This window comes from Falco rusticolus, chromosome 1 (assembly GCF_015220075.1).
Source record: "Falco rusticolus isolate bFalRus1 chromosome 1, bFalRus1.pri, whole genome shotgun sequence".
NCBI lineage: Eukaryota > Metazoa > Chordata > Aves > Falconiformes > Falconidae > Falco > Falco rusticolus.
The window spans coordinates 125814371-125958549 of NC_051187.1; the positions used below are offsets into that span (position 1 = coordinate 125814371).

The 144179-nt window shown below is 39.3% G+C and overlaps 1 protein-coding gene and 1 long non-coding RNA gene across 4 annotated transcripts; both read left to right on the forward strand.

Moving 5' to 3' along the window:
• The first annotated feature begins 21454 nt into the window (after positions 1–21454).
• On the forward strand, positions 21455–23092 carry LOC119153245. Its single transcript, XR_005106095.1, has 2 exons — positions 21455–21912; positions 22022–23092. It is a non-coding gene; the product is annotated as an uncharacterized LOC119153245 (long non-coding RNA).
• A 4853-nt stretch (positions 23093–27945) lies between these two features.
• Positions 27946–110206, forward strand: VEGFC (vascular endothelial growth factor C). Of its 3 annotated transcripts, none has more exons than XM_037399423.1 (7): positions 27946–28597; positions 86659–86872; positions 88844–89034; positions 99947–100098; positions 104555–104664; positions 104917–105247; positions 109679–110206. In XM_037399423.1, the coding sequence occupies exons 1-7, from the start codon at positions 28163–28165 to the stop codon at positions 109791–109793; spliced, it is 1548 nt and encodes a 515-aa protein (XP_037255320.1). In that variant the 5' UTR covers positions 27946–28162; the 3' UTR covers positions 109794–110206. The 3 variants fall into 3 exon arrangements, with proteins under 3 accessions (XP_037255320.1, XP_037255339.1, XP_037255329.1); XM_037399442.1 differs by having other exon boundaries at positions 27947–28177; XM_037399432.1 differs by lacking the exon at positions 27946–28597 and adding an exon at positions 29107–29265.
• The last annotated feature ends 33973 nt before the right edge of the window (positions 110207–144179 follow it).

Sequence of the window (144179 nt, forward strand, 5' to 3'; positions counted from 1 at the left end):
AGCTAGTAAATACACAACTGAAATAAATGGGTTAGGAAATGCATTTTAAAACTCGCATCTCTTAAAAAAGCTTGGAATTGCTTAAAATGTTCAAGCATTTTATGTGTGGATTAAACTAATTTAGGGATAATTAAACATTTTTCACATTGCTACAAGCTATTTCAGTAACAGACAATGCTATGGGTCATACTACAGAATAAACAGACTGCAACAAGAAAAAATGGAGTATTATCATGAGAATTTGATGGGACTCTTCTAGACTGTTGTATGGAATGTTGGTCTCTGAGTGGGATTTGTCAGTCCATAAAGGAAGCAGCAAGAACCAAAATTATTATGAGTTTTAAGACATCTTGCATATAGGTAAACGTGGGAAATTTAGATAATTTGTGATTTTAATACTTGGTTAACTTTTTTTCTTTTGAAATCAGTTTGGAAAAATTATGTTAAATTGGTTTTTACAATACTTTGATGTGATCTTATGTTGGCATTGAATTTTAAAAAGCAATTATTTTAAAGACCTAAGACTTTAAGCCTTCATTTGTTATTATTTGAACTTGATTAATTTTATTTAGGAAAAAAATCTCCTAGTTATAGTTATTTTAGGCAATAGAGATATAAGAAGGTTGAGGTCAATTAATACGGTCCCTAGCACTCGGAGAGGATCAACTAGATTTGTGGCATTCTTAACTGAAGTTTGTCTAGCAATGCTCTTAAAAACCTCCAGAGCTCAAGAATTCACAGCTTTTCCAAGCAATCTGTTATGGTGCTGAGTTCTTAGAAAATTTCTAGCCTCTGTCTTCCTTTTCGCCATGCATGACCGTTACTTCTTGTCTTATTCCTGAGAACAAAGAAAATAGATTATTCTATTAATCTTGGCAGCAGTTTTCAAAGGCTACCGTGTCTTCCTCCTGTTATCTCCCCTGTTAAACAGTTCCAATTTATTCATTTTTTCCTTTTAAGTTAGTGAAACCAAAAAATTAAAGACAGCTCAGTTTTGGATAGTGGGAGGTACATAATTTTCCAGATATTTCTTGCTCATAAATATCATATTTATATTGGAATCGTCTATTTCAGATATATCTTATCAACTTCATTTTTAAAGTGACATTTCCTTGACACAAAAAAAGGATCTTATGACCATTTAAACTCTAAAGATGAACTATGAAATATGTTAAGTAACACTTTATTCCTTTAGGTAAGTGTAGGTTCGATCCTCTTTGGGACTGGAATACTTCTTATTGCAGTGTCTAATACCGTTACATCTATTTAAATTTCATTTCTAGCATGATGCTGTTGACCTTTACGTAATGAAAGATATATGAATGACACACAATGTAAAGACATACCCAGAAACCAGATATTTCTTAACTCTAACGAAATCTAATAGCATGAGAACTCATTGTTTTGAATGCTACAAAGTTAAATTGATGTTAAAAAAGTTAAGAACTTTATGAAGCTCAAAATATTGCTCAAGCCTAGTATGTTACCTAACTTAGTAGACTCCCACTAGGTAGTGATCATGTGTTTCTTTCAAACTGGTATCTTATGCTCTTTCAAAAGTACTCATCTTCTAAATTAAACAAATAGATAACAAACAAAATGCTTTTAATTTCCATACCTACAGACAAGGCAATGTTTATCTATACTGCTCAAGTCTTAAATGTAGTCGCCGTAAGGTCTTACAGATTTAAAAGGTTTTGTGTGAAATAAGAAGGGAAGTTTTACCTAAAAGCCCGAGGCTAAATGCTGTACTATTTTCAAAGGGCGTTATAAACATTATCAAAAACTTAGACAAGCACTTCCACTTTTAGTTAGACGTACAGAATGAATATTAAATCACAAGTTGATCAGCTCTGTGGATTTCTTTTGAAGGAAGGTAAGTAACAAAATTATAGACTATTGTAATAGCTGAACCAGGTAGTAGAATAGGAACCAAACAGTACCAGGCACTCATGACACAAATGCTACATTAGAGATAACTGTAAAAATTACCTAATGATTTTCTGTGATAATTTAGAATATTAGAGGAGTAACATAAATGAGATTTACCACTTTACTGCTAGAATTCAATTACTTCTGTCTGTTAAATAAGCTCTTCTTTTTTTCCTTTTACTAAAGGCCAGATTTTTTAAAATAAACAAGTCTCAGCATCTCACAGAGAGGAAACACACTTATTCTCAAATGAAGGACCTGAAAAACTCAGTATTTATTGCATATATTTCCTACACATCTCACTAATGCCATAATGATATTAAGATATTTAGGACAGTCTTTTGAAAATATCAGTGCTGTGCTTTGAGTAAAATTGAGTCAAACAATAAGCATCTAATTTGGTATTACCTACCCAAGGAGGAAGCACGGTTACTGTTGCCTAAACCTTGGAAAAAGGGTATGGTGTCAGTCTCCCATCTCCCAAATGAGTTCTCCATCCACAAGATTTTTTTAAAAAAATCTGCTCTCCATTTTTTTCCAAATAAACCTTTAGTAGCTGTTTCAGGAGCTCTTTCAGCTCTAGAAAAACAGTTCTAAATACAGGCTGATTTTGGTGACTTATCACCCTCCTGAGGGGAAGGAGGAATCTTGTGACTTTCACATCTGGGGTAAATGCCCATGACTCTACATATATCGATGTGTTTAATACGGTTGGAGTATACTTTAACATTTGTTTATTCTTCATGTTCTAACATCCTAAAACACATACTAAGCATTAGTAAATATAAAATATATAAACTAAAAAAATAGCAAAAGGAAAGGAAGATTTAGATTTTCTTATCTTCTTTGTTGTTTTGTGGGTTTTTTTAAACACTAGCTTGCTCTTTCAAAGTTGAGTGAAGTGCTACTGAATCACAGGCAGTTATCCTGCAACTTCTGTTTATCCCTCTGAATATAGGGCACTGGATATTGGCATATCAATTATTGGTGATATAGGGTGTTTCCTAAAGACACTGAATTGAAGGAGAAATAAATGAAAAAGAATGCAACTTAAAGGGTGAGAGGGAGCGGTTCCAACAGGAACCATGCCATTTCTCACTTTATTGAAATATGACAGGGTTATATACGCATATTATTAGCTGGGGAAAAGTGAAATTATTAGAGCAACTCTTCCTTTCTTCTGGTGAAAGCATGGGCTTCTGCTTGCCCTTTAAAAAGTAAGTTTTCTTATTTTGGGCTATTGAATACATAAAACTAAGAAGATGCTTCAGAACTGAGTGGCAATATGAATTGACCATACCTAGACATGCTGTTACTCTAATTGGCATTTTTCCTTCTGTTTCCACATCAGATTGTAAGTATTTATTTATTACCATATAAAGGGAAACGCTGAATTCAGCTAAAAGAAGAGTCACTTCATCAAATTAGAGATGAAAAAGAAAATACATTAGCGGTCCCTCTACTGTGTGATATTTCTAACTAAAAAAAGAAAGTAATCTGAATTGAATGTTTATGCTGACTCACACTGCTAGGTTCCTAAAACAACAAAGCAGCATCGTTATCTACAATTCCAAGCTGAAATCATCATGCCATTGCGGAGGCTTATTTAAAAGGCTTAAACAGACTTCCCAGGGAGGCTCATTTCCATCCAAATCAAATCTATCCCACGTGTAACCCCACCCTATTTGTAATGCCTGGTGGGACACTTAGGGCTTCTGTTGTTTATGAAGTATTGCAGTGTAAGTAATTTGCCTGCGTAAGAGATCTGTCACTTGAAGGGCAAAGGTCTTGATGGCCCGTGACCCAGAAACAAGAAATGTTTAGCCTTTCTGTGTACATAAAGTTTGGCCATTTCAAAACCTTTTGAATGTGTCTGTGCTGTTCCCCTGCAGCTTTATGTGACTTTTTTCTCAATAGTAATTATTTTTAAAATTCCTTTAAAACCAGTACCTTGCAGGGACTGCTTGGCCTCCCAGAGTGTGAATAAAAAATGCACCGTTGCAATCAAGTTCTCAGGAATGAATGACACGCTTGCCTAATAATTTGTTGCTTTAGGTTATTGTGTAAGCAGTAGCCTAAACTGATTTATGAGATCGTATTTATCTTTGTGGTTATAATAGCATGTGCAATTTTGGGTATGGTAATTAGCCTTGCTGTTTTTTCCACGTTCCATAAAATCTCAGCTTACAATTATCATAGGACGGAAGGGACCTTAAAGATCATCTGGTTCCAACCCCCTTGCTATGGGCAGTATACATAAACAACTTACATGTGCTACCTGAGAAAAGAACTTAGCTTGGTTAACTTCAAGTATCTCTCATAATGCAAGAAAAGATTTTGCCAAATGATCTGGAATTTATCACTACAGCTGCTGGACCAGGCAGCAAAAACAATTAATCCAAAAACATGCTAAAAATTTGAACACAGACAGGTATTTTATTGCAGCCTCCTTTCCAGTCTTGTGTGTGATCTGAGCAACATTTTAACTCTTTAAATAAAGTATGCTGTCAGCTGTGTGATGGCCCTCAGGGTTCTTGGCAATGAGATTTTTATGGTGAGTTGAATCTCTCCCTTGCCTTTGGGGTCTGTATTAAGTTCTTACAACAAATCTTTTTTTGGTAGAGTGCTGCTATGCTAAGAGCCCTGTTAGAAGTATACAGGCAGAAGGGTTGGTCAGTCAAACCTCTTTAGGTCTCCAGTTAGCAGATTTGTTTCTTTTCACCCTAATGAATGGAGGCTGGTAGCAAAATTGGGTCTTAAAAGCGAAAAACAGATTTTGTTGTGAAACTAGCAAATGGAGGGTTAAAGGGGAGAGTGAGGTTCTTTATCCATCAGTTGCTCACGATATAAACTTATTTTAAATTCTGAGCAGAAAGCTTTCCTTGGTATTACCCCTGCAAAGAGCTGCCCTTCTGCAGCTGTGCTGGTCTCTGTCACGGTGTGCAGCTGAACCATCACCACGTCCAGGGGCAAGTCGTGTTTAAGTGGGATTGGGGTAAGAGATTACACCTGGGACCTCGTAGCAATTCTAGAATAAATCATCCAGACTTGGTGTTTAGTGGATATTCTGAAGAAATGGAATGTCCATATTGTTCCAGTTAGGTACTTATTAAGCTGATTTAGCATATAAGCCAATTAAATTATTTTATTTGACACTTTGTTTTGTGGGCCCAATCTCTGAGCTATTTCCTTCCCAATTTTTTCACACACTTTCCCTCCCCCCCCCCCCTTTCTAATGGAAAGGGGGACTAAAGAAAAGCATAGTTTGACTATTAAAGCTTTCATATTTTCTTCTCAAGGACTGATGCAGGGGTAGAAAGAAAAAGCATCACTATTGAATGTGAGTCTAAATAAACAGCAGTAGTTATGTAAAGCAAATACATTTAATTCATGACTATTGTTGTAATTTATTTATTTTGTTGTAAATTATTTATTAATGCTTCAGTTCTTTACTTTTGCTCAAGTTATCCCAAGTAAACTTCAGAAAAATATCTTCAATAATTTCATTAAGCTAAATATCCTTTCTTATTATGTAAAGGCCTGTAATTGAACAGACATTAATGTGGTTAAACAGCTCAAAACAGAGAGGTTGAATGTATGTTTTTATGGTGTATTAAAAGGTCTGTCCCTTTGAAGGTTTCGTTACATCCAGAGTGGGTAAAGGTAGAAGAACTAGGGTGCAGTTCTACATGCGGTTTGTAAATTATCCACGTTGCTATTTCATTTGTTTCAATGGTACCATTAAGTTGCCATTGATACAGAAAACTGCTGTAAATCGGAATATAATGTGCTCTTTTAACTACGTCTTATTTGCATAGCATGACACACTTTAGCAGTAGATACTAGTGTCGTCTTACACAGAAAATGTAAGATGAAAGGTAAGTTATTTAACATAACCAGGTTAATTGTGATTCTGAGACAGACAGACATGGCATGCCTGTGTTTACTGATAGCCACAGCTTAACTTGAATTTTTATAGCTGACAATGTTTTATCTCTTTTATACATGGCTTTTAGTCCTTCATAGATTAGATCCAGCTATTAAATTTCCTTGAAGGTATGAAGACTTACAGGTCAGTGCTGCCTTTAAATTACCATTTAGTCTTACGGCAAGTCCAGTAGTCTGTTGAGCGTGTGGGCTGCTTTTCACTTTGGAAAATACCCATAATTGTAATGCTGTTTGTCATTTTAAGCCTAGGAATATGACCCAAGTTCCCAGGCCCACACAGCAAATAAACACTCATGTCCTTTGGGAGTAGTACTGCTAGCCTACTACTAACTTTGGCTCATTATACCAATACCACTGAAGGTTTAGTCCTTTTGATGTAGTGTGTATGTGATATACGAGAATGAGTGAGAGGGTGTCGCTTGGCAATGTCCTCCGTCCATCCATAATATAAACAGGCCATACATATTGGTCCCTAGGTAACACGTTTCTGGCTCGGTGTTTAATCTGCAGTCTCCTGGAAAGATTGTGTGTTGGACTTGATTTCTGTATTAGAAAATTATCTAGAGTTTGTAAAAAAAAATAAAAATCTAATCATTTACTATATAGGATTCAGCATATATAACCTAAATAGAAGGCCCTGATAACTCTGTTACCCCATATATCATAGATGCTTAAGCAATAAATCATTCTAATCTTTGGGGTAGGCAGTATGCAACAGACACCTAGATGATCTTTTCTGGTGTTTTTTAGAGGCTACATCCAGTAAACTGGAGTTCATTAACTCATGAATACTTCGCTTTTCTTTCTTCGCTGCTCCTTAATGCTGTTACCATCACTTCTTTTAATATTTACTAATGATTTATATACAGTAAATCATGTCATGATAGTGATTTGAAAATATTTATTCCTGTTTTCGATTCTCTCACTGTTATCCCCGACTCTCAGAATTAGAAAACAGAAAACCAGGAGGAGGTAAGGGGAAGTCCGGTTCATTAGTTGTATTTTTCTCATTATGCTCTTATTTGTATTGCATTTACCACCTCTTGTACTCACAGTGTAACTTTTTTCTAGCTGTTCTACCTTGTCTTCAAGTGGAAAATTGTCACTCTTCTTAGTACAATGGAGTCTTTTGCTTTATACTTCCCTTTCCATTAGAATTTGGCAAATAGGGTCAGGTGCTCAGTTAGGAGAAACATATTCATATTTGGGTTTTTTTCTGTGTTTGCAGAAAGAGGATTTTCAAGGTGAATTTTAGGACTTCCCTCTTATGGATACTTTAAGATCTTGAAGTGTCATCTGCACAGTCCTGCTAGCGGGTGTGCGGTATGTTGCAACGTATTACTGCCTGCGGAGTTGTGGCAGGCAGCTTCAGAGTTTTATCCTCTTTTCTATTTTGTTTAATACAGACCATACACTCTCCAACCTTTATGGTGGCTAGTAAATAAATAAAAACTTTATTTTTACTACAAAGTCAAACATAACAGTTGCTTTCCTCTTTTAGGATTGCTAAACTGTCTGTATTAGCCCTGTGCTTCACTCGTTACAAAACTGTACCACAGTTTCCTATCCTGCTCCAGCAGACGCAAATCTCTAGGCAGATGATAACCTGAATATAAGGTAATGTTTTCTTACTTTTAGCAGGAGTGAATCCTTCCTTTTTCTCTGCACCCCAATGCCAGTCTTCCCTGGAGCATCACGTCGCCTGAGCAGTCATGTCCCTGTGACACATGCGTTCACCTGGAACTGCGCTGCTTACCAAGCGCAGGCAGAACGTGATGCAATATGCCGTGACCTCAGCCAAGGGAATCGGTTCTGAAATGAATTTTTGGAAGACCACGTTACTCGAGCATTTTCATTCTGTAGCAGCTGTTTGTTACTCTGAGATGGTTATGTTAGAATAAGTGAGTGGAAAAGACTTTGTGACCACAGATATTATTGCCACTATAAAACACTTCCCATACTGGTCGATTTTTGCATAATGTGTAGTTTAACTGTGTTTACATGTATTAGTATTTTATGCCATAGGATTCCAATTCCAAAAAGGTAAGAGAAGCTCTTGACTGTACTTTTTTCTTAATTATATTCCACTTCTAGAAAGTTCACAGTTTTAGTATTTATTTCAGACTTTTCTTGCTAGGTGGAGGTTCAGAGGGACTTCATATACTAACCAAGAAGTAAAATGTTACATAAATGAGGGTTATTACATGCTTATTGGTTACTACTCATTTGGACAAATTAGCTTGCTAGTTCAACAGTGCATGTGGATCCATTTATGTAACTTAAACTATATTTGCATGTATGTTCCATGCTGGGCAGCTGAAAAAGAGAAGCAGAGAAGTGGTAAGCACAGGAAGCCACAACTGGCAGCTTGGTAATTAATATAGCTAGAGCTGTTATCTGAAATGCACAGAAATTGTACTGAAATTCCTGAGTCCATATTACTTACAGTTTTGAGTGCTATGGGCTTAAACAATAACAAATATTTTCTGTTTTATAGCCTCTTTTTCTGAGTATTTTGATGCCAAGAAGTACTAGTAAATATGGTGTGTTCATATCTATATCTTCTTAAAGAAGGATAACATACCTTCATATCCTTGCCCCACATTTTGTATTTTGCCAGATATGAAAGCAAGGTCATCTGAATTAAAAAAAAAAAAAAAAGTAAATAAATGCATGTAATACTAATGAGTAAATATTTTGGTTTTTTCTAGGAAACTTGGGGAGGAGGGGGGATAAAAATTATTTTAGTTTCCCAGATTTAAATCTGATGAGATGAAAATATAACACAGTCTGTAAGAATTTGTGTACCTTGAGTTTTGTAACCCAGAACATGTCCTCAAAAAAAGTACCTAGATCTAACTAGAGAGTTTGTAGTGATTTGTTTCAGTGAGTGTCATGCTCAAGTAATTACAAGTAGATGTTGTATTTTCATTAGTACTTGCTTTAGTCTTCTGGTCATCTTGTATTTCTGCCAGATTAAGAATTCTAAAATTTCTTAACTTCCATTAGTTTTTCATTTGTTTTAAGCTTTCTGAAGCCAAACGCCTGAAGTAAAGTCAACATTGGGCTTGCAACAAGACGGCATCTTACTTGTTCAGTTAAGATTAACTAACCTTAAATTCAAAGTGAAGAAGAATTACAGTGATCTTTTTCCATAGAGAACTCAAACTGAAAACCATAAATCTTTTGAGAGCTGGCAGCAGCAAACGACCATCTTAACCACAAAGCTAACTGAACAGTTTATCTTACATATACACATCTTTGCCTATGAATGTAATTTTCCAGAAATGGCCGTCAGTTGAATTACTTTGACAGATGTCACTGTTGGTTGGTTGTCAGGCGAAACTGTCCCTGACTGATATTCAGCCCTTACAGAAGGTGAATGTGCTACTACAAGTATTATTTTGTCTCGCCTTGGTTCTTACAGGGGTTTAATATAAGTTACTGTCCATTACATAGCAAAATATGGGGTAATGGGAAAAAAAAAGATGGGAACAGTAGCACCCCGTCTTATTCTGGCAGCAATAGTACTGATAACCCCCTTCAGGTATTATTATATTCATATATTTATATTCAGGTGCAGTTTTGGGTCTTTTCTTCTCCATAGAGTGGATGTCTAAAATATTATAGAAAAAGCATGTCTTTATTTCTTAAGAAGCTTGTGCTTAAAGAAGTTTCTGGATGGTCTGTATGAATCAGATAAGACTTTAGGAAGAACAAGTCACTGCAGCAGTAGAATGTTATCCTGAGAATGCTAAAGCTACTTCTTAGAAAAGGCAGAGTTTGTGATACTAGCAAATTAGGCACTTTCCTTAAAACATCTCTTAACCTTCACTTTTAAATTCTGAAGTCAAGTACAGCATCTGTAACTCTACATTGAGCCATAGGCTTAGCCTAAAAAGCTGTATGACTTGCAACATGAAAGCATTTTTTCTTTGGTTTAGCTTTTGGTTCGTTGGTTTGTTTAGATATCTCTTCAGGAGCAAATTTTTGTAACCATATGAGAAATATTCCTTAACTTAATGATTAGTAATAAAGAAAGAAATCAATACTAAGAATTATTAGGAATGTAATAGAGGAATTAAATAGAAAACACCACTGTGATTATTTAAATCTGCAACAAACATACAAAACTGTATGCAGTCCTTTTTTTCTTCATATCAGTTATGGATGGGAAAAAGACTTAGAGAAGGATGACAAATACAATCAAGTGTACAAAACTGGCTTCTGCCTGAAAAAAAAAAGTATACTGACCAGGAACCTTCAGGGGAAAAAAAGCGGTATATGGAAGGAGGTTTAAAAAATCAGCAGTGTAGAGGAGAAAGTGGATGGGGATTTATTTTAGTTCCACCATAAGAATGTGAGATGTGAAATAAAGCCAGCGGCGTTCAGAGCAAACCAAGGAAGATGATTCTTCCAACAATGTATTATTAAGCTGCCACGTGGTGTTACGGATAGTGAAAACGTACATGATCTCGAAGGGTGACGGTTCAGATTCCTGGAAGAAAAACAACTTAAGGACTGTTACATAAAAAAAGATAATGTTTCTGCTCAAGAAGGTTTTGAGCTGCGTCTTACTGAGGTCTAGAAAATATTCTGTGGAGCTGTAGCTATGTGCTTGCCTTCATCTTCCTCGGGAACCTGCTGTTGGTCACTCTAAGGCTCAAAATAGCAGGCTAGACAGACTCTCTTGCCACAGTATTTTTCACTCAACGTCCAAGCTACGTTTATTTCAGGAATATTTGAGGGTGCCTAACAGGAAAACAGAAAGTAGGAAACATTTTGTATTTTCTGTCAGAATTTATCTCTGGAAGAAAATACCTTACCTCTCTGAAAAAGAAACACTACTTTGAGGATACAGCTGTCTGCAAAAGGCTTTATGGGTTTGGTGTTTCTTGCTTCTCAGTCACTTCTGGTTCAAACAGGTTATTATTGCAAAAACATTTTCTCTTGCTTTGGGAGTGATGCAGCCCGTTGTGTATTCTGGTGGCTGTTAATTGGGGACGGTAGGCAGTGACTGTTTATATTTAGTGGTATGAGTGACACAAGAATTCTTAAATATTTCTCACTTAACCTATACAAGCTATATTATCCATGAAGGCAATTATATGTTAATTTGATCAACTAGTTTTTAAATGATTAATGTATTGCAACAAACAGACTTTTGCATCTTAAGAAAAATATGCTTAGATTATTTCAGGTCCTTACTAGTTTCCTTCACTGAAATTTTACATAGTTTTCTTAATTATACTGTTTGGACAAAATATCACTTTTTAAAAATAGAAAATAAAAAAAAATCTAGTCATGTCTGTTACATATGAGCAAAATAACTCATCTAATTTGATACATGCTGCCTGAGTTATTACTCTTATTATCCTTGTCTCTTCTCTTGCTTATATGGTTCTCATTCCTTAGTATGCTTAAAATACTGTGGCAATGAGAGAGATTAATTAGGTATTCTATTTGATTTTTATTAAATGTGAAAAATAAAAGATCTTTTCATCTGTCAACTGCTGGGGTTTGGGGCTGTGGTTTGGTTGGTTGTTGTTTGGGGGGTTTTTTTTTGCTTTTGTCTTAACTGAGATCACCTTTTATTAATTACTAATTTACTAATTCTCTTACTGTATTCTGCCTAATACTTCTTGCTTGTTTGTTTCTTCCTTGCGTTTTTCTTATTTTTCCAGAGCCAGAAAGTGTCTGACCCAAATCCAAATTCATTTCAGAGAATTCAATTTCAGAATCATACAAAACATTTAGCTAGGATTCCATTTGATTATATTTTCTTGACAATGCTAAATTATCCACTTCACATTTTTTCTCTGTCTGGTCAGAGTAATGTCATTAAAATGACTTAATGTGCAATTTTACAACTAAATGTACAGTCTTTCAGGCTGCCCAGAGAGGTTGTGGAGTCTCCTTCTCTGGAGACATTCAAAACCCGCCTGGATGGGATTCTGTGCAACCTGCTCTAGGAGAACCTGCTTTAGCAGGGGTTGGACTGGATCATCTCCAGAAGTCCCTTCCAACCCTGACCATTCTGTAATATTATAAACTCCTGGACCTTCTGGCTTTGGGCTAAGGTGGTACGCTGTCTGTTACCCCTGAAAATAATAAGACTTCCACCTTTCTCAGTTTGTACTTCTTACTTGCTAAGTAATAATTGCTAAGAAGAGAGAAAAAAGTCCTGTTTTAACGAAGTGGTTTTAACAACCAGCTAAGCCTTGTCCTCCCTTTCTGAATACACAAACCCGTACGTTACCACCTTTTAAAAAGTAGGATTTTTGTGGGAGCTGTTTGTTTGTTAAGATAGTATTGCCTGCCTAGATACTTGGCTTGCTTTCTTCTATTCAAAATGAGTAGTATTTTTTAAATAAAAAAGAGACCATTTTTGTAATGACAGAATCAACTTACTGTAAGCCTCATCTTGTCCTTAAATTACATTTTCATTCCTATAGAATGAAGAAATAGACAGATATGTTGCTTAGCATGCCAAGTTGGAAAAGGAGCACTTCCCTTGCTTTCAATACAGGACTGAACTTGATGGAGAATCAGAGATTGTTTTTGCAACACAAAATGCTGGAGCTATGTGCTAACAGTTTTGCCAAGGCATTTGAAAAACCAAAATGTCTACAGATTTCTTCATTGTGTACTGTTCTGCCTAAAAAGCAAAACACTAGGGGTAAAACACTTCCTCACTGAGGATAGTGAAAAATTTTGTTACTGATTTTTAGTAAACCTTGGATTACACTAGTATTGGAATATCATCTTTATTCTTTTTTTTTTTTTTTTCCTAAGCAAATAATGAATACAAGGCTCAAAATTATATCCAAAGTGGAACTTCTTATTCACAAATAAAAATTTGGTCAACTTTTCTGCTGTGTAAGTACAACATAGATTCTTACTTCATTTTAAAACTTTAGTCTCTGAATTGAAAAAAAAAAACCACCTTGCTGAAGGGAAATGGGAAAAATGATGGAAATGGAGAAAGCAAATCTTTATAGAGTAGGACAAAGCAATGTTTTCAGAGTTAAGTTTCAGATGCCAAAAGAGTAAAATACTTATTTAAATCCCATATTTGTAGAATCTTTATAACTACAGTTTTTCTGTAGATAACCCATCTTAATCAACATTTTGGCTACAGGTGTTATTCATTATATTTTAACTGTTCTGGTAGAATGCATATGGCTGAGCAGCAGGATGTATTTCGCGTCCAAAACACCCACCAAATATTAGTAAAACTGCACTCCTGTCAATCTTTTATTTAAATAAAAGCAAAAAGAACTTAGAGGCCCCAGCAGATCTAATAAAGTTTCATGCTGCTTTCTACCAATACAGGATGATTTCAAGCAGGGGAGGATAACAAGTTGAAAATTTCTGATATATAAGTATAAGTAAATATTTGTATAAAATATAAATGTACTGTAAGAGTATTAGCGACATGCTTTCTACTTTCTGTAGATGTCTTCTGGCCTTCAGCCTAATCTTTGGAAACAATAACTGTGACACTGATGTATTCAGTGCTATTGTGCCTGCTGTATTAGAAAGAAAAAAAAAAAAGACACTTCAGAATAAGATATTCTGTTTAAGACACATTTGGACAAACCAGGGGGTAAATCTGCCTGGGAAAATGGGATTTAAGTGTCTATAAAACAAGATTAGCCTTTTCCATTTGATCTTTGGTGAATTCATATTGAACTGAGATGTTTCAGAGTTGACAGCTCCTAGTGAATTTGCTTTTTCTTCGTGTTACTGAACTGGGGAGCAGAGGCCACAGGCACGGCTGCCCTTTTATTGTCTTATAGCTCTGTTAAGTCAATCCCCTTGCAAGAACTTATGTTGCATATATTGAGTAGCTAAGGCTTCACTAATAGTATTTGGCATTATAATAGATTTCCAGCCAAAATTATAGAAAAAGATTAGATGCATTCAAATCGCTGTGATTAATAGGATATGTTACTTCAAACCATTTTTTTCTTCTTTGAAGAATACATAATGAATGTCATATTGTAATTATAGTCTTTGCAGCTTCCTAGAATTACTGCCGCAAGTAGGTAGAAAAAAGGTAAATAACAACTATCTCTTTCTTGGTTTAATAACAATTAAACATAAGCTTCTGTAGTTAATGCAAAGGGAAGTTTACTTTTTACTCAATTAGGTAATGATGAAGGCCACATACATGGTATCATATTTGAAAAAATAATACTACCACAGCTGTAAAACTTCCTGTGTGGCAGACCGGCTAAACTCAGGAGAAAAAAATTCAGCAGAATTATTATCTGTTAATAATTTTGTAAGAGACAACCAGTGTTCTAAATAAAGCATAAAAGCACAGTGCCTCCGAAGAACAGATCTCTTGTGGGAGTTGGCTCTCGGTTGGTGCTCTCTTTCTGCTCTGCTATTAATTTACTTGAGCAGTTTGCACAAGAACGTTAGAGTGGAGAAACACAGAATCTCCTCATCCACAGGTAGGTGGTTGCTGTTTGCAGTGAGAATGTGTATGGAGGTACTGGGCAGAATTTCTAAGCAGAAATTTCTCAGAGAAACAAGGTGTTGCATTTGGAGAAACTAAACAGTATCTCTCATAAAACCCAATACTTCTGAAAATCAGACCACTTATATGAAATAATTGATATTTACCTATAAATGAAAGAATAGCTGGATCACAGTTGTCTTGTTTCCATTTATTTCATTCTTGTGAGATACACAAAGGAAAAGCAGTGCTGTTTAAATTATAACCATAAATCTGGTGCCAACAGAAAGAAGGGGTCAACTTCTGGGCAGTTTTCACATCTGGTTTGTTGAAAAAACATCCCATAATACATACAGAGTGTAAGGTCTACCATAGCGCTATGTGAGTAAGGAAACTTTGCGTGCTACTCCCCTAGTTAGTGACAATCTGAGGCACTATCTGAAAACAGCTTTCCACAATAGTCTTCGAAAAGCTGATCTGGACATACCGCCAGTGGTGTACCACTGGACCAGGGCTGGTGGGGATCAGAGCTATGGTTTTGAATCAAAGGAGTTCTTTTGTGACGAGATCGATGTACAGGAACACACTTTGTCTCAAGTATCTATATTTCCAACTTAGAAGACTTTCTAATCGGGTAAAATCTTCCTGTTTCTCACCTCCTCAAGCAGTACTGTGGTGGTTTCAATGAGCAAACTATAGGTTAGCAACTCCCAGTTGGTGGTTGTATTGTTTTTGTATTAGATGCTGCTTTTTTTTTTTTCTTTTCTCCTTTTTGTTGGGGTCAGAATGGCATTCTAAATCTTGTCTGAAAGAGGAAAAATAGATTCGTTAGATTTAGCCAGGTTGTTCCTCCATGATACCAACTAAGAGGCTTTGTGTGAGGTTTTGTAAATGTATTTTTACCTAAAGTAAAATCAGACTTGTAAAACATCCTTCTGCCCACTTCTTTACCTGGTAGGCTTAGGCTATGTTTTGTGTATATTATGTGATACACATTTTAATTCCAGGAATTAACATACACTATAAAACACGATAGTTCTATAGAAATTTCTCTCAATTAACTTAAAAAAATATATAAAATCAAGGTCCTTACTATCATACAGAGTCCAGCAAGGCAGTTTACCATGTTAGATGAAAATCCTCATAAATTTATGATTATCACTAATGCATGTTTTTAAGTCTTCTAGTTGTGGTGCAAGAAAAAGGAAAGAAAAACGGCATCTTCTGTCTTATGGCAAAAAAATGTACTTATAAATACAGTTTTTTCTTCCTTGATAAAACTGGAACCTCTATTTATTGAGCAGTATCTGCTTGCTTTGCAAACCAGAATGTTTTAAATGCATTGTTCCTGGAATACTAAAGGAGCCATGAGAGAGTCTGTTGGACCCATGTATAACATGTTACCTCACCAAAATCGTTAGCAAGTTTCTCTCACAAAGTAGTGTTTTAAGACTTTTTAACTAGAAAGAGCCAAATTTTTCTTTAGTTTTCAGTTTACAAGACTGGCAGCAAAAAAAGTAGGGGGGGTGTTTTCTGGGGTTTTTTTGGAGGTAGGGGTGTAAAATTAGAACCTCTTGATTTGTAGTCTTTGGAGGGGAAAAAAGAACCCACCCACCCACCCATCCCCAAACCCATGAGGCCCCATCATAAGGTTTTGAAGACCCTTCTAGGTAGAGTTACACTCACAGAAGTCTACAGCATGAACTTCCTTACGAAGCCCTGAGAAAGTAATCTCAGAATTTGAAAATTAGACTTTTTAAAGATCAAATTATTACTCTAGTAGTAATAAAGTAATTACTTCTGTTAGTGTTTCTTTAAAAAGATTTCATATTGATAACATGAAAAGCAGGGTTTCTTTCTTTTCTGACCTGGAATCTATTCTTTATCAGTTTCTTGCTCCAACTCAATTTTTTAAGCTTTTCCAACATTGCTTCTATCTAAAATGTGATTGCCTTCGTTTAATAGGTATCCTGCTTTCTCACTTTGTAGAGCACGTAGCACACTCTATGACATATTTTGTAACAGCAAGGCTGTATCCCAGAATTCAGCCAGAATTCCAGATCATCTAGCAATATACCGTTTCTATTCTGCTACATCTTGACAGTGGGAATGTGCTGGAAACTGGTCTCAGGCAGAAGTCAATGTACGTTAATAGAAATCACTCCATGTGAACGATGGGAGCAGTAAGGACTTAAAACGGAGATCTGAGCGTCAGATTTCTAGATCCAACCTACACAATGCTGCCGCAAAGCATCAGTGGCAGCACTGCTTGCTGCTGGCAGCATTGTTAGGCAAAATCAGGCTGAAGTATCTGCCTAATTAGCACGTGCTATACTTCAGGGTTCTCCCCTCCCTGTCCCACACCACACCCCCAGTTTGACGTATAGGAAGAATGTATAAAATCCTGGCTCTATGAAATGATCTCAGTAGATCTAGGACTTGATTCTGCCTTCTCCTTCATGGACTATCGTACCGAACTCCCCCAGCAGCAAAGCAAAGCCAGAACTGTGCTTGCCTAATGGCCAGATTCAAGGAAAAGAAATCCTGTCTCGGTTCTGTGTCTTCTCTTCCCATGTAGCTGTGCTCATGGGCTTTGCGAGGTTGCCTTTGGCTGCATACCAGTCTGTAAAACAGACTAAAGTAAGGCAACATCAGAAAATGGGAAGTTTGAAGAAAAAGGAGATTACTGCAGATACAGACAGGGGAAAAAATAAAATTTTGAGTATCCCTTCTGTGCATGACTTTGATCCCTGTATGGATACTGTCCCTGACGTTAAGAGCTCTAACTATGGATAATTCAGAAAAAGGTCTGTAACAATTTTAATTTTGGATTATTGAGCATATTCTGGTGGCTAGTAGAGTGTGAATATTGTACTGCTAGGGAAGAGATCGTACAGTTAGACTGGCTCTGTAACTCTTTGCAGTACATTAAATATGATGGAGATGGAAAAGGACTTTTGTAATTCTGGCTAGATAAATTCATTTTTGACTGTGTCGTATGGAGAGGAGAACCTTTTTATAATGAAAAAAAAAATCTTTCTTGTACTGCTGTAACTAATACTTTATTCTCAGTCTCCATAGTGACTGATTATGAAAAGTGCTCAGAATTACTTTCTGAGTTTCTTATAATTAGCAATAATAACTCGGTTACAACAAGCTGTTTAAAATACAGTTTGTAAGTATTACAAATGTTTAAAAAAAATTGCAAAACTTTGAGATAACAACTACCAGTGGATCTTATGGAAATCCACTAACCATCTTGTAACACGATGTTAGCTTCACTTTATAACATTTTAGACTGACTTCACCCAACTGAAATTTGATAATTTTTTTCTTTTTTTCATTCACTATTTTGATAGTTCTCCAGTAAAACCTACTGACATGTCTAAACATTCAGAACCATCATACCTTTCAACTTTTGTTCAATAAAGAGCTAAAATGAATGAACAAGACGTAATTCTAAAATGAAATCATGAAGTCAGTCACCAATCAACCACTCCTCTTGTTTCATGAAGTATGCCACTATTACCTTTGATTCATTTTGATAGTCAAATTGTCAAATTAGAAACTAATTTCATGGATTTAATTACTTGCCTCACTTAAATTCCTGGCCTCCTTTCCTCCTCTGTTTCTTAGAAATCCCCTTATGGCATTGGGGCTTCCCAGGGACAGATTTTTCAATGTAAATTCTCAGCATGAGACTTCTCTTCTGTAACTTTAGGGATCTCAAAGTTAACATATAGTCTCCCCCTATTACCAACTGAGAGAAAACATATTTTAGTGCTTGTCCTAAACTAAGTGCCAAAGAAATGGAAAATGAGTTCTCCTTTGAAAGGGGCCTGTCACTTTTTATTGACTGTAATGGGCAAACACTTGGCTTTAGACTAGTACCTCAATTCTGGGACGACAGAAGGGAGGTGAGATCCTCTTCCATTTGTTTTACTGTTTCTGGGAGCGGTTCTTTTTACCGAGTATCTGCCCACACACGACTACTGTGAAAAACAATTGTAGTTCTCCTTTTGGATTTCACATTCTTTGGCCCCATGTGAGTCAGTGAATGCTGGCATGATGTAAGAGGAATATCAAGGCAACGGTGCCCTTGAGGCATCCTGGCATTTGCATCAATTTGGGGATTTCTGTGTATTGTGGAGGCTGGAACAAATATAGTTCAACTGATGAACTGAAGAAAATGTCAAGCAAGCAGAAAGTTTTGTTGTTTTTTTATAATCTTTGCATGGTAAAAAATTAGTAGAAATAGCCTGTAAATTTCTATTTTTAAGATAAACTATCTTTTTAATGAAAGAAAGCAGTTAAATGTGCTTTGAAATGTCAAAGTGACAGCTCTGTTTTGTTAAAATCAAATGGTTTGGCTTTGCATCTTAGGAGGGGGAAAAAAAGGAGTTTGCTTATAAGGTCAAGTGTTCAAGCCAACCTGAAAGAATAAGTGGTGTTATAATTACTCCCACTGCTGTGCAAACATGAAGCTGACTGATTAAACGAGCCTTCTTAATTATGAACTTTGATATTGTACATTTAGGGTAAGCTTTTGAAAACTCACTGAGTTTAGTCCCAGCTGTTTTTGACCTTGACCGAGAGTAGATTGAACTCAAAAAAATTGTTTTATTCCTACTGGCAGTCAGCATTATTACTTAACAAGGCGTCTGTTACACAGTTTAACTAAACAATAGGTCACACAATAAATATGCAGAAACCCCCTTGAAACTACTGCGCTGAAATGTCTAGACTTTGAAGTTCTGTTTGGAAAAAAAGTGAACACACTTTTTCTCCATAGTTTTAGAACTTAAATGATTTTTCAAGACTTCCTATGAATATTAACAGCCTTGCTACTAATACCCCTAGATGAGTACATCTCTTTCCCAATTTAGTGAAAAAGATTCTTATCCCTTTTGGATAGATCATCAACATACTTGTATAAGAGAAAGAAAAGGAAAATTCACTTATAAAAATCATATGTGATTTGAAAGAAGGCTACTAAAATGTTAAAGGATATAATTACAAGTAATAATTGGTCCTAGTTCCCTCTGGCTGCTTTGAAGTTTGCTGCAAAACTGTGGACTATTAACATTAGTCTATCAGGTGAATATAACACTCATTTCAGAACTGTGGGGAAACAAATATTTCTTTGCACTATTTTGGTTTTTATGTGATTTTACCAGCTGGAATGCTAGAACTCCAAAGACCTACCAGTAAGCATCTATGTTAATTATAAGACATTAGAGACTTACTAGGAATAACCCAAGAGCAAAACGTGTGTGGTGCAGCCACCTGTCATCTGCAGTCCCTCATAAGCATAAAAATGCTTGTGAAACTATAGTATAGCTTGTATTCTCTCTCTTGTGGCTGTCTTTGTAGCAGGCAGCAGCAGCGCCAGGTAGTTTGGGTTCACCGAGCTTCACCAGGTTCTCGGACAGCCTGGCGTCCTCCTCGCCTTGCTAGCTGGGGCAGCTCGGAGCCCAGCACCAGCGTGTTCCCTCATCCCACAGCCCTTCTGCGGTACAGGGGCTGCTCCTGACCGGTCCCATCCCAAGGGAACAGAAAAATAAGATGGAAGTATGACCAGGACTTTCCTCTATCCTCTTTGGATGAAATAGTTGTGAGTGGCCCTACAGTTACATAAAGGGACTAGAACACAATTATAATCAACTTGCTGGGGTTACTAGGGAGGAAAAACAAAATCTGGCTCTGAAGAAAGGTGATGACAAAGCTGGGTTTTTTGACCATTCAAAATTTTAAAGCAGAAAAGGTAAGCAAAGGTGACTTCTGTGCATCTCTGAAAATTATTTTAATGTAATAATCCATTTGGAACTTACTTTTTTTAAAAAAAAATAAAATATCTGCAGGGTTTAGGTTTTTTATTTCATATACTTCGCTTTCTACCTCCTCTATCCGGATCAGCTGGTTACCCTGGGAAGATACCATTGCTGCAGGAGGCCTTACTAAGCAGCTGGGGTTAGTTTTAATTTTGAATACACTCGGGCTTATATTCATTATCAATAGAGAAGATTAGGTTGAGTTCCACAGCTGGAATCTGCGACTGAAAATGATCTGTTGCTCTACCCTTTGCACTTCAGAGTTTTCTGCTAGGACAGATTAGTTGAAGTGTCCCTGTGGAGTATAGCTGTAGGTTTGTGGTGGGATAGGAATTTTAAAAATAGATTAGGCCCAGCATGCTACTCACTTTTTAGATCAGTAGTAGCTGCTTAAATTCAAGTTACAAAGAGATAAGCAACCAGAAGGACAACGGATGTGCTGTGCTGAAGGCCTCTTTGCCCCACAATCATCTGGTTCCATGTGCCAGCTGCCTAGTCCAGCCTGAGGTGTTGAAAGTCAAGAGACTGGCCAAAGGAGACATTAACAGGTTATGATGAAAGGAAGAAACAGTCAAGAACTGGTCTAAAAATGTCTCTTGCTACATAAATTCATTAATGATAAACGGGGAAATTTGCATGGCTTTCAATATAGTCAGGGAACAGGATCTGTGTCATCCAGTGCTGCATGCTTAGGAAAATGAAATATCCTGGCCAGACAGCAAAAAAAGACATTGCTTGTGGCCTCTGATGCAATCTGGATATCAATACACTTTGTTCTTTAATTCTTTGACAGTGCTTGCTTTTTCTTTTTTTTCCTTTTTTTTTTTTTTTTTTTTTTTAGCAGCTTTCGGAAAATGAAAAGTTTAAGGATTGAATTTGGAATTCTTACAGATGGTGGCTCCTCATCCTTCTGCTTTTGGGCCCAGGATGTACCCTTAGGTCTGATAGCAACAATGACACTCTTGATTCAGCACAAAACATACAACTTTTTGAAGGGAACATGTTTCTTATTAAGTCATTGTTTAGCAGAGAACAAAACTGTCTTAGTAACCAAGTTACGCATGGTGCCAATTCAAACTATTAGTAATGGTGACTTCCTGACCAAAAATTTGTATGTAGGTTTCTTGTTTTGCTTTGTCTTATCATTTGTTTAAGAAAAAAAAAAAAAACCAACAACCAACAAAACCCAAACCTCAAACAAAAGAAAAAAAATATCTGCTGTTTTGCTGGGTTTCTGTGATATGTATCCAAAAAGTGGATACATGGGTTTTGGTTTAGTTTTCTTCTTTTGAAGATGGAATGATTAAATCTAGTTTCAATGGCGATGGCAATAGCACTCTTTATTCATTTCATTTTAGATTATAAAGAACATTTTACAGATTGGATTTCCTGTGTACTTCCTTCCAACCCTATCTGTTGGACTGACTTCTGGTGCAATAATGATGTGTAAAAATAAGTGTTTTTGTTATGACTACGTATACTGGTCAGAACATGAGACTAAAAGACAAGAACAAATTTACTTTGTGGTTTGGACCTAAATCAATGAGAAATTGATTCCATTTCCCTCAAAATATAAGAAACGTCCTATTGGCTCAGACAAACCATCCATCTAGACAGTCTATCTAGTCTTCTGTCTCCAACAGTTGCAATTGAAGATGAATTCACACTTTGTGAAATCACACACTGTGAATTGAATTCACACTTTTCCAGCATCACCACTCATTTAATTAGGTAGGCAACGCTGAACTCCCCTACTCCTACCCGCCCCCCCCTCCCCCCCTTTTTTTTCAGTATCAATTTATGGTCCTGATCTTCATTAATTTGTCTGATCTATTTCTAGACCTCATAGTTACCTGCCTCCAACTCATCATAACAACAAATTCCAGAAGTTCGCTACCGGGTGTATCAAGGGAAAAAAAAAAAACCAACACAGAAAACCAACCAACCCAAACAAAAACCCAACCCAACCACAACCCTCTATTTTTCATCATTTTTAAACTAATCTCCAACTATTTTCAGCCCTGTGAAAAATGAAGACAGGCCTAAGGAAGAATCTCAGATCTGAATGTCCCCACATTTTGGCATTTTTGGCTTCTGAACCCAAACCCTGCAGCTTGAACCAGCACCTCAGGAGGCACATTGCAACCTTCAGGGAAACCTTGCAATAGGTCACTAACAATGCTTCTGCCGACCACAAGGAATCAAGGGCAGCATAGGTGGAATACACCTTTCCTTTATTAGATTTACAGATGAGATCTAGCTAGCAAGGACAGCACAGACAGGCAGGCCTAAAATTGGAAATAATTTTTATAAGGTTCAAGAAATCACTAGCAAAAAATAGGAGATGGTGGACACCATTCTGTTGGGAAACGAGAGCGCTGCATTCCACTTCTGTTGGAAGGGTCATATCTACAACTGCAGGAAAGGGAACATCTGGCTGTTAGAAAACCCACAAAAATATCCAAGAGTTGCAGCTGACTTGCCAGCTGAACATCAACCTGCCTAACAAGCAAATGCCATGTGGGGATGTACAAGCAGGAGAGCGGGCAGGGCTGGTTTGTTCGGCTCCCAGTTGTTCTGCACAACCCAGGTCAGTTTTGAAGTACCCTTCTTCAGTGTTGGGCATCACCTTTCAAAGAACCCCTGGATCAACTAATGATTATTCAAATGACAGTTATAAGGATAAGCAGAACTTTAGAAAATAAAAATCTACACAGGAATGTTGGAACACCTGATCTTGTTTAGCTTAAAACAAGATAGCTAAGTAAGAAAGGGTAAGTGTTCAAATATGTAAAATGCTATTTTACATAGGAGAAAAGAATTAACTTTGGTAAGGAAAACCTATGAAATATAACAAAAAAATGAGGCTCATAGTAATAATACATTACGCTGTTCTGAACTTGGAAATGAATTTGTCTCAATACCATTTGTGAATTTTTTTGAGGTTTTAATACTTCAGCAATTTGCATTTGAGAAGTGTTTAGCATACTCTTAATTTCCAGAACAGCCAAAATATTGAACAGAAGGTTTGAAGTACTGGAGAAAAAGGGGTGGGGGTGGGGAAATGCAACAGAATATATGAGTGGAAAAGTATGCAGGAGTAAAGTTAGTTGAAACTGCATCTCTTCATAGAAATAATTGTCTCTGTCATTGTTTTAGCAATTATACAGAAATGTCTCTTGAATTGATTTAGGACTGTTTTGTCCTGTTACATTCCAAAATTTTGTAAGTATAATCAGGGAAAAAAGCTTCTGAATACACTTTTTATCTCATAGATTATCGCTTAGAATACTGCTGCAGGAGGGTATGTACCATGGTAAACATTTCCATGTGTAATGGTCATGTGCTGTTAAATCCTAATATGTTTTGTTGAATCTAAATTTGTTTACGTAGTGACATGGCTTCAGTTATACACAGTTTAGATTATGCACAGCTTTCAGTTAAGAGGCAGCATAAATTTACATTCAGTCATTTTATTGTTTACAGTCAGAGGTTATAACAATGAACATCATCACTATGTGGATAGATTAAACACAGGGTGTTAAATCAACATTCTCTGCATACCTGTCCTTGTTGACACCTTACATCACAAGAAGGAAGAAAAACTATTGTAAAGATCCCTAACGTAAGACAGCTGAGTAAAATGTGTGCTAGGGCATTCTCCATTCGAATTTTAGGGCAGCTTTAGGAAGATGTAATTTGCTTTGGGCGATTCAAACACTTTTCGTGAGATTCTGCCTTTTGCTGTCAATTTTTGCATCATACTAACCCCTTACTATAGTAAGGGATTTATGCTGTTGCAGTCATCCAATCTGTAGCATAAAGAAATTCTAATGTTAGATGCCAGTAGTTTCGATTTTAACAGTTTAGAAAGAGAATCCCTGAGAACAAAGAAATGCCAATAATCCGGTAATCCCTGAATATCAACCAGTGTCAAAGGGCTGAAGACTAAGGATTCTTGTCCTGTTAATTAATTTTCAAGAGGAACCAACTTTTACACCAAATGAAAGAGAGATTTCTAGATAATAAAGTGTGGGTTGCTAGGTCAAGCATTGCAGAGAATTATTTTCCAGCAGTGATGTCTTTCACATTGAATTAAAGGTTTTTGTCCTGGCAATATTTTTAGAGGAAGTGAACAGAGAAATCTACATTTCAGGATCCCTAGCTGGAGGTTTCGTGTAGAACGGTTTCCCATGGGTTGTTTTACAGAGAAGGTGCCTGATCACAGTCAAGGAAAATATTCATTTGCTTTTGATGATCTTCAAGCCACCATACTTAGATCCTTTTCTAGAATCATATAAGGAAATACAAAATGAGCACCTGTACAAAAAAAATTATGTTTTTAAACGTGTTTGTGAGGAATGAGGAAGGCCATTATGTGCATAATCAGTAAAAATGCAGTACCTCTAAATGTTTCCACTAAATCATATGTTTTATGTAAAGAAGAGGATTTGAGAAGTGGACCACAGCCTGAAAACCACCGCACCATCCTTTTGCAGTAGCTAAGTCTTTTCTTCCATCAAACTGGTTACTCCAAGTGAATAAGCAATATGATAAGAGACGTGTGATAAAACTTGGGATTGAAAGATTCGATTGGCAGAAAATGCATTAGCAAGCAGCTGTTCTAGTAGTTTGGCACCAACTCTGAATGCCTTTTCTTTTTCTCTTTTTCCTATACATATCAGGTTCGCTTTCAGTATTTGCATAGAGCTTTGATATTTAAGACATTGATTAAGATCCACTTTTTTTTTCCCTGTGCTTTTAAGCATTAGAGGAAATGGGGGGGGGGGGGGGGGGGGGGTGTCATATCTGTAGAGGAATTGTGGACTGAAGCTTACTACAGTGCCTTCCTCTTTTGGAATGACTCCAGAATGGCACTTCCACAGCCTTCTGATTCGCTGCACTGGGGGGAACACTGTTTTCTACCTTTGAAATTTACATTAAATATACATCCCACTGAAACTCACCAGTAAGACTATGTGTGTTGAAATAAAAGCAAACCATGCAATCTGTGATTTTAACTCTTGGGCATGCTTCTATATGTCTATTTAAGAGGAGAATGCAAAGGAGTTTGGTTTGAATCAAACACAAAAATTTAAATATAAGGAGAAAGGCAATGACATTCTGTGAAAAGCAAACATTTAACGTTAGCATTTAACTCCTACAATAAGCAAACAGACAAAATCACAACAGCATGCTACTGATGTTTCTTGCTGCTACTGACACTTTTCTATTCTCCTGTCTCAGTTCACGTTTCTTGTTCTGGTTCCTCTCTGATTTTCCGTACTGCTAATGAATGAAGATAGGAAACAGGTATTGAAACACATTCATGTTTCAGAAGGAGAATATATCAGAAAAGAACGTACCAGGTATGTCTAGACACAAGAGAGGAACGTGCTTGACAGATGTACATTACACCAACTTGAAAACCAGGATGAGGTCTGGGTATTTTAATGCAATTTTAAAACAACATCAAGAGAATTCATTTGAAAGAATCTTACACCTGACATAAAAAATTTCCTTTGTCAGTAGTAGCTATCGTTGCAATGAAACATAACCGGGCAAGACCTAGACCTGTATCTCTCTACTACTGCACGTATCTCTTTAGTCATTTCTGGTTTTAAGGTCGGTTCACTGCCAGTGTACTGAGTGCTACTGAGAACTTTAAATTCATTGTCCTGTAGGCGTATTTCTGCTTAATTTCAAGACAAGGGGAAAAATATTAATCATGAGATGGTGGGGAAAGAAGAAAAGATTTTTGAATCAGTAAACCTTTAAATTAGCCATCTCTTATGGGATGGAAAGCAATGCAGCCTGAATTGAAGAAAACTTTAAAGTGTCCCAGAGCCAATGGAATATTTATTTGTTTATTAGCAGATAGTATTAATCATCATCGATTTCAACAACTTTATTTTAAAAACCTTGTGATTAGACTGTGACTATGATTAGTAGCCTTCAGTTGTGACACTTTAAATTTGCTATACAGAGCACTCGGTGGAAATGCTGTCTTGCATAAAAGCCTTTGATCTCATGATGGATGTTCTATGAATTGGGGGGAGCGACAGAATGAAAGTGCTGGGGAACTGCGGAAATAAAGAAAGAAGCCAGCTGATATTATGACAGCGCAGCGGGAGCAGTATGTTCCATAGTTTTGTGATTTAGTTACGGAGAGGCACTCCTTGCGTGGCACTCATTGAAATAATATTAGATGTGTATGATTTGGCAGGTGGGTTTTATTAACGTGCTGCAAAAGAACTGGCTTTCTACACCAGTCTGTGACGTTTCTGAGGGATTTTAACATGTTGAAACTCAAATCATTAATGGCATATTTCTATTTAGATGGGGTTTGCATCCTGGATTATGCTCTCTTTAGGCTTTAATCCTATGCTTTGATCCGCAGCGCTGTAAGGGTCCTCTGAAGAACAATAGGCTCCTTAATTTATGTACACTACTTTATATCTTTATGGCTGTTCAACTTAACTTCTACTACTGTCTTTGCTTCATCGCTTCACTGTTGCGAAGATGTTAAAAAATTGTTAGTGCTTAAATAACTTTCTAGTAACTATAAAAATTTCTAAAATGCAGATCTGCTTAAACGTTAGATTTCATTCTGATTGCAAATGACGTGATTACTTCTTAGCATTGAAATAATTGATTTCTGTAGCAGCAAGCAGAAATACCACCTTGAGAGTGATAAAAAAGAAATCAAAAAGAACAGGGGGTACCTCGAGGCCTGCTGGGGACACCTTCATGCAGAACCCCCAGAATGTTGTTCCCTGAGCAGTTACATAATGGGATTCCCAAAGAATAAGAGCAGCATAACGTGAGCAGAGGGCCAGCATCCAGCCAAGGCAGCCAGGGATCTGCCCCCACAGTTCGTTCCCATACAATCTTGTTACCAAAATACGTATAAGTGATGCAGAATAATTTGAAATGCTTTCTAAATATTTACACGTGGTTCAATAATGCTGTTCACATTGAGCAAAGATAATAGTACAGGGAATAGAACTTCTTCCTTTTTGTAGCTGAGATTCGGGCAGGCTGTAGTGTGTTGCTTTGTTTACCAATGTGCAATCTCTTTTGGTTTTACTGTTGGTTTTTTTTCCACTTCTAATCACAGTGTAACTGGAACACAGTATCTACGCTGTTTTATTTAGGGCTCTGAATGGGGTGTAACTTCTGTTCAAAGAGGGCTTGTGATAGGTCACCGATAGGAAGGCTACGAGTAAATACGGCACTCTTTGGATTATTCCGTTTCTGAGATGGCCAAATCTTTTTCTCTCTGGCCAAAAAAAACCCGCACACTCGCCCCAGCGAGGCTGCCGGCGCTGCTCCGCACGAGCCCGTTAGGATTAACAGCAATTTTGGTGCACGATTTCCTTGTGTGCGCTTTGCCCGGCTTCACCCGTTGGTTTCCGAGCAGAACGACCCAAGGGGGCACTTCGCTGTCCCCTCGGGGCGGGCCGAGCCGGGCTGCGCGGGGCCGCCTGCGCCCCGGGGCACTGCGGGGCCCGGCCTGCTCGGCCCCCTCCGGCACGGGCGGCCCGTTGCCCGCGGTGCGGGGCGCTCCGCTCCCCGGGGCGCCAGCGCAGCGCCAGCGGCAGGCGGCGCCGCAGCAGCAGCAGCGGGAGGAGGAGGAGGAGGAGGAGGAGGAAGGCCGCCGGCGGCCCGCCGCTCGCCGCGCAGAGGCGCAGGCAGAGGGCGCTTTCGCCATGCGCGGCCCCCGGCGCCGCCGCGCAGCCCCCGGCGCCGCCGCGCACCCCCAGGCCGCGCTGCCGCTGACAGCGTCCGGAGAGACCTCGGCGGCGGGCGGAGCGGAGCCCCCGCGGCCCGGCCCGGCCCGGGGCGAAGGCAGCGCCGCGGGTGCGACCGGCCGCTCGGTCCCGCTCGGCCGCTCGCTCCTCTCCTTCCCTTCCCTTCCCTCCTCCTCCTCCTCTCTGTGCTTTCCACCTCCCCTGCTCCCGAGTGAGCGCAGCCTCGGATGTCCGGTTTCCTGGTGGGTTTTCTACCTGGCAAACTCCGGGTAACTTCGGTGAGAATTTGTAAAGCGGCTGGGAAAGTTGGGAGCTCCCCCGCAGGCGCCTGGGAGCTGCTGCTACCGCGTCTTCTCCATCCCACGGATTTTACTGCCTTGGATATTGCGAGGGGAGGGAGGGGGGAGAGGACAGCGAACGAGGGGGGGGAGAGGAAGAGAAGGAGCCTCGTAATTTCGCCTGCATTCCTCCAAGCGCCCCGCGGCCCGGCTGCGCGCCCGCCCCGCCGCCCTCGCACAATGCACTTGCTGGAGGTGCTCTCCCTGGGTTGCTGCCTCGCCGCCGGCGCCGTGCTCCTGGGACCCCGGCAGCCGGCCGCCGCCGCCGCCTACGAGTCCGGCCAGGGCTACTACGAGGAGGAGCCCGACGCGGGAGAGGTAAAGGTAAGCCCGTGCCCCGGCCGCAGATGCCAGCGCGTGTGGCTCCCGGCCCGTTTGAACGGACCTCTTGGAAATCCCACCGAGGAAAATACTTGGGAGAAGACTTTTTTTTTTTTTTTTCTTTTTGTGTGTGTGTGTGTGTGCGCTGCTGTCCTTTACATGTGAGAGAAGGATATCTTTTAAGGACACACAAAAAATTGCCTGGGTTTTCAGGGCTGCTGGAGGGAAGGTTGCACGGGGAACAGCCGTACTTACAAAGAAACGCAAAACACCTGATGGGCAGAGGCAGCCCGAGGGCTCCGCGCCGGCCGTGGTGCTGGGGCTGCCCGGCGGGCTGGCCCGGCCGCGGCGCCGCCGTTCGCAGCGGAGCTCGGACGGGGCGGGACCCCCGGGCCGCGGCGGCACCCCCGCGGGCGGGTGGCGGCCGTGCCGGGGCTGCCTGGCGGCGGGGTCCGGCGGCGGCGCGCCGAGGAGCAGCTGAGCGCAGCAGCAAGCGGCGAGGGAGGTGTGGGGGGACGGTGACAACAAACCCCGGGAATTTCCATTTGTTGAAAAGCGTCTTGGAGTTACTGACGCTGCGGGCGAGTTGCTGCTGCGTGACGGAGTTGCCGAGAGGTGCAAGGTGACACTCGGGTCTGAAAATGTTCGTTCTGCCCCGGCGCATGCTGAAGGTTGGGCTTAAATTCTCAGTTCCAGCCACAAATACTTATAATTCTGCGTTACTTTCTCTTTGCATAGGAAGTTTCATAACGTAGAATTCCCAGTACTTTGGTACTTGTGGGTTTGCAGTTCCCGGTATGCTGATGCATAAACCCGATGCCTGTGGCTGTATGAACACGCGGCATTATTGGGAAGTTCTTTGATGTCTGGGCTTCTAACAACTCTTACTCTCGTCTTGTTGTTTTGAAAGATTTCTGAAATACTTAGTGAAGGCAGTGATGACCCAGCTCATTCATTATACACTGCAGTATGGGGCAGGGAGGGAAGTGTGTGCATTAAAAGTTGAGCAGATATTCTGATTTTTAGGTGTTTTTCTCATGCTGTTTGTTTTACTGAATGGAAAAGCTTGGGAGATTTTATCGTAACTACATGGGAAGTCAAGTTCTGATAGCGTACATTAGCTGTATTTATTTCAGGTATTCAAACTGCTGTAGACCGTATATTGTTCACAGAGTTCATGCTTTTCAAATAATACTCTGCATGGAAAAGGTTACTGAGTTTACTGTAGTCTCTTTTAAAATACTTTAATTACAGCCGAATGCTTACGCTGCAACGTTCCGAATGCTAACGTGCTATCAGTGATCATATTGCTTAAGTGTTTATCAAGTATTTTTTAAATGTAAGTATTTAAAATTGGAACACAGAATCAATCCAGCTGGTCACTCTTATCACTTAAACTATTTATAAAAAAAAAACAACACAACAACCCAAAATACAACTTAGTGAAGGGTAAAAATACCTCAAGCCTTTCCAGGCCATGACTGTAAGTCATTATTTACTGGGTGAAACTGGCATGTGAGCTGTAAAGCCTCAGAATGGTTTATGCTGAGAAGGTAGAAAGACTCTAAACTGGAGTACTGTGCGTACTTTGTGCACCACAGCTGCCGAGATTGAACAGCTGGTAGCGAAGGTGTTCTCCTAAGTGATGCGGTATAGGTTCCCATGCACGTGTTGTGGACAGTCACTCTGTTTCTTGAAGGAACCTCAGAGTCCTTGGGAGCTGCCGCTGTAGTGCATTGTGAGGAAGTGCAAGTGCTCCCTGGAAAAAGGGGAACTGTCAGCAAACCGAAGGAAGAAAGGTCAAGAGACCGGGAAGTGAGTGGGAGAGCATGTGTTAAGCTATTATGTTAACAGAAAAATGTTTTTGTGCCTGACTACTGGTGAGTAGCAGAGAGAGAGAGAGAGAAAGAATGTCTCTGGATCCAAGCAGACTTAGTCATGTTGGAAGTTTTGGTTGAGAGTTTGTTGCTATTGCTGGAATTGGTTGAGTACTGTGCATATTTGTGCCTGTGATGAGAGCATGTTGAGATGAATGTCTGAAGTAATTATGAAAGGATTAAGTAAGTAAACTCTTATGTAATTGTTCAAGGAAAATATGATTATATTGTCAATAAAAAGCCATCTGCTTGAACTTTCTTAACTTCAATGAAAAATGCATGACCACTTGCGTTTGTGTGCATAGATACTATGCTTTCTCTGTTTTTACTTTCCATCCATACACCATACTGCTGTACATTAAACTGATGCCCAAGTGCAGATCATGCAGCCTTTTGGGTCAGCTCTTTCACAATATCTTTCTTTACTGCTATCTTAAGGACCTCAGCTTCAGCAACATTTTAAAAATAAGTATGAAGTTGAGGGTCCTCTAACATGGGAGGAAAACCTGGGAAGAAAATAAGGGTATTATGTTTTTATACAGGTAAGTGTTATGCATTAATCTTGTCCTAGAGATTTGCAGCAACTTGGAAATATTACAGGTATAAATAATAGTAGTTCTTCATATGCATGTCTTGCAAGGGCATGTTCTGCAGCAAGTGGGCACTGATAAAAATTGTGCAACGCTGCCTCCCCCCCCCCCCCTTTTTTTCAGCCTGAGGGTAAAGTTCATTATTTAACAAGCTTACAGGGCCCAGATTAATACTTTTCAGCTGAACTGTGTGCTCAGTGGGATAGGAATGAATCTCACCTGTAAATCACCTCTTTGAGACCTCCTGCAGTGCAGGTAGGTTGACCTGATGAGGTGACCCCCTGGCAGCTGCTCACCACCTCTCCCGACAGGACAGGAGGCTAGGCGGCCCCCAGCTCCCCCGATGTTGCTGCTGTGGAAGGCAACCTGGTATTTCAGTTCTTTCTGCTGAAGGTGAAATGGGGGAACCAGCCCTCCCGTCCCCAGACTCCCCGCAGCTTGGGGAGTATGCCCAGCAGAGATGCTCGGAGCAGCCGTAGCAAGGAGAGGGTGAGCAGCTGTGTGATACCAGTGACTTGGAACTTTAGCTCCTTGTACTGTCTATTCAGATGTTAATAACTCTTACAGTGTGTTTAGTCTATTAAACTTGTTCTTTAGGTAGTTTTGAACTGGGAACCTGTGCTGGGTATAGGCTGTCTACCTGGGAGGGCACAGTATCTACAGTAAGTAAAATAATGCTTGCTTGTTTGCTGAAGGTTTCAGAACGAACTGGAAGGACTACACAGGCATTCTGAGCGTGTATTAAAATGTCCTGGGTTATTGAAATGAAGGTGTGACAGTAGCATGTACCTAGACTGCATTAATGGTAAGAGGATAACGACAGCAGGAGTCAGTTAGTGTGCTAACGGTAATTGGAAAGAAGCCACACAGCCGGGAGGGCTTGCTGTAGCTGCACTTCATATTGTTGCATAGTCAAACCCTTAGGATTATACAAGAGCAATACTGGTCAGCTGACCCACACAGTTTTGAGAGGTTTAATGTGAGAATTCTGAGTTGTGTATTAGAATGGGACTAGCAAGTGGAAATGTTATTTGCCTGTTCTAAGGTGCATCCCTGAAAGCGGCATTGGGGCCTCTTTACACAGATAGCAACGAGGTACAGAACAGTCTTTGTGCTGTGACTCAGTGATTTGCTTTCTGCAATGGAAACAGGTGTGTTTAATTGACTGCCATTTATCTTGGATGCTACCTCAGCTGAGAGATAACTTTTTTTTTAATTATTAGTATTTTAAGATTATTTTAAATCTGACCTAATCATAAAATGTGGCTAGTTGATGACTAATGGATTTTAAATGCTGTTGGTGTGGGAGTGGGGGGAAAAGCAGTGTGTCAGTTTATGGGGTTTCCTCCTGCCACTCTATCTTGATGGTGTGATCTCAAACGTGTTGGTTTTATGGCCACCTCTTAAGTCTGTGAAGTGTTGCCTTACTCTGCGTTGTGATGTTACATGCACTGGTGAGAGAGGAGGCTAGATTTTCTGCTCTCAATACAAGCGTAAACCTCACTCCAGTACTCAAGCAGTGCTAAATTGCATGGGGAGAATGCTACTTCTTTCTGCTGTTGCTGTTTTGTCTGTTGCAACTTTCCTTTTTGTGTGAGTAGCCAGTCTCCTTTTCTCAGACACACACGTGCACACAGAAAGATGCTGTCTTTTTTTTTTAGAAGCACAATTTGTATCAGATACAATGGGATGGACATAAGTAATACAACGGGACCTGCTATAAAGACTAAACAGTGCTTCTGCAAACATTATTATTAAACCCTGGCCTAGCTTTCTGTGTGAGTAGAGTACAATGCGAAGTTCTAAGAGCTCATGGCACACTCTAGTTCTCAGTGTAGGCGTGTGCATGCCTGGGTATCTTGTGTAAGTACACTTGTGTGCCTGTGAAGGACTTCATGGGATTGCTGCTGACAAACGCACTTCTGAAGGCTCTGAAAATGCTCTGGGGATCACCTTAACTACCTCGAGTGCTTGGAGGCGTACAGAAACATCCCGTCAAAAAAAAAAAAGTATTTTTACGTTCGCTTGGGTTCAGTGCATGTTTGAAAGCCTTACTTGTTCATCAGGGTGGTGTGTCTGCTTATTGTAGTAAAAACAAACTAGAACTTGTTCTTCGGGCTGTTGCATCTGAGGGTGGTGGTAGTAATCCTCTCCCACTGATACCCTGCACCCAGGGTAGGAAGTCTGTCTAGAACCTTGTGTTTGGCTGCTGCTCTTTTGAATGTGGTCAGTGATTCATTAAAGCAAAATGCTTGGAACAAAGGGATCCAACTGAAGCCAGGCTGATATTCTATGAAGTTTAATATCCCATGCAATGTAAAAAAATTGCTACAGCTGTTTGTAGAATTAATTATAAGAAATTCCAAGCAAGGTCGTTATATGACAGTTGTAAGCTCTTTCGAAGCCTAAGTTGCTTCTTAGAAGTTTGGTTTGGTAAGGTATTGGGTTTTTAGTGAGTAGAGTAGGTATGATTGTGTTCACTATCTATGATAAACATCAGTACTTTTTTCTCTTTTTTTTTTTTTTCCCCCCCTAATTCCACCTTCTAACCTGAGTGATATGTAATACCAGGTTGCCCTCCATATATGTGTCTATGTGCTTCAAAGGCACTAATGGTTGCATAAATTGCAACAGAATTTTAATTTAAAACAGGGGGAACCATGGGGGACTGTTGTTTGAATTCCTATTGTATATGAATTTGTCAGCTTGCGTTTCTTGCCTTGTGTTTATCTGTCATCATAATTTTTTCTACTGTCTTAATATTTGTGTGGCTATTTTTTCCCCCTCTGTTGCATTTCAGACTTTAGTTAGGAAATAACTAAACTGTAAGCCATTTATTCTTCTACTCTTCCATTGTAATAATTTTAAACCAATCCGCCTAGCTCTGGAGTAATTTTTTTCTCTTTTAGCACTTCCTGACTTGTCTAAGATGGCTATAACTCCTTATAAATATTTATTTATGTAATTGCAGAGACAGCAATTGCCAGTGGAGTGAAGGAATGTTTTGTTAAGTTGCTTCTCTTTAGTGAAGTAACCAAGAGGAATGGTGTCCTCTGGGGAGGGAGGAGGACAAAACACAGGAAGAACACCTTTGATAACTGAATTTAAAAAAATAATAGTAGCGGCTGTATTTTGGCTATATTGTGGTCTTCGCTGAGTATGGGTAAATTCTGTTTTAGGATATGTTATCTTCCTAGATGTAGTTACTAATTCAATACAAGTTCTGCAGGAAATTTTTGGGATCCTGATTGTGGTTAACTTCAATGAAAGATGATTGCTTGGGGAAGTCAATGATATGAATTATAATATATATATGAATTATATATTATATTGTCACCTCATGCCTTATAGTACTCCATATTGTTCACGTAATGGCTTCACCTACTCAGTGACAATTTTCAAATGGCCTGACTGCGAGGATGCAGCTTAAAAAGTATTGAAGGTGTTTTGCATCCTGTTCCTCATTGACTAAAGAAGGGCTTTTTATCCTGGGCGAGGGAAAATACTGGCAAAGAATTGGACAATTCTTGGAAGACACCAGACGGCTGCTGGGGAGCAAGGGATGTGGCTGTTTCCTTCTGGCATCACAAGTGTGGCACCCCCTGTGTTACTCCTACCTGCTTGTGGCAGCGTTGCAAAATAAGAAATTTCAGGAGTTTGGTATCATCTAGAACAAAATCCTTTACACCATTAAACGGTTTCATTCTTTGACTTCCTTTATCTGAGAATTTGTTGAGAGACGGAGAGGAATTCAGCAGAAGAGATTGCTTCTGAGAACAAATGTAGCATTTGGCTATTTCATCTTTTTTTTTTCTCCCCCCCCCCCCCCCCCCCAAAAAAAAAAGATCCATAGTAACCCCCCTCATCCCCTCTATGTATATGTGTGAAAGTTTTGGGAGACTTGTAAAGATGGTCAAAAAGAATAGGTACCCGACTGTCCCGCCGCGTTCGGCCATGGTGCAGCCTCACCCCGAGCGCCGTGGGCAGGCCTGGGCCCCGCCATTCAGGAAGGATGGGAAGGTCCCTGGAGGCCTCCAGAGGGGGACAACAAAGCTGGTGAAAGGGCTGGGGGCATGTCCTGTGGGGAGCGGCTGAGGACTTTGGGGGTGTCTGGTCTGGAGAAAAAGAGGCCGAGGGGCGACCTCCTGGCTCTCTGCGGCTGCCTGAGGAGGGGCAGCGGAGAGGAGAGGGAGGTGCGGCGCTCTTCTCGATCCCTGGGATCCGGCGATCCCTGGGAATGGTTCCCAGCTGCGCCAGGGCAGCTTTAGACTGGACATTAGGAAGCATTTCCGTAGGGAGAGGGTGAGCAAACGCTGGAACAGGCTTCCTGGGGAGGGGCTCCGTGCCCCGGGCCTGCCCGTGTTTAAGAGGCATTTGGACGGTGCCCTGAAGAGCACGCTGCAACTCTTGGCCAGCCCTGAACCCGTGAGGCAGCCCGACTAGATGGCTGCTGTAGGTCCCTTCCAACTGGGATGTTCTGTTCTGTTCTAGCATCTGGAGGTGACCGGTGTCACACCTTTGAAGCTGGTGAAAAGCGAGTGTGAACGCCCCTGGAAGGAAGGGCTTTCCTGGGCAGGGTGGCTGTGCCGCGCTGCCACAGAAGGGCAGAACGGGCGGCTGCTTTGGCTCTTCAAGAGAGGCACGGGATGGCTCGCCGCGCTTACGCTGCCAGAGTTCAGGGCTCAGACAGATGGAGCACGAAGCAACAGAGCCAAACCCATGTGCCAAGCCAGAAAAAGCAGCAACGCCTCAGGTTCTGCCGGGGATAGTGTGCAGCAAGACGTGGAAGCCCTGAGCAACAGCCTCCCATCTTGAGCTTCAGTTCCACTCCCCTGGCCAAGCCTGCGGAAAAGCAGATCATTCGGAAGCAGCAAAACTACTCTGGTGTCCTTCAACTTTCTTTGACTGGACAATTCAGCAGAGCAAATATATTTGTGGTGGACTGCTCCAGCTATCCAGAATGTACTTGCTGCACTAGTCATGGTACTTAAAGCGAGAAGAACTGGCCAAATACAGCTTCAGGTGTTAGCTGCCATCTACTTACTCATTTGTGTAAACAATGACATGTTTGAGGGTTTTGTTTGTTTGTTTAGTGTGTGTGTGTATGTTTGAAATTGACTGAGCCAGATACAGCTGGTAAGTGAGCTCTACAGTTTGCTGAAGAGTCTTATTAGAGAGACAAAGCGCAGCAGTTTTAGAGGTTAAGGTATTAATTACTTCCAGGTCAAACATTAATTACAGTATATAAAATGTATATAATTTTGTATTATAATTATAATTCAAGTAAGATTCATTCACCCCTTTCCAAGTAGGTGGCTAATATTCATTACCCATATACACAATCACATGAAGAAAAGCTGGTAGGTGTTGTTCAAGGTGTGCTGTCTGCGGGCAGTGGGATCCACATCCCTGCTTCGCCCACTGGGTTCTTGGATCTTACAAGATTCTTGCCGAGGAAGCAGTGATAGGGCGCTGTACGTGGGTTCCCTTTGCTAGCTCCCCTGTGACCCAGAGCAAGCCCAAAGGGACACTGCTGTGATCCTGCTGTCCTGTCCGTGCAGCTCCTGAGTACCAAGCCTGGGATCTGTCAACTCAGATTCACGCTTACCTGCACTGGAAAGTGCTCAAACAAATCTGAGTTCCAGGAGCTGGCCATGTAGGTAGTCTTGCTTTGTGCTGTATGCATATTAAAGATCTAAATATATGCATATTAACATGGAGAAAGAAAAAAAATCTGAAGATTTTAAAACATAAAGCTTGAGGAGCGAAGAAAATTGTAAGCAAAAAGTTGCTTGAACAGCTTTGGTTTTGTTTGTTCCTTAAAAAAATGGAGAGGATGTTTCTCGCCACAAGAACATTGGAAGTAATTTTAAGAGGTTTTTTAAACAGATATATTTTCTTTGGAAGTGTTGCCTTTGGAGCTCTGAGAATTCACTAGTCTTGACTGTCATTCTTCTTGACTAACAGCTGTTGAGTATTGCAAACTGTGTTACAGCTTTGTGGCTGCTGTGAATTGGAAACTGGGAGGATACCATGAAAGTAGGTTTCACTGGAAGCCAAAGAAGGTGTTTATATTTTGTAGCCCTAAAAGGATCATCATTATTTGGTGTACTGCTGAGGATAAAATCTCTGCTTATTTGCATGCTCACTGTTACTTAGAGAATGCCACTTCTGCTGTTTATGCTTAGAAATAATAAAGGAAGAAAATGAACTTCAGTCATTCCAGTTACATGTATTTGTAGCTGGCTGCAGACGCACTTGACAGAAACATACTTTGCCTGTATATTTAGCAGTGCTGAGACTCTTGATGGAGACGATGTATAACACTTGCAGAATCGCTGCTTACCGTTTGATTAGCAGTGCAATTAACTCTCTAAGGAAACCAAGAAATAAACTTGCGAGGTGGCGCCTTATTGACGTGTGTCCCTTGCCTGGGGACAGATGTTTCCAAATTAAACCGGAGCCTACTTCCTCTTGACCCCACCCCAGCGAATCTTGCGTAACAGGCAGTGTGCTGCTGCGGGACAAACGTGACCATTTACTTTCAGTTTATTCGTGTATGTTGAGGTGCACGTGTTAAGATTTCAATATCTCTTTGCCGTAAGGCTGATTTTATTTCCTTCATATCATTGAAATATTCTGTGATTTGAAGGAAACAAGGCTATCTTGTTAGTAATAAGCAGGCTTACGCTGTGGAATCACAGTAGATTCAGCAAACATGGAGAAGTGTTTTTTCCAGGAAGGAAGATAGCAACAGACAATTATTTTGTCTTTCCAGTTGGGTGTGTTTCTAGCTGGCTAGAGAAGAGCAAAATGTTGGTGCATTTAAAAATACCAAGAAGCCTGTTGTGCAAGCCATGGGGCACAGCTTTCAGGAGAGCATTAACAGCTGCTAAATATTCCACTGACACGACTGAATATGGTGCGTATTGGCCTGTCTCCTTTGTAAAGTCTCATGGCCTTTCATGGAGGTTTCGTCTAAACTGGACGGGCAGCAAAAGCAGAGAGGTTAGGCTCAAAGTCAAATCCTCCAAGGGTCTACTTCCTTGCTTGCTGGAGTGTTAGTGATGCTGAGTTTGTGCCTTCTGCCTTGCGTCCCCAGGTGCGCCCTGAGACATGAGAATGTATGGTTTGAACGCACAGTTGTGAAAGGTCTGGGCTCCTGTGGTGCACACTGCGGGTAGGCAGTGCCTGGCTGTCTCCCTGCAATTGCCTTGGCCTGCCAGGAATGCTATGTTAGTAGTTATTGGGCACGTGAGGTTGTCTGGACCCCTCTTAGGAGGGGATTCACCGTGTCTGTACTGAAGGAGGTGGGTTTGGTGAACGGTCTGGACTCTGACTGACATCGGGCTGCGGTAGAGTGGCGAATCGGTTGATAAAGGGTTGTCCCTGCAGTTACTGTTCCCTCCAGTACTGTGGTGCTCAAGTGAGAGTAAATGCAGCCTGCACAGCTAAAAGGTGTGGAAAGCAATGCATGAAAAAATGCTGCTTTTTTTTTTTTTTTCCCCTTGCCTTAGAAGAGCTGTCTATTTTTCTCTAATATGTGAAAATTATGAGGATCTTTAATGAGAATCCAGCTTCCCCCCTTCCCCCAGGTGTTCACATCACTAAAAAAAAATGAAAGGAATAAAAAGCTTTAGAGAAGTTCTGAGTATTTTCCTTTCCAAAGTATCTGTGGACGGGCTCATAAGCCAGTAAAGGCACACTGAACCACAGTCTTGGAGCAGGAGGTAGAGGAAGGAGCAACAAAGGATTTTCAGGGGGCAGGATCATGCTTCAGAGGAAGGAAGAGTTAGGCCATTCTGTTGCATCAGGTGGAACTAAAGAATTAGGAAAACTAAACTGAACAGTCATTACTAATGTGGATTAACAGCATAAAAAAGGCTCTTTGTAGTAATGAAACTCTCTGAATATCTTAGTTAACGGTTTCAGAAAATTAATGAAATTTTCAAATCCTCATCTCTTATGACAAACAGATGATATATATTTTTCCCTGGAGCCTGTAAGTTGCTGCTTTACTCCATGATTAGTTAGCTTATGGTTATTTACTTTGAGTGTTGAAGTCATGTAAGAGTAGAGGAATGGCTGTACCCGGTCAGACAAAACACCTGGTTAGCCCTATATGCCCTTTTCAACGGTATCCAACACAGGGTATCATCTTGTTGGAGAGCCCCAGCTGCACAGCCGCTAAATGTGCACAGTGTGCCCCACTGGTGTGGCAGAGGATGACGGAGAGTGGCGTTGGAAACCTCGTGCACAGCATGAGGAGAAATCTGTCACACCTTCCCCCTCACAGCCCCTTCTCCCCAGTTGCTTGCAGGTGAAAGCTGCCCTTCGGCCATAGGCATGTCTTTTCCTGCAAGAAGGCAGCACCCACTGAGTCCTGGCCCCTAAACATTTCTTTTTTTTTTTTTTTTTATTTTTCCTTATATCTTCTGTCCTGTGAGCTGCCCTGCTTGAATCCCACGTAGGGAGCTTGTGCAACATCCAGCTGTTTTTTCCCCAGCCATCCCATGGAAACGGCTTGAGAGATTTGTGCTCTGCTTGCTTTGTTTCTTCAGCCTTGTGTCCCACAGGCCATGTTCAGGAGAAGCTCTGAAACCCGGGGATGCCGGCATGTACCTGCCGCTTGTTCCTTGGCCAGCTGGGGACTTCAGCTGGAAAAGCCATTAGCAGGCGTTGGACGTTTACAGGGTCCCCAGGCTCATAGTGGTTTTTTTAGTGAAAGGGCACCCATGGCAACGTGCACCTGGCTACAGCCACTCTTCTGCCTCTTCCAGTACCTCTTCGGGGTTTTTTTGGCTGGACTTCTCTTTTTATTTATGCCCTTACCATCCAAGGCCCTGCCAAATTACGGGACCTACTTGACAACATCCTTCTGAGCAAAGAAATGGAAAGTGTCACTACATGCTTACAGACTGTTGGCAGCTGTGGACTTCCTTGCCTTAAATGATGGGGGAGTGAGGGGGGATTACTTTGTTTTCTTTTATTTAATAGCTTTCAGTTGACTTTTATCCTACGTGTTATCTAGGTGCTTATTGAACCCACAGAAGCTTTTGACATCAACACCTTTTGGTATCAAGAAGTTTGACTTTGAGTGGATGTTCTGTTTACTATATAGAATAGTAAATTAAAAAAAAAAAAAAAGCCTCAGAACTGAAAGAACCATTCCCTTTGCTTGTCTTGAGCCTGACACCTGTTAATTATTTATGAAACTTATCCAGTCCTTGTCCTGGACGAGGCCTGGAACAATTCTGTTTGTACTGCTTGTGGTTTTTGAGTCCTCCTCTCATTGTTTCTTAGGCTAAAGATCCTTCAGTTAGGCAGACTGCTTTTTGTAATGAACCTGTTCCTTACCTTTGATCATCTGACTTCGTACGTTTATTTCTCTTTGAAACTGTAGAACAAGGAGAGGGGAGAGCCAGTCTGCACACTGGATTCCACTGTGGGACGCCACAGACACAATGATGTTTTGTTCTCTTTCCTAATAATTCCACTTACATTTATTTTAAAAGTGTCTTGATCGTAGAGTATTTTGTAACATGTCAGATGTGAGTATGATTAAAATGTCTCTTTTAAAGAACTACCCATATTTATACTGAAGAACTGGATGGGGGAAGGCATTTCATAGTTATTACTACTTCCTCAAAATTCACATAAAAGCTGTTCTTAGGGGCCTGTTTCAAGATGATGTATGATTATTTAACCTGTGTGTTCATTATGCTTTGAATGTGTTTCTGCCTGCCACATGTGCGCAGTGAGAGATTTAATGGGACTAGCCATCTTCTGAGTTACGTGACCTGTATCTTTAATGTCCTTAATGATTTTTTATGAAATGGGATGTGCTCTCAGTGATCTGTGAAATATGCCAGCAGTCTCGCAAAGGTTGTTTATACCCGTTAACAGTATGATGTTACTGTCAGGCAAGATTTGTGACAGCTTAGTTACATGCACTAACTGGGTGCATTCGACTATGCAAATTTATCAGGAACCTTCATACGCTTGCAAATGCTCAGATACACGTCAAGCATTGCTTAAAGCATATGAATATAAGAAACACCCCACTAGGGCAGAATTATGGTCTGCACAGGCAAGTGTTTGGCCTCTGCCAGTCTCAGCAACACATGCTGTCCTGTTTGAGGAACACACTGGGGCTTAAGGCACACTGCTCCCTTCATACCCGACTGAGGGTGTTAACAGACATGCCCCTGCCTCTGTCCTCCAGTATCTCTTCATGGACATCTTGTCCATGGATCTGTCTATGAAGACTAGTGGTTAGTAGATACTGAACTACTTCATACCAGGACGGCGCCCGTTTGGGTACAGTGGAACTTCTTTGATTTTGGTGACTTACAGTATCTGATAATATTCTCTACTTACCTCTTCTTTGAATCTTGTGTGTTACATGGGCACAAAATTTATTTTCAGCACTTAGAAAATAAATTTTGTTGTTTATTTTGGGATATATGGGGTAAATGTCGTGAAATTTTCAAAGACTAAAGAAGAAACATAAATGTGTCATTTAATACTTTCATACTTACATTTCAATCAAATACAGATGTGTTTTTTCAATCAGATACAAATGTGTGGTTTATATTTTGGCCAGTCGCAGGGACTGGGTCCAATGTCAGATATCCCCCCACCCCCTTCGCTAAGAGGCTGATTCTGTTTTCATTTTTAGACCTTTATTACATGCATGGTGTCTCTTCAGTTGCTGTCTGCCTGTGGTTTTGGCAGCTTTGGGCACTATTTTCCTCGAATCAAAACCTGTAGCCCTTTTAGGATGCTAATATGCTGCCTGGAACCCTTACTATGGATTTGTTTGTAGGAAATTCCATCTTCCAAATGCCACTTGGTGAACACAGGTACAGTGCCAAGTACAGGAGTAAACCATGAGATCCTGTCTTGCTCTTGATGCCTTACTCCATAGACAAGTATGGGAAGAGTTGCAGGAATATTTAGAGGAAGGTGGAGTTGGATCCTAAACAGCTGGATCACAAATTTCCTTTAATTCTCTTTTTCTCCTGTTCCAGGAGGAGTGAGGAGATAAGAAAATTAAGGGCAACCCTTCAGATTAAGGGGTTATATAATGTGAGCTTGAGCAGACATCCACCGTTACCCCCTTAGAACCTTCTGCCCTCTCCCAAAGAAAATGAAGTCTTTTAGGGTTTGGATTTTTTTTTTTTTCTCTCCTTGCATTCATTGTTCCTCCTTCTTCATGGTGTTGAGAGATCTTTCTTCTGTCTCACTAGAGAAGTACCATGTGCTGCTATGAGGAATTTGTGCATCTTACTAAGGGTTCCACTGAGGCATTTATGCTTAAATCCTTATTGTTATCATAGAGATATTATCCAACAAGTGATACATTGAATAAAATTGAAGTTCTGGTTAATAATCAGGTTTTTTTCTTCTAAATACTTCTTCTATGTTTGTGTTAACCTATTGAATTCTACTATTATTTTTCATATTCTTTACTACAACTGTGTAAACTATTTAGCTTTGATTTTATTCTCTTGCCTTTCATAAATAACATGCAGAATGAATTCCTTAAAATCTGTTACATTGTCATACAGCCCCAAACCTGTGGACAGTTTAATGCATGCTCTTGTAAACACTTATACATATAAAGTGATCATAAAAATATCTTTTTTAATTTTTCAGCTGCCTAATGAGGTAGTTATTGAAATGGAAGCTTATTCTGAGCCAGAGCAAGGTGTGTTCATTAGCTAACTGGTTTCATTAGAATGGGAATTTCCCTTTCACTTGATGAGTTAGTGCAGTTTTGAGGATTTTAAAGTAAATGCATAGTCTTACTAAGATGTGGAACTAATTGCTTATCTTATAAGACTTGTACTGATAGCTGAATAACAATCTTGAAAGAAAACTGAAATTAATAAACTTTCATTTTGGTAATTGTTACAGTGACTGAGTTTCAGGCAGAACTACTCTTACCCACTGCTCGAGATTATTTTCCCACATCCTTTCATAAAATCACAATTACCATGCAGATAGCATCCTGATACTCTGAAATGGAAATGCTTTAGCTGGACTGCAATATTGGTTTCAGTGTCTTGTGGGAAATTGTACAAAAACAAACAAACAAGAAAGCCCTGCAACCTCTCTGGTTCTACTCAGTTGATCACAAAGAGTGTGAGAAATTTCTACCACCCTCTTTTAAGGGCACTTTCTTTATCTCATTGCAAACTCTGTCAGAGCTGTACCTGGGAAGGACAAATGTTGGTTTATGTTTTTGGTTTTTGAGGGGGTTTTGTTACTGAAATTGCAGTATTTTTACGTAAGAGTTGTGTGAAATAAATTAATTTCCTAGTGTAATTATGCTGCTCTAAGTAACACCACTATAAAGGTGTAATTGGTCATACCTCTCTGAGTCCAACTGTAGTAGCTGAAGAAGGCAGCGTATATAAGTGACAAGTTACTGCATTACATCTGGGCTGTGGTAAATAAGGCTGGACTTGTAGCATGAGTTTGACAGGAGAGATGCACTAGCCAGAAGCCTGCCTGTCCCTGTTCCCCTAGTTCTTACTCCTCCCTCTATGTGTTGGACAAGGTGGCATGGGGGAGGTAGGATAAGGGTACTCCTTTTGGTAGCAGCAGGGATTTATGCTGGATTATAGAGACCGTGCAACAGTTTACTTATGAGTACTTTTACATGTTAAAAGAAATATTTTAGGTAAATCACTTATAGTGACTGAACTTGATTTACTGTGTTGCAAAATCAATTAGGAGTAGTCACATGCATGGTTACAGTGGTTCTTTTGTGGGTATATTACCTCCACACAAACACATCCTCATGAACGGTGACTGCCAATGTGAACAGTTTATTCCAATAAAAGTGTCTGTTTCATTTAATTTTTGCAAGTAATGAGAGTATTTATGTAGGTCTTACTGAGCAAAGTAATTTTGCTTTTTTGTATTTTTTTTTCCTCCTTTCCTTACCTACATACAAAATTCAGTAATATTAAAGTGAAGGGCTGGTAATACTAGACTACATTGCTAATTTAACTAGTCAGCTATGTTTCCTGCAGGAGGTGGCCTAGGATCAACTATTAAGCTTCCACTCTGCTTTCTTTGTGATTAGATAGTACAGTGGGTGTGTCCTATGTAGCGAGAGGGTGATCTGGTTAATGACGTATTTGTGAACAGGTGGATTATTGCAACAAAATCTGTGCAGTTCATGTGCAGTTAAACTTATGCTGACAGTTTGTAAGCCCAGCCTTTGTTGGGTTATTATTCCTGTTAACATTGAATGGAAGTAGTTGTCCAAAATTATAGAAGTACTGCAAGTAAAGTGATTGTGTTCCCTGTTAAACTAATAGAAGGACATAATCAAATACTGTTTACCTTCTACTTTGTACTTGGACTTTCAGTGACATGAATTCGGTGTCTGGAAACCTTTCTCCAGCTACAATATGAAGATTTATAATCAATATTTTGCAGTCGTCCCGCACAAATAATACACTCGCTTAGAGCCAAGATAAATATAGTAGTACCACCAGGCATTGCAACCTTCAATGCGTGATGTATACGAATATGTACGCTACGATTTGCTACTTCAATAAAAATCAAGGGTTCAGAAGTTGCACAGTGCTAGAATTAAAAAATAATAAAAAAAAAATCTGGAAATTACAGATGGATTGAGTCTTATAGTCCTTATCCCAGTTTTGGGAACTCTAGTATATTTTACGTCTCTCTGGCAGGCACTACTGTTTCTTCCACATTTGGCCATTTACAGCAGCGAGTATGTCTGGCGGGCTACAATCCTCCATTTTTTGTGTGATGTTCTTCTCATAATCTTGGAGTTGCCTGATGTTCAGGGGCTTTGAAAAGATCAACAAAAATGCCCCCGGTTCTGTCGTCGGAGTCCAGCGGACAGTCTTCAGTGGGGATGGGCCTGTGTGAGCAGCTTCCCAAAGCGTGGGGAGCGCTGCCTTTCCCTTACCTGCTCCTCGCTGTCACCCCAGGTCCCAGCTGGTTCCATCCTTCTTCTCTGACTTTACTCCTCCATCTGACTGAGCGGGCTTTGTATGGAGAGCGGGGGTAAAGGGGCGCCAGCCGAAGTGCTGCCACCTCCCTCCCCGCAGCATGTGCTGGCCATGCTGGACTTGATTTAAGAGCTGTGAACTGGAAGGAAGCTGATGCAGCTGAAGAGATGGAAGGCTGTGCCATAAGACCTTTGGGTGGTTTTTGCCTATTCAAGGCTGCGCAGTGCAAGTACTGAAATAGCCGAGGGGGCAGCAGGCTATGCCTTTAGGCTTCTGTCTTCCACCTCTTGAGCAGCTCCTGTGTTTTAAATATATCTCTGTTTCCTCCCTGCTTTCTTTACTACTTGCTTCTCCTCTTCTTTGAACTGTGAAATAATTTCATCTCTCTCTTCCCTTCTCCTTACGTGTCATCCTAACTTTTAATTGCCCTTTCTCATGGGAATAAATGGCAATGAAGCTGCACCAGGCTGTCACAGCTCTTTGATTCCTTTGACGTTTTGTCTCTGCATAGCAAATTCAGTGCCAACCCAGGTCCCTCTGTAGTGTCCTCTCTTTCCCCTGTCACTCTCACTAGCTTCAGAGCACAGCTTCCTCTGCCTGCTTCTCCCAGTCTCTTGAGATTGAAGCTTCAGCTGCAGACTTCAGTTCTGATCCCTCTCTTGGTGTCCTTTCTTTTTTTTTTCCTCACTCTTTTCTCAGGGCAGACAGCCTTTTTCTGCTTTCTGTTCCTTTACGCTCAAGTTTCTCCCTTTTAGCTGTCTGCTCTGAAATCACCGAGAGTGCACAAACGAAAAACCTCAATGCTGTCCCTTTGTCATCTGCTGCGGACCAGAGCTATACCTGCAGAGCAGCTCTCGTTCAGCAGCTGCAGGGAACACGTACCGATCGTTCCCTCAACCTTCTTGTGTTTTAGCAGATCAATCTGCCAGTATTTACTGGATTTTCCTCAGCTGTAGTGCTTCCTTGTTGGGCAAATTTTGCTGAGACAAAGTATGCCCCTGAGGCACCCTCTGGTTTTAATTTGGCCTTTCTATCGCTCCAGGTTATACTTCTCTGTCAGTTGAAGATGATACAAATCTTCACTGAGGAGGCTGCACTGTTTTAATGTGGACAAGGAACAGGCGCTAAGACAGTTCCTCAGTGGAAAAATCAAGCTTCAGGTTAAAGTCTGTCAAAATCTTTGAATAAACCGCTAGAAACAAGGTCTTAAGTGGTGAAAAAACGGAGCAGTTCCAGTTGAAGTTAGCTGCTTAAACCCATGTAGTTTGGTGCCGCTAGCCCGACCAGCGCGCCCATCACCTACTTGCTTCTTTGTTCCCTGCTCTGTCCCTTGGTGAGGGCCAGTATGAGTGTGTGGGGAACTGCACTGGGACCGTGATCTGAATGACAGCTTTTGCGTGGCAGGAAGATGTGAGTGTTAAGGAATACTTGGACAGCTTTTTCAGTCTGCTTTACCTCTTGGCCTCACGTGTGGTTGTGTCTGCACAGGAGACGAGGACTTGCGGGAGAGCAGGAATGAGCAGTTGGCATTAGAAAGAGTAGAGGCAGGCGGGTTTTTTTGGTGGTAGTCTTGGACATTTATCAGCAACTTCAGGTCACAGTGGTTACTGCTCACTCGGCCGCAAGGGCCTATTTTCTTTCCACTTTGCAATGTCCCGTGGAAGAATAGCCTTAGAGCAGAAAACACCTTGAAGGAGGCAGTAATTCTGTGAAAAAACTTTGCAATTATTGATTTGCTTTATCTCACTCTATCTGCTTAAAGGTTAAGCAACTGAGTCAGGCTGTCTGGACTCTGTTGTAGCTAAAAGACGGAGCCAGGCACTTACAAGGAATACATGACATGACCTCATCAGCCACAGTTTCAACATTTCTTCAGAAATTCCAGGTTTCAAAAGTTACCACTTTCAAGTGGGTGTACTGATTGGGGTGGGGGCATTAAATAAGCGTGCCTGTGTGCATTATCTTGTGTAACTACAGCAACGCTTTTCAGTTGCGTTCAGTGTTTTCCACATCCTCTTTGCTGAAATTGCTGAGGGATTTTTCTTAAGTATATGAAGCTTTTGTCCTCAGACCACGTTTGAAAGGTTGCTGAAGTACTGAGGTATTGCTTAACATTTCAATCCCTTTGGTTGGTGCTAGTTATAAATAGCAAATGGCTGAAGAAGGTGAAAGGGATGAAGAAAAGCAGCAGCAGGGAAGAGATGGGAGCTGCTATCCAATTATTCCTACAGCTCCAGCAACACATAGCCATAAATTAAGGTTAATAGGAACACTACATAACGTATTCCATGCTGAGAGAGTCTGAAGTGTGGGCTTTTTTAATAAACTGTGCATTAGATCAATGCATCCGATACTCAACACCAGCTGTTGTCTTGATTCCCATTCAGTGCTAATACAGTGGAATTAAAGGAGAGATAATTTTAGTGTGGAATTTCCTGAGGTCATAGTTTTAATGTATTGCTTTGTATCCGGATGCCGTTGCTTAATTACCAACTATAGATTAGAATTGGAAATTCTATCTATAGAATATAATGATGCTGTCCCCACCTTTATATGTATGACACAGGAACACACATATGCACGCACACAAAATGTGTGTATATATACACATAGATCTTTTTATTTTCAAGATATTTAATGTGTCCTTAAAACTGTCAGCTGACAATTCTACTGTAGATGAGTAAAATTACTCAATTTTTTTCGGTGAAATGATTGCTTCTGATTTTACGATTTGGTTTCCAATAGGTCAGTTACAACTTAGAAAATAAAGATTCATGAGCAAAACAAAATTAAAATGGAAATAGTCGTTAAAATAGGTATTTATTTCCAATTTTTTTTTTTTTCCTTAACTGCCTATTTTTTTACACAATGGCTAAATCTTTCTTACCAACTGTGATAAATGTGGGAGAGACTCTAATTGCAGGCTGACAAGGTATTTTTCAGGAGCTAGTAATTATACTTGTCACAGTCTTGATGAGACCATTGTACTTAGGTATATATTAAGACTCCAGGTTATTCACTTCCTATGTTTATTAATATTTTATAGATGTCAAGATTTTGAGCCTATATACTCATATGTAAGTATACTATTGAACTACAGTAGAGTGCATTAAACATGCATTATCAGGAGGAGTAATGTTTTTATTTGGAAGAAACATTTTTGAGCCAAAATAGTGTCTGTTTATATATGCTTTTCTAATTATTAGCTGCCTGACTGAACATCTGGTCAAATCATGGTGTCCACTCTATCTGATGCAGTGAATAGTAGGCTGAGTTGAGCTAACTTTGGCTGTTCTTACTTAAAATACCGTATTGCATCGGAGATCACTTCTTAGTATAAAAGTTGGTAAAGATATGCATGAGATAGAAGTGATTGACTTAACCTTTCTTTTATTAGTCTGATACTAGTGAGTAATTTTCCAGGTCTTTATTCCCTGATCTGCACAGACTGAAGTGCATGCATGCTTAGAACTCTCGTTCCATAACTAAATAGACTGTTTACAAATGTACCTTTATATACACTTGGAGAGCTTGGTGGCAGTGCCACTGAATCAGAGCTGCCTATGCTCTGCTAACTCAAGATGTCAAAGCTGGGGTCTCCTTCACTCCTGCTCCTACGCACTGGCTTCATCTTCATGCTCCTTCAATAAATGTATTCTGAGTGAAGAAATGAGACCTGAGTCACCTCTCACACTTAGTCATTTCATCTGAGTCAGAAGTGTTTCACAGTTTCTGTATTCTTTTCTCATATTTGCACCCAACTGACGTGTAATATAATGCATCTCTCTGCTTTAAATGGAAAAAAAGGATACTTTTAGTAGACCATAATTACAAAAAAAACCCCACAGAAAAACCAAAAGCCACCGTAATTTGTACTTGGAGTGCAGTTCTCTGCCCCAGTGCTCCAAGTGATAATTTCATAGAAAATAATGAAAAATGAGGAGCACTGAATGCAATTCTCTGTATTCCCCCATTCACGTTTTTATGGCAGAAGGCTGTTTAACTTCTTTAGAAAGGAAACTGGAAATGAATCAATTAAAAACCTTACTCCAAATCCAGTAGAGTGCCTTTATTTTTCAGCATAATAACCCTGGTCCTGTCAGGCCTCATATTTATGATTGGCAATGAGCATTGGCAGAAACAAAGCATTAGAGAAAATATCTTCTTGAAAGCCTGGAAACTTTAACTTGTAGAATAGTTCAGCTGTCATACCATGCTAGTTTGAATGGCCTTAGTAATAAATTGCAAGCGTTTTATGTCGCCTGTAAAATGACAACCTATAAAGATAGGGAGAGCAATAAACAAACACACATTACTGTCACAGAAGTGCTGCCCATGTCACTGCTGCATCACATACGCAAACCCTGCTGCAGTAAAATGCTGGCAGTCCCAAATGTGAACAATCATGAGTCTAGCCAAGCAAAACAGTGATACTTTAAATGCATCACTCTTAACAAAACTGTGATTTGCCTTCTAGTAATTAAGATTGAATATACTTGTTACATTATATATATATTATATATATACTATTAGAAGACTAAATAATGGATAGTAGTGCTAGAAGATTTAAGAGCCGCAGTAAATACATTTCTGTGTGTTTCTTCATTAGAATGTTGTCACTGAAACAGGATCATCAGAACCTCACACACGTAGAAGGGACCAACAGTGGGTTGCAGCAGAAACATACCCTCCTCCCCTCCCTGTCTGTGGTGCTAGTAAGGCAGCTACTGAGCTACTGTCTCCCAGTTTTGAGTTCTGCAGAGGAACCTGCACTGAAAAATTGAGTTGGGGGAAATAGGCATGTAACAATAAAGGGGAGAGAGGAAGGTAACTGCTACTGAGAGTCTTAAAGAGTTGCAGAACAAAAGATGACTGGGAAAAGCATGTGGAAATCTTTGGAAAAGAGAAAGTGTAACATGGCAGAAGGCATAGCAGAAACTAAAAACTGAAGTCAGAGACACTGCATTTGGTTTTCTGGTTTGTTTCTTTTTTTCTTCTGAACTGTGAAAGTGACTACTCTTTGGAATAAACTGTTAAGGGAAATGGTGAAGTTAGCACCTATTCTGATCATCCAGTCTAGATGCTGTCGGGTAGGAGCCTGTATGTTTCTAAGAGGTTCGATTCAGTGCTGAGATGCACAGATGAAAATGGCCATTGCATGCAGGAGGTCAGAGCAGACAATCTTTCTTTGGTGTACCTGACCCTCCAAGCAGCATACCTTTGTATAGGCACATACAGTATGGCACGCTGAAATCCTCTTTGGTCTGACAAGTACAAAAAAGCATTAGAAATACCATGCTGAAGTCCGTCTGGGTTAGTATTTCATCCGATTCTGTTGTGGATGCCGAACGACTGCATTTGAAGTGGAGAGATGCTTTTTTCCAGTTGCATCTTTTGGCTTTTGTCACACAGCAGATTAGGGCTGAGCCAGGGTAACTCTAGCCCTCCAAGTTTATTATCCATTTATATACTCACCCACCCCAAGTCTGCCAAATTCCTGTGTTATTCCTTTGTTATGTCTTGCCAGTCTTCAATGGCAAAGAGTTTGAGCTGCACTGTGTAATTGAGTCTTGGTGGGGAGGTGCAACTCTCCTACACACACACACACACAACCCCCTTTTCTTTATTTTAAACCAGTTATTTGATTGGGGGGGTTAGATTTCAGCCAGTCTTGTCTTGTGATAAATACTGCGTAATCATTTGGTTATTGCCATTCATAATGCTACATTAATTTTACAGCTGTCACACAGAAACAGTTAGGCATTGCGGGTTGTTGTTCTTGTCTTTAACTGTCTGCTTGTCACATCCTCTTTTTGCTTTGAGGTGGGGTGATCCCGTTAGTGCGCGATGTGAGAGAACATGGGGAATTAATGAAGTATAAACGTACAAGACCAAGATGTAGTTATTTCCTGTTACATCAGCTGATAATAGCAGTCTGTTTTATTCAAGTGACACATCCAAACATGACTTCATCCTGACCTGCTCATCAGCAGGTAACATATGGGCGTCTCTCTCCATTGTAATGGCTGTCCCATTACACGATCAGAGACTGTGCGCTGCCTCTTACATGTCCTTCATGTCCTTACCTGTCCTCTTACAAGCACACATGCCGCTTTTATGTGAGCAGACATTCATCCATCATACACCAGTAAACTAGAGCAGCTATCGTCATGGCTTGCCAGTTTCTAGTTAAGTGAAGACAGAAGAGCTGTGATCTTTCCATAAACGTTATGACAGGGAGCAAGCTGTGCGAATAATTCGTGCAGCCCCAGCTTGCCCTTATTTATATCTAGAAGTATCAAGAGGACAGGAGGGAGGAAGCTGTAGCTATGTGCAGAAGGAATTAGTCTACTGAGCCAAATCCAGTCAGTAATTTTGGGCACCTCAGTCCAAATGACCTTTCTGGCTTTGGAAGAAGTATTGCATTTTTCAGGTTTTTGTCATTGCTGTGTTTTGTATAGAAGCATATGTGAAAGTTTGAATTGTGATTGCTCCAGGAGCTTTAAGTAAAACAGTAAAAGCTCTGTTTGAAGATGAAAATAAGATTTGGCAATATTGCTAACAGAAAAAAAAAGAAGTAAGCTTTCAAGCAGTGTATTTAGGCAACTAATTTGTTATATATTTAAATAGAAATGCACTACTTTTCCTAAACAAAGTATGCTAAACAACGCGGAATACACTTTTTGTATCAAGAATATGTGACTATTCGGATCTGTTAAGGAGTTTAGAAATCATAAACTAAAGTTAAATCTATAAATCATAAGAGTTATTTTGGCTGATATTCTTTTATTTACTCAGTTGTAGATCCCAAATAAATTTATTAAGGCAGTAGTTTACTCTGGGCTTGCACTAATGTGAAAACAGAATGCGATCTGTATTTTTGTCCCAGTCTGCAAGCTTACGTGCAGATCCACACGTAGAAAGGAACAAAATATCCTCAGTACAAATCTCAAGCCTTTACTCTTGGTTATACTTTTGGGTAAAAAAGATCAAGGGTCTGCTCTTTCAGTGCCAACAGAACGGGGAAAAAGAGCAACAAGCTGCTAATGGCCAGATCCTGTGAGCCAGCATGACCTTGCTCTATACGTAACCTATAGGTACTGAGACCTTGGGTAGCAGCCTAGTGCAGAGCAAGACAGCGTGTGGAACCCAGCATCTGGTAAGGCTCATTGAGTGGTTTTGAACTTCTGGTGAAAACTGTGCTGGAATAATGGATCGCCATTTCCTAGGCAAACATTCAGGACACTAAACCACGGGTAAAAATGGCCGCTGACCCCTTCCACTACGCATAGTTCTGAGATGGAAGTGCCCGTTGCACCTTGTGTAAAACTCGAGCTTGTCAGGCTCTGTGAGATGCCCTTGGCATGCGCCAGCATAGTGGGGTTCCTGGGCAGATGCCCCTTGGTGGTGGTCCTGCGTGGGTCCCAAATGACCCTACATGTGCAGTGGGTGCTGGGACACGCTACCTTGTCAAACTGGCAAGCAGGTGTAGCGGAGTGCAGTGAAACGTTGCGGCTGAGGGTGCTGAGCACCGTTAGATGGAGCAGGCAGCCCCGGCTTATTTTATCAGCCGGGTACTTGTAGCCAGACCAAGCGCTGTTTCGTGTGGCGTGTGATAAAAGTACATTAGGTACGTCTGCAGTGTACGTCAGGTGTTTGGTGTTACAGGTCAGAAAACCCTTATAGAATGGAGTTTTGTCTTGTCTTCCGAGAAGCACAGTGAAAGCGCAGGTGGGTGCAGGGTGATGGGCAGCCTGGGTGCTGTGAGGCGGCTCTTTACAATAAATACATAATTTTTATACATATTATAAATATAATTTATATTTATATATATTATATAATGTATATATATAATTACTTTTTTTTTTGTTGGTGAGTGCATTAGAGCTGCTTTGAAATTCCAGGCTGCAGTAGCCGTGGCATGGAAGTTCTGCTGTGGGCATTTGTCCTTCTCCTTTCATTCCCTCGTGAAGAGGCTCTACTTAGAAAACCTGTAGCACTTCATACAAAACACTTCTCGAGAAAATGCTCCTTTCAGCTATCGAGTCCCCTTCCCAGCCTGTGAATGCGGCTGAAGCATCATGTACCAGGGGCAGGCCAGGTCAGACTAATTCCCTGTTGGGGAAGCAGTGGGCATCACCCAGGGACTTGGAAGTACGTAAGAAGCTGGTCTTGGAGGAGAAGTCATAGGCATGGTAGTAAGGGTTGCTGTAATTCTCTGCTTGTTTAGGGAAAAAAAACCAACCACAAACCCCAAAACTGGTTCTGCGTTGTTCAGTGTGTGAGTTTATCTGCGTGTATTTCTAAAGCTATATGAATTGCTACAGAAAGTGAAGGCCCGCAGAAACCATTCTAATTTTGCTTCTGTAATTTTCAACAAGCAGCTGCTGGATTACAGATCCCAGTGGGAAGGGAGGGTTGGAAACAGTTGCGGTCTTGACTTTGTCAGAAGACTTCGATAATTGAACTCTTGTTTAAGACAACTAATAGGGCATTTCTAGGCATATAGCTGGGGCAGGATGGACCTTTGGGAAAGCCTGCATGAAGCTTCTTGGAAGGATTTTATCCATGCTTAGTTCTGCGTTGCAACAGCGACTTGGGTGTTGCTTCACCAGGTAGCTAACTTGCTGTTAACTCACGCGTCGTCACAAACCAACTTCACATTTTTTGTTTGAATTGGAAGTAAGTGCTGTGATTAAATGTACCATGCAGTGTCAGTACAGTGAAGACAGTGCCAGGCTTTCTGCACGCAGATGTCTCACGACTGGTTTGAAAGCCTGCTTTGAGTAACAGCTGTGGTATACCCTTGGAATTCCCCAAAAAAAGAAAAAAAATCCAAAAAAGAAATGCATAAATGTGCAGCATGTGGAAGTTTTCATCTTTGTGTATGTAGTGATAGATACATAAACTGCAAACTGTTAATTTCAGTCCTTTCCTGCTAGCAGTTGTAATTTTGAGATATGTATCCCCACTTCCAGTTTACAAATTACACTTATGTAGTAGAATTTTCTTGAGCTGGTAACCCTATACGTGAAGATCCTGAATCTCTGTTGGTAGTTGCGAGATTCAGGATCTGATTTGGAGTTTCTGAAGTTGGTGAAAGCCCGAACAATGGTTTTATTAGGCTTTTAGTTAGTCTTAGTGTGTGTATAAATAGTTATTTTAGTGGGACCAAAGTGTGTACATCAAGATCATACAAAAATTAAAAAAATACTGGCAAGAAATTTTTTCACCATGACTTGTAAGATTCAATTAAAGATTGAAGTGCATTAATATTATTAGGCACTTATATAGAGGTACGTGAAAATATAGTAAGCGATTTGTTTGCTTTTTAAGGTCTCTTAATTGTAAAAGTTAGTATAGAATAACTTCAGGTGGGGATGTCAGCTTTTTTTCCCACAATCTAAAGGAATGCAGGAATCTGTGGAAAGTGAGGGATTTGCCAGATTCTGAGCAAAGGAGTAGTTATTACCATCTGAGGACTTCAGAGCACTTGTTAACTGAGTCGCATTTTGAACATAGTCCAGCATCGATAGGCGTTTAGCTGAGTGCTCTGTTAGAAACTTCGTCATCCAAAGCTGTCTGGAGAGGGAACAGCTTCAGAGGACAATTTAACCCATGCAAATTTTAAATTAGCCCCTGGAAGTTATCTTCTCTCTGCACGGACTAAGGAATTGGGAAACTCAGCTGAGATTACTTAGTACTTACTCAACTTCAGATTTGAGCGGAATGCGTGTGTGTATATTTTTTTTTAAAAAAGCTTGTTACAGAATCTTCCCTTTTCTGTTAATAAAGGTGAGATTTATTTCTTACATTGTTTCTGTTGAAGGCAGTTTTAAAAGTTGGCCTTTTTGGTTCATGACTTGGATCCATCTTTTGTTTGAGTTTGCAGGGGCTTTGAGGGTTTTTTTTTGTTTTGATTCAGGAATCTACTACTCGTGGGTCTCCTGTGCATGGATCCTGCTATGATGAATGCATAGGCTGCTCTCAGTAAGATAGGCTAGAACACTGGATGTTGCCTTGGTCTGCCTCTTGCCTCTGAGGGCAGGGCTTTCAGACACCCCAGGCATCCAGTAGCGTAAATACCTGCTTTCACGAACTCCAGCTGTATGGCTTCCTCACCTCAACTACTGCGGGCAGTTGAGGTCATGAGAAGCTTCGGTTTTTATGAGGTTTTTTATGAATTTTGAGTTCCAAAATAGATAAGAAGTTCTGGACACTATGACAGAATCTATCCATGCTCTTGACTGCTTCAGTTTTTCACCACTACTGTTTAGAGAGCTTCGGAGGTCAACCACGATTTCTCTGCTTCCAAATGGCTGCCGAGATGGACGTTCCTTCTTCCTCAGCCAGAGCTATGAAGTCCAAAATACCATTTTGCTATGAAACTGTGTTCTTTTACTCTTCTCTGGTATTCCAGATTTCATTCCCTCCTGAAACCTCTTACCATAGGTCTTGGTTTTCCTCGCTACTTTATGAATACAGGCAGTCAAGCTATTTTCCGCCTCTCACTGGAAATGAGTTAACTTGCTTTGCAGTCTTCATGGTTTGTTCTATCGCATCTTCAAACAGTAGTCCAAACAGGAAAATCTAGATGGCATCTAGAGAACTGGGTATACTGGGATGCAACACAGCTGTATGGACTTGAACGTATAATGCAGTCTTTTGTTTAGCCTTAGTGTTTTGTGAAGCCACCTTTAGTTAATATATTTTATCAGATCTTTGTCCGTATGTTTGTTTTTTGATCTTGATCACTAATCTTTTTGTATATAGATTTATTTATTTTTTTAGATAGCTGACTGATCCAACTGCATTTTATTATGTTCTTAATTTTTTTTGAAGTAATGTAGAGATACCAAAATCTTTTGTCTGTAAAAGCATAAGTCTTCTGAGAGCTGATTGCCTCTACAGCCTCAGTAATACCATACCAGGAGTTATGTGACAATTTCCCAGGTATTCCAAAAATCAAAACAGTAGTATTAGGAAGGAGTTTAAAAATGAGTATGTACGCCAAAGAAATGTCCACAAACAAGTGATATGGATTGTCATTTTAATTGACTCAAATTTGTTTTCTTACTAATAAAACTTTCTTTTACTGAGTTAGGTTTTTTTATGAGTGCCGTGAATAAGAAAGGAAAATACCTGTTTCTCGGGTATTGAGGTATGCATCTTGAAAGGAAAATACTTTGCATGTGTAAACACCCTGTTCTGGCAGATCTTAAAGCTTTTTACTGTTGAAGGTTTCTGTTTGTGTGGTTTTTTTCTTCTCACCATGTGGTGTCTGGTATGGTTGAAAAAAAACCTGTGCAAGTTAGCGACTTTTAAAAAGATGTGGTGTGTAATTTTGTTGTTATGCAGTAGTGCTTGCTTAGCAATAATTGTTGCATTATTGCAGCTGTGTTAACTTTGTTAGGTATTATTTAGGCCTTTCAATGTGATTCATCTTCTGTTGTCCTACGTCTTGTGGTAGCAAGAGCAGAATGCCTCAAAGGGCTTTAGGTGCAAAGAAGACAAGACCTAGAAAACCAGTGTTGCTCTTATGTCCATTTAGCTGTTCTGTGTGAATCCCGATCAGCTTTACCATAACCTTCTTCACCCAAACAATTTGTGGTCTACCATCAAGAACAAAAGATGGCCATTGAAATGTGGATTTAAAAATTAATTACTTGGGTTTTGGGTCTAGACCCAAAACCCTAAGGGGATACTTTTTGCAGTGGAATTTCCCACATGCAGAAAATGAGGTTAGTCTTTGGGGCTTTAACTTTTAATTTATTTAGAAATAAGCTTGAGATTCAAAGTGGAGCTTTCAGAGAGTATTTAACATTATGTTCTCATGAGTTTTATTTTGATTTTTTCCTTAGAACAAGTCCTTTAAATTTAAACTTACGTTGTATTAAAAGTAGGTCCAATAGTAATTTTCTTTTTTATTCTCCCTAAATTAAGCAATTTAAAACAGCAAACCATTTGAGCTCATTTATATTAATGTAACCTCAGCCAGAGCTGCAGTGCAAGTGTCTTTATTTCAGGGGAGAATTCTCTCTGAAAAGCCAAATATCGCAGTGGTTTATGATGTAATTATTAAGAAAGGTGCTTACTCTAAATTGTCATGCAACTCAAATAGACTGATGATTTGATTTCAGTAATTCTCCTTCAGATTAAAGCTATGTGACACTGAGAATGTTTTGTTGGGATTAATTCATACACATATAATTTTTAGCACTTAAGAACACTTTCGCTCATTAGAAAATCATGGTCTAAAAACCCCCATCTTATTTAAATGCAGTATTTATTTTTCTGTCTGAATCACATTGCAACTTTTGAAATACAGCTGAACTGTTTCTGATATTATGGTTTAAACCATTAATGTAGTTAAATATTAAATTGCTTTAAAGCATTATTTTGAAAGTGAAAGAAATTTTTAGAGTTCCCACTGATGTCTCCCCGATTATTTACAATCCAAAATCAGCAGTCTGGCTGTTTTCAAATGACTAATTGTTAATTTTTTAAATATGTGATTGACCTTACTTACGGTGGTTGATTTGGTTTTGCTTATGTTTTTTCTTTACTGTGGTGATATGTGGAAAGGTAAATCGTAGCCATGCACACACGCTAAATGTAATTATTAATTATCACTACATTATGGGCTTATTTAAACAAATAATGTCTATAGCAAGGGCTCCTTTAAGTGCTACTGTAAACTGCTTTGAGGGGATGACTAACTGTGGATTGGGCCATATGAATTACTGCAAATGGCAGCAAAGCTGAATGAGTTTGGGCAATACCTCTCGTGTTATTTCCTCATCTTACACGTCTTCCACTTCAGATCACTTTCTGTATAATCAACAGGCTGAAGGATTTTGGAGGATGGTAAGTCATGAAGGCAATATTCATGCTTGCTTTGTCTCAAATCTAGCTCTGTAGATTCAGGCATCCCATGTGTATGTTTGGTTCATTGTCCGCTAAAACTGGTGGATGTTTCTTTATTGATTACTGTGGGGGTTCGACCAAGATTCTGCATTTGCATAGCAATCCCTTTATCCTTGGAAGTTGGTCTCTTTTATATTAGAAGCTTTACTTTAAGTATGATTTGTGGACCTCTGCATTGTTTAGAGTGACATACCAGCTTTTGGGGGCTTTGCTTTTGAGAAGGAGGTACAATTTTTTGTTTTCTGTGTCTTAAACTACCTTACTTTATGTGAAAGGAAGGTATTATTATTTCGTATTACTTCATATTGCAATTTAATTTGTATTTTCCCAAACTAATGAAATCCACGTATTTCAGTACTTCAGTGTAAGGGTACTTCTAACATGAAATATTTTATGAAACAAAACGGCAAAATACTTTTTTAAATCATGCCATAATTTCTTTTTAGCTGTTTAGTAAGCTATCATCATTCCAAATGCAAAGCTTTACCTGAAGAATGATCCCCAGTGTTATGTGTATGAGACTTAGATAGAAATGTTGGTGTTGAGGTGCGTATATTATGAATGTATTGTTTCACGACTACGTTTTTGTCGTTCTGAAGAACGTAAGATTTTTGGAGTAGGTCAATAAATCAAGCAACTATACAAGTGTTTCTTACACAAAGAACTGGCTTATGCTGAATGTCTACATAATGCAAGCTAGAATGGAGGGTTATTTTGTGGCTAAATCATAGATCCATTCTGGTGTAGACCCAGTGCAGGGCTGGGTGGCTTGCATCTGAAGTCATGAATAGGGAAAGCAGCCAGACAGCAATGGAGGTGTGTTCTGCTGGCTGAAAGATTACTGCTGTGGCTCCCCTTGTATTTTATCTTCTTAAAGCCTAAGTATGTTTCTGTTTGTTTTCATGTTCACTTTTATATATGCTGTTATATGTGACATTACATGGTTGGAGTAACTTGCCTGAAAGTTATCATAAATTTTGCACAATGACAAAAAAAAAAAAGCTCCTGCATAGCATATAAAATTGTATTTATATTCCATGTGAGAGTGATTATGCACCATAAACAAGCATTTGGAATTGATTCATTAGTCACAAGATGATCTGTTTCCCTTTTATACCCTTTCCTCTCCCCCTGCTCCTCCTGGAGTACCAGGTCGCAATATGGTAGGCAGAGTCCTGATTTTTGGAACAGGTGTCCAAACAGTATCTGTTAAGCCGTTTTGTAACTGCAGCACAAAGTAGTAGTTTAGACATAATTTCTATGCTTTTAGAAAGAGATTTTGTTGGCTGTTTATAGCCAACACATTTAATTAGAAGATCAGGCTATTGGATTGTTTCTTGTGCATTTTTAAAGCAACTGTACTCTCCTTCTGATATATGTAATTAGTTACACACAAGGACACTGTTTCATGGAATCAGACTCCCCTATAGAGCCCATATAGAGCTGGCTACGTGAATTTTGAAGCAGTGTATGGTCCACTGAATCTAGCTGGAGCCTCAGAATAAAAGACATTTTGAATCAACGTGTTCTTATTTTGTTACATATACCTTGGAATATTTGTAAAGTTTTAAGTAAGATATTATTTTTAATATACAAATAAAATCTATTATATTTTATAATACAATATAATGTTTATATTTATATATATTATAAAATAAGTAAAACCATAAAATGATAAAGATTTAATAAGATATGGTCATGTATTTCCGTTAGAGAAATTTGTCTAAATTGCTTTCTGTGACTTCATCAGTGGTGGCATGGTTTTACCACAAGACACTGGCTAGATTAAAAGCAAACAAAAAAGCAACGGTAGGTCTTTGTATGGGACAGTAAAGGGAAGACTGTTACGAGACAAACAGGGAACTTTGCTTATATATTTATCTGTATAGCTCTCAAGAAAAGGAGATTATTCAACACAACTCTTTTTTTTTCTTTTTTTTCCCCAACACCTAATGTAAATTTTCTGTGCTGTAAGTCCATGACTATTTGTCCTGGATAATATGGATATGGAAGATGGCTTATTTCCTCCTTCTTTGTGTTTAGCCCTTCATTCCCCTCAGGCTCCTTTTCTTCAGACTGAACAATGGTCCCTTCAGTTTGTTCTTTGTAGTTGTTAACGTGTGTTCAGCTTGTGACTCAGGGATGGCTTTTCTAGAGAGCTGCTACGAAGTTGGAACTTGCTCAGTTTGTGTTTGTCCAGCTGGGTATTCCTGCTGGAAGGACAGAACTTAAAAGATCCTGAAGAGTGGAAGCGTCCTAACAAAATCTTACCTGTCTTTTTCTTTGAGTATTTCTCTTAATGGCCAAGTTCCTTTGGAATTCTGATCCTGTCCTCCAAAGTTTTTACAGCCTATCATAAAGTAGCCAGCTGCAAATTTTGTAAGCATCTCCCGCTTCCGTCACCCAACTCCAGAATGAGTACATTAAACCAGCACAGCACCAAGAGTACAGCTGTGTTCACTTTGACAGTGAGTCATTGATAAACAGTGTAGGGTACACTTTTCCTGGAGTTTGGCTTCCCTCGTTGTAGTAACTTCCTCTGGAGCGTATTTCCTGCACCTTAGAATATCAAGGAAAAAGTCTTACTAAAGTCAAAATAAATTACAGAGTGGACATGATGGGGCTTGTAATTCACGCTGAGGTCACAAGCTTTCCAAGAAAACAAGGGTCAGGCATCTGTGTTGGCAGGAAAAAAATGACACGAATTTTTTTCTCAAGTATAATTCTAAGAGGAAGTGCAGCTCCATGACAACTGTTTGTATTTCTTGTAGTCTTTAACCAGTGCAACACACTGGAGAAAGGGCCAGGTTTGCTTATCAGTGTCTTTTAGTGGGCCCCTTTGGCCGCAGGACTTCACAAAATCATGCATGGGGTGTAGAATTCAGGGGGGTGGGGGGTGGCGGAGCCGTTACAAAAGTACTTGATGTGCACCTATAGTAGGTTTTGGCTGCAAACTTTTATTATGCTGCAGAAATAGTGAGTTCAAAAACGTGTGCGGTCTGTCTGGCAGCAGCAGCTATCTGCACCCGACTAGTGTCTGCATTTGTGTGCAGGGATGGTAGAAGCTTGGGATAAGGGTACCGGGAGCGGTGAGGCTGGGCTGCGGGCTTGCAAGAAGTGTGGCTCTTCCCCATATGAAAATGTTAGAACGCTGCTTATTACCGTGCAGAGGGTTTATCCTAACTCATCTGATCCCTGCTGCTGCTTCCTTATCAGAACAAACTGTTTCCGTCATAACAGGAAGAGATAATGATACTCATTTCACATGATTTGTGCATTATACACAGCTGTATCAGATGTTTACAGTCTCTAGGGGGATAGGGGGTAAGGATTCTTCTTCTTTTCCCACTCCGCAAGAACTTGCAAACAGCTTGTTTATTTATCGTTTGCTCTAGTGTTTGTGCAATTGGAGTTGAGCCTGGGATAGGAACTCTGGTTTTCTTTTCCAGTCTCCCAAAACCACCAATCCTCCCGATCAGTTATCCTTCTCAGAGATAGAGGCTGATAGCTCTGTTTTTCCTTTTGTCAAAATTTAAAGTATCTTAGGGAAAACTAGACAAAGTAATTTCATGTTTAAAGCATCCAGATTAACATTTCCCCATTTTAGTTGGAGACCTGTGTTGCTGTGTTGATCGTGTCAGCTGTCTAATTGCAACTGACCTTTTTTAAAAAAAGAAAGACTAAAAAAATACAAATCTGTCTTCTCAGCACAGTCTGTCAATAAGCTGCTCTTCTCCATTAGGTAGACTACCAACTTACTTTTGAAGGTTAATGGACTAGTCAATTGAAAACTATTGTGTCCTTCTCACATTCTGCACTAAATCCTTCTATGTGGTTTGAGTCAAATTTAGAAATGTTTGCTTTGCAGTGGTTTCTCTATCCTTCTCTGTACTGAAAATTGTGATAAGCACATAGCAGGAGTTTGCTGGACAATCTGTTCTGCTTCGTTCTTTCCTCAGCAGATTGGAAAGTTAAAGCACGTTTGTTTCCCAGTACTAATGGCCCGTACATTGGGTGGTCAGATCGTGAGAGGCCGTGTCCTATTCATCTTTCTGCGATTAACATCCTTACCACCACCTTTATTCTTTTCATTCTTGTCATCGTCCAGTTGCAGTAGATTGCCTCTTTATAAACAGCACATGCTGTAGTAGATATAACAATGCACAGATTGGCATCTGTTGTAATTACAACTATGAGCAAAGCCGGCAGTACTTGCTGATACTCTGTTGTGCTGATGCTGTTTATCCTGTAAGAGACTTCTGTGCAGAGCAAAATTACTTGGGTAAAAAAAAAAAACAACAACAACCACCCACCACCACCACCACCACCACCCCCCCCCCAAAAAAAAACCAAAACAAAAAACAAACCCCACCAAAAAAAAACCCTAAACTAGATAAATTTGTGCCTGGTAAATCATTTGAACTGATTATAAGAGACAGCTGGATTTAGAGCTGCACCACTTTACATAAGCTAGCAATCTGGTCTAGGAAAGGAAAAACAGCTTTGTATTTATAGGGACATAAGGTAGATTTATCAGAGTTTATGTGTTGCTGCTGATTGATGTAGTACATAGACATAATAAGTGCCAGCTGGTCCTCCCTTAAATCAGAAATAATATTTCCTTTTATTTCAGTATGAACTATCAGACTTGCTTGAATTCTGTTTTAATTCAAAGAACTTTTTATTTACAGTTACAAATTAGAAATATATCTATACAAAAAAATCAGAAACAGTACGATGTGACTATAATGCAGCCTGAAAGCAGGTGTATTACCAGGGTTTGCTATACTTCATGAGCTATGTTAAAAGCATTCTTCCATTTCTGCCCATCTTTCAGAAATATGTATTTCTGTCTGTCTCCATTTAAAGTTGATGTGTTTGTGGCTGCCCACATCACTCTGTGTTCTAGACATACGTGGAAGCATCATGGTTTTGTATTGTTAACGGGACTCAGATTTGACTATTTTATTCCTTTTGATCTCCACTTTCAAAGTTCCTGCTTGTCGGCAACTGTTAAATAAGGGATTTACATATTTAGCACGAAAAAATGCGGAGGTTTCATGTACTAATGTATAAATCTAGTGAACTACGTGCTGCAAGTAGTTGTCTTAGAATCATGATTTATATGTCCTCTTTTGGCCTTAAGGAGATTGCATTTCCTTACTATTTCTTTTCAGTTTCTGTAACTAATAGGTCAGTTGTTAAATGTGATAAATGTCATGTGTAATGTAACAGGATCTAAAAAAAATATACATTTGTTACATGTTTGCATAGTGTAAATGGTTGTGGACTATGTAGAATGGAAGGAAGTTGAAATAAAACACTTGTTCAATATGCATAGTCATGCAATGCAACATTCCTGCAGCTTGTTAATAAATTCAATAAATGAGAGTTATCAACGGCTGGTATCTGCCTTTATAGTTATCCAAATGAACAACTGGTGCATGGTGACCTTTGATAATTTGTTTAATGATATTTTAGTGGCTCTTTAGGGTTCTCAGACAGGTTTAGTTAATAAAAGAATATTTTCCCCGTTGGCATTCTCATAGATCATGCAGGTCTTGTACTGTTTCTCGACCTTCAAGTTCCACAAATTTTGTCTTTCTAAAATAAAACCACATTGCTGCTTGTAAAAGAGGACACAGCCACTGTGTTCATGTGTATGACAAGTGGCATCAGTTCCCTTAGTGGAACAGCACAAGCTGGTTTGCTATTTAATTTTTAGGTCCCGATCCTGCTAACTTGTATGTGCTTTATATGATGCAAGTTTTACTGAATTTTCAATGAGGATAGGTTACAGATAGTACAAAATAGAGGACAGGGGTTTTTTTTGTTTGCATCTGAATTGTTCTATTTTTAGAATATATGAAAAAAATCCTACTTTTGTGGTGTTATTTGTGGCTTTCTCATGTTCTGAAGCTTAAACAGAAATTAACAAAATAATTTTTATTGGTGGAAACACGCAGAACTACCATTTGTCTTTTAGTATGATAGTCCATCATTTCAGATATATTTTATGCTATCAATTTAATTCATTCAGTTTTAAAAAATACTATTAGAAGTCACAAGACAGAGGTGCTACCACTTCAAAATGTAAACTGAAGCTTTATTATTTCAGGACTTCTGCTTTTCAGAAATATGTTTCCTTAATTTGACCCCCAGTAACCCTTGAGAGACCTAAGCACAAGTTACAAACTAATTACATTAATTGCTTTACTGGAACTTGTTAGGCATTTTCTGTTTATACATTAATGTAATATAAATATAGCTTAGGCAACAAAAGCCCTTAGGGCAAATTTATGTCCTGAGTAACCCTGTTCTAGTGACCTCAACAGAATTACTCAAAGTCAAGACAGAATTTAAATTGGAAGACCAGATCTTCAGCTGCTGTGAATAGTCTGAACTCCACTAAAATGAGTGTAGCCGTGGTCACAACAGCTGTAAAGACAGAACTGCTCTTTCAAGAATGTTCTTGATTGTGGTTTTCTTATTTGCATGTGCTTCTAGGAAAGGGGTTGGGCTGCCTTTTCTTTCAAGAGTTTAAAACTGAGTAGGACTTATGTATAGAAATAATTCTTATTTTAGTCTAGAGCTGTTATATGCTATACAGCTTGCTTTTCTCTGCATTTTGAAAAGACTTCATCAGGTGACAGGGAACACAGCACCTTTTGGTCCTGCATCTTTGGCTTTTCAGTGCCTTTTTCTGTACTAATGTCTAGCTTCTATAAAGAGTTTATCTCACCAAGCAATATATAGGAAATTATACTGAACAGTTACATAGTCTCACTTAGGAGTCTGTAAACGTAATAATACCAGATAATGTTTGGTTTTGTTTCATAACAGCTTTCTTTAAAAACTAAATCTAAAATAATGGCTAATCTGTACTCTAGCGCTACAGATGTGTATATTGCTTTACTTTCACGTTGGGGATTATCTCCTTGGTTTAATTGGGAAAAACATGTGCTCAGTATTAAGTCTGGATGAAAGTGCCTTCACAATTGGAAATTCAAATTGAGAGTATTTTGTTCATGAGGAGCCATGAGTAATCTGCAATTTTTACTATATTATAGCCATAACCCACCAGTGGGAGTTGATTGATACGTTTTTCCACTCATCGGTCAACATGAAAACGAGAGGGTTCTTTTCAGCATGTTGAGATCTGCGTCCATTCTCCACTCAGATTCTCTGAGCTAGCTGTTGGGGTCAATAACATCTTGGGTTTTTAGTGACCTCCACTCACTAAACAAATGTAAAGTTGCCATCAGTCAGTTGATTTGCTGGAAGAGAAACAGCATACATACACTTCTTGTAACTGCTAGCCCACAATGAGATTCTCATGTCATCATTCTCTAAAGCCTTTCTGCAGGCTTGGCCAGGGGAGTGGAACTGAAGCTCAAGATGGGAGGCTGTTGCTCAGGGCTTCCACGTCTTGCTGCACACTATCCCCGGCAGAACCTGAGGCGTTGCTGCTTTTTCTGGCTTGGCACATGGGTTTGGCTCTGTTGCTTCGTGCTCCATCTGTCTGAGCCCTGAACTCTGGCAGCGTAAGCGCGGCGAGCCATCCCGTGCCTCTCTTGAAGAGCCAAAGCAGCCGCCCGTTCTGCCCTTCTGTGGCAGCGCGGCACAGCCACCCTGCCCAGGAAAGCCCTTCCTTCCAGGGGCGTTCACACTCGCTTTTCACCAGCTTCAAAGGTGTGACACCGGTCACCTCCAGATGCTAGAACAGAACAGAACATCCCAGTTGGAAGGGACCTACAGCAGCCATCTAGTCGGGCTGCCTCACGGGTTCAGGGCTGGCCAAGAGTTGCAGCGTGCTCTTCAGGGCACCGTCCAAATGCCTCTTAAACACGGGCAGGCCCGGGGCACGGAGCCCCTCCCCAGGAAGCCTGTTCCAGCGTTGCTCACCCTCTCCCTACGGAAATGCTTCCTAATGTCCAGTCTAAAGCTGCCCTGGCGCAGCTGGGAACCATTCCCAGGGATCGCCGGATCCCAGGGATCGAGAAGAGCGCCGCACCTCCCTCTCCTCTCCGCTGCCCCTCCTCAGGCAGCCGCAGAGAGCCAGGAGGTCGCCCCTCGGCCTCTTTTTCTCCAGACCAGACACCCCCAAAGTCCTCAGCCGCTCCCCACAGGACATGCCCCCAGCCCTTTCACCAGCTTTGTTGTCCCCCTCTGGAGGCCTCCAGGGACCTTCCCATCCTTCCTGAATGGCGGGGCCCAGGCCTGCCCACGGCGCTCGGGGTGAGGCTGCACCATGGCCGAACGCGGCGGGACAGTCGCCTCCTTTGACCGGCTGGTTACGCTGTTTGATGCCCCCCAGGATGGGGTCTGCCCCCCTGGCTGCCGGGGTCACTGCTGGCTCACACTGGGCCTGCTGCCCACCAGCACCCCCAGAGCCCTTTCTGCGGGGCGGCTCTCCAGCCACTCCTCTCCCAGTTTATACTTGTGCCCAGCATTACTCCGTCCCAGGTGCAGGATCTGGTGTTTGGACTTGTTAGATTTCGTCCAGTTAATCATTGCCCAATGCTCGATCTGTCTAGATCCCTCTGCAAGGCATCTTGTCCATTGGGTGAGTCTACAGCACCTCCCACCTAGGGAGCCTGTGTCCTGGTCCAGAGCGTATCCCATGCAGAACAGTGAAGTTCGGCAGTCTCAGTACTGCAACCTGTAGATGTCCCTAAGGTAACTTCCAAATGAGGTAGTTGGAGCACCAGTGCAGGATAGCTGCACCTGCGTAGCTGTTCACTCGATCAGAGAGAACTGTTTCTACTTTGCAGTTCCAGTCTTTAAAATCGCTGTGTTAGAAGAGATTTTAGCCGCCTTTGGCTAATAGCATCTCCTTCCATTGCCTGCATATAAGGTGCTGATTGAATGTGCTCATGTATGGGCTTCTACAACTTTCTCATCACTTAAATTTACCACAGTACAGCTTTCCCAAAAGTAGAAGTGCTAATTTGAACGTGTGATAGCTGACAGGCAAACCACTGCTTTGTCAGATAGTCTTTACATGCTTTTTAATTAATGTTTTCTTACTGGAATGGAGAGGGATAGAAACAGATTTGGGGCGGGGGGGAGGTGGTGCGCATTTGTTCAGAGAAAGAATCCAAAATTTAGATGAAAGACAGAAAAGTACTATCAGCAGATGGTCAGATCTGAGGAAGAACTCCAAAGCAAAACTTAAATCTTCTGGTTTATTGGCTGTCACAGAGGAATTGCCTGCATGGAGATGCCCACAGTCTGGGAATCAACCTGGAGGAGACTGAGCTCTGCATGCAGACATGTCACCAAGGCTTTGCTGGAAAACTGGCGGGTGGATATAGGAAGACGGGCGGGGAACTAAAGGGATGGGGTTTCCCTTTACATGAAGCAGCAGCTTGAGTAGATGGGTTGCTTGTGGATTAGGATCAGAGGGAGGGCTGGTTTGGGTGACGTTATGGTGAGCGTGTGTTACAGACCATTTGGTTAGTGTGAGGAAGAGGACAAAGTCATATTTAGGCAACTTGGAGACCCTTGTTCTTAGGGAAGACTTTAGCCTTCCTGATACCTCCTGGAAGATCAATACATACAAGCAGCCCGGGAGGTTTCTGGACACTGTCAAGGGACCCTGATTTAGATGCAGTACTACTTGGGTGACACTGTCTTCACAAATAAATAATGGCCAAGGAGGTAATAATGGCAGCCTTGGCTTGTAGCAACCATGAATTACTGGAGCTCAGCATCCACGGATGGGGATCCAGATGGGGAGTGAGGAAGGCATGCAGCACAGTATACAACCTGGCCTTTCACAGAGGAAACTGTGGTTTATTCAGGAAACTGGTAAATAGGATCCTTTTGGAGGCAGCATGGGTTATGCCAAAGGTAAATCGTGCTTGACTAATCTGATCAGCATCTTTGATGAAATTACTAGATCTGTAGGTGAGGGCAGAGAAGTGGATTTCAACTGCCTTGACTTCAGCAGGGCTTTTGGCGCTGTCTCTTGCAGTATCTTTGTATTCATGTTAGGATCTGACAGTGTGGTTGGTTGGAAGCTTGGGTTCTAGAGTGTGGTTAATGGTTCGTACTCTGTTTAGAGGCCCCTTACGAGTACCTTTCCTCAGGGCCCTCTCCTGGGATCTGTCCTGGCTTGTATCTTTGTCAGTAACAGAAGGAGGAGAGGGTACATTGTGGTGAGACAAAGCACACCCTCGTAAGGCCTTTGGATGACACGGGACTGGAGGTGTGGCGGCAGCGCAGCTGATGGACTTCAGGGCAGGGCTGCCATGCAGAGGGACCCGGGTGCGCTAGAAAAATGGACTGACAGGAATCTGATGAAATTCAATGAAGACAAATGCAAAGTCTTTAACCTGGGGTGGAAGAGCTCCTTGCAATGATACAGGCTAGGGCTGACTGGTTGGGGAGCAGCTTTGCGAAAAGGACTTGAGGGTCCAGGCAGCTGGTCAGCTGACTGTGAGCCAGTCTTGCGCCCCACCAGCAATGCAGACTGGCAGCATCCTGGGCTCTATCAAGAGGAACACGTCCAGTAAATTGAGCAGAATGTTTGTCCTGCTCTATCAGATGCTTGTTAAACCACATGTGAAATACCATGTCCGGTTTTCAGGGGAAAAAGAAAACACAAGAAAGATGTCAGTAAACTTGATTGACTGTAGCAGTGGGCCACTGAGATGGGGTGGAACATGTGCCCTGTGAGAAGAGTCTGAGAGAACTGGGCCTAACAGTGGTCTTCCCAAGCTTGAGGTTACTAAAGTGGAGCCAGGCTTTTCACGGAGGTACACAGAAGAACAAGAGGCAATAATCGTAAGTTGGAACAGGAGAGGTATCCAAAGGATGTAAGGAAAAAGTCCAAGGGTTTCTACAGGGACAATTAAGCATTGGAACAAGCTTCCCGGAGAGGATGTAGATTATTTTTTTTGTCTTTGGAGGTTTGATCAGGAGGTTGGACTAGATGGCCGTTGGAGGACCCTTCCAACCGTGAATTATTCTGTTGATCTAAGAGAAATAGAAGGTAACCAGTGCCAACCAACATTGAGCAAACAAACAAAACAAGAAAAAAAACCCCAAACCCTCAACCCTCAAACTTGCTTCCATTCAGACCTTTTTGCCAAACTCAAATAATAGTTCAGTGAAATATGCTGTATTTTTATAGCATACAAATACACCATGTTTTTATAGCTTAAATGTTTTGTTAAAGTTACTGGTTTTCACAAAGTATTATTTGGTAATGGAGCAGGGGAGGCACAGAGAGAAACACATGCATTCCCATTTTTAGAAACCATCAGGTTAATTCCCCACATTCCAGTGGGGAATGTGCAGATGTCAAAAATGTCAGAAGAATGTCCAAAACCTTAAATGTTGCTGTAAAATTGAGTTACAGTTCTTCAGTTTCCAGGGTCTTTTTTTTATTTAGACTTGATAAGGAGACTACTATCCTACTCCCATTAATCTTTTCAGTATTGTTATAGGAGTTCTGGTTTCCCTGATGGATATCCAAGGGGATGAGATGAGAAGAATGTGAAACACTACTCTTGAGTTGATATTGAAGGAAAGAAGATGAAATCCCATAGAAATAGATGTTAAAATTGAGGATCCAGGGGAGGGATGAGGAGGAGTAGGAGGGGAGATTTCTTGGAAGGAGTCCTGTAACATGTACTCAAAAACAATGCAAGAGACAAAATGGGAGGCTTCTCCAGTATTTGTCATTTCTTCAGAAATTAAATGTAGATCATTGTTTTTTCCTTCACTGAGAAATTATAATTTGTTTGTGCTGTGTAAGTTGTGTCTGTGGTCAAGTTCACTTGTCTTTCAAGATAAGGTAACTCCTTCATGGAGTGAAATTTTCTGGATATTAGCTTTATCAATCTGTTCTTAACACCTGTCCTTCAAATGCAGACAACAATATAATAGCTTGCATTATATTCTGTATATTCATTTTTAATAAATATACCCATAATCAGGACAAGTAATGTATTCCTGTAATAAACCCAGCAACACTTGTTCTTTAAAAGAATAAATGCTAATAAAAAAATTCCCCTTATGGAGATTGCAGTTTTCAATATTCAATTCAACTACTCGTGTTAGGGGGCATCTGTTCTCTTGACTTTGGAGTGTTGAATTCCGGATGCTTAGAGTATTATTGCTATATTGAAATAACTAGGAATTTGGAGTCAAGTCTAAAACAGAAGATGCAAAAATGTGATGGTTTTTTTTCTGTTTTTCTGTGTGGTTCTGTTCCTTCAAGGTTTGTTTTTTAAAACTGTTGCCCACTATCAGGAGATGTTAGGTATATTTTAAGGATATAATTTTTTTGGTAACTGTATGAGTCCCAGAAGCTAGACTTTTAGTATAAGCTACAAGCATTAGCAATGTGGTAAAAGTTTGGCTTCTAAACCTATTTCTTTGTGCCACTTTTTTTTTTTTTCCCCCCAGAGGAGCTAAGTACTTTCTTGTATTTACAAAATACGTCCTTTTTTAAGACAGTCAGGTACATGAATAAAAATAAGCAATAGCCATTCAAATTTCAGGTTTTAGGCTACATTTACCTATTTTTGCTGTATTTGGGAGACTTTTAAAATAAAAGTTTATTTCCCTGTTCTTTAACCCTTCCCACACATTTTCTGTCCTTTATACCGCAAAAATTTTCCATGTGACCTACTAATACATCTGAAATCACGAAGATGTGACTCGCTAATATCTGTGACAGATCTGAAATTATGAAGGAGCACATATATAACTATATGTTAGTTTGTGCCATTTATACTATTGCTGGATTTGACTATACTGCATTGTCCATGTAATATTGCTTTGAAAAAATTGCAAGCAATTTTTAGCATTTAGAATTATGTGCCTTATTTTCTGTCTGGGTGTACACTTTGATATCTCTGTCTAGGATGGCTCATGCTTTCTGAAGGCCAGAATAGGTGTAAATCTAAGGTAATCACTTCAAATATAATGGCAAATCAACATCTTTGTAATACACTATACCTCCTGATTCAGGAACTGATAAAAAAAGTGCCTTCTACCTTTTATTAGCAACATTGGTATAGTCAGTTATAGTGTGCTTTTTGTTCAGTTTTTTTCCCCAGAAATTCTGTTGCTTCAAGTTCGGTGGTATTAATAAATAGGTATAATTCTGCCTGCCAATGATGTTTGCCCAACACAGCTATCTCAGAGCACTGAGACGGGGCTTTAGTGTATGTCATCTTTTGTATTGCCACAGTGCAAAGCTGTAGGAGCTGAAGACTAACAGTATTACTCCCTTTCCCATGTATTTCCTGCAGTTACTATTTGGATGCTAATTTTGTAAATAATGTCATGAAACATTGCTGTTCATATAAGGAATGTTCGTGTGCTCTCCAAAAGTACCTTCATGTGCGTTTAGCCCAAAGAAAGGTGTTGAGTTGGCCAGCGCTGGAGTCAGCCTGGGGGATGAACTGGTAGGCACAAATAGCATCAATTGCATAGACAGTCAGTGCTGAGAGATTTTAATGCACGTGTTATTTGGTTTTAAAGACTGTTGAGAGGAGTTTTAGGCAATTCATGTAAGGAATGCTCTGAGGGAATGTTGGAATTAAGTTCAGGAAGCCAAGAACATACTGTGGAAGAAAACAGGGTTCCATCCTTAAATCACAGGTATTTGGTAAAAATCTGAAAAAAGCTGAGAATGGAAAAGGTGTATCTGGACCCTTCAGAGGGAAAGGATTTTCTGTTCTGTCTGCAGGCTACAAACTACTGTAGCTTAGTGCAGGCTTTACTGAAAGGTCGAAATAAGCCAGGCAATAATTTCAGTTCACAGAAGAGATACGGTTTTAGGGTCAGTTTAAAAAATGTGCACTTATTTGGAAGGGCTGGTTACCTTTCAATAAATGGACTGGCCATCTGTGATTCATACCCTCCATGTGTGTGCTCCGTGTTGGTTGCAGACAGAAGAGCAAGAAAACACTTATTTCACATTACAGCAGTCTAGCGTTTGAACTGAGTCAGTCTGCCAGTTCTTGTTACCCAACCTGTCTTACTTGGTGTGACTTTGCAAGTGCCACGGTACTGGAGACTGAAGGAGACTTAGAAACTCTCATGCAAAACCAGCAAGCATCCACTGATCGGTACGTCACCTAGCAATTAGCTGTGCACTCTACTGCTACCGTGTGTGCCAAGGGTGACATGAATACGATGGTCACGCTGGTGCTTGAGCCCCAAAAATTTAACTGTCGCTTCTGCATGTGGTCCAGACTTGACAGTACCTGTCGACTGTGGCCTTGTAGCAGTGGCCCAAACTCAGCACTGAGTTTGTGTCCCTTATCTATCAACAGGAGTTAAGCGCTCTTTTGTGTTTAAAGTAAACAGGTGATAAAACCTCCTGACTCGCATGGGCTTTACAAGCATGAAAAATACCAATGCATATGTTTATTGGCAGTGACTGTTTCACACACTGTATTGGAACATAATGTAACCTTGAAAGTGCACACTGTTAAATAGTATTCTGATCAGTCACATCATGATGGTACCAGAGAAACTGCAAAACTTGAGCAGTGAGTACACTTTTCTCTTGCTTGCCACTAACTGGTGACATTTTAACTAAATGAATATATTTTATCCAGTGTGTCAGTTGAGTTAATGCTTCTGATTCTCATGTAACCAATTCTTCATCTTTCATCTGCTGCTCAAAAAATTTTGTTCAATGATATAACTTTATATGGAAATGCGTATACACCAGGGGATGCTCAATAACTGTAGTTACATGTTTAACCGTAAAAGCATAGATAAGGGAATATGTTTTTCTGCTCTTTTAAAATGCTGTAATTCACAGTTGTACAGAAAAGAGGCTTGCTAATAAAAACATGTTAGAGTATTAGTCTCTCATAAGGCAAAAATCAGTCTGTTAACTCCTAGCTGCTCAGTCTGTGGCGCGCAGCTAATGTGTTGCTCACAAATCGGAAATGAACAGTTAAAACTGAGGCCAACAGAAACAGCTGGTGTTTCTTTAGCATAAGCTGAAGACCACTGGCCTGGGTAGAAAGAAACAAAGTCTTTAGGAGAATTTATCAGGGTAATTATTTTTAAAGCAATTAATAATTAGAAAAAAAATTGTTTTAAAATGTGGGTGATTAACATAACAAATCAAATGTTCAGTGCTCACCAGTGCATCGTAATAATTGATAGAACAAATACTTCATAGAGTTCTTCAAGTTTCTTCTCAGCAATGCATTATGGAGCACATGTATTTCTCTACCATAGATTTTATTTTTCTATTGTGGAAGTTACCACCACCACCATTACTTTAGTACAGACGATATGGACCTGAGAATAAGGTAAGAAGCATGAGGGAGTTCAGAGGGCGTGAGACAGTCAAGTAATACTGTCTTGTGGTAAGACCAGTAAGTGCTTGGCTTTCCACATGGACAGCTGTGGTTGTATATTTTTGGGTATTTTGTGTGAGATGCTTGCAGTGGTAGAGGCTCCATGATGTGTGAAGTCCTTCAGCATTAACACCTTTCTGTGTAATCCAGCAGAAAGATTAGAATACAGCTGGTGAGGGAGCTTGAGGCAGGTGCATTTTCACAAAGCCCTTGCCTGGAAGGGAGTATTGAGCAAAAGCTCATTTTCTGAAGATCTGTCTGGTAAATACCTTGAGAAACACAACAGAAAATTAATATGGATCGATAAAGTTATTAGACTAAACTGTAGCACCCTGAAGCTGCTGGGCTTTCCTGTGATGTGACCTGCACGTACGTGCTGTTTCTTAAGGAAGCAAAGATGATATCTAGATGGGCTTTGTGGACTGTAGTAGAGGGCAACCTCTAGCCCTCAGGCTGCTTGGGTACAGGTCTGACCCTTGTTGATGCTGCCCAAGGCAGTTGACCACATGTACTTGGCACAGAAGTTTCTGTGGGTCCCCTCGGCTCCCGTACAGTGTCGTAATTACTTTTTGTATTGTTTCGGAGGGTCCTTGGGTTTGGAGGGAGTTTGTGTTGTCGTTTTTTGCTTATGTTTTGGGTTTTAAATGGTTAAAGGGTGTGTTTCAGCCTCCCTGGAAAGGTGTTTGTGGGGCATAATGCTGCAGGTGCCCGTTGCAGGCCTGGGAGGTGGCAGAGGGGCTTCCTCAGTGCCGGACCATGCTGGAGATCAACTCGTGGCTGTTTGTGTTTGTGCCGTTAGAAGCAGGCCCTTGAGTGAACCGTCTTGTCAGGGGTGTCTGGGTTTCCTCATGCGTTCAGTTTGGATGAGGGAGAGACCAGCAGGCCTGAACTGAGGACAAGGACCCACCCTTGCCTTTGCGTCGTGCAGCTGGTCTGATAAAAAGTGATAGCGTGCGCTTTGTCTAGATCGTAGTGTTTGCATAACGAGGAAAAAATGTTACATGAACACGGGCTGTAGGGGTAAATTGGAAGGAAGGGCTGCAGGCGACCTGATATAAACATCTGAAAAAATGGAATTGAGAGTTAATCGTACAAACACGCTGTGATTTGTATTCTGGTTTTTGTGAAACAAAATTGTATTGTGAAAAAAAAATGTTTAGAGAAGTCAACAAAAGCTATTACAGGCATCGGTAAGATCATCTAAAAATCACCAGACTGCTTTAATAAGGAGCTGAAATGTAACCAAGAATTTAAGAGAAAGACTTTAGGGTAGGAAAAATACTGTCGTCGTGTTTTAGCAGAATGACTAATATGGTAATTAGGTCATTAGGTTTTGAAAGCAAATTAGCATGTTGGAAATGAAAAATATAGCAGCAGCGAGACAAATGTTGGCTGCCAGGGAGCTACTTTTCAAAGTTCAATAATATTGGCCATGGAAGAGCAAAAAAATGTCAAGTATAACAAAAGGAAACTTGGGTTCTAAGGCTTTGGGAGGGTGAAAGACTTAAAAAGCTCAACACGATATGTAGGGCTAGTAAAACTACAGATACTGTGACCGTAGGGACTGAAACGTACTACACACAGTGATGTATAGATGCAATACTTAAGCTAGGAGGCAAAATCCTGTAATCCTCACTAAACAAAAATCCCATTGAAGTCGATAGAAGATTTGGGTGAACAAGGAATGTATAACTGGGCAATTAGAGACAAACTTGCAGTCTGACCTTGACTGGGCCTTTGTGCCTGTGATTAGCTGTACCCACTGCATCTGGGCACGTTTGTTTAAAGGCACAGTCAATTTTAATGACATCTAAAAAACCCCCAACAATTATGCCATGCTTAAAGTTCTAATTGATCCAAATGACAAATGCAAGTAATTGCGTATTAAGGCTATGCATTAAAATCTGTGTCTTTTGGAACAGCCAAATTCTGCATTCGTCGTTCCTTTCCTTGTCAGGGAAAGCAGGAATTTAGTAGATACTGTTCTAGTTTTGCCCATCATAATACAGGGTGGCAGTTATGGGACTTTTCAAAAATGTAAGACAAGAAGGGAGATTGTGTGGGATGTCAGAAATAATCACCAGCTAAATTAATAGAAATATATAACAGCATCTGGCCATATTTATAAAGCTACATTAATAATTGCTTTCCAAATTGTTTTAAAACTATTTCAGTATGAAACAAAATGTTCTTAAAGATTATTCATTTACATTTTTCCCCTCTTTTGTGAGCCTAGTTCAAATAAAACTGAAAATAAACAAAACTCTTTTGAATCAAAATTTAATTCAGCATATCAGAAACATCATTCTCACTGCCAGTTACTCCAATGGGACGTGTGTTCCTTGTGTCTGAATCTACTTTGTTTGAAAAGAGCTGCTGTCTCAAAGCATTGAGGAAATTGCAGTTCTCAGTAAAAGAAATGCTAGAAACATGTGCAAGAGCAGACAGAAATTGTTTTGTGGTCTGGTCCCGTAAATGTTAACCTCAGCAACTACAATAGGCTCTAGGTATTAACAGGTGTGTGTTCAAAATTCCAATTTCCAGGACTGCAATCCTGCAGAGATGTGTGTGTGCTTCATGCTGGGGAAAAAGTCAAAGGAATCCTCCTACTATGTTAATTTTGTGTGCACATCACTCCATCATGGTATACTATGCAACCCATTATAAATAATCTCTGCAGATTGGCTTCGGGAAGTTGTTTCATATGCTTGAAAAAGTGCTTCCTTAAGGGTTGCTGGTAGTGCTAGAGAATTTGAAATTTCTGCATAAATTCTTCTGCTTTGACATTTTCTTCTGCTAAAATCTACACCAGGGGTCCTCAAACTTTTTAACCAGGGGGCTGGCACGGATTCAGTGGCAGGCAGTCATCTGCGGCTGCTTGGTTCCCCCCCAACCCCTGCCAGGGGGTGTGTGTGTGTGTGGTGTGGGGGGGGGGTCTGTAAATACCGGGGGCCGGATTGAGGACCCTGGGGGGCCATATCCAGCCCGCGGGCCGTAGTTTGAGGACCCCTGATCTAAAAAAAAACCCTCTAGAACCTTTTACTTTGATGAAACTGCCTAATATGATAGGACCTGTTTTATTTAGAAAGACTAGAGCCGTTTGATTCAATTATTTCTTCTTTTTGTATTAGAACCTGTCATCTCAGGGTGTGTGCCTTTGCTTCTGAAGGACAGCGTGTCAGGGTGCTCTGAGCCTGAGACTGGGTGTTAGGCTGCACCAGCCTGGTCCTAACTGACTTGGTACTCCTTTCTTTCTTTCTTCCCCCACTCCCATTTTCACCTCACAAACCTGGTATTTGGGTTTCTTTACTTGCAGTTCTTCCGTTCAAGACTCTGTGACCAAATGAATACAAAATGCAGTGACACTAAAGCACCTTTTTGTTCCATAAAATAATTGCTTACTTCTAAAGGCAGATAAAAAGCTTAACATGAGAAAATATTTCAGTATAACAGTAAGGTTAATCCATATGCGTAGCTTAGTTTTAAGCATCATCCTTATACCTTTCCACAAACTTTGAGAAACTAGAGCCTCTTTTCCCCTTCTGCTCTCTGTATGCCTCCTTTTAACATATACATAATCCCTGTAAATCCGTTTTCTTTTTCATTAGTTTCTGGGCCCGGATGAGAATGCAGGCAGCTCAGCAAGGTGGTATAGGACAAGTTTCAACTAATGGCAACTGTCATGAATTTCAAGATGCAATGCCATGCCTTCCATCAGAGGTTATACATATTCGTGCAATCCAGTTGAAGTTGATAGTTCAGGGCATACTTTCTAAATCTGTTCTTGCAAAAACTTCATTCCCCAGTCAAGCCTTCTTCAAAAAGTCTTCTGATAGCATGCTGTGATCGGCACTGGATTACTCTGTGTCCTGTCAGTGTAAATTAGGATCTAGTTTAATACTGCTGATGTTCCCTGACCCTTTTTAAGTAACGTTACAGTACAATACGCTATTCAGAATAATTTAAGCCAAAAATAATGGGCAACATACATTTCTCCTGATTTGGTTGCATGAAAGGGAACCGTGACCAAGTCTCAAACTAGTTCTTAAATTTGCCATTCTCAAGGATTCTTTTGCCTTTCCCCATCGCTCATGCCTTGCTGACAAATCTCTTTAATACCTGTCAGGTTTTACATGGTACAGTAAGCTTTCTCTTTTAGCGGTACAGAAGCATTACTTCTCTTTTTGTGTTCAAAACCCCTTGTTTTTTCATTTTTTCCTCCCCATAGTTCAGAAGGGATGTGACAGCTCCGCAGAACTACTGACCTTTTGTATCGTGGTTTGCAATGGAGTAGTTAGCCCATAAGAGGAAAGCAAAAAGGAAAGAAGTATTGTAGGCTCAGTGTCTAAACAAGTGGGTTTGTTTCTGTATAACTTCTCTGTCACAGATGTCAAATGGTGATCCAAGGGATGTTCCACACAGAATATAGGATGGAACAAATTTTAAGCCCAGATTATCAGGGTGGGCAAAGTGGACAGTGGGTAGCAGGTCCTTTGCATTGTGTACCTACCTCAGGCTAACGAAATTCAGATGATCTCTTGCTTTTGCCTTCATCAGCAAAGAACCTTTATATAAAATATTTGGGTAATACTTTGACAACAAATATAAAAGCTTCTTCTGCTATTGTGTTCATTAATGAAATGTCACAATTTTGTGTCTTAGTTACCAAAGGCGTAGCTGTGTGATGTGTTAGTCTGGCATGTTAGAGTCTTTTTTTAACAACTTGTGTAAAATTAACGTGAAGAAACATGATGCCAAATAAAATTATCAGATAATAATGTAATTTTAATGGCAAACTCTAAAATTTAATAAAATGCACAGATTTCTAAGGGCTTATATGTGTTTCCTTTTTCCTATATACAAAACTTGTTTGTAGTAATTAGAGACAAAGATTTTGAATCTGGAATTGCCGTGTTATAACTTGCTCATTATTCTTCAGCTTTTGGTTGAGTTTTAAGTAGTGCATTGTGTTTATAGCTGGAATATTTGTTGAAATAGGCAATGTGACAAGGTAGGTGGTCTTCTAATTAATATTTCTGTACAGATCCATAAACTGTGCAAGGCTTGTTTAACTATACAGAAATCTTGTTGTTAGATTAAGACATTTGTTTAGGAATGAAGTTCAACTTTTTCTTTGAAATTCAATTGATCTTGTTTCAAGGCCTTTGAAATTATTTATTTTAAGAACGGTTTTAAAAGTATAATTAATTCAAGACATTTCTGTGACCTGTTGCTAAATATTTAGACCGCAGATTAATTGTATTTGCTCAGGGCTTCAAATAGTGATTTTAAAAAACTTGGTGAAAATGAAAGGGGCTTATTAGTGAGAGGAATTATACAATGATAAGAGGTGATGTGTTCGTGTAATCCTTCTGTCATGTAAATGGACACATTGCTAAAAATTCAAGAATAAACAAGAGCATTGAATTGAAAACTAAATACTGTCATCACAGGGAGAATGCACCATACGCTGTAGCCAATGTGCTCAGCTTAACTCAGAAATTTCCTTAAGACTGTGCAATTTCTTATTGCAGATCTTAGTGAAACCTTTTTGTACGTACGGTTGACCCATGGAGTGGAAAGCATTACATTACAACTGTACCTATTGCCTTTTTGAAGCCCATCCCTTGGTGACATGTCTAGAACTCTTCTCACTCGCTAATTAGGAGCTGTAATGGCTTTGTATAGCGCAGGCGGTGCTCAGGCAGTACCTCAGAATGGGCTGGCATTCAAGTTAAAATGCAGGGGTTGTCCCTTACCTTTCCCCTCAGTATATCTCTGCTTGATACTGAGAAAGTTTTTAATTCTCACTGCCTGTGTTACAGCTGCTGAAGCGATGACAGGTGATCGCAGTGTTACCATGTTAACAGTTTTCTTCAAAAACTGTCTCCGTATTTGTTTGCTTTTACTGACAAAGCTAATGACAGTTGTTAAAAGTTGTGATGGTACCAGTGAGAGCTCAGTAAAGACTGAAAATAAACAACCTTACAAAGACCTGGTAGTTTATTCTTGTGTACTGGTTTTAATATGTCTGACTATTGGAAGGAAGGCAAAAGGTTGCGGGTTATTTTAAAAACCCAGCAATATTCAATATTCAAACCATTTAAAACATTGCTTAACTGGCATTTTGTCTTTTTCTGAGAGTAAGATCTAATAACCAGAATTATTAGTTGGAGATCAAAGTACTTAAGTTTTCCTTTCAGAATTGCATGGTTCGCTTTCCTCAATGTTCGTTAAAAAGTTACGTAAATGTATTCAAAATGAACATATTGTTTTTATAATGTGTCACATTCTACAGAACTGCCACGTGGCGTCAACCCAGATGTGTCATAGTCGAGGGACACACGATTGGCGCCAGAGCCTGGCTGGCTGCAGCGGTTGCGTTGCAGATGGCAGTAGCGTTCTCACGCTGCTAGCTGTCTCCTTTCTGGAGGGCTGCTGTATTTGTTAGCCCCCTTGATAAGCCAGCAATCGTCACAACGTTGTCCTTTATTTTCACCTTACAAATCTTTTTTTACTTACAAATGGTTTCCCCTTTCTTCTGGTCGTGCATCTGGTCGCGCACGGTGATCCTTGCATTTGTCACCACTGATCACTGCGGATGACCAAGAAAACAACACACAAATCTCATCTGGTACAGATTGCACTGCCTGACGTCTCCAAGACTTAATCAGATGTAAGCCTTTCAGCAGCAATAATCCAAATCCTTATTGATTCCCAATCTATTTGTAATGCTAGCTGAAAGCTGCAGTATGAGTCTTTGAATCAATTAAACAGTCCAGATGCAGCTGCACTTAGACAGCAAATGGATCCCACACATTTCCATGACTGCTGTGCAGCCTTTGACCTTTAATTTGTGGGCTCATCTAGTGTGAGCTCCTGAATAGTGAATCAAGCCTATTGATAACAGGCTTAATGTTTTGTGTTTTATCTTGCAGTTACAACTTGCTGTATTCTTAGAAACAGTCTGCAGGGATCTGCGAACACAAGTTGAAGGCTGCTGCTGTGGAACAATGCAAATTTCAAAGATCGGGCTGAAGTTCATGAGAACAAAACCTTTCCTGTTACTATAATCTAGTTGTGAAATGGCTTCAGAGAAGGTCGTAGGTACTCAAGAGGTCCAGCTAAGGTGCCAACAACCCTCTTTCTCAAAACTGCTTTCCGTCACAGTCAGGAATGGTATTTGACACCTTTTCTTTTCCTGTTTCTACGCACACATGCTTGTGTGTCTAGATCATATGGATTTATCTCACAGCACTGTGGCATTACCGTCTTTGATTGTATCAGATACCATGTTACCTGCAGCAGTGTCTTGATTGCCCAAGCTCATAAAAATCGAGGAGAGCTGGCCATCTAAGACAAGCTTCTAAAGAAACCAGGCAGTAGAGCAGGCAGTTGCTGTAGAAAGCAACTAGAATTATTTTTCCCTCTCCCTTTGCTTCCCAGGGAAATCGGATTCAGATCAAAAAACGGTATTTTTATAAGTAATTCCCACTGAATGCATGAAAGTACTGGAATTCTATTAGGGAAGGTTGAGAACCATTTAGGAATGCAGGTACTTGAGGGTTTAAGCACCAGCCAAAAGAAGCATGTTTCAGAACCTTAGCAGCAGCTAAATGTTTTACTGAAGGACCTAATGAAGTGCCTTTGTGCAAAGCTATAATCTTAGATATGTTTTTAAGCGTTTTCTAAGAACATCTAAATAATGCATACCTGGCAAATGCTGACTTGCATAAAAGTTGAACTTCTCTTAAAATGGAAATTTTACACAACCTAACCTCAGCTTAAATACTTGTACCTATAAACAGGAGAGCAATATTAAATAATACAAGCCTATGATGATCTTCTAGCAGTTTATGCATCTTCATCTCCAAAAATGTTGGGGACAAAAGAAGAACATGTGGTGTCTAATACAGAAGCTTAAAATTACAGAAGTTGCGCTTATCTTCATAGCCAGTGTCTTTTTCTTCATTTTTAACGATTTCTCTTTCAACTTTCTCCTCAAACTCAGTTACTTTTCCTTGCCTGTCTGCTTTGTACATTCTCTTCCTGTCACCCCACCCCACCCCATCCCCATTTATTTCTTTTCTTTGCCTGGCATTATTCTTGCTGTGTAAAATGCCAGAATAAATAGAGGTCACTTAAAGCACAGTACAGTTTAGACCATTTTATTTATTTTATACTTTCATTCTTACTTTTTAGGTTTGTCTGATGTGCTTTGTAAGCTCATTAGATGGATGCTAATCTCTCTGCTGTTCTCACAATGTTTTGATTTAGTTCAAATTAACTGCAGTGGTCTTACTACTTATATAAAGTAATGTCAAATTAAAAATTATGCTCACTGTTACCATTTCACTTCTCTAAGGCACTGTTTTGTTGCTGTGTTGAATGGCAACTTAAAAGTTTGCAGCTGTGGACAGTCATTGAATTTTACTAGTGACAAGTTGGTGCATATGAGATCAGAAGCAAGGCTAGTCTAGAGTGACTGTAGACAAAAAAAAAATTTGAATTTACTTCTTAACTATGGCAAAGATATTTAATTAGGATTTTTTTTTTATTTACTGGCATAACTTCCAAAAAAATAGCACTGAAATACAGGAAAATTGCAATAAAATGTTATGCAAGTGAAGTGTTTATACATAACTCTTCTTTTGCAAGCAAATAGAAATAACTGCAAACTGTTTCAATGTTCAGATTTAACTCTTTGATTTTTTAATACATTTTAGTCCATAAATACAGAATATAACCATATTAAAATAGAAAGTTTAAACACAGCATTTTCCAATTACAAATTGTCAACGAAATCCTTGAGAATGAAATGAGCTGACAGCTGTAGTCGGAGCAGATTCGTAAAGTACTGTTATAGCACATTGCACCATCAATTATGTGTCAAGCATGCTGCCAAATAGTAAGTGTTCTGACCTTTGTTATTAATAATGGAGGCAGACACTGGGGACATGTGGAAGACAAATAATGTATATAGATCTGATTTTGTTAATGGATATAGAGCCCATTTGGTATCCTGCCCCTCCCTTTGCAAGCTATAATTTTATGAAAAAAATGGACAAACAAAGTAATGGAAAGCAGCATTGTCAAAAATACACTCTTATAGGAAAAAAATGTTCCTAAGTTAAATAATAGCAAGAAAGCTCTTGTCATCAAGCTTTACTGCTTTATTTATATATATATTTGTCATTTCCCCTGTTTCTTGGAAAATAACCTGGAAGAAGTGAAATGGAGCAACTTGTCTTTACTGTGTTCTCCATTCATTCTTGTATTTTTAAATTGTTATTTTGCTCAATATCATCCATCATCTTGTAGAAATTGGCTAGTCAAATGTCTTTATCTAGAATATAGCTTCTAGTGATTTTAGGTGATCATGCAAGACAACACTGATAATAGGTAAAAATGGCGATAGTAGTAGAATGGCCAACGAAAGGACAGAGGGAAACACTGTTTTGTGGTATTATAAAAAAAAAAAAAAAAGGGGGCCCAAGACCCAGCAAAGATAATCAAAAATGTGGGGCAGAGAAAACTCCTTCCTCTACAAGCACTGATGGCACTGTTTCCTGCATCATTCTCGATGCAGAATATAGATCCCAGAATGTCTTGCCAGTAAGACGTTAAATAATTGGGTCAGGATTTCATGTGGAGCACGCTGCAACTGATTACATGAAAACCAGTGGACTGTTTGCATTAGCAAAAAGCTCACTTTGGTCCTAAAAGTTGTAGAATTTCTCTTATCACAACCTTTGTTAATGTTATATTACTTTCAGACAGTAGAACAATTTTTTAACATTATTTTTAAAATTTAAAATTACATCTAGGAATTGAAAGTAATTGCATCTACAGACCCTCTCTAAACTTCACTAATCTGGGCTTGCATAAGATTAATGAAAAATTAGAGCTCCTCTGATTTGTAGTACTTTTTTTTAATGTTACTTTATTGGTGTCTTGCCATAAATTCTAAGTATGTGTTGAAGTCTGGGTTTCTGTTGCAAAGCCGTTTTGAGTTTTTAATTTTTTTTCAGTTGCCTACACTAAAAGTGCACAACTAAGAAAGAGCAAAGAATTTGGAATAAAAGGTAGGGACTGAGACAGTATATTTTTGTGAAATTAACCAAAATTTGCACAAAGTCAAGAATGTTGCCAGACAACTGTTACTTTTACGGAAGCAGTTGCATTCCTCTCTTAAAAATTTAGAAACTCTTTTTACCAATCCTTAATGATCTGATGTTTTTACTGTATACAGCCACACTCTTCTAATCAACCAGAATTTAAGATTTAATTTGAAGTTCATGTCAACAATAAATGTTGACTGTTGTAGAAAACTAAATCACTCCACCAGCTCCTTACACATGTTCTTTTAAATAGTCTGATAGAGAAGAAGAATTTGCTGCAGCTAAACAAATACAGACTTTACAATGAATATACCAAGAGGAGATCACTGAACTGTGTGTCAAGGTAATACTGGTAACTTACTGGAAAAATCAACATATTTTTTTCTATTCCTTTTTTTTCCTAACTCTGGGCACTGTGTGTACTTTGTTTACTATACATGTATGGATTTCTTTCTCCATTTCTTGCTGAATTGGAAGAGGGGAGAGAACAAAAGCCCTCCAATGGTCAAGTTGGTTGTCCACAGTGTATTTGTAAATTTGAATTGAAGCCATCTTTATAAGCAAATGGTTTTATTAAACTAAGCACAAAATAATTCAGATGCAATAATGATTTGGATTTTTAATAAAACTGTTTTTATATATCTGCTCCAGAAATTGTTTTCCTTTAGTTCCTGTTAAGTGAGCAGTTTGTGTTGTAGGCACATGGCACTCCGGCTCATGGAATAGCCAGGAAGAAATGCAGTTGAAAACATTAATTTATTAAATTTCATACAATACTTTGTTAAAGCCACTAATTTCTTCATGTTTTGACTTTTGTTCATACATGCTTTATACATGTGTACCGAATTCTGTCCAGATGGAGAGACATATATATCCTGATCAAAGAGGCTGTCATCAACACACCTTATTTCTAACAAATATAACCTCTTTCCAACTGCATACCCCTGGCTTCTTATCAGCTAGGTAATTTTGAGTTTCAGTACTTATTTTTCTGATGATCTAGGCCTGTACCTTGAATATCTGAAACAGCAATAGCCAACATTTTGTCTACAGTGGCTGCACAGGCTTTTAAGGGATTCATCAAAGGCTGGTGAACCTTTGGTTGGATTCTTTTCCCGTATAACCCCCATGAACTGCTAGAACCTCTTAGGATCAGTTACTAGATGACGTAGTTTCCATTCTTGAGCCTTTTACCTAATGGACTGGTGTCCAGCCTTGTGACAGGCTATGCGTGTTGCCTCCGTGCTGTGACCTCCCGTGCCAGGTGTATTCCCATCGCGTGGCAGGCATGCATCCGCGACGCTGGCGTTTACGGCACTGCTGCGGTGAGCTGTTCCCCATTCATTAAGGGGCATGTGCTGCAGCACCCTCAGGAAAACTGTCTGGCAGGAATCAGGTTTCTCAAACCCTGCTCTTTTCACCCCTCGGGGGAGACAGAAGTGAGGAGGCAGCGGCTTAGGGGTTCGTTCGGCTTGGCTTTTCATCCGTGACCTGCTGGTTAGGAACCTGTGTGGTGTCCTGCAAGGAGACCAGGGGTGGTGGGGAGCGAGATAAGCCTCGTGATGCCAACGAATTTGAAGGCAAGGCCCCAATACTGCTTGCCGGGTGGCTTGGGTTGGAGATGACCCTTTCTATGGAGGTAAGGAAGGAGATGAAGTCCTGAATGAGCGCATGTCTGAGGCTGATCGTTTGATGAATGAAGTCTCCGAGCACAGAGTGGTCTGTCACTGTAGTAGTAGTGAAAACATTTTTGTTTAACTTCATAACGCCTTGACATGTAAAATGGTGTTGAAATCTGTGTAAATTGCCTTCTGTATTCCACTGTATTTACGGAAATGAGTTCTGTGAATCTGCCTGACCCCGCGGCATTTCTCTGTAAGTGACACCTGCCGAGGAGGGGGATCCGACAGCACGTGCCGTTGTGTGCCCTTCTAGTGGTTTGTGAGACAAGGCGCGCCTGTGAGTCAGCTGAGCTCGCTCAGAACGGGGGGTTTACTTGCGTAACGTTCAAAATCACTGAATTGAAATAGCTTCTTTTTTTGTTAGTAGCGGCGTTTGACAAGAACTCCTAAATTTCAATTACTATAGTTTCAGATCTCTGGTTTTAGATGCTCTTTACACTGTTGCAGCCTGGTGTTTCTTGGATGAGAGCAGCGGTTCTGTAGTAAACTGTACAGAGTCTGCAGCCTTTTGCTACACACTTAGTAAAAAGTGTACCTCTGTATTTTGTGTCTCACACTGCCATCTAAGGGCCATGTAGGCTGAGAAGGTGGCTGAAGAGTCTTCAGGACTTTGCTTCTTGCTGCCCTTCCCTTTGAGAAGTCAGCAACTCATGGATGAGAGGGGTGGGCAGGAATAACAGCAAGCCTTTGCAATGTGATGTTTCATCTGAAAGGACAGAGGAATCTTGCAGGTGAGTGAGAAATTGGAATGTAAATTGGAGCCGTAGTCTTTTAGGAAAATGCAATGAGTTTGTGTAAAAGCCAGCAAATAAGAAAGGGAGATTACAGGATCTGAGGCTGCTCTTGGGACAAGGAGCTAGTGCTTAGAGCCCCGAAGGGTTTCAGTTGAAACTCTCAGCAGTGAGGGGGTGGGCAGTTCAGATTCCTAAAGGTACCAAAGTGCTTGACTCCTACTGGTTCAAGGATTAGTGGTCTTTAATAGAATTTGTTTATTAAGGTTTTACCTAAAAAGACACAAAGTAATATGAATTATTTTCCTCTTTTTTTTCTAATGTAACATGTTTTGAATTTCTGGGTGTTCTGATTTTCCTGGACTAAGGGAAATGGGGAAAAATCTGGTGTTACTTTACAAGTATGTGACATGTAACATGATCATCATTTAAATATTTTGGTGTTTAAGCAATGAGAATTTTATCATGAAAACTTTTATTTCCAGGATAAAAATGCATATTTTTTTTTTAATCTGCAAACTCTACTTGTATAGGCTTAATTCTATAGCTCCTTCCTCGCTGAGACGTTTTGAACTACAAGTACGGTGAAGAGTTAGTGGCAGAAGCAAAACATTTCAGTATTTGTCAACATAGTACTGTTGGCATGGACCTACAGAAGCTTTTTTTCTAACGAGGACCCCTTCGAGTACAACTTCATTCTACACTGTATGCGTTGTTTTTCAGACTACTTTCCAGCAAACTTTGTGTAATAGAGAAAGTAATTAATCTTGCATGTTACTTTGACAGGCTCATGCAAGCAAAGACCTGGAAGAGCAGTTGCGGTCTGTGTCCAGTGTGGATGAACTCATGACGGTACTTTACCCAGAATACTGGAAAATGTTCAAATGTCAGTTGAGGAAAGGAGGTTGGCAACACAACAGGGGACACTCCAGCTTTGACACAAGATCAGATGATTCCCTGAAATTTGCTGCAGCACACTATAATGCAGAGATCCTGAAAAGTAAGTACAGGGCGCAAAACACATTCTAACACACAATGAATCAAAATCTGAAGGCTTCTCAGTTGTGTCAAAAATATTTTAAAACCTAAGCATTGTCAGGAAACCAACCTCTGCAGTTTGAATTGATGCCATGTCTATAATATAAAATATTTGAAAATCAGCCTTCCCTAATGAAATAAATTGCTCTGCAGACATATTTTTGGTACATCCATTGTAAGAGAGGTGCTTCTACAGAGTGCTTCTCGGCTCAATGGGTAGAGGAAGTTAAGTGTTTGTCTTCAGGTGTAAGCAATCTTGCTTTGCAGAGGCTGTAACAATTTTGAGAAAGGAAAGAGGGCACTGATAGTTGGATTCATGGAACTGTTTCTGCTTGTTTTTGCAATCACGTCACGGCTGGTAGTGCCTTCTTCTCTCATGCATTATTGCTTTAGGATGCTAAATAATCCACCTGTAGCTTTTTCCTGTAACATGAGCACAGTTGTCACGTTGTTATGCTCAAACCAGAAAAAAACCGGCTTTCAGACAAATATGTCAATACCCTTTAGTGATTTAGATGGCCTAGATAAAAATATATTAGCTTACAGTTTAAGCAAGTGCTTGCAGGCAAACACAGGATTTATAGCAGGAGGTGTGTTTTTTTTGACATGATATTGGAAATCATGTATTTTAATGGAGACATTAAGGTACACATGAGGAGAAATTTCCATTTTTGCTGAATAGCCTAACAAAAACTGTTGCCAGGAGAGAATGAAGAGGCCTTTATTGTATAGCTGCAAGTTTCACGGCTGTTTAGTGTAAGGTTGTATCTGGTAAAAGTCTGTATAACATGGTGTAAAATGTTTGCCCAAATTTGCATAGGTAACCTGGGCAGGGCGCAAATATTGCCTCTCAGATTAATTCCTATGGTGTATAGAACAGCTAAATAATAACCTTTTGCTTTGAATTATACTCTTTGAGTTTAAAAAGTAAACGTGTTCAAATTAATTTCACGTTAAGTGTGTAAGTATAGAATTTAATGTTTCTAATATATAGTATCCAAGTGAAGTGCTGTGTGGGACCAGCTATGCTTACCTGGGGGAGATGTGCAGTACTTTAGACTTCACTCATGGTGAGACTCACCCCAGCCATAGCAGGAGGGACATGTACAGCTGTAGCTGCTGGCCGGCAGGTTGAGGGAGGTGATTCTGCCCCTTTGCTCGGCTCTGGTGGGACCCCACCTAGAGCACTGCGTCCAGCTCTGGAGCCCTCAGCACAGGAAAGACATGGACCTGTTGGAGTGGGTCCAGAGGAGGGCCACAAAAGTGATCAGAGGGGTGGAGCACCTGTCCTGTGAGGAACGGCCAAGAGAGTTGGGGTTGTTCAGCCTGGAGAAGGGAAGGCTCTGGAGAAACTCTACTGCAGCCTTTCAGTACTTAGAGGGGACTTCCAAGAAAGATGGGGACAAACTTCTTGGTAGGGACTTGTGATAGGACAAGGGATAATAAAGAAGAGATTTTTCATAATGAGGGTGGTGAAACACTGGAACATGTCACCCAGAGAGGTGGCAGGTGCCCCGTCCCTGGAAACATTCAAGGTCAGGTTGGATGGGGCTCCAAGCAACCTGATCTAGTTGAAGGTATCTCTGCTTATTGCAGGGGGGTTGGACTAGATGGCCTTTAAAAGTTTCTTCCAATCCAAACTATTCTATAATTCCATGATTCTATGTCATATGATCTACCCAATCTTGTTAGGTTCCCCTTGTAGCTCTGCTGTGACTTTCCTTCTGCTCCATGACAATGTGCCACATCCCTATGAAGAAGAAAAATTAATTAGAAGTTAACATAGAGAGATGTGTACTGAATAAAAGGTGTGACTAGCAATTACATTTTCGGTTCTAAATAAAAAAAAAAAAAATCCTACTAATTTACTGCAGGAAAGTATTGTTTTTAAACAGTTACTTTATAACACATGAAATTCCCTGTAACTTGGCAGGTATTGATACTGAATGGAGAAAAACTCAGTGCATGCCACGTGAAGTGTGTGTGGATGTGGGAAAAGAGTTTGGAGCAACTACAAACACCTTCTTTAAACCTCCATGTGTATCCATCTACAGATGTGGAGGTTGCTGCAATAGCGAAGGACTCCAGTGTATGAATGTCAGCACAAATTACATCAGCAAGACAGTAAGTTCTCACTCTTACTACAGTCCAAGTGCTCCTTGCAAATCCATTTGTGATCATGCATATTTTAAACCTTCTTACTTAGTACACGGAAGGAAAAGAATCAATTCCAGAATACATAGGAAAAACAGCTGAAGAGACTGCTGCCCAGAAGAAAGTGTTCTCTTTTCCCCAAAATATATTCTCTTCTCTCCTCTCCCTCTCCTCTCCCTCTCCTCTCCCTCTCCTCTCCCTCTCCTCTCCCTCTCCTCTCCCTCTCCTCTCCCTCTCCTCTCCCTCTCCTCTCCCTCTCCTCTCCCTCTCCTCTCCCTCTCCTCTCCCTCTCCTCTCCCTCTCCTCTCCCTCTCCTCTCCCTCTCCTCTCCCTCTCCTCTCCCTCTCCTCTCCCTCTCCTCTCCCTCTCCTCTCCCTCTCCTCTCCCTCTCCTCTCCCTCTCCTCTCCCTCTCCTCTCCCTCTCCTCTCCCTCTCCTCTCCCTCTCCGGGGGGGGTGGCAGGGGAATAAAAAAATTATGATGCCTTGTTCTCAGTTTTGAGATTATCCATGAAACATAATTCTGTCCTTTTTTTTTACATCTACCATTTGCCTGCTGTATGAGGCAAGCAATCTGGAAAACTAACCTTTAATTTTAGTAGTGAAGACTGCTTTAGGACGTGTGCAGACACAATGCATGTTGCAAATAAACCTTTTAGGAACCCAAATTTACTATATTAAGAGATATTAGTGTAACATACCCATTCTTTTTGTTTTAGTGCACCTTCCTCAGGTATATGTGCAGATTTTATTCAAGTTCAGGGCTAGTGATCAGGTAGGAGTGTGCAGAGATTAAGCATTGAGCCTGTGGGCTGCCTTTAAAGGATGAGCATACATGCATTATTCTATTTCAAGTAGCTATCACAGTTATCTTAAAACAACATTTCCCTGAAAAATCACATAAAAATAATCATGCTTCAGAATGTTTGCTAGGATAATTTGCTTTTGTTACAGTATTTGGTAGGAGTTTTGTTGGTTGTGGGCCTTTTACCTCATCTTTCTGATACTTTGAAGAAAACTAATTTTAGTGTAAATCTTGCTTCCTTTTTCAACTAGATTCATCGAGCTGAAGATGCAGTACATATTAATAAGGAAGATACACAACTGCATAGCTAACTATGAGATTGTAGCCCCTGGAAATGTCACTACTTTATTGCGAAACTTCTTAGTGCTCTGAGCCTTCTTGAGGCCAAAAAGGGAACAGAAAAAAAACAGAAAAAACCCAGCTTTTTTTTTTTTTTTATAAAATAATTTTTTTGTCCTCATTTCTCACCAAATCTGTCTGTCTGAAGTGGTGTATTCTAGCAAGAATTTTCAATCCTAAATTTAAGCTAGTGGTAGACAGCCACACAAAGCAGGAATAATGCTAACTCAAAATAGCTTGAACAAAGAAAACTACAACGCTGATTTCGTTCAGGCCCATAGCTATTCCCACAAACAGCTGTCCTAATTCCATTTGCTTGAAAGATGGAAATATAATTTTCATGTTATAAACCAAGAAATAGGACTTCTTTTTTTTTTTTTCATGGATTTATGAAGTTCAGCTTATTGGAATGATCTAGTTACAGAGAGAGTTGTTCCACTTAGCACAGATTTCCTGGTCTTTGAGCACCATATCAGTTTGGGGTAAATAATCCCTTTCTATTCATCTTTCTGTTCTTATCTATTGAGTGAAGTAATTTATTTTTGCTAGTAGAAAATGTTTAGTGCTGAGTTTCTTTTTTAAGTTCTTGATGCCATTGGTGATTATATGATATAGAAGTAGTTAAAGATTTGAGAGATTCTGAAAAAGAAAATGTTAAAGGACTTGTCAGAAAGAAGAAAGAGGCAACAACATTGTTTTGTTTTCTTACCTATACTGTAAAAGCAAGCAATTTAATCTCTTGAGTTTTCTGTCTTGCTTCTGCTTTCCAGTTTTATCTGGTCCTTGACAGAATGCAGTTTTAAAAAAACCCTTAATAAAGGAAGAGAGCTATAGCTATATCTCTTCATCTGTCATCATCTCAAATCTTTTTAAAGTTATGTGACCACAGCTTACCCTATATCAGATGAGAATTAGGAAGAAAAAAGTATTGGATTCAAGACCCTTCTGTGGAATTCAGGTACCCTACACACCTATTTTCACTACTGTTTTCCTTTTATTTCCTGAATGAAATCAGAACAAATGGTTAGTAACCAGGCATCTTCTGTTTTTTCATCTCACCATTTTTGTAGTTTTGTTTTTGGTGTGTAAATTCCAAAAGATAACTTCATGCTGTTCAGCCTGCAGAAGAAGTCTTAATGGGAAATTAACTTTTCAGCTGGAGGTCTTACTGTGAGGGCAAGCTCTAGCATCGGTTCCAGACATTAAAGAAAGTTGATATCAGCTTTCATCAAAATTAATCAAAAAGAGAAGAGCTAAGCATAGTGATTATTTTTATGGGGAGCAAATAATTGATCGCCAGGAGAATGGACTAGGTCAGATGTTCCCAGATTGGCTTGTGGAACACTGTGGTGGTTCAGAGAGAGGTCAATAGTTCTGTAGTTCGGGCTGTGTGCCCCCTTTCTAGCCACTTTATTAAGAGAAAAACAGAAAAGTATCCCGCTTTGCTTTAAATGCCATTTTTTCCACAAAGATCATTCCAGTAGTTGCTAGGGGGTGTTTATACATGATGAGGACATGAGACCATTTCTTAATTAAGCTATAGTACGAGGTTTGAGAACCCCCTAGGCTAATTCATAAAATGCAGTAGATCTTTTTCTTCCTTTAGCTGTGACACTGCAATAGCCCAACTTTGCAGGTGGCAGCTTGTTTAAGGTCTGTGGGGAAGGTGGTTGGTTGGTTTTTCGTTTCGTGGTGTGGTTGTGTTGTTTATTTCTCTAATTGTTATTAATCAAACAACTGTTCTTTTTCACATGGCACAGCTAGTTCAACAGCAGTTAAAAAGGTTTGGACCTACCTGGTGCAACAACAGCCTGTCCCTCAGCTGTACATTTTTTATGCCGCACCTATAGGTACTTGCGTATAGGTTGAAGGGGCGGCAGTGAGCAGATGTCAAAGAGCCAGCTCATTCCAGTCTTCCTCTTGGCTGGCAGGGTGGACAGTTTTTTGGCTTCTTTCAGATCATTTGATAGAAAGGTCCTAAATCTTCTTGTTTCATGGTCACAGTAAAAGTCCCTCAAGGGAAAACATCTTTCCAAGCAGTTTCGAATTAGATGTAGGGGAGCTTTTCTCACAGGAAAGAAGTTAACAGCTTAAAATTGCTTGCCATATTTGAGATGTACATGGTGTTCCTTTACACAGTTTGGAGATGCATATGTCATAAGAATTTTCAGTTGTTTTGAACTTTACCACTTATGCCTTTTCCCATGCATTTTTCTGTTAGGCTGATGATTGTAATGATATAGTAGGTACTATTAATAGTGGGAGATACAGCAGTATAATTTCCAAACGTTTTTTATTAGAATTTCTGGGAGGAATAAAGTGATTCAAATATAAAAAGATAAAATAAGGAACCCGAGCATATCAAACAGATATGAAATGTGTTATATCACGTAAGTTACCTGTTGTTGTATCACACATAAGCCTTGAAATACTGTTTTTTAAAAAAAAAGTTAGTGAAATAAATAACGATTGTGTACCATTTTTCTGATAGCTTCTGTTCATTCTTTCCAGTCTTGTATCCTTAGCTTAAAAATCTCTCTAGATACATTGTGCTTTGTTACACTGGTTATACTTGGCCAGCCTTACTGACACTTTAGGCAGTGCAAAGATCACAAGTGATGGAAACCGAGAGTCAACCATGTTTAAGGGAAACTTGCCAAAATAAACCACAGTCTATCAGACAAACATAGAGTAGTTCCTGTAAATCTGGGGGGAAAATCATACATAAATCCTATATTTGAAAAGTTTCTAGAATGATAAGCTTCCGTCGTCTGGTACGAAAGTGTTTTGATTATTTTATATTTTGGAAGTCATTGATCATCATAGTAATTGTATTTGTGCTGATACAATGGATATTGGCGCATGTGACAGTAGTGCTGAACAATTTATTTTAGCTGCTGAAGCAAAGAAATACTAAGTATAAAAATCAACAGTTCTTCTGGAAAGTATGGTATGAAGTCCTTCTAGTCTAAAGAAGGAGCTATCAATGCAGTGAATCAACAATACATGCCTTTCTAAGGATCATTGAGGAGGAATATATGAGAATATTTTTTTTCCGGAATTCTGATAGCAGTTTTGGTCAAGCATGCAGAGATTCCTGTCTGCTGTTAGATATAATTTTTTAAAAAATTAATATTAAAATCATGGTGAGCTCTAGGTCATGGACCAGACTCTGGTCCCACCCTCATTTCAGTTCTCCACCGCAGCTCTAAAAATGGCTGACAGAAGAGCGTGGCCCGTTCGGGAACTGAAAAGAAGCTGCTACAGGGCTGTTGTGGGATGGAGCACACAGGTCTGCCCTGGAAGCTCTTGCAAGGACGACTGAAGAAATAACAAGGATGGGAAGAAGGGGGACTGGTGCACTTGGCTTCATAGTAATTGCAGGTTTTGGAGTGCCAAAGGCCAGGTCTGGTTAGGGAGAACAATTCAGAGACACCTTTGCCTGGTGTACTCTTGCTGTGCTTCTCACTGGAGGAGTAAAGAGCATATGCACCGATCTTCAAGGATTTAAAAAAATGACGTGTAAAAGAATGAAAATTTAGGGGAAAAAATTGTTTGTAGTTGCACACAGGATTGTAAAAGTGATCTAATGATTCACTTACCTTTGTATTAGTCTGAAAAGTTCTTTAATTATTTACCTGTCTCTACTGGAAGGCAGAAAATAGAAGTATATGAAGCTGACGTTCAGGTCAGCTGACCATAGGATATGCTGCCTTTTAATTTTGGCTGGTGCAGTGGAATGAAAGTTAAGTATTAAGCGTAGAATATACCTTACTACAGATAGTGTAATCCAAATGTACGAAGAAAAATGACCTTCCTTCATTTTTGAAAATGAACATTTCAAGTTATGCTAGGTTGAAAGACAGTTATCAAGTCATCTTGGTAATTGACAATGGGAACTACAGAAAATACGTATCCTCAAATAATAATAACAAAAAATGTCTTGCAACCAAAGTTCTTTTTTAAAATCCATATAGTACCAATTACTGTCAGAGTTTTAGCACACAGTTTCTATTTAAGTCATTTACTATACTTTTCTCTAGAGCTTTTTCATGACAGAGAAGAATGGGGAAAAAAACATTTATAGTCACGCATAATCTTGTTCCACGGTAAACAACTCTAGCTTAAGTAGCCTAATATTAAGATTATCCATCATACTCCGTTATAAACTCTACTGGCATCCTTAGCCTAACTTCGCTATTCTTTAACAATAGAGGTTGACATTTTTCTGCCAGATGTGCTGGGTTTGCTTTTAGTTTTTTGCTTCAAAACCTCAGTAAAAGTGGTGGTTCTGCTTTTTCTTAGACCGGAGTAAGAAAAAGTGCATATGGCTTTATCAGTAAAAACAAAAAACAATGGGTTTTTTTAATCTAAAAAAATGTTCATGTTTCCTTGTTTTAGGTAAAGGATACGATACTTGTTTGCTTGTATTAGGAATGTGTGTTTCGTTATCTTTGAGACAATCTGCATACTTTTAAGTGTTAAAAAAAAGAAAAAAGAAAGAGCTAGGAGGCAAATGGTATTGTTAGAAGACTTGGCTTTCTTCGTAACTAGAACACTTTGTAACCTGGAGCTGAACAAAAAATCTGGTGCAGTTTCAGATCTAGGAACCTAAATCCCATCATCTAGGGAGAATCTGTCATTGGTAGACCCACCTTTCGTTGGGAAGGAATGAACCTAGTTGATCCAAAAGCAGCTGAGCCAAGATGTGTGTGTGCCAGAACACTAAAAATTATGCTAAGGAACCCAAGAAGAGGGAAGGGAAATCAAGCTTCATGGGCTGGCTGAAAGGGAAGTTTTGGGTGGGCTGAAGTGAGAGGAGGTTGGCACAGAGGTGAAGACCTTAGGACACAAGGGCTGAGCACAGTACTTTGAAGAGAAATATTAGAAAATACAAGAAAGACTGGAAGACCTACCATGAGGCTTTCAGTGACAAAACAGCCTTGGTCTTGGCTGAATGGCATGTATTCGGTTCTTGTGAAATTCGTTAACTACGTATGGTTTTCAACTGTTCTTCAGTTATGTAGAGCTTCCATTAGTATGTGTTACACACTAAGATTAACAGTATGTTACTGATACATGTTTATGATACTAGCTTCTGTGGAAGAGGTCAGAGCTTTGACTGCGATTTTGTGTGATTTAATTTGTTTTGTTTTGTTGTATGTAATGCTCCATAGCTGTGCTATCACATACTGCTTCAGTGGGTATTTTCCACTGCTTTCTTGACAATGCGGCGTTAGTAGCACAAATGTGCAGGACAACATGGGCAGGTTGAGTCTAATATTTTTCTTTTAACTTGTATTTGCATCCAACTCTAGCAATACGTAATGTACTTTGATTTGCTGTTTAATGTGCTATAATTGTAACATTTTTTTCTGAAAACTGCAAGCAATAAAAGCTTTGAAAACACTGCTCTAATCGCTGCTGCTGTCAGATCTCATGTTCTAGGGACTGAACCTCATTTTTTGTAGTCTTTAGTCCTGAATGTCTGGGTTTAGGCATTGGTCCCTGAAGAACAGACCTGAAGGATATGTCTTTTACCTATTGCCTGTAGTGTGAATTAATCCAATTTTTACTATGATATGAAGTTGGGAAGGAAGAGAAGATTTGGGCCTCTAAGGATACTGTAAAACCAATCCTTTACCAAGTGAGAAGTCAGACAGAAATATAAGCCATCTGATCTCCAAGAAGAGGCACCCATTTGGGCAGTATGGGTACCAGCAATAGTAGCCACAACCAGTAGTGTTGCCAGCAAAGAAGGGAGTCAAGAACCAGCCTTATACACTGTTGTTACAGTGCATTTCTCGTAGAAATACCCTTTCTAGATATTGACGTTTGGCTGTGACGTGTTGCCCAGCATGCCCTGTAGTGACAATAGATGTTGAGCTTATTGTTCTGGTGGATGAAGATGAGAAAGAAATAAATTAGAGATGTTAGCAAAACCAGAAAGCATTACACAATGTCCGATCTTACCTAATTTGAAGTGATTTATTAAGATGATAATTCAAACCCAGCTTATGTATATTGAGAGTTTACTCACACTTAAGCAGCTTCATTGGATTTAGAGATGCTGCTATCACAGCTGAGAGCAGAATATACATTTTTTTTTTAGAGTGGGTCTTCTTTAAAATGCCAGAGATTGTTTAAACTGAATTATTATGTGTTTTCTGTAACAGACTACTTTTCAAGAATGTATTTCTTGTGAAATCTCTTCTTGATACAGTTTCATTATCAGAAGATAAGAATAAATACCTCATTTTTCAGTATGCATCAGAATATAGTATCTTGATAGCGTTTGCAGAAAAGTGAAGAAAGAACAAATCAGTATTTCCAGCCCCAGTATTTCACATCCATCAGTCCCGTTAATGAAAATAGATCTGGTTTATATTCTTCAAAATGCTAGTTCGTGTATCATCTTAAGCACTTGCCAAAAGTGAGGACTAGAAGTGTAATACCAAATATAATATAATACAGTATCTAATATAAATAGTTGTCTTAAGTTTTTTACTTTATATATGAACAGTAGCTACTATTAGGTGATGTAAAATGCATTGCTGTTAAGAGAATTTAGTTGAACAAACTGAAGGAGATTCAGTGAAGTTAAGGAAGCTAGTCTACCTTTACATTGTTTAACTAGGGGTGTTTTGCATTGCACCACTGAAACGTTTATGGGAGTAGTTGTTAGCAATACTTATCTCTAAACTGATAACCTTTCATAGTTTAGATGGAAGGATAAATGTAGATTAAGACAATGTTCATCATTTCCACTCACAATTGGTATGTCTCAGGTGTTCTAGTGAAATCTCTCTCGGTGCACTCGGGATGCCAAACAGGAGGACAGTTAGCCTGCCAGGGACCTCTTTTAGCTGGTTTGGAATTGTAGCAATAGTCCTACACTGCCGTCTCCAGCAGTCTGGAGTCTGCTGTGCTTTGCAGCGTGACAAACCGATCTCCAAGAACAGAAGAAGAACAGAACATGCCCTTTTTTCTAGTCACCTGAAGTTCAGTCCATGCAAAGAATCATGCGTCTTCAGTTTCAAAGTTTTATCAGTTCTCCCTATAGTGGGTTTTTACTTCACCTTTGGAAAAAGAAGTTCATACTGTGATAAGAAAGCAGAGAGAACAAGATTCTCTTTACATGTGTAGTATTGTAATTAAGTCCATACTCTTTCTTCTGCCTCTCAATTCATAAATGTCTTTTAGGAATCAGTTTTCTTATATTTAGTATAGTAAAGGCTTTTGCATCTGTAGATTCTTAGCTATCCAGATTTTTAGAGGTCCAGACCTGTTGTGCTGTCCTTCTGAAAACACAAATTGTTTAAAAAAAGGTACTCTCGCATATATAGATGTTTTGTCATTTGATTAAAGATCAGTATTTAAAAAACAGAAGCCCAAAGAACTCAGCATGTATTTTCTCAAATGTGTACTGTATGCAGAAATGAAAGCTATTTTTCATAAACACAGTCCTCTCTGTCTACATCTACACCACCACCTTCATCCTTTCTAATTTCCTAGTTTGTGCATTATAACAAAACTTATGATGGCCTTCACGTAGGTGCCTATTTTTAAAATAAATTAGTAAGTACATAAAGCGACATTACATCAGTATGAGAATTATATCTCTGGGTTATGATTATTGCTCTATTTGGACGAGGCATCTTGGTAGGAATTCCTTTTGTGATTAATTTAAAGGAACTTTTATAATAGATAAGGGTAAATATTGGTTTTGGATGCCAAAAAGGATTGTAAATATAATAAAAAGTTGATCAGAAAGTCTCTTTCCAGAAGTCTGTGTTGAACTTTGTCAAAACCCTGGAGGTATGTCTGGTGAGAAATAGGCATTCATTTTATTGGTACCAAACTTTAAACTAGACGTGGACTTGTGCCCTTATCTTACTGATGACTCAAGACCAAAATTTTAAGAAGTGTTACTTATTTTGCAGCTGGAGCAAGAATCCAAGTGCTAATATGCTTTGGCTGGAAGTCTGTCTAACAAGAGAAGCTCTTCATGGTAGCTCCCTAGAAAGACAGGGTTTTTTCATCAGTATTAAAAAGATGAAGGAAACAATTTTCTGGTTTGGATTTCCTTCTACATAAGTAAATACATACCAGCTTGCATTTCTAGACTGTAGTGGGGGAAAAAAAGCACATTTAAAACTAACGGAAGGGATGTGGTGCTTTTGCAGCAAAAATAATAGCATTGTAATCTTCTGTTAACAGAATCTAATACAAATAAATACTTTTGCAGTTTTAGTTCTTGTATGATGACATTCGGAGTGTTAGACTTTTTTAAAGTTGCAGTCACTAAATGATGTCAAAATTTGTTGCGTGAAACAGGTAATACCTATCAGACTTAATGATGCTTTATACAATTCAGGTGTAAGTTCTATGATTCAGGTTTATTAATAGTACAAGCTTTATCGTTGGCTGCACAAGTGCCCTTTAACCTGTGAGTACTTGGTGAATATATCCCATACTGCTGTACCTGCATGCTTGAAAGTACTCAGGCTCTCTTGCATACTTCAGTGCCAAGGTACCCTTTTCAGGACATCTTGTAAATTTACTTCATACTCTCAATCATTTAAAATTACCAGTATTTTGATTACATTTGCATGCTGCCTATATGCCATACTATAAAGTTATTGATTATAAGAAAGCATTGCAAATAGATCTCAGCTAAAAAAATAAAATCTAGTTATACATTCTCATCAACTGAAACTGGAATAATAACCAATGACCACGTTTTTAAATGCAGTGAAATCCCCAGAAGGTGCAGAAATATATTTGGAAAAGCAACTGTGTACCTAAAAGGCAACAGTGCACTATTATCCTATTAAAAATACTATCAAAAAAAAAAGAGTTTGTAAGGCTTTGACCTAAAGTATTTGTCCCAACTAATTTTCAGGAGGCTATTGAAATCCATGTTTCAACAGTGAAACCTTCTTAATTTGATGAAGTAGGTGTCCTGAATTAAATACTGAAATGAGCCTCACTGTTTGTCTGTTACCACATGTTCTCTTTTTCCACAAGGTACCACTGAAGTTGTCCTCTTCCACCAGCTGAACTAATTTCCTGCTAAAATTAGAATTTTATTCATTCACATACATTATTATTTTATTAATAGTGGATATTTCTTAATATCTTGAGAAAAAAATAGTTCAAGATGCATTCTGTTAGGGTAACCATATAATTTGCATTGATACAAATACTGGAAAGTAAAAAATACAGCATGCTACAGTTCAAAACTTGTTCATCCAAAAATGTTTTGATCTAAGTCCAACGTATTGCTGTTTTACACAATGTTTTTGTAATTGTGCAACTGATGTATTAGGCTGTAGCTTACCCCCTTTTAAAATTGTTCTGGTTTTCCAACTTTTTGAAGCACCTTCCAAATATTACGGTTTAGTTTTTTTTAAAAGGCTGCCAATTTGAAGTCATTTTGTCTAGAAAAATGTGTTGTTTGTACGTTTTCCTCTTTGAATGTTAAATGTTATAGTAAGCAAACAGGCACGTAACACGGTTTAACACTAAAAACATGAATTGCCGTACCACAGCGATTGTATTCATTTTGCACATAACGATTTTTTAGCGGTACAATTGACTATGCCACTGAAGGATGGCAGAGAACAAAAACCTAAAACTTAAATTCCGTATAGGTTTTTTGTATGTCCTTATGTTATTTTTAGTTGCACTGTTGCTGATCTATAAAAACATGCTTTCCTTTCCTTTCCCTTTTCTAGTTGTTTGAGATCACAGTGCCTCTCTCTCACGGCCCCAAACCGGTAACCGTCAGCTTTGCCAACCACACGTCCTGCCGATGCATGTCCAAGCTGGATGTTTACAGACAAGTTCATTCTATCATAAGACGTTCCTTGCCAGCAACACAAACTCCGTGAGTATGAGACCTTGCCTTTTCTTTTGCATTATGAGCAAGCCTATATAATTAGATTTAAAATGTTGCTGGAAGCTTTCACAATTAAGATAGGTGAACTACACAGTAGTAGTAGCAGAGTGCATTTTGCAAAGGAGCTAGTACTGTTTTACACGAAGGGAATGTTACTTTAGTAACATTAGCTTTTTACCCAGTGGATTAACTGGGGCTAGCTGATTTTAAAATGAAGAATAATGTTGTTTGTGGGGTTTGTTCCATGGAAAGAGCTGCAATGCAATTGAGGCTTGAAGGAAACATTAAAATCAACTTCTTTATCTGTTCTTGATTACCTTTTTTTAAAAAAAACACTTTCAAATAAGGAGTGCACAGCATCTCTGTCTCTTAAATATTTTCCTATTTAAAATGTTGTTGAAAAAAAAGGCCTGGGAATCTTTAACTCCAGATCTTTTTGGAGATCTTCATATGCCAGAAGCGAAAATAAAACAGAATGGGAAGGGGAAATAAAGGATTAATTGACAGGTCACAGAATTAGCATATTGATTTGTTTGGTGATTTTGAATGAGAAGGAAGAAATCTGGCACTGAAGCAACTGTTACTAAAATACTTGAAGAACTCCTTCCCTTCATTTTAGAGGACTGAGTGATGATTTCATTATGTATACGTATTTAGGAGACAAAACATACGTAATGGACTAACAGTTGCTTCATGGAAGGACCAATAACTACAAGCTGAAGTGGAATCAATTGTAGACATTTTTAATATGGCAAGTGAATAGTGTAAAATGCCCCTAAGTCTAAGTTAGGTTGTTTTCTCTCTCTTTTCAGTCAGTTGAAGTCTGGATGTTTTCTGACATGTTCCAACGAAACACAGATTATGTTCTATTTGTATTCTAATTATTGAATTTTTTCATCAAAACATGAATCATAAACAGTGGATTAGAAAAATATTAGGAAATAAATCTATCAATAGTTAAATAATTGCATAATTAACACATTAGAAAAAAATCAAAAGCCAGAAGTCATTAGTGAAGTCAAATTATGCTCACTGTTGGCAGCTTCTCGGTGCTTCCAGATTAAGAGCAGTTAGAATTACTAGTGCAAGACTTTATTTTAGCCAGGAACCTGTAGTTAGAGGGAAGTAAGCATACAGATACAAGACTTTGACCAGCGCTCACAGGCTGGCTGTGCTGTGAGTAAGGGAATCACGCTTCAAGAAAGGTAAGTGTCCTGGTTTCCACCAGGATAGAATTAACTTTCTTCTCAGTCGCTGGCATGGTGCTGCGTTTTGGATTTAGTATGAGAATGATGTTGATGACACACTGATGGTGTAGTCGTTGCTGAGTACTGTCCATACAAAGTCAAGGGCGCTTCAGTTTCCCCTGCTCTGCCGGTGAGCAGGGGCACGAGTAGCTGGGAGGGAGCAGAGCCGGGACAGAGCTGAACTTCCCAAAGGGATATTCTAGACCATAGAACGTCACGCTGAGTATATCACGGGGGGGGATATCACCGGCTCGGAGGGGCTGAGCGCTGCTCGGGGGCTGGCTGGGCACCCGTCAGCAGGTGGTGAGCGAGTGGGTTTTATTCCTCTCTCTCCCTTTCCTCTTCATTACATTCACTGTTGTTGTTGTTGATGCTTTATTTAAATTACTAAACTGTTCTCACCTCAACCCATGGGTTCTACCTTTTCCCAATTCTCCCCATCCCACCAGGCGGGGGGGGGAGTCAGCAAGTGGCTGCGTGGTATTTAGTTGCTGGCTGGGGTTAAACCACAACAGTAAGACAGAGCAGCACTACATCAGAATATATACAGGCCTTCTCTGCTGCCAAGTACTGTCTGTACGTTTAAAATCTATGGGTTTTTACAATAAAATAGAAGAAAAAAACCCAAGCTGAGTGCTTCTAGATTTGCATGTTCCTGGTGGGTGCCTGGTTGCTTTTCAGAATCCCAGTGGGGCTTTTTAATTTGTACTATATTTCCCAATTTCGTTTCAACTTGCTATTTTTCCTTAACATTTTTAGTTACAGGTTTGAACGCCAGTAAAACTGCATTAAAGCCAAAACTTGGAAATGTACTTTCTTGTCACAGTGGCAGATCTGCATGTGTGCACGTACTTACCTACTTGCTCATATATGACTTTCTTACGCATTACTGAAAAGCCTAAGAGCATAATCTCTGGGTTTAGGGTAGTAACACTTGGGATCTAATACGAATTCAAGGCTGGATTATGCCCTGATGCACAGGCATGTGTTAGAAGAGATAAATTACATGTAAGATAGAATACAAATAATATATTTTCTCTACATCTCTATCCTGAGAATTAAGGTCTCGGTCTTTGCCTGTTCTCCCACTTCTTTCCTTTTTTTTCTTTCTAAAATGTAGTAGCTACTTCTACACGCTTGCAGAGCTGAGGCATGTCAGTTCATGTTAACCAGTGTTTCAGGATTCCTCCTGGATTAATGGTATTTGAAGTTGTACTCTTCTCTGTTTATATAGAATGTCATCGAGGTGTGTGACTGAGTTAGGATATTATCCCTCTCAGAAGTTTAGTGATTTGGGGTGAGCGGGAGCAGAGGGGCCTGCAATACACCTAGTTCGGATCAAGTCTCTGTGGTGACCTTCTTTTCCCATGATTTGTGGGTGGGGGCTTACAGAGCAGATAAGCATATTTTAGATGTGGGTTTAGACGTATGTTGTACACATTTAATGTTTCCTCCTCTTGTGTATTATCTGTCCTGACACTGGCAGCTAACAAGTTAGCATGCTGATATTTTTTTGTTATTGTTCCTTTTTCTTTTAGTTGAGTTGAGAATGGTTTGGAAGGAGGTAGTGAAATTTTCTGCAAAGTGGTTTTACCCCCCAATTTTTTTTTCCTAGCCTTTCTGAACTTTTTTGAAGTGTTAAATTTCAGCTATATCTCCCAATAATTTTCTGTACTAGCAACCAGGGTAGAAATGGTAAAGAAACAGTTCTAGTTCCTTTTGCTGGATGTCTCCAACCCTGATGCTGAAATATGTATTGTTCCCTTCAAGTTCTGGTAACTTGGGTTGTGTATCAACATTGTCTTCTCGTGGATTCATATGCACTTGGTGTTTTCTTCGTGCTGTCACCCTAGCTTCCTTCTGTAGGTAGCTGGTTAGACCCAGGCTGCTGCGGGTTGTTTTTTTAAAAAAAAAAACCAAGAAAACAATAATATGTCTGTAAATTATCCATACTGGTTTTTAAGCAGAATCAGGAGGCAGGCAAAAGGACATATGTGCCAAGTGAGGGAGCAAGAGTGAGATCATTAGTGGAATGAAATCAGGAAACACCAGCTTGATAAAGTATGAGGTGATGCAGGGTGATGTTAAACTACAGCAGTCTTTACAAGCAAAGAGTTGTTTAATGTGGTGAAAGGGAGTGGTATACTGGAACGACGATCATGGAAGAATGTCCCAGCACCTGCATTTTTGAATGCATGAGTAATGATCCTCGGGGGAATGAAAAGTGCTTAAAATTTGTAATGTATGTGCTGCCTTAACAGATGGGGATTTTAGAAGTACTACAGAAATGATGAATAAATGACACAGCCCGGATGCACGAAGTTAGGCACAACTTGTTAAAAGTTGTAATGTCACCTGCCGTGATAAAGAAATTGCAGGCAAGGAAGATGAGATATCACACATAAATATTCTGTCTGTGGTGCACCTACTAGCCAAGTGCAGTCCTCCTTTAAAAGGCACCAGCTGCTGTTAGGATTTTTTGTTTTCTTTAGTCCACTACCTTGGCTGCAAAATTAGCAGGTAAAGAGCACTAAACTGTTAATTTTTTTGTTTTCTTTCATTTCTAAAGTGAAGAGCATCACTGCTGAAGTCCAACTCTTTAGATGCAAGAAACCTGTCTAGGATTTGAGTGGCTGACGAGGAGGAGTCAGTTAATGACACCTAAATTCCATGTAAAGGGGAAAGAAATCTGATAAACCGATTTTGTTTTAGAAATTAGATTTTTGTGTACTGCGTTCATCCAGAAACTATTAACAGCTGTCTTTTGACATCTATACATGTGAAAACATTTTTGTATTTCAAAAAACAATGTGGAAAAGTATGCTTCTTACGCCCTATGTGTATTTGGCATGCAAATATTTTTATGCTGGTCTATTTTCTATATAAAGCTTACATTCAAGGCTTAGATTTGTTTCCAGACTACACTAGGAAAGTATAGATATCAGCTTCTAGAAGTTAGAGCTAAAACTTGAAACATGAGAAGGTACCTTCAACAAATGGTTGAAGATTCCTATACTGGGGAGAACCTCAATTAGTAACAGATCTGATAGGAGTTAAAAATAAGATTATGAATGAGCTGAAGCTCTTAGAAAGGTTTTTGTAACGGAGGGAAACAAAAGCAGTCAGCACCTAAAATGCATATTATTTTTTTTTTTAGTTCCTATGGTAGTAATTCAGCAGTATATTTCATTCCACAGGTGTCATGTGGCAAACAAGACTTGTCCAAAAAATCATATTTGGAATAATCAAATTTGCAGATGTTTGGCACAGCATGATTTTGGTTTCTCTTCTCACGTTGGAGATTCTGGTAAGCAGCTTTGCTTAAAGGATTAACTGTCATTCCATGTTTTGATTTACCTAAAGGAGAAGTTAAAAACCTAAAAAAGTGAATAGTTAAGTATTTTTCTTTATTGATACTATTACTGGTTGTTGCCTGGTTTTTGATGTATACTTAAAAGACCTTAAAAGGTATGGATTTGCTATCATTTCTTCACTTATATAGGTGAATGGGTAGACACAAAATATTGATAGTGGTGCAACGTCTCTGCTGTATTTCTAGATGCATCTGAAGGTTTCCATATCTGTGGACCAAGCAAAGAGCTGGATGAAGAAACCTGTCAGTGTGTCTGCAGAGGAGGCATACGGCCCTCAAGCTGTGGACCTTACAAAGAACTAGACAGATCATCGTGTCAGTGCATGTGCAAAAACAAACTGCTTCCTGCTTCCTGTGGGCCCAACAAGGAGTTCGATGACGATAAGTGCCAGTGTGTGTGTAAAAAGATCTGTCCTAAACATCAGCCACTAAATCCTGCAAAATGCAGCTGTGAATGTATAGAATCTCCCAATAAATGCTTCTTAAAAGGAAAGAGATTCCACCACCAGACGTGCAGGTAAAAACTCAGTGTTTACTCCTTTTGTTGTGTTTACGGTACATTTTTGTTGTGTCGTTAGCTGTCTTGTTGCATTGCTTTGTAGTCTTAAGTAAAAAGTAAGCCTCTCTTCAATTTGATTTTATCTTCTATGACTTTGATCATCTCCAAGGGGAAACTACTAGTCAGAATGAGTATTTTAAAGCATGTTTATTTTCTTGTACTCTTATTACTACTTCATATGATTATTTTTTTTATTTTGATGAAAATGAGCTGTAAGATCAAGCTCCCTGGGGATTTTTTTAATGCTACTTAAAACCCCACTCTGTTTTTCCCCAAGAACTGAACATTGCAATTCAAATAACTCAAGTATTCCTAATTGGATCTCAGAGGCTAGTTCTGGAGATACCATAATTCATTTTCGCTTCCTAAATTTTTGCATAGCCTTAATTTCACTCAACAGATATTAAAGATTTATGAGTGCACGAAAAGTATTATAGCTCTGGGTGATTTCTGTGAAAAGTAGACATACGTAACTATAAAAGAGACCACCCACATTCATCATTTAAAATGGGATTTGGTCAGGAAGAAAACTCTGCAATTTCTTCATATATCACTGGAGCTTTTCCTTCCACGACGGCTACATCTATAGTGGTAGCAGTCTATATACAAAAATATGAATGACTTAATTTCTGCTTTATGTATTTTTTGAGGAACGTTTTTCTGTGAAGTTAATTTCTTAGAAACAATGCCATTTGGAACAGAAAGATCACTTACGAATATATGGAAATTATTTCTGTTATATTAATGACAAATAACAGTTCCAGAAATGTTCAGACACTGAAAAAGGAAAATGGCAAAGTGAGACATTTTAAATGGTTGTGGTTATTTGTTGCTTATCAAAGGTAAAAATTATGTATTTTAATATAACATGTAATTATATTACCATATATACATAAAGAAAAAATATCTAATATTAGGAATGACACCTGTGCTGAAATTTCTAAAATAGGGGAAAATATTAATAGTAACTGGCAGTACCTGTTTTGTTATGTTTGGCCTTTTGAGTGGAATAGAAGAGTTGTTAGAAACATAAGAAATAACTGTCATTCAGGTTTTATTTCAATTTTATGTTTGCAGAGTAAAAGAAACAACATGATTACATGAGCTTTAACATGCTACAGAGCCTTAGCACTGCTCCAGTGTGCACTGCCAGTAGTGCTACACATAAACCATGTGTATTTTAAAAGAACATTCACAACTGGAGAAGTCAGGCATTCAAAAAGCTAAGAAATGCCACAATAAATAGCTGATGCCATCTCTGTTTATTTAAAGACTTAGTATTTGAAGGAGGGAATAGAGCCCCGCTTTTCTCTGTGGTGTTGTGGTTGAAAACGATAGTTTGATCACTTTCTCACTTCCAAGGGCAATGTGATATAGGGTGCTTTTAGCTGTTTCTCTTTAAGCAGTTCATCTTTGTGTGGAGAAAGATTGATTTGTGTATGGTGTTACTCTGGAGCTCTACAACTGATAGATGGTAGCTGGTAGGACCATCAAGGGAAAAACAGAGGATGCAATCTCTCCTTCTTCTTAAAAAAAGGACTTACTGTAGGTTTCTCATATTTTGGCTCTGTCCACCACAAGATTTCTCTAAAAGAAGTAAAAAAAACCTGCAACATCCTGTTTGTCTTTGAAAAAAGATCCCTTGCTGTTATAAGACCATAATGTAAATGGAGGAGGTACCACTCTATAACTTGGTGCAAGATGCCTGAGACCTAGACATGGACAGAATCCTGTGGCCATGTCCTAGACAGCGTTCCATGCTGTTGTCCTTGTAGCTTCTGGTTTCGAAGCACCTCTGCTGCTGATGTTATCCCCTGCTCCAGAGGAAAGGAATACAAAGTCATTTACAAAGGGCAGCGTAGAAAGGAAAAAGGAAAAGGAAAGAAAGAAAAAGCCCACTGTAAAATATACTGGCTTTTAAGTTGATGATGATGAAAGTAGTATTTTCTGCTAAGCCGATAACGCGACTGAAAGTAGCGTTTTCTGCTTCATTTTCATCTGTGAAGTGAGACTGCCCCGCACGGCAAACCTGGGCGTTCAGCAGCAACAGCTGCAATTACTGACCATCAAGAGAAAGTTGCCACTGGCTGACCCAGCACTATACACACTGACCGAACATCTGTCTCACCTCCAGTATGCTCAGATATTATCCTCAACAAAACAGACATCTATCACATGAAAGCGTTACGTAAACAATATCCAGCCCAAACCTTTTGAAAGACCTGGTCTATTGTTCAGCAGAGTTTCCTAAGGAAACCACGTTTCTGTAGTTACAATGACTCTGCTGCTATTCACCCTGTGCTATCACCTCAAAAATTTATTTTGGTCAGTTTTGGCAGGGCCAGATAGCTAGGCACCTCAGCTGCAAAGCCTCTTAGAGGAGGAGAGGCTTTCTTGCTCTGTTGCCATGTCCCAGATAAGGGTAGGACTGCAGTAGCCCGACCTTGACTGCTGCTGGACACAAGCTCCCGTGGGAATGGTGCTTTACAGCACTCTCAACTGTAAGTTGAAGTTCACAGTTCACTAGGAGGCATGAATCCTAAACAAAGGGAACTCCTCATATCGAGTGATTGTGTGACTGCTTTTCATTTTGTACAGCGTGTTGTATAGTGGGTGGAAGAGTTTGGCTTTGTCTTTTTTTTTTTTTTTTTTTTTTTCTTATTTCATTTTACGGTCCTTCAGTACATGAAATAGTCTAACTTTGGTGTCAGAGAGAGGCAAAAAGGCAAGTTCAGTGTTTCAGTCTCATCTCCGTGGAGCACCTTTTTCCCAGAGCAGGCCTACTGCTGGTTGCCCATTTGCTCAGATTGGATCTGAGTGCTAGGTCATTTGGCAAACATTTTCGTTGCCTTTTACGACTGTTTCCAAACTCCGTTGGGCAAAAGATCAGTAGGGTTTTGAGAGATTCCAATGAGCTGTTACACTGATCTCAAATATCTTTATGAAGTGGCACAAAATAATGTTACTCCCTTAATTACAGAGACCACACTGATGAACTAATCTGGGATTAATGACACTGAAAACACTGAACAAGACGTGGCTAGTTAATAAATGTCACGTTTGCAGTCTTCCTCATTCCTTGATGTTTTCCTCATAGCCAGGTTCACTGGTTGAACTAGCTGGTGTAAGTTAATGTAACTGTAATCCAGACCTCAGATCATAAAAAAATTACAGCAGAGTAGTAACCTGGTATCCAAAACAAGCACACAGCGTATTAACTTATCTGCAACAATAATAAGAGTAGCCACAAGCCTGAAACAAGAATTACATAGGGAAGAGGGTAGCGACATTGCCTTAATATAGTGTACTGTAGTGTCTTTGAACTGAAGTAAGTATGAATTATAGTAATAGCTCATAATACCAGTGTTTCACAAACAGGCACACATTATTTAAATGCAAGTTTTAAGTATAACTGTGTTGAAATTCAAAACGTATACTTTTGTCTTTTGACTCATTGCCAGCGTCTGAAAAAAAACACCCAGACTTGTACTTTGTCTCCATTATACACCAGAAAGTATTTAGCATTGTTATTGTAAGGTTATTTTAGGTCAAGTTCTTGTTTTAATAGAAAAATAAAATAGGAAAAGGAAGAGTTCAGGAACAACCACAGATACTATCTTTGTCCAAGTTCTATTTTTCAGTCAAGGAATCTGTGAAGAAAAGTTCTGCTGCTTCTTAGGTAGATGTGACTTGTGGTTTAATGCTCGATTTTGTTAAACTTACTTTAATCAAATAGGACCTATTTCAGTTCTTTTTTCCTTGAAGATTTATCGTAAACATGCAGGCTTTGATCTTACTTCAGAATGGACATAGATGCAATTTGAAATGTCGATGCATTCCCACTCACCTCAGAGTGACTGTAGGAGTCTGCAACTTGAAAGGAAGTATGTTCTCATTTTCAAGACTAATCTCTCTTAGGCTTATTGCATTAGTGATTAAGGTGAGAAACAGTCCTGTGTAAGAAGATGGTAGATTTGATTATCACCTGAAATGCAGATTGCCACCTCAAACCGGCAGCATGCAGTAGGTCATAACAAGCCAATTTGAGTACAAAAAAACCCCTATTGTCTTTGCAAAATTAGATTTCAAACAATGCTACTCGAGATTAGAATGCAATTACAACCAGGCAATATGTTAAAAATATTCATGAGTATCTGTTGCAATAGAATAATTTCTCTTCAATAGCATCCATTGTTCTTTCATTGTCTTTTGTGAAGAATAGTCCAATTGAAGGTAGTTGCAAAAACATAAACAGAAGTTAAAGGGTAAGTTTTTGTAGGAATTAAATGTTCCGTTCAGAAATGGCAATCTGAATGCTCAGAAATTTCTACTTCAGGTTAATATAAATGATCATATTATATTAATGCTTGCTTTTTTTCATTTCTTTAGTTGTTACAGACCACCGTGTACAGTCCGAACAAAACGTTGTGATGCTGGATTTTATTTTAGTGAAGAAGTGTGCCGCTGTGTACCCACATATTGGAAAAGACCACTTATGAATTAGTGATGAGAGTGCTACTTGCTATTTGGGTGTACATTTTTCCATTAGAACAAAAGAACAACAGAAACTCCTAATATTTGGAATTAAATGTTCACCAGAGACCCTGTGGGGCTTTCAGAGACAGACTCATTGTGCTTTTCTCAAGATGTGGAAAGCAAATGTAGGAAATAACTGGGGTTCATGTTTTGTAAAGAACTCAATAAGGACTTATTTTCTGCCAATGACCAAACAGCCTAGGTTCTCCTTCTTGTGATTTTTTTTTTTTTAAAGAGATAATGACTATATAATTTATTTCCACTAAAACCATTGTGCAGCATTTCTGTTTATAGCAGTAACAATTGTTAAAGCTCACTGTGATCAATATTTTTATATCATGCAAAGTATGTTTAAAATAAAATGGAAATTGTATTATATAATGGTGAGAATGTTTAATCATCTGCTTAAGGAAAGGGTCTATAATTCGGCTTTATTGTTAGGGTTCTTACAAGGGAGAAAGGTGATTAAGAGAAGGCAGTTTTATGAAAGGAAGACTACAGACCTTGTCTCGTGCTTGTGTATATGTAATTTGAAATAGAAAGAGCTATACTTAGTATTTCATGGCCAGTGATATTTCTGTCTCTAGAATGAAACTAGCAAGGCAGGAATTAATAAGTAATGAAAACACTGGAGATCCTGGGTGTTACCCAGGGATAAGGACTATGTTTAAAGGACAGCAGCAACCACTCACATTCCAATATATTCACCTTCTATTTTATTCTTTGTCAGCATTCCTAATGAATAATGTTAAATAATGACTATTGAAAGTTATATGGTATGAAAGCGGAAATGCCAACTGTGGTTTTTTATTTAGTATTACAGGCTATATTGTAAGATCTACAACTAAGCAATTCAGAATGCTTTGGTGCACTTTACTCTTTCATATAGTCAATCACGTATCTTGAGCAACAGTGCATGTGTGTGCAAAAATACTTTGCAGGAAAGAAATACAATTTGTATTCCAGTGAAAGGACTTCTACCAGTCTGGTATGGATTGACATAATTTCTACATTAAAAATTGTCTTTTTGTTAAAGAGAATGTGAAATCAAACATCTGCAACACTAAAAAGAGGTAAGATTTTTAACTTTCATGGAAAAAACAATGTGCATAAAACAGTCTGTTGAAAATTAAAATATTATAGAAGTTGAAAAGATGTTGTTAAATTACGTAAACGTTATGGGGTGCAGAAGTGAGGCAAAGCAAGATTTTTTGTGACAGGAGTGGGCAGATCTGTAAAAATAATTTGAGATATCAATGCTGGTTCTAAGCAGCTGTTCTTAAGACTTATTAATGAAGTCTATTTATTTCCTACAAAGTTGGTGGGAGAGGGTTGCTTTTCTAGATTCTTGCATATTTAGATATCCGAGTTCCTAGAACTGAGTGAAAGCTACTTTTAATTAGTCAGTCCCCAGTGCGGGGTTGAGACAATCTAACAAAGAGGCAGTTTGAGAGTTCACACTTCCCACTGTACTTGTAGTGTCCTCAATGTTCTTCCAAAGAGGCCAGCTATTTATTTTCCAAATAGGATAATAGGATTAAGTTTAGGCATACAGATACTGAGGAATGTCTTTATTACTGTATTTCATCAGTAGTCAAATGCAGGTTGAGCTCTGGGTGACAATTTAACATCGACACACAGCTTCATCTAGTATAGCAACACACAATTCCCATTGATTGAATTAGTAGTCATGCAGATCATCAGTGTCTAAACCGGCAATATCAGTCCAATAGGAAGAGGTTAATAGTCAGAATTGGATTCAGTATTACTAAAGATCCAGGCATTCTGTGTGTCAGCTGCTTGAAGGAAGCATAAACACCCTAAGAAATCAATTAAAGAGCAAACTTAAATGAAGACTTGGGACAACAAAGTATTGGTGAAGCTCCCAAAATTAGCGTTAATTTCTATCTAAGCCCAATACGGAACAGAGGCAGTAGGGGAAGGACAAACCAAATCTGAAACCAGGAATGGAGAACAGATATAAAGTAAGCCAGTATCTAACAGATAAAATATGTACTTGTGGTTTAAAAGGAGGAGGGCACAAGTGAAGACAGAGCAAAACTGCATTCCTACAAGTAATTCTATGTAGATTATCAAAACTGCATGTTACAATACTGTGCAAATAAAAATACTACTAAACTGAGCGATGCTCACTTTACATGTCTAAACTATTTGAAGAGTTCGTGAAAACAGAGCTCATAAAACTATTCTGGCTAAGCAGATATTTGGATTTCTACTGAGCATGCTACACTCCAAAATGATAAAACCCGTCAGGGCAGGGAGTTTGAAACCGAGAGCACTGAGCAGGAAGCTCCAACTTGATTACAAAAAAAAAAAAAAAAATCAAAATCAAAATTCAGTAAGGATTACTTTCTTGAATGCCTTTTTTTTTCAGTTTCTTAACTTTCCAAATATTGAGACTCTTGGACATAAATTATGTAAATCACTAGGTAAAACTAAGATTTAGAGAAAGCAAAGAGTTGACTTCTAAGGATTACCACAAATCAGATTTATGTCTGAGTAAAATGACTGGTCAGCCGTTCTCAAAGGTATGCAGGTGATTAGAATGATATACGCAAGCAGTTGATAGCATTTTCTGGTAATTAGGGTCTCCAATTCTGCTTTGTATAAAAATAACATGTGTTTTAAAAATGCATTATACATAAGAACTTAATAAATATCACAATTATTATCATTAGTATAGGCTACAGATTTCCCATTCTGTGATAAAATCTGTCTATCTCAGTACTGTCACAAAATCATCAGTATTTTAGCAAGTGTTTCTCTGTAGAGAAGTATAGAGTGGTGGCATAATCTGCACAGCAAATCTTCCTTGCATCTATTATATAAAGTAGCTGACAGATTTACACCGTTTTGAGTGTTACTTGATTATAATCTCCTTGCAATTTTCATCTTCATTTCAAATCTTAATTTAGTATTTGTAAAATACATTTAAAAGACTGTACAGCTTAAAAGAAGATTAAAAATATAGGTGATAATTCTGTATACAAGTTCTGGACTAACTCTTGATTAAAAAGCTTATTATTGTTATCTGTCTAAAATCCCTGTACAAGCAGGGGGAGAGAGGGCACGTGTAACTCTGCAATAAATCACATTTAATAGTAAACAGAGTTATGCTTGCATTTCATCAGGAATTTAGAATGGTTTCTGTACACTTTCAATATTATATTGTATGGCGACCATAAATTATGCAGAACAGCTCTTCTCTACCTTTATTAACAGAAGGACATACTGTTTACAGTGTGAATGTTGTTAGTCTGCTGACACGTTTGTTTAATTCATGTTGAACAAGTTGATAGTAAATCAGTTCTCCTAGTTCTATTTCGAAGACCAGCATGAAATCTTGCATATGTAGTGTATCATCTCGAAAGGCTTAGTGTTGGGCTTGCTTTCAGTATTCTCATTTTCAGTCGTCAGATCGCTGTGACAACTCCAGATGCCCTTGAATTTTAACATCGCGCGCTCTCTCTCTCTCTCTGATTTTCTGGAAGTATAACTAGCAACCACATCTATGCCAAAAGGTGAGAATGGGATAATTTATGCAGCCAACAAGCTCATCAACAGATTAAGCTGGGGAATAGACTATGTTCTTTTAAATATTATTTAATTTAAGAATACATTCTTTAAACATTATTTAATACATTAAATAAGCCTTAATTTTGCATTAATTGGGGGTACAAAAGGTTGCCCTCAAGTAGAAAAGTTGAAAGGTGATCAAATCAATTTTCAGAACTTCTGTAATTTAGTCAATATGATCTAGTAGTAACTTCTAATATTACAGGATTTTTACTTCATTGAAAAAATTAAAATAACAGTTGAAATTTTTTTAATAGCTTCCTTTTGTTTGCCTTCTCTTTTCCTTTCCCATTTCAGATAAAACTTCTGGGAAAGAACACAGGACAGACAATCTTCTGATTGAGATTGAATACTAAGACCAAATGGACCAGGTATTTGATTTTTTAAAATGTAATAAATATGAGGGACTAACAAGGATTAATAAGATTAGGCCAGTTCAATGCAGGTTTAAGACTCCAGATGACACTAGAATTCTTAAAAGCTCTGCATAGATCAGAACATTTTTATAGAGTAACATATCTGGACTCATTTCATCTACGTTTTCATGCCCAAATGTTGTAACGGAATCTGAACAGTACCAACCATTAAGAGGTCACCAATTTTATGATAGCACAGTTTCTAAAATTTCAGTAATTTATCATTATAAAATTGTGTATTTTATCTATAGTCTGAAGCTATGAATCAGAGGACCATACTTCAGCTTTAAGAATGTGTTGAATTTTAAAACACAGCACATTCCAGGAAAAAAAAAAAATCTTAAAACACAATGCTTTGCTCTTTTGTATAAGCATTGCTACTTGTGGCAAACTGCTATGGAAATCTCTGAAAATTGTGTATTATCATTTATTCCCTTTGCTTTTCAGCAAAACATTGTCATGAAAATAACCTCTCATAGAATCATATGTTTTTCCTGGGTAAGGGTACTGTATACGTTCCTGACCTTTCAACTGAGTTTCAGCAAACTCTTTATCCATTTTCTACATTTATAATCAGCCGTATGTGGTCATTGAACTCTTCCCCTTTGGGCCCCCTTTCTCAAATTACTTCTCTTAGATTTCTGGACCATATCTCAATCTGCTCGTAAGAACAGCCCTTTTATATCCAGTATCTCACTAAGAATGGCATTGCTTTCTTCTCTATTATCATTAACACCGCTTCCCCCTCTCTACTTTAAATAATCATGCCAACGCGGGGATTAATTTGTTTTTATATGTCTAGTGATACTCTTAAGTATACATACATGAAAGAAGAAAGTGTTAAAAAGAAGTCTGAAACTTCGCATTCCAAGTGTGCAAATCCAGTCTGCCCAAGAAAATAATAAAAATTATCACAGTTGAGAACCTCCCAAAGCAAACTTGCAAATAAAAATAACAGGTGCAGAATTCACCCTAGCAGATTACATTTGAAACACAAAAGACAATATTCATTCCATGGGTGCTGCTTCTGCAGTCTAACATTGCACTCGTACAGCCTCGACAATGTCCAGCACAGCATTTTGCAACTAAATTCAGCCTTGTAATTGAGTTCATGTTCATCTCATTCACACTGTGGAAAAAATCCAGGCGCAAGGGTAGCTAAGGAGACTTCTCAAACGTGCCAAAACAGACCTGAGGCCTCTGCTCTTCCATAGCACAGATGTACCCACCTCTGTGCTTTACACCACTGTGAAGACAGATGAAATGTGATCACAGGATCCCTTCCAGAAGGAGAATGCCATATGTAAAGATAGGTAATATGTACAGTCAGGTTGGCTCATAAGATGAATGTTCTTTTCACCACCCTGCACTCCGTCCAGTTATTTGGATGAGAGCTACCAGGTCACAGAACACTTGAGGTTCAGCTTAGTCCATGAGTTAACACCTTGTTTCATTTGCTCCATTCAGTTTTCAGTAAACCATTTAAGATATACTTAATTTAAAATATAGCAAATAACCTGTTAATGAATCACTAAAATACCTTGGACTTGTATTGTTTTCAGAAAAAAAAAAAAAAATCTAAACATATGAGCAAACATGGTCCCTGGAATTAAACTTAAGTAAAATTAAGGTAAGTTTAAAAAAAGCAAAGACTGTGGGTTTTTTTCTGAGGCTAAATCAAGTCAGTTGCATCCATTAGAGTAAGATACTGTGCTAATATTTACTTTCATTTCCAGACTATGAAAAAATACCAATATGTGCTTTATGTAGAGATTAAGAATTTATCAAAGGTAATTTCCGAAAATGAGAGACTTGAGTTTTCAATCCATATTAAGTACGTATTAGTGTCATTTGTGGGGGAACTATAAAACTGTCTGACAGCACTTTCATGTATTTATTTGCAGCAGTTGACAGTGCAGCAACAAGATGTTTTAATATTGCTGTAAGTGTGTGTGTATATATGTATAACATACATATATAAAGTATATATTTTTTATATATATACAAGTGTGTTATTCTTTTGGAAGATTAATACTCAATCATTCAGTATATTACTGCATTACATTTATACTGTACTAAGTTTACAAACATTCAGATTTTACATATCTTTACAATCACATGTCTTCAGCTGTTGAAAATCTACCAGTTAACATTTCCCTTTATTAATTACTTGTCATTGTTCTTTAAAACATACAGGAAGTATGTCTTATATTCTTTAACTGTAGTTTATTTTGAAAAAATACTTCCGAAATAACTATTTTTATTTTAGTAACCCTAGCAACGATATGACAAAAAGCCCATAAACAACCAGCAGGTTAAAACTTGGCTTTTCACAGCCCCCAGTCCCACTTCAGTTATTGACTCTTTCCACTAGCCAGGGTCCTGCCGAAGTGCGTACGCGGGTTCCTACCCCAACATACTCACTGGGTGGTTTCAAACCGGGCATGCAACTGCAGCCACCAGTGCTGCCGAGATCCTGGCTTCTCCTGTGACTTACACAAAGGACAGCTTCTTGGAGCTGCTTTTAGCTTAGACGGAAGATTATCTGTATTAGGAGGCTGCTTAAACTCCCAGGAAGAAAAGTCAATGCTCACGAAAGCAAAAATAAACAAACGACTAAATAAATAATTCTCTTGGCCCCTGAGGAGAACATCAAGAGGTTAGCTGAAGACAAGTCAGAACCGTTACATCTGCAGGAGGCAGCTTGTCCCTGATGTCACTGATTCTTCTGATTTAAGTGGTATTACTCATTTTAATGGCATCACGGTAAGACTGTGATCAGTCTTCGGAGTAGGAAGGCCTGGTGAATGTCATCAGGCACTGCTGTTCTTCACAGGTTGCTCTAACATCATTGATTTCTGAAGGAGGGAAGAGCTACACATACCCAAGAATATTCTACCTGAAAACTCTTTGCATTTACCAGATAGGTAACTATAGCTGTTAGAACACCGTAGCTTGAGAAGACATCATCCATAACTTTCATTACTGTTTTTACACAAAATGAAACAATAGATATCTACTACAATTCTTGCTAGGTTTTCAAGAGAGGGAGCAACACTGCAAAGCTCAAAGCACACTTCATGGGAAAGGACTGAAAAAGTAAGAGAAAATTAAATATCCCACCATTACTGAAGCGTTCATTAAGATTAAGTGCATTCAACACAACACCCACTGACAGAAAAACTGTTTTATGTAAGATTCAGGAAGTTTTAAAAGAGATAGTTTAGACCAAATTGTGGTCTCTTAACTACATTGTTCCTGCTGGGGGAGTTTGCAACGTAGTGAATTGCCATGCCAAAAAAGTAGGTAAGTCTTACAAATACTCACGAGTCAGCACTTAAAATTTCCTTGTCACCGATGAATTTTTAAAGAAGAAAACCAAGGAACACATAAAAATACATAAAGGATTAGATCCACAGTTGCCTTCATAATCGCTGTGAGCAGTATCTAAATCCTAAACTTAAACCCTAAAAATCCTCATTCCTTTGCCCCCAATCCACGGAAGGCAGCTTTCCAAAGTAATTTCCCTAACCTGAAGATGCATTTTTGCAAATGCCTATGGTGCAGCACAACTATATGCCTAAACTCCATCAAGATAGATAAACTGATGACATCTCTATTTACCCTGTGAAGTAAAATCTGGTAGATATTCAGAAGGTACTAACATCGTCTTTATGCCCGAAACATACGGAAAAGTTTCTCTCAGATCCCTTCTGTTTGAGTTGTTATACCTTGTATGAAATATTAAATAAAATTCAAGTCAGAAAGGGAGAATATATGAACTATTGCTGTTGATTTTTTAAAATGGAAGACCCGGATTCCAGTACTATTTAACTGACTATTCATGTTCTTGTAACGTGCCAGCAGATGTTCGAGAAGGAACTAAACTGTCCAGGATATTATTACTTGCTGTTAGTTTGTAGTTCTTGACAAGTATTGGAATAAATATCCTTCATCTAGTTCATGTCACTAATTCCCATTTCTCACTTCTGCCATGCTTCTCTTATGTGGGATGTGACATGTTTTGTTTTCTTGTTGCAGTTGTTCTACAGTATACAAAAAACCTCCACATTTTTTTGTATTTTTGCTGTGGTTTCATTAATTCATAGGGTAAATTGACACAGTTAGAAATTTAAGTATAAACAAGTTCTATCTGCCTTGTTCAGCCTTGCCTGGTGTGCACTTGATTCTTTTAGAGCCTTTCTTGGTTTACAATGCTAACTGTTGATATGATTGCTTAGTATTTTATATACTTCATTGAAAGCAATAGATTTCAATTTCCTAAGCCATCATCTTCATGTTTTGTCAGGTATAACTACTGAAAGAATTCAGAAAAGAAAAACATTTTGAGCAAAAAAAGCCTCTTTACTTTAAACTTCAGTGGTTTAAAATCTATTAAAGAGGTAAATAAGACAGTAGTAATTCCTCTTACGTCAGTAATAAAGGTCTGATTTTTTCCTTCAAGCCATCCAGGAAAATCAGGTATCTTAAAGGCCGAAATATGTTATTTCTACCCATGAAGAGTCTGTCAAGCATTCATCCGCAAGATTATCGGTAATGTCATAGTGGAAGCCAGGGTGAGTTCCAGTTTGACATCAGTACAGTGACATATATTAGTCCTTGGCTGATTGCGATAACCTCCCTTTGAGTCCAGCTCCTAATTGCCCTCCATGCAGCAAAACTTCTGGAAGCCACTGCAAAGCCCAGTGGTAGAGCTGCCATTTTTTCTGGACATTTTGGCCAATTTGCATGGTGAGCACTGTATCTACTGCTAATGATCCAAAAGCAGCTTTCTTGAAATGACTTCCACAAGGGTTTATACATGCTCGTGCAAACCAAGAGCACGTTTTATTGTAGTGCTTGATGTGAAAGAATGAAACGCTCATATTTACAGCGCTTACAGCAATACCATATCATTGACACGTGTCATTCAGGTGGGATGTTTTGAGGTGATAGATAATTAACTTGTTACTCCAGATGTGAGAAAAAGGTTCAAAATCCATCTTCATCCTTTTATTTCTCATCACACACTTTGAATACTAAACAAAATACAGGATTCTCAGGGAACTGGGGAGAGTTGGAGTCACAGGAGCTAGCGATTTGCTTAGTGGGCTTCAAAAATACTTAACCTGACTTTGTGTAAGATATGAGGGATACACACATGGCCCATGAATCTACTTTAAGGCTTCTTTGCATTGTTTCTGATAAAGCTGTCTGCTAAATGAGAAAGCTGTTTAATCTGATACTATTTTGCAGTAAAAGCCATCATTGCAACCATCAGAGAACATTCTGCTTGCCTACCTTCAAACCCACATGTGCATTGATACTTAGCACTCACATGTCCAAATTATCTTAGCTGAAATGAGGAAAAATGTATTTGTCTTTCAAAATCAAAAACATTCTGAAGCTGATGACAGCTGATCCATTCTACCTCTAAAGCCTTGAAAGTACGGGTTTTTTCCCTGTGTAAATTTTGCTTATTTATTACTTGCGTTGTATACATGCTGTTTTGTCTTTACACCAGAGAAAACAATCATTGACCTAAACTGTCATCTGCTGAGTAGAAAACATTTTCATTAGCAAAGAAAGTTACTCAGCTGGATCCTTCCATTTACTGAGACACACCATGTATGAGAACATCAAATATACCATTAATGCGCATTTAAAAATACTACTACGATAACTAAGTTTTTTCTTCAGTTAGAATCCTCATAAAGCCTGGTTTACTTCCAGAGTATGCCAAATACTATGTGTTTCTAACAGACAACTAATCTCCCTCTCATACCAAAATAGAAGAAAAAAACCTATGTCAAATATTCTCTAGAGATGCTTAACTACAAATAAGAAAGAAATAACTACAAAAAAAAAAACAACTATGAGGTTTTCGTGTAACTCAATAAATTCATGGTTCCAGTGCTATTCATATATTTCGTAAGTTTTCCACAAATGAAAACAAGTATTTCATGACAGATGCATTGAAAAGCGAAAACAATAGAAATGGCTATAGGTAGATATGATTTAAAAACCAGAGATTTTAATTTCACACTGAAATCTGGGGAAGAACTGTTGTTTTGAACTGCTTCCTATTTTGTTAGATAAAATAAAATTACAGATAGGAAAAAAAAAAGTTTACCAGGAACAGAAAGTATCTCTTTCCAAATACCATAATTTCTTTATAATAAGGATGACGGGATTTTACCCTGAGCAAAGAAACAAGCCCTGTGCTAGGTCTTCGAGATTACTAGTCTTGCTGTAACACTGCAGCAATTCCCAAACCTTTTCAAGTGTGTCCCATGATGCACAACCTCCTCCCAGTAGATATTATGAAGGATTTAGAGAAGACAACAACCAGCAAGAGAACTATATATTTAGCTTTTTGTAAGTACATTTTACGTAGTATTAGTGGAAATTAATTTTATGTGGAATGTTACATTAAGTCTCCCTGACTTTCACCTTTCAGCTTCAGCACCTGATCTCATACACAATCACCATGCAGTGATTTTTGTCCCACCATTGTCTCTTCGTCATTGCCTGATTCCCTGTTCAGGGTAATCTCCCCGCTTCCAAAACTGGGACGGATTGCTCTTTGCGCCGGGATCGTACCACAGACAGTGTCATGGCACCCAACCTCTCGTGTATTTCTGTCTTACGTAGTAGTAAGCTGGTCATGAAGAAGGCCCGAATGTGGCATCACACATTTGCACTCCTAATAAAGCAGCACAGTCCCGAAATTGAGCTTAGTGATTCAGAACTTCAGAGACTTACATTGCAGGACTGATATTTAGTATCTCCTTTCATTAGACTCATCTTCTTTTTGAAAAGCTGTGATAATGAAAATATTAATCTTCATACTACTCTACATACAGCTTCTCCCAGTTTAGTTACTGAGCATAGAGATCAAACTCTCAGCACTGGTTTCTTAATAATAACGTTCTAAATTCAGGCAGGTGCATGAGAAAAAGTGCTCTGCTGAATGTAGTTTCACCTTTCCAATTTCATTTTAGGTACTAGTTGCACATTAGTTACAACTGAAAACGGAAAGTTACGCCACTGGGCGTAAAATTCTCATTAAAATGGCTGAATTATATGTTATATAGGGCATAGATATATTGACAAGTAAGTAGTTTCAGTTCTTTTCAGCAAATGGCAGCCTGTAAAAATATTTCCGAGCTCATTTACTTCCCAAGTATAAAATTGTGTAGTATATAATTCCAGCTGTCTTTCCACACAACATGGTAAAACTGTACAACTGGTGGATGAAAACAGAAACATGATTACTTTGGATCAAAGCCCTCAACATTCTTTTTCTCTGTGGTAGGAATGTAGGAAAATTACGTGATGTTATACTCCATTCATTAGTATAACATTTGCACAGCAGTCAAGTAACCACTTATTCCCAACTGAATGACTGGGCCAACAGCATTTTTTTAACATTAAGAGGAGCAAAAGAAGGCTACATCTTAATTTTTCAGATGCAACACACTAATCCACGAGTCGCATGCCCAAATCTTCACATTGCCAAGAGCCACAACTCACCAGGTTCCCAAATGAGCTGAAAGATGCCAAAGCCCTGCAGGGGTGCAGAAGCTGGAGGGGACAACTGCTCCTCCAGTGCCACTGGACAACAGGTCCAGACACGTACTAAGGGCGACCTCAGCCTTGTGCAGCCTCTGCCACCACCTTTTGCGTCTGCCATTCATATGCTGCATTAAGGCCAGGGGAGCTTCCCTTAAAATCCAGGACTCCCAAGGGTCACATCTGGACCGTTCCAACAGTAATTGATTCAAATATAAATTGGGAATTAACAAGAAGAGATGACGTACTTATTTTGTTACTCCTTCTAACAAGAGTTACACTGCTTGGCATGGAAATGTACATGGCATGTAGAATGGCCACATAGCTTCTAATACATATAGAATACGTAATGTAACAATAATAATCCTTCTATTTTAAAACTAAGAACAAATCTGTTAAATACGTGTGTTTATCATACAAAAGCTTTTTCATTATTTTGAAGTATGAATTAAATGCATATTTGACACTTTCCTAAAATGATTTCCAGAAATATTTTACATAGTAAGTCTAGGAATGCTATTTATGCATCATTCACCATTACGAAACATTTTCCTGCAATTATGGTGTTTAAATATTTAATCCAGTTTTACCCTATATTTGGAATAGAAAATAACTGCACAATCTCATTTTCTGCTTCATAGTATTGGCAAACATTGACTTCTTAAAAAATCTGCCAGTAAGATCTCATAGGGCAATAGCAGTCCAACCCAGATAGTGCCAAGTTGGCTCCAGAGAAACCTTCTAATTGGTCAAAGTGTTTAAAAAAAAATCAATGGGAAATCCAGATCAGACGTCCAAAACCTCAGTTCGTGATTTTACAGAATTTATTCATTTTCACTGTTCCACTCTAGAATACTCAATCCACTAACACTACAGGCAGTCTTTGGTATTATTGGGTAAAGTCAGCTTTTCTTTTTATGTTTTATGAATAATGATATTTTTCCATGTCATACATTGTCCTAACAGGACAACAGCAAGAGAGGCCAACCTATCAGACTCAAGTACAAAGTTTTTGTCCGTGTAGCCTGAAAATAAAAACTCGTTATGAACCACACACAAGTCTGTGCTGCTTAGGTGACCTGAATGGCTTTACCAAAGGCGAAGTGCACCTGACTAACCACATTTTGTTCTACATCAGATGACTGGCTCTGGGGTCAATGGGAGAGCAATGGATGCCATTTAGCTTTATTTTAACAAGGCTTTTGACACAATGTCCCATAGCATCCAGGTGAAAAAACTCAGCTTGCCAGCTCAGTTGCCAAGTTTGAAGACTAGTTGTTGGTAGTTTGAAGTCTGGGTGGATGACAGTTACCAGTGGCATTCCTCAGGGTCAGCAGTTGTCAGGCAAATATTATTGAACGCTTTCACCAATAGCTTGGATGATGGAGCAGAACATAACATTACTGATGAAGTTCAGGAATGACACCAGTCTAGGGGCAGTGGTCAGTGTCATGTAGGGTAGAGCTGGCATTCAGAGGGATATTGATAAGCTGAAGGAGAAGGTTTGACTGAAGCCTCGAAGTACAAATACAAACCCCCCCACTTTGGATGGAATAAGCCCATGCAACACTGAGGGCAGACAGTCTAAAAAAGCAAAGTACAAAAGGATCTGAAGATCCAGGTGAGCAACAAGTTGAATATGATCCAGAAAAGTGCCCTTGCAGCAATAAAGCAGGGCTGTGTGAGAGAGAGAGCCAGAAGGAAAACAGAAGAGATTGTTTCCCTCTGATCAGCACCTGCAGGATAGTATTTGACATGTTGTACCCGGTTTGGGGCTCCCCAGTTCAACAGCAACCCAGGAAAACTGGAGGCAATCAAGTGGCAGGCTGGCCACTGAGATGGTGGTGGTGCACAAAGCATGGAAGGAGAGGCTGAGGGAGCTGGGCTTGTTCTGCCCGTAGAAGGTTAAGGGGGTGTCTGACCACTGTCTTCCACTACCTAGTGCGTGATTGTAGAGAGGAGAGATTCAGTCAGACCCTTCTTGCAGGTCCATGGAGAGGACGAGACAGAACCATCATCATCACAAGTTGCAGCAAGGGAAATTCTGACTATGTAAAAGGAAAAAAAATTAAATTCACAATTAGTTTCATTTTGGTACTGGAACAGCCTGTCCAGGGAGATTTTGGTATCTCTGTTGTCAGAAGTTTTCAAAACTTGGCTAGACAAAGGCCTGAGCAACCCAAAGCTGCCCCTGCTTTCAGCAGGTTGCGTTAGGTTAGATGAGCTCCAGGAGCTCCAGACTAAGTTCTTCTGTGATTCTAGGAAAAATAACTGCAGGAGGAAAGAGATAGAACAGGGCTCACTAGAGATAAGCGTGGCGGTGACACGCCAGTGTTTGAGGGAGTGTGCTGGCAAGGTCCTTGGTCTATCATCTCAGTGGAAGCAAGGGATGGTATGTGGCAGCAAAGACACAAAGGTTATTGATGTGTTAGAAACCATGAAAGCACCTGAGAATGGTCACATAGGAATTAGATGTTCTCAAAAAGATGGTGGGGTCAATAGCCAAACTGGAGTGCATCAACAGCAATACACGTAGCATGGGCACCAAACGGGAGTTGGAAGCCATCGTGCAGCTGAGAAACTATGATATAGTTGCAATCAGGGAAACAGTTTTGGGCCCCTCACTACAAGAAAGACATGGAGGTGCTGGAGCATCTCCAAAGAAGGGTGGCAAAGGTAGTGAAGTGTCTAGACAACAACTCTTACAAGTAGCAGCAGAGAGAAATTACACCCAGCTATGGCCAAAACTGCCTAAGGTAGAAGGATACATTAAATCTCAGATGTTTAGCAGTTCTGTTGAACTACCCAGACCGGGTTTTATTCATCCTGTTTTATTAACTACGAGACAATACTTTATTGCTGACCAGGTAAATAAATATATATGTATACACTAATACTATTGAATACTTAGTAACTATTAGAAGGTGATTTCTGAGACTAAGCATAGCTATTTCTTGCCATTTTGGGCACCAAGCATATCTGATGCTTCCATTCAGGCTTGTCAAGTATAAACACAAGGCCTGCAGGAGACAAGGATTCACTTGGACACCCAAAATGCCACTGGACATACCTTGCTGTACGTTTCCCCACTTGAATTGAACCCTGAACTGTTACTGTCTTAAGTAACCATTTTTATTATTTTAGTTTCTTTTTTTTTTTCTGAGATATTTAATTATTCAACGACATTACTTAGCTAATTTAGATTTTACTAAAATTTCAGTATGTCTTTATCCTAAGCTGGGTTCAGTAAGTAGTTCTAGTATTGTTTGACCTGCATAGTACTTGCTAAGTTTCCCAATTGCTGCATAGTCTAAGCAACCGCATTAGTATTTCTGTGCATATGTAAAGACACCCCTTGTGAGAATCCTTATTCTAAGAATATTCTCCTGTACAACTTACCATATTAACAACCTTCCCTGCAACTGAGTCTAATCCCATGACTAACAATATTTTGAGTCAATTCCATCATTGTTTGTATCTCCTGTTACACCTGAGAAGGCATTTGATCTCATACAATATGCAGCAGTTGCTATTGTTCTAAAAATTGCCTCTATTAGCTTTTCTGTGTGAACGGTTTCTGAAAATTATGATGGTTGAGTTTGTGGTCAAGTCAGTCATTCTGAGAAAGCTCATAAAATCCCAAGAGACTTGCAAAGAACAATTAATCCCTACATCAGGAAGCAAAAGGGAAGTGCCAACCCAGTGGAAATTTATTTATTACGCGTTTGAAGTCTGCTGAAATAACAAAACGCTGGACTTAACAGTCAAACAGGGCATGTACAAAGGCAATGGAATTAAATCTTATTTTCAATGAGGGAATGGTATTCAAGTAACTATTAAAATTTGATTTTTTTTAAAGTCACTCTTATAAAAGTTAAAAGAAAAATTAAATGCAATCATATAAATTACATTAGGCATCGGTGAGAAACTTTCCTTGAACTATATCCTTGCAGGAAATTGGCTAAATGTAGCCCCTTGGCGCCAAGGAGGTCATGAGCTCTGCGTCAGTGCTAATTCATTTTTCGTGACTACATTGTGTTGGGAAATCCCGATTCCCAGTGCTGAAGTGTAAAACAAGACTTTGAACTCTATGTGATTATGCATATGATACACCAAACATGAATGAAATTTCATTTCCTTAAACCTGTAAATACTGTACGGACGCAGAAAATGTTCCATATATGAGTAATTTTCTTTTGCAAAAGTTCCAGGCAGTTTTCCCTTCTGAAATGAAAATTACATTTGGAATGAATATACCTCATGCAGTTTTCTCTTTTTTTGTTTCTGGAGATGTAACACAAACTAAAACATTCTTAAAGCAAAAATAACATGTAACCACCTTTCAAAAATCTGTCGATGGCTAACAGGTATTCACAAAAAAAACCCCTAATTCATATTTACAAGGAGACTACAAACATCATCTAATCCAAGTATGAGCACAATAGAGACCAAAACCACTCAAACAACAGGCTTTGCCTCCAAGTCAAAATTTCCATTTAAGCCATAACTTCTGCTAAATAAATTACAATCTTGAATGTAAGTCATCAGCTGTTGAAAAATATAAAGATATTCCAGCAATTAAGTGATACTGTTAAAAATCCGCCGTTTGTGTTCTCCAGATAAATCAGTCAAAGAGTAAATGTGACAAAGAAATAATATGGTAACATATTCTCAAAGGTAAAGGTTCAGCATGTTTACAGCATGCTTACCTGCGTAGGAAAACTGCAGCACTCTCTACGGTCATTCGCTTCTGAGTGTGCCAAGCTTTAGGTTATGTAACACATGTTGCAGCTGTGTTTAATAACATCGGGGATCATTTTGGAGTGTTTCATTTCAGAGAGAAAAGATAATGCTATTTTCACCCATTACACAAGTACTGTGTGCATAGATACAGACTAGAAGTCAGGACTGCATAAACTTGCTTTACAGATTTTCGATCTTTGCAAACCCTCCTTGAAGAATTTTACTAGCTCTTCCAGTGCTTCACCTGTTCCATGCATCAGTGTTATTTGTCTAGCCAGAGCTGTGCTACGCTACTTCTAAACTAAGCTCAGCTTCCTCTCTAAAAGAGACTAAGAAGGGCATGACCCAAGAAGCCACTAAACAAGTCATGAGAGTCACTTTTTTTCTGTGTAGGCACTGTAGGTGGAGAGTTTTGGGAGTCACGCCTGAAATGGCACACCAGGCTTACTCCTCCTGCATCCACTGCCATCTACAAAGCAGCCTCTTGACATGACTCTTGCAGAATTTGGAGAAAAAGTTGACTTAAGCAGCAGAGCACAGAGAGGTTTAGAGGAGATAGCATCTTTACCTAGTACTGAAATGCTGTGGCAGGGAGCACAGTGGGACACACAGGAGTTCTTAGGGTTAGGACATATGCAGGGTGAAGATTAGAGAGGCAAAAGCCCAGCTAGAACTCAGGCTGGCCACAGCCATAAAAGAGAACAAAAAAAATGTTTTTACAAATACATTATAAACAAAAGGAGGGCCAAGGATCATCTGCATCCTTTACTGCATGTTGGGGGGAACATTGCCACAAAGGATGAGGAGAAGGCTGAGGTGCTTAATACTTTCTTTGTGTCAGTCTCTTAATAGTCAAACCAGTTACCATCAGGGTACTCAGCCCCCTGAGCTGGAAGACAGGGACGAGGAGCAGAACCAAGTCCCCACAGTCCAAGAGGACGGTGACCACCTGCTCCGCTTAGACACGCACAAGTCTATGAGGCCAGGTGGGATCCACCCTGAAGGTACTGAGGGAGCTGGTGGAGGAGCTCGCCAAGCCACTCTCCATCATTTATCTGCAGTCCTGGCTAACTGGGGAGGTCCCAGAAGAGTGGAGGTTGGCCTGTGTGACACATAACTGCAAGAAGAGCAGGAAGGAGGATCCAGGGAACTACAGGCCTGTCAGCCTGACCTCGGTGCCGGGGAAGGTTATGGAGCAGATCATCCTGAGTGCCCTCACATGGCACGTGCAGGACAACCAGGGGATCAGGCCCAGCCAGCAGGGGTTCATGAAGGGCAGGTCCTGCTTGACTAACCTGAGCTCCTTCTAGGACAAAGTGACCTACCTAGCAGATGAGGGAAAGGCTGTGGATGTTGTCTGCCTAGACTTTAGTAAAGCCTTTGAACTGTCTCCCACAGCGTTCTCCTGGGGAAACTGGCCACTCATGGCTTGGATGGGTGTGCTCTGTGCAGGGTAAAAAGCTGGCTGGATGGCTGGGGCCAAGGAGTGGTGGTGACTGGAGTTGCACCCAGCTGGCAGCCAGTCACACGTGGTGTTCCCCAGGGCTCAGTACTGGGGCCAGTTTTGTTCAATGTCTTTATGGATGATCTGGACAAGGGAGTCGAGCACACTCTCAGTCAGTTCGCAGATAGCACCAGGCTGGGTGGGAGTGTTGATCTGCTGGAGGTCAGGAAGGCTCTGCAGAGGGGTCTGGACAGGCTGGACCGATGGGCCGAGGCCACTTGTATGAGGTTGAACACGGGTCAGTGCCGGGTCCTGCCCGTGGGTGACACCAGCCCCCCGCAGCGCTACAGGCTGGGGGAGAGCGGCTGGGAAGGGCCTGGGGGAAAGGGCCTGGGGCGCTGGTCAGCAGCCGGCTGGGCATGAGCCAGCTGTGTGCCCAGGTGGCCAACAGCATCCTGGCAGAAATAGTGTGGCCAGCAGGACCAGGACAGCAATCGTCCCCCTGTACTGGGCACTGGTGAGGCCGCACCTCGAATCCTGTGTTCAGCGTTGGGCCCCTCACTGCAAGAGGGACGTTGAGGTGCTGGGGCGTGTCCAGAGAAGAAGGGTCTGGAGCACAAGTCTTATGAGGAACGGCTGAGGGAACCGGGGGTGTTCAGCCTGGAGAGGAGGAGGCTCAGGGGGGACCTTATTGCTCTTTACAACTGCCTGGCAGGGGCTGTAGGCAGGTGAGGGTTGGTCCTTTTTCCCAGGTAAAAAGTGACAGGACAAGAAGAAATGGCCTCAAGTTGTGCCATAGCTTGGATAATAGGAAAAAAAAATCACTGAAAGGGTGGTCAAGCATTGGAACAGGCTGCCCGGGGAGGTGGTGGAATCGCCATCCCTGGAGGTGTTAAAAAAACCACGCAGATGGATGCGGTGCTTAGGGACATGGTTTAAGTGAGGGATTTGGCAGTGCTGGGTTAACAGTTGGACTTGATGATCTTAAAGGTCTTTTCCAACCTAAATGATTCTATCATTCTATGATATATGAATCACTAGCAATGGGGCAGGTTAATCCCCAAAACATGTTTACTGTCCAAGTTACTTGAGGGGGACAAAGTACATTTCTCATCTATGGCAAAAAATACAATTTTGTGTGATATTAGGGAAGAGATTGGCTGCTAATCACATACAGGAGGTGATTTCTTTCTCCCCCTTACATGGTATTTCCATACTGACAGGCAGATAATTATCTGGATTGCCACAGTTTGGGGACAGACTGAACATTAATTCCTGCAACCTCAGGGCTTTCCCTGTATGAAATCACCCTGGAGTCAGTGCAAAATTGTGCTTGAATGCAACCAAACCAAACTCCTCCACTGAAAACTTGACAACAATTAGGTGTTTAACACAAACCTTTCTACCCAAGTACAGCACCAGTGGAGATACAAGTTCTTTCCTTTCACCTAATTGCTGGGTCTGTGCTTATTCCCCATTTTCTTTGTCTCTTCTGGTTTCATGCCCTGCCACCACATATGTATTAAGAAGGGAGAATTTTATTACAGCCTATCGGCACTGGCTTTATATTTTTATTTGCTCTCCATACAAAATCCACATTACGGCGGTCTGGATTCCAAAAAAGCAATCAGGTTTACAAGAGGTTTTAAGATAATATCTGTCAGAGAGAAGATTATGATATAGCCTGTGTGGCATTGAAAATGATTCAAGACAATGTCTGCCAAGAAGAATTTGACAAAGTCTACTAGCACATGATTATGGTGTCAGTACAGATTCCTTTTAAAAGTGGAAATAGGCTAAATGATCGTTCAGAGGTTGCTTTTGCTTATCAAGATGACGCAAGACATTTACAGTAACAAAATGTTATATCCATAAACCTTACTAGCCTTTCATCAATACTGAATGCACTTTGAAGATGTATGAGTTAGGAGAGCATCCAAGTTTACAGACTTACATGCTCATTTCAAAATACATCTATTTTCTCTTTAATACTGCAGGGCAAGTAATTTTATAACTAACTGATAGCATAGCCAACAGAATTCCTAGTGAAAATATCAAAGCAAACAGACCAACCAAGAGATCGTTTTGTTACTGATTGTTCTGCTTCAGTCCGCCTGAGAATGGCAAAAAGGAACTTTCAGAGAAGGCACTGTGCGTTTTTATAGAAGACTCACAATATCAATCATCCCAAGCAAGAATGCAGGGGGGGTGGAGAAAAAAACCAAAAACATGGGAGGCATCCCAGCTCTTAGATAAAATGTTACAAAATCTTTTGTTGGCCAGTCCTCTGTCCCCTCCTTTCTCTGAATACAGTTGGTCAACAGTAGCTAATATCTCAGTGGAAAAAAAGATCTAATAAAATTTGTCTCCGGTTGGTGGTGAAAAAGAAATAGTAATTCAGAGCTGCTGGCTATGTTCCACAGTACCACTTGAAACAGAAGGTAAATTCTGCGTTTGGAAAGCAGATTTTCTCCAAGCTCCCCAGAGAACAAGAGTTTCCCACTGTAGTCAGTGCAGTAACTTCCATTAATAACCAGTGTTTATAATGCATTTGTAACACAGCCTTTAATCCCTCTCCAAGCCTCATTGATTAGTTCTTGCTTTAAAAGCAGTAGCAGTGCAGCTTCTATATTTTGAGGGCCAGAGACGTGCTTTCAGCCCTGCAAACGAGAACGCTGCAAAGGCAGGTTGGTTTAGCAGGCAAGGAAGAAGCCATTTGCTTTTATTTTGCATCCCATTAGTAGTCCGACAATCACATTCAGGAGGCATTGGGTTGCAGTAGTAAAGGCAAGGCTAGCTGTTTGTGTATCTTTACACAGAACTTGTCTTTTGATGAGAGGCAAGTGAAGGAGTTTATATAGCAACCTATAGGAGGGAAGGGACGTTCCCCAGAGGGGAACTCCCTCCAGGCAACAGATTTCATCCCCAGAATCAAAGTGACTCCACAAAAGGAAGTTTGGGATTGCACAGAACAACCATTTCTGCTCCCTCAGCACAAAACAATCTGTAACCACTCCTCTACTCCAAGTTAAGTTCAGAGTCTTTAATACAAAGCGCACACCACTGCAGCTGGCACAGAAGGTGTGTGCCTTATGCTTGAACAGCATTAGATAGGGAGACTAGAGAATACTTAATCACGTTACCAGAATTAGAAGTTACCTTATCAGAGGTAGTATTAGTTTAGGAAGCTGTATCTTTGATGAACTTAAGTTGTACCTTATTCTGGTTTTCTACTTTCTTTTTTTCTTTTCTTTTACTCCTCTTCCCATTTTCTTAACCCTTGCTACCAGACCTGAAATGTCAAAACTCTTGAAAGCACCTATCCAATTCCCACCCATAATCCTTTTGGAGTATGTTACATTCTGAGCTTTGTTACCATTATTAAGGAGGTGATTTCCATTGCCATATAACCATTAGCCATCTGGCTTTTGCAGATTTTTTGTATCACTTTTTAAAAGTGAATCAAAATACTACTTCTATTTGGAGCCAATACAGGTTACCTGATGCAAACAGATCTTGTTCTCTTCTTACTTTTATGTCTAAAGAATCTTTCTGTTTGTTTATTTAAATTCCTTGCAATGATTGCTTCAGCTTGACTTCTGGCAATTGTAACCTCTTCCTACTTTCTCTGACCTACAAGATCCAGCTCTCTTTCCTGCTGTCTTTAAGGCAGGAGGGAAGAGATTCTTTCTCAGGTCACTATTTATCCAGATAAGCCTGGAGACATTTCCTACAAGAGTGAAGGTGGGGGGATCTTTTTACATTTTGACTTGCTGTCCTTTTCTGCATTCAAGTCCTTGACCTATTTAGTTCAAAGTAATTAAAACAGTACTTTGGAAACAAAATTATTTTATACCATTTTGCTCTTTTGTATTTTTTACCAATAATCATATTGTTTGGTTTAGCATCTGGAAATATATTTGAAGAACGCATACTTAGTAATTCTTATGATTTCTTGCTTTACATTGAATATGTATGTATTGGCTTGTGTCACTTATAGACCCAATAAATATTTTATAAATGCAAGCGTTATTAGACATATACACATTCACAGACTGAAGAAATAACACGAACACACATTTTGTAAGGGGCATTCAAACATACATCAGTACTGCAATGCTCCACGAATTCAGATTATGTTTTGATCCCACTGACCTACAGTAAAATGTTTATTCTCCTTTAAGTAGTATATACAATTTGAAACCTAAGCATAATATCCCTCTTAAGTTGATGACTGCACTCAAGGGCTGCCACACACACATATAGTTGGTCAGACAAAACGCACATTAGGTGTTGTCCCACATCCCGAAGACATTATCTGATGTGTCAACATTACAGTTTTTCTTTTTATTAGTCCCTGGAGTTGCACTAATTTTCACAGCTGCTAAACTCATTTTCCTGCATTTTAACTGCTCTAAGACAATCATCATAAAGGGACCAATAAAGGGACCAATCCTGCATGGCTTCATAAGGGAGAAGGGCTTTGCGCAAGCCTTTTAAAACGTGATGAAAAGAAAGTGATTGTTAAGACTTAATGGCTTGTTTGGGTTTGTCTTTCTGTTCAAGGCAAGGCAAAGTACCTACACAGTGATCTCTGTCCCTCTTCCCCCCCCCCCCCCAACCCCGCAACATGTAGAAGGCAACTACCTAAGCACTGACCTTTAAAGTTACATATGCTGACAGCTAATAAACTGTAAGGATAAGCTAATAAGTATTTGTTTAATGAACCATCTTCTGAAGACCACAACAGAATCAAATCTCTAAAGTATTTAAACAAATCTCTTCTGAGGTAATCTCTTACCCTTAAATTTTAATTTATATTTAAAGTTTAATATAAAGTTAATTTATATTAAAGTTTATATAAAAGTTAATAGAAGTATATATTTTAAAGGGAAGTGGGAGCTGTTTTATGCTGCTGCTTCTCCAAATTCTGCATCGTCTTACCATCTTGTCTTTCCCATATGCCTCCTACATACTATGTGACAGATGTTGGAAGAGCCCCAAGAAGAATGTAGAAAATCCAGCAGCAGACCTTTTTTTTTTTTTTTTTTTTGAAAGTGAATAAAATGAAAAGAGCAGGAACGAAGAAGAATTACTTCAAAGTGTACTGTCATTGCAAGAAAAGGATCAGTACATTTAGCCAAGACTACCTGCGATATGCATTTCAAAGGCGGAAGTGAGAAGACATGACATTCACCCTTCTGGAGGAACCACCATCCTTTCAGTTAAAGCAGCAAGTAGGGATTGTGGTCTAGAATGTGGTTAATGAAATTAAGCACCCAAACTACTATCATAAGCAAAGCTGTACACTGTTTGACATTAATTTCTTTCAGGTAAAGGATTCTTTCGGTTTATTATCTGGAAGGAAGTCTAGAAGGAATTCTAGAAGTGAGTTTCACAAGCCAGGATCTAAAGTTGTTGCATATGCCATCAGAGATCTTACTTCCCCTCCCATTTTCACCCCAAGGATCTATTCAAAGTTCAGATATACACATGTGAATTCATCCATCATGCTGGTTTCACAGAAAATACAATCCTGCTTATGACTAATCTCTACATGAAATGCACCTTAGAAAGCTTGCAGACATTCTGAAAACAGTTTTCATTACAGAGTCTCTTTCTTCCAGCTTCTTAATATCCAGGAATGCAATTATTATCCATGTAGGATTGGCCAAAAAGGACACAATTCCATCTACCATATTGTATTTGGTTTGTGTGGCAAGGATTTTGTAGCAGGAGTGGCTACAGGGGTGGCTTCTGTGAGAGGCTGCTGGAAGCTTCCCCTATGTCACATGGAGCCAATGCCAGCCGGCTCCAAGATGGACCCACGTTGGCCAAGGCTGAGCCCATCAATGATGGGGTAGCACCTCTCTGATAAATTTAAGAAGGGCGGGGGGGGGACGACCCTGCTGTGCTAGTTGTTGGAGCAAGAACATGTGAGAGCAACAACTCTGCAAACACCAAAGTCAGTGAGGAAGGAGGGGCAGGAGGTGTCCAGGTGCCAGAGCAGAGATTCCCCCGCAGCCCGTGGTGAAGCCCACGGTGAGGCAGGCTGTGCCCCTGCAGCCTGGGGAGGTTAACGGTGGAGCAGGTACCCGCCTGCAGCCAGGGGAGGACCCCAGGCCAGAGCAGGCAGATGCCCGAAGGAGGCTGTGACCCCCTGGGAAGCCCACAGCAGAGCAGGGTTGCTGGCAGGGCCTGTGACACCATGGGGGACCCACCCCAGAGCAGTCCGTTGCTGAAGGACCGCACCCTGTGGAAGGGACCCAGGCTGGAGCAGTGTGTGAGGAACTGCAGCTCATGAGAAGGACTGACAGTGGAGAAGTTCGTGGAGAACTGTCTCCCATGGGAGGGATCCCGTGCTGGAGCAGGCGAAGTGTCAGGGGCCCTCCCTGTGAGGAGGAAGGAGCAGCAGAGACAGCGTGATGAACTGACCCCACAGCCCCCATTCCCCATCCCCCTGCACTGCTCAGGGGGAGAAGGTAGAGAAAATCAGGAGTAAAGTTAAGCCCAAGAAGAAGAGAGGAGTGGCGGGGGGAAGATGTTGTAAAGATTTGGGTTTATTTCTCATTATCCTACTCTGATTTGGTGGGTAATAAATTATTTTCTTTTTCCCCCAGGTGTGTTTTGCGGGTGATGGTAATTGGTGAATGATCTCTCCCTCTCCTTATCTCGACCTGTGAGATTTTTGTTGTGTTTTTCTCTCCCCTGTCTAGCCAAGGGAGTGAAAGAGCAGCTTTGGTGGGACCTTGGCATTCAGCCAGGGTCAACCCACCACATTTATTTGCAGTAAGTGAAACTTCATATGCTTCCTAAGCTGTAACAAATACATCGAGTTCCCTTCCTTGCCTTGTAGCAATCTGTTCTTTGAGGAGCAAAAAAAGAATCTCAAAAAGCCTGTCAGAGGGGCAAAATTAAACAAGAAAATGCTCCCAAATCTTTGCACGTACATATTCTACAGAGTAAAAATGTTGAGACCTTCAACAGCCCTGTTTGTTAATGGTAGTGAGTGAAATTATTGTTTAAAGCTTCCCAGAAGAGGGGAGGAAGGAGTTACAAAAAACATGGGCAAAAGGTTATGTACGGCAATTTGATCATACACAGACTGATGAGCTGCTGTTCAATTCTGACAAAAGCCAATTCATTTTGTATTTTTACTTCATAGAGGATACTTTCCAAAACTCACATAAATTATCATTTCACCTACCAACTAAATTATGGTTTTAGTTGCATACTGAAACACTGTGATGGCATCAAGTTAGTGTCACTAAAAAAAAAGCTGTGTAGAGAAGTTATCTGTAGGTGACATTGCCTCATGCCAACAGCATAATTAACGGGGTTAACAGGAAGAGACACCTACTGCCTCTGTTGCTCTGTCTAGGCTTATTTCTGACCCCATAGCTGACTTCCATTGAAACAAAGTCTCAAGGCAAATATTTGATTTTATTTCACTCTTAATGGGACTCAGAAACATGGGCTAGAATTGCCCTCTTCACCTCTATGACTTCATGAAGAAGCAATTCTGCATGCCTCCCTGCAAAATAGTTATTCTTAGTTCACACTTTTATCTAACGTTACACCATAGCCTTACTGATCATTCACATACAAAACCCCTCAACACCATAACAGTCACGTCCTGAGATACTGTCATCTTGTGGCAGAACTAAAGGCAGAGTCAAAAAAGACTTAGTGGCTATTTTAAAAGGCTTTTCTTTAACAGCTCCCTGAAAGGCATTTCCTTCTATTGTCTTTTGGAAGCTATGTCAACTGTCCATTGTTCTTCAGGGGCTGGGCTGACATAATTTTTAAATGTGCCCAAATCTGAGTGTTACCTTCCATTTTCAAAGGCATTTAGGTTCCAAAGTGTTTAAATACATAACATTCAGAACTGGGATTTCAGGCCTTCTATGACTTTGAAACTGGTTTTGTGGAGTGTTACATAGCACAACGCATAAGCCAGTGCTGAAGAACAAATGACCTGTTTTCCAAGGGTCAGCAACCTAATGCAGCATTTTAGTAGGTTCAGGTCATTTTTCTCAGCTCCATAGTATAGCTCCATGCACATACATTTTTCACAGCTAAAACTTCATCACTTACTTCGGTACTTGTATTGAGCTAGACTAGCATCTTTGCAAATTTGGATTATTTCTCCATACTTTCTAATTAGGAAAATATATTTCAGCTCCAACACATGTCATACTGAAAGATCATGTTGCATTACAATTTTTATAAAGGACGTCAAGATATTCAAAATAATCAGAGTCACTTTAAAAAAGCACTAACTTTATGTAAAAAAAAAAAGTTGCTTGGGCTCCTGAGGACTGCAAGCTTGGTTTTAATGACTCAAGGATGGTTTCTCTTGAATTAATAAGTGAGGAATTACATACACCACCGATTGTTCATACGCTCACAATCTCTCAAGCAACATGTCCACATTTTTTGAGACTTGGACTGAATCTATCTTAATTATTATTAACCAAAGAAATGGATGAAACATACACAATGCACAGCAGTCAGGAGAATCTGAAGTCAACCAAAGCTGCTATATTATTTCATTTTTCAGGCCTTGCACAGTTTTTCTCATCTTTGTGCCTCTCCCCTCCTCTTTCTGCTCAGAGGAACATGTACCTGCTAGTTTATAATGACTTTTGTATCACTGGGGATTAAATTGAATTTAGCTGTTTTCAGCTGGGAACCTAAGAGTAGATGCATGTTGCCTTATTAAATAACCAGTTCTTCTATTGTTTAGTCCTAGAAAATACTAGTTTGATATCTGGTTACAGCATTACTCTGCATATATCACCCACAGTGTTATTCTGCATGGAACCGCTTATACATCTGAAGCGGTATATACCATCATATTCTAGACATGGTGGTTGATCCACAAAATGAGGATACCTTTTTTACTTTGTCACAGTTTGCCTTATGCTTTTTTAAACAGACTACACATTTTCTCATATATAGCACCATGGCCATTTAAGGGTTGGTTGGGTTTGTTTTTTCTTTTTAAACATAGAAGTGCTTGGGTTTTCACTCTTATTTGTATGCCATCTAATATCAACCTCAAATGCTTATAATTCGCCATACTTTACTTGATCTGCAATGTAATCATGCCAGGGATTCCTTTCAGAGCATCTATAAATGTCTCTAAGTTTTGTTGCTACTGCCAGCCACTGATTTTATGGTTAGCTTGACGCCTGTCATCCTCCCTGACACCACTTTGCACTTCAATACAACTTGTAATTTCTTATTTTATTTTTACAATCCAATGTTCAGCAAAGACTCAGTGAACAGTTGGCAACATAATATTCACAGCACACAAGAATATCTGGCAATATTCTTCCTCATTTCCATGTGATAAATTATTTTGTTCTTTTTTTAATATCTTGAGGCACTTTTTTTCTACGTACAGGAGCAAAATATCTCAGTTCTATCCCACTCTATTTAAACCGGCAATATGCACTTACAAAACATCATATGTAAGAAGACAGACTATATATATTATGTAGCTGAAAATACAAGGAGAAAAAAGGAAAAAGAATAGTAGTAGAAACATTGTGTAAGTGCCCTCAAGGAAGCCTCCAGTACATTCTCATCTGTTAAGGTGTGGACCACCCACTCACATAATTCTCAAACAGAAAAGTTTAAAAATATAAAGAAATGTTTAAATAATCAACAATATAGATTCAATAACCTTCAGCAGTCTATTCATCTGCTCTTACCATTGATAATTTTCTGTATTGCCTTATTTTTCCTTATTGCAGTTTGAAGCTAATTGATTTCTATGTTACCAACTCTGAATACAAGAAGAAAGTATTCTTTTCAGGCAGCTTTTTCTCATATTTATTGGAACACCATTTAACCCACTATTTCTCTTGGTTTTTATTCTAAATAAACTGAAGTCCTTCCATTTTTCTTCATGGAATTGTGTCTTCCAAGAGCATCTTTACATCTTTCTAACTCAGTTTAAAGCAAAAAGACTATCTGACATATTTTGTATGTAATCCTTCTCTTATTTCCCAGTAGGCCAACATGAAGTTTTGCATTCTACCAACTACATGTATTTTTTTCATTCAAGTGTACAACTCCTCCTTCTAGCATATATTTCTGAAAGGCTTTCCTCCGTTTTCAAAAACCATTCTGATCTCTCATCCTGTATGCTTTATGGCTTACTTTTAGGTTAGAGTTATCTGCAAATTCACTATAGAGCCTTTTTATTCCATTACTCAAGCCATTAATTAATATCAAGTAGCACCAGACTGAAGGATACCACTCAATACACCCTCCTTGCAGCAGTGAACTATTTCATCTCCTAATGCTAGGAAATCAAGGTGCTGGGGTTTTTTTTGTTATTTGCTTATCACTACATGTTTTTTATGAAATAATACTCATGATTCTAAGTAATTACAAGTCGTAAATCTAAACCAATCTACACTGATTCTGAAAGCAAATACTAAAATTGCATATGTCTGCCAGTAGTCATTAATATATTCCTTATTTTCACTTTAAGGTTTAATTTCTATTATGTACCCTGTAAGAAGAAGAGGCTATGGAAAATTGAAGAATCACCACAGAAACACAGTCTGAAACAGCAAACACTGAAAGAATGAGTATGATCCTTATAGGTACCTTCCAAGGCCAGATATACTCTGATAATTATTTTGTATCTTGTGGAAACAATTAGCTTTTATTTCTCAGATCTGCAGTATAAGGATAATAAAGACCAAGATTTTTAAATGAGTTTATGGATTTGTGACATTTTGTCACACATTTAAAGGTATCTCAAAAAAGCTATCTAAATGAGATATTCCAAAATCTCTTCACACATACAGAAGTAATTTTATATTTTAAAACAGAACATTCAAGGACCAGAATCACCTAAACCACTCTACCCACAACATAAAAAGTTGCTTACCTTTATTTTACAGTTTTGACCTAATATGACTGCTAGGGTTTTTTTTAAATAAATTTCTTTTGGATTCCAACCCATTTTCTCCACCTTAAAGAGCCTTGTTTCCTCAGCAGGAAATCAAGTAAGAGATGGAATAGCCAAGTAATGCAGGTGTACTTTGATTTTCACTTTATTATTTCCTTAATTAATATAATGACTAATTTTCAGTTCAGCAAAACCAAGGAAGAAGATACATAGTATGGAGTACACAAGAGTTACGTATTTCCTACAATGCAATGCAGTCATTCAAAATATTTGTTTTGTAAAAGGAGTTCTTTTCCTCACAATCTGGGTTTCTTGTATTTGATCCCATAGGAGAAGGTACAGACCTTTTGTTTATGAACAAATCTGTGAGTGGAGAGGACTGTACTATCATAAAATTATCATAAAAATATCAAATAAATTTCCCTGCAGGAATGTGTAAGACAGCATATCAGGATAAATCTGCTTTGGTAGCAAGCAACAGAGTTGAGAACTGATAAAATCAAGCAAGAAAAATAAAAAAAGTACAGTCAAGTGAAGAACTGTTTTTAAGAAACGAATCATTACATGTGTATGATTATATTTCAGAACAATTTAAAAAGACAACTGCTCTGATTCATTCTTATGGATGATGAGGTGAAAGTGATCAAGAAAACGTGTGCTGCTCTCTTCTTCCTATTCCCTGAGGACCTTCTAACAATACTAAATCCCACTAAAAGCAAGAACTAAAATATAAAAAGTAAATCTAAAACACCCTCAGATTCAAGTCTTCTTTGGGATCCAAAACTGAGGTAGGCACCAACAAATCAAAACCCTTTATAACTGCCCAGAAGAGAATTCCTCTCAAAACAGTTCCCGCTGAAGGGCACATGCTTTCTGAACTGAGCCTTAAAGCCAGCTCACAAGTGAAAGGTAGGCCTAAGTAAACTCAAACTGTTCCCCCTTTCCATGGAGGGAAAAAAAAAAAAATCCCTCAGAAAAAGGAAAAAGTGCATACAACTTTGCTGAAAGCAGACCACTGCTAAGTAAACCTTCGGAGCCACTTTGTAAACAGCCAGAAACATCCAGTCAGTTTTCTGTAAACAGCCAAGTCTCGCACCAGCTGAAGACATCAGCCTTCCGCGTAAGCATTTGGTTGATATTTAACAGGGTTACATTTTAAACCAGCAAATAGTCACAGCTATTATCATTGCCGTTTGATTGCACAAACCAGAAAACTCTTCAAAAAGTGAGCCACAAGCCTATTCCAATTTGGTGACGCTGCTTAAGAGCTTGACAGGACAGACTAATTCAGCGAGAAAAATCAATAGATCTCCTCCTAAAATATGAGAGTCCAATTCATGCAAAATCCACCCTTAACTGTCACAAATAACCAGAATAATTTTAATTCACCTTAAGTTTACAAGTTTCAACTCAATGTGACAGACATAAATACAAATATTTATGCCTTCCTTGTTTGCTTTTTTCCTACTTTACACTTACCCCCATTAACACACTTTGAGAAGGAATTAAACTGATCATGCCAGTGATTTCCCTGTCTTTTCAGAGCTTGAAAGATTTAAGATTTGTATTTACTCAAAGCAATATTACATGTTTTATCCAAATAAATTCTCCTCTCACTTTTGCTGAGCCTTCTTATTTTTCTTTAGGAAGTGAATGTGTGACCGCCACTGCCACAGGAATATAATTTAGTTTAACAGTTGAGTCTTTTAATCCTGTCTCTCTGACTGCACCTTAAAAATAAACTAAATTACTGTAAAATACTCAAAGTGCCACAAAAATGGAGATATTGCAAACTGACAACAATTCAGATGTAAGTTGCCATTACAAATTGCTCCATGAAACTTTTAAAACTCCTAAGCTCTTTTAGGTGGGAAGGGAATTTAAAAATGAAAATTGTTAACAGAAAGAGTGCATTTGCCCATTTCCTGTACACTGTATATTTTCTGTAGAAATAAATTCCTTAGAGCCTTTTCTCAGTTTCACTGATGTAAACCCAAAGTGACATTGTAGGACTGCTGTACGAAGGGCTTTTGAATGTTCATTTTTAGTCTTTACAAATGTAAAATCAATAAATATCACATAGCCTACCTATTGGTGTTTTGCAGTATTGATGACTATTTTTGATAGTGTACATAGCCTAAATGCTGAGTTTAAATAGACCCCTGAACTCTCTTTTTTTAAAGAATTCAAGTTCTAGTTTTCCAAAACCTGAGAACTACTAAGGAAAATTGAAGACACTCAAATAGAAAAGCAAAAACTTAACACAATCCTGCAATACTAACGCAAGTTTCTCAGTAACTCTGGTAAAGCATGTACCTAAAAGGAGTAAGATAAAACTTCCAAATACCTATAAGCTAGAAGATAAGTCTGGCTAGTGTATTTAAGGCACCTAGATATCCACGGTTAGCACACAAAAAATGTTAGGAATTTTATTATGGCATGGATTCTGAACACAGTTTCCCAAGTCTAAATTCAACATATTTCTATAAAACTACAGATTTGTTCCCAGAGTTAAACCTGTAATTCCTTTTTTTATGTAACCATTATCTTATATTAATTGTAAATTGAAGAGATGTAATGGCACCAGGTACTCTGACAAAAAACAACCGAGTAGGTCATTAAAGATTACTCTTAGATGGAAATAATATTGTTTGCATATCTGGAATGTTGCTAGACAAGCTAATCACTGATTTGTTAAGTTACGAGTTATACATAATAAGGTCCTAAGGTTTTTATTTGCTTTAAAACCAGCATTAGAACATAACTAATATGAACTTCTACATACCTGAGCATTTTCAAAATGTTATGTCTTAGAGTCACGAAAGCAATCTTTGTTTTTATCTTATTAATCCTGGGGGTAGGGGAGGGGGCAGACAGGAGAGGCAGAATACAGGCTGCACCTAGTTTCTCTGGTTTTGCTTGCTTGTACCCTTGGCAGGTTTTTCTCCATGTATGCCAAGGAAATAATCAAAAGCACATTTGGTAGTTTTTACTGAAGGCTGCCAATCGCTGAGCATCATCATCTTTGGCAGGAGGAATTCCATAATTTTGGTCAAACTCCTCTAACAGTTAGGTCTTCCCAAACCTCACTGTAATAACTAACAGCTAATCTTTTCCCAGCAGATTAGTATCATGACAGATATCAGAGATGCACTGGAGGGGATGAAGGCTGAGGGAACCTACAGATTTAGCCTTTGAACTACTGAAGTGGTATCTGCTTCTGACAATCTGTATTCAGCCTCTGTTTTGAAGAAAAAATGTAAGAGAAAACCCCTATACTGGCCTAACTTTTGTCCTGCCTTTGGACATGAAAGGAAGATTAAGTATGGATCTGTTTTACTTCTTAAGCAAACAGAAAAAAACTTTCACCTTGTGTCAACTGAGAGGAAAGTACATAGAGGATGTAAAACTAAAGCAAAAAAGGTTTTGGCAAAAATCACATTCTGCAGAGTACAGTTATGAAACAAGGAAGGATGCAATATGAACCCTTCCAAATTGCTCACAGAGATTTGTTTGAACATTGCTTCATTAAGCTGCTAGCAGTGTATCAGAAGAAAGTACTATCTACAAAATCCTTTTCTATCTTCAATTCTATTTATTGTGTAATCATAAAATTATGAGATATTATGATCTTTTGTCTACATAAACTGATAGCATCTTTCTCATCTCAAAATAGGTGTTCATTGTTTTAATTTCCTATGGGGAAATGGCATTTCCTTACCCTGGCATGCTATATGACATGATGTAACAATCCAGCTCATTCAAATTATTACAAGTTATCTAATTTTCCTAATCTACTGAAATGAGCCTGAAGATGTAATAATAAAATAAAAAAAGAAGAAGAAACTTTTATAGTTACTGGATACAACTCATAACTGTAAAGGAATTCTTTCAGAAGAGTTCCCATAGAGTGGGAAGACAAGAAGTCTCTGTTCCTGCTATTGAAATTGGATATATGTATTTTTGGTCTGGAAATCTGGAACCTTATACAAATTCTACTTGACAAGAAGAGGGGGAGAAGAATGCACAAGGATTTTGTACAGTCTTGTAACTAACAGTGCTCAAGAAGTTCACCTAACAGACTACAGTTCTTGGTGCCACTGCAATCTTCCCCTTGCCTGAGTCACTGTAAGGAAGCATCTTCATCACAATCGTGGTGAGCCACAGAATATGTAGCCTAGAGGGGAAGCATGGCAAATGGCTACAATGAAAGCATGCGATATGTGACCTCAACTCGCATGAAGCACCACAATACCTTAAAGCAAGCAGATTTTAAACTGATTCAAAAGAAAGACATTACGTTTTGGTGGTACACTGCAAGTAAACATTTGGTTTCAGAGATGCTGGTTTAAAGATTTTACAGTTTCAAGCAGAAGCAACTTTGCAGGTACAAAAGAACATGAAGGGAAAAATATTTGCTTTCTATTTATTTATTATTACACAATCTTATTTATCTCATACACACGCACAGTGGAATGTGAAAAAATAATCCCTGGCATGCTGCTGGAACTTTCACAAAAACAGTGGAACTCAAGATACTTAGATTTTTACGGTCTTCTGGGTAGATGCTCAGGTGTCTAGTGAGTTGAAGCTTTTCCCAACAAATGTATCAACTCAAAAGCCCACATATTTCTACACCTAACCTCATCTACCACAGCATTTCACTCAGGAAGCATCACACATGCATGAGATTCAGATTCATTTTCATGAACCCATATGGACGTACTAACGTACTAGCCCAGAGACTTCTATTACTCTTTCAAAACCAGTTGAAGTAGGCCAACCGATTCAAAATTTATCAAAAAAAGAGAGCGAGTTTGACTGGAATTTTTTTTTTTTTTTTTAATATGGAGTGTGAAGTAACAGAAAATATAATGGTGTTTGATTACTTTCCAATTAGAGTGGAAACGAATAAAATTAAGTACTTGTCTCCATTTTGGTTTGTTCAATTTTGAACACAGACATCTATTTTGAGTTAATGTTTACAGTTTTGCACTTAAAAAAACCTTTTTTTTTCAGAAATTTCAAAGTGAAAGTACCATTAGAAAGGCAAATCAAAATGTACCCTAATAAATAAGAGTAACAGATAAAACACTGGATAAAACAAGTTTTCAGATAGAGAACTGAAAAGCAAAAGTAGGAGCAAAGATTTTCTTGATGTGGAGGTTGGCAGTTTTCGTGTTAAAATCAACTTAAAGACAGCATGCCAAGTACTTTTAAAAGCATTCTATTAGTTCTTCAATATTTTAGATTTAATTAAGAAGGCTTAATTTCTGCAATATTTCCCTACCCAAAGCAAAGCCCTTCTGATGTGATAGTAAACATCTAATGAAACATTTCCTTCTCAGTGGATATCAACATATAACTATAGTTTAATACAAGACACTTGACATGACAAGAACTCTTATTTACATAACCTAAACAAAAGCTGATGTAGTTAAATAATACAGGGCTTGTGTAGAACTAATAAAAATATGTAGCTCTTTTGATTTGCTTCTGGAGTGTGGGCTCAAACTGTAAAAAAGTTCATCTAAATGTTGAACTGGAGTGCTGTCACATCTCACTGTTCCCAAATCACATCATGACTAGAGAGTTTTTCTAGCTTGTTACTGATATGTTAATAGGACCACTGTAAATGCATAC

Excerpts from the sequence above, each read along its gene's own strand:
- VEGFC (XM_037399423.1), top strand. The coding sequence starts at position 28,163 with ATGTCCGGTTTCCTGGTGGGTTTTCTACCTGGCAAACTCCGGGTAACT. Across the intron at positions 28,598-86,658 it reads CCGACGCGGGAGAGGTAAAG|GCTCATGCAAGCAAAGACCT; the intron begins GTAAGCCCGTGC and ends TTACTTTGACAG. Across the intron at positions 100,099-104,554 it reads TTGCCAGCAACACAAACTCC|GTGTCATGTGGCAAACAAGA; the intron begins GTGAGTATGAGA and ends TTCATTCCACAG.